The sequence below is a fragment of the Paramormyrops kingsleyae genome, chromosome 2 (assembly GCF_048594095.1).
Source record: "Paramormyrops kingsleyae isolate MSU_618 chromosome 2, PKINGS_0.4, whole genome shotgun sequence".
Taxonomy (NCBI): domain Eukaryota; kingdom Metazoa; phylum Chordata; class Actinopteri; order Osteoglossiformes; family Mormyridae; genus Paramormyrops; species Paramormyrops kingsleyae.
In genome coordinates, this window is record NC_132798.1 from 26352733 (window position 1) to 26496911 (window position 144179).

Below are 144179 nucleotides of genomic sequence, written 5' to 3' on the forward strand. Positions count from 1 at the left end.
AATTGCCCATAGTTGTGCATGTGTGAGTGTGCCCTGCGATGGGTTGGTGACCCATCCTGGGTTGTTCCCTACCTCCTGCCTGCAGCATCCAGGATAGGCTCCAGACCCCCTGTGGCCCTGAATAGGACAAGCAGTTTCAAACAGAGGGATGGACACACAGTGAGCACTTTCCACAATAAAGGTAAGATATTAAATACTGATGTATTTGACTTTCCTGTACATCTATGGTTTTATTTTGTTGTGGGTACGGTGTTCATGGCACAAAAGTCCTATGCACTTATAGACTGAAATGGTCCTGAATATCTAAAATGTTACCATACTTAAATCCACCAATCTTCCATCCTCATATCCTGCTCAGGGTCACAGTGGGGGCTGGAACCTATTGTATTTCAGGCAGCACAGGACTCAAAACTGGGAAAACTCCCCTTATGGGATGTCAGGACACACCAAGTAGCCTAACTGTGTCTTTGGACTGCTGGAGAAAATGAGAGAAAATGGAAATGGTGACAGGAGGAGAATACACAAAATCCACACAGGCAGAACAGAGGAGGGAAAAGAGAAGGACAAAACTTAACTCACTTTACCAAAAGGAAAAGTTTAATGTTCACATCGTATCCGTTTAAAAATACCCAATCCTTAATGTTGCCAAGATTACAGTATATAACGATTGCCTTCTCGAAGAAGGCAACATCAGTAAAATGTATTAAGTTAACACAGAGGGCTATACACAACATAGGAAACTACAGAAGATATTCGGACGAGTTTTGAGGTCTTTATGTGAGGCTTCAGCAAGCAGCTGTTCTTGGCGGTTTTGAAAATTCATAATAGTCGATCAGCAAAATGCGCATATCAGTCGCACCTCAGTTTATAGCTTTATAAGCAAGTTTAAGATCTTTCATGTCTGGAAAAAAAGTATCGGAGTCCTGACAAATGTGATTAGTACTAGATGGATTTATATATGAAATTAAAATTATGAATATTGCTCCAGTTCACAAGTGTGCCCCCGTGCGTGAGGGAGCGGGAGAAAATGGGGGCCGGCTTGCCCAAGCAGTCACTCCTCTTTTTGACAGGCAGTCCGGACTGGGGGGGTGAGATGCGGCTGAAAGAGCTGTGACTGAAAGGGGGCGACGTCAGATGGGCAGGAACTGAATATTAGATTTGGTAGAGAAACCCCCCCTGTCTCAATGTAAGAGGCAAGAAAAAAGGCGAGGGGGGAGGGATAAACCTTAAAAAGAAGAAGAAAGACCACCGACATCCAAGCAGCAAGCTGTCGGCGAGTAGCTGGAGGAAGGAAATAGCCGTGAAGAGGGTGTGCGAGGGGCCATTTGAAGACCGACTTTGGGGGCATTTTTGCGGCTTATAGAGCACGATGGTAAGTATGATCAAGGGAAACGAAGCTGCTCTTTCACCTGATGCGACTGATGTGCGCTTGATACATTCGGGTTTATCTGTAACTCGCGTAGAAAAAGTTCCAGGGCACATGCGAATGAAACGCCCCCCCACCAACGGGCAGTGTTACATTGACAGTTTATTCATGGCGGAAATTTTAAATAAAAGATCGCAAATGCAGCACGCGTAGAGTGACGAACACGTCCGTCATAACGTAGAAGGAAAATAAACGCCCCCATAACCCATACCAGATATTTAAGCGTTTATGTTTCTTCACCAACTTCGTATGTGGTGAAACACCGGCGGAGATTACGAGAAAAAGGCATTAGCTGCCGAAACGCTGCGTATATTAGCGGAGTTCAAACGTGGATTTGCATAAATGCATCATGCTGATGTTTGGTGGCGCCCCTTCGATTTCCCCACATTTGGGGTAAGCAATGAAAAAGTGGTTAAATATAATGAGAAAACAGTGGTAACTGTATTATTGGCTTTTTTAGCCTTAGATATTTATATATGCATACTTGTGGTAATGAAGCTAAATTATGGTAGATTGAATCAAATTATTACTTTCCTGTGGAGCGAAGACTACCATGAAAACGGCAAAAATGCCGAAGGCATTACCTGAGGTGAAGTTTCAGACTGTTTTAGAGTAGTTTTAGATGGGTGGTATCTCTATATTTATAAGTCCACGTAGACAAAAATAATACTGGAAATTCTGTAATTGACATAATATTTTATTGTGCTGTTTTCAATTTCTCAAAGTTGATAGCAGACCTAGACACCGGAAATCCACTCAAAGCACAAAAGCAGAATATTCAAAAAGGCATCATCTTTTGCATCATATGTTTGTTTAACAAAGCAGCATGAAATGGAGAGTGGACCGATGCTGTTTCTGAGTTGGAAATTTCCAGATAATCAAGCAGGCTCTCATCCTCAATTAGTGTGATGATGAGGTCACAGTGTGGTGTAGGGGGTCACCGCTATCTTTGTTACTTCCTAACTCGTGTTTCTCTCTTGTCCCTCAGTTTCTCTTTTGTGTTCTATTCCTATTGGCTCTTGACAGCATCTAAGAGGAAACTGAGATGTAGCACCTCAAAAACCCTGTGACTTTGAAGTACCATGTGGGAAATTGCTGATGTTCTAATAGAATTTAACATGAGGACGTAAAAGCAGTTATCAACCTGTAATAAAACACCAGCCATTTAACGATACGCTGTATGGTTTCTCAGGATTACACTAAGACCACCGTTTTATAAATAGTTTTCAACAGGACAGAAGTTTCACTGCGACCCTGTACTTGATAGGCAGTTTAGGAAGATGGAGATGTATGTACGTTTTTTCGAGCGCATGTTTTTTCAGCGCGGAATCACTGCATGTTTTTTTTATTAGTAAAATAATCTTTGACCTGACATTAATTTATTTATTTAGCAAAGCGATGTATTTATCCAATGGGACATACAGTTGAGATAGCAGGATTAGTCAATCCCTAGAGTATTTGGAGGTTGACATCACTTTGCCGACCGCGGGATGTGAACTGGTGACCTTCCACTCACAGGCATAGTGTCCCAACCACAGCTGCACACTGCCTCAAGATGATTTTCTAACTGGGAATGAAACCCAGGCCTGCCTCACAAGCCTTTCAAATATGTATATTATATATTCCATATGTCAAAATTCATGGGGCATCTATGGGATAATTTGCCCATAGGTATTCTAAAATATTATGAATCTTTCATTCATTTTTCATATGCACAGAGAAGAAATTGGTAGATGGCACAGAATGACCCACGACATGGCGCCAACCCATTGCAGTGCAATATTATTAATCTGAAATAAATCTCTTTAAACACATAAATCCTATACACAAATGTAATGTGTATTAGTTACCAAACAAGTGAACACAAGTCTTCATGGTGTATTAGATACAAGATATAATTTATAGCCAAGATATTATGTATAATCCTGTTGCAGTCCTTCCCATAAATACAAAGCCTTTATATTTCGAAGTAGAAAATTACTGTATTTTTCGAATGTTGAGATGAACTGCTGTTGTTGGGATCACTATGCGGGGGGGGGGGGGGGGGGGATCAGTTAGGTCCCTTTTCCTGTGTGACTCACCTGCTAGTGGCTGGGAAACAGATCCTGTTCCCACAGAGATACAGCTTCTTTATGGCCTTTGTCTCTGCCCTCCATTTTCCTTCCATATCTAGTTTTGCATCTTCATATTGTGTCCACTTTTGTTCCACCACAGGCCCTTTGGTTTGGTTTGTGAAGTAGACCTGAACATCTGCTTCCCCAGAGGGGTGGCTCTCTTGTGTTAGTGGTTCAGATACATCCCTTATCTGACTGTTCCTTTAGGGAACCTTCCACCTATAGCCCAGTATGGGGAAGATTTTCCATCCTTTAAGAATTATGTTTCACTGTGTAGTCTGGTATCTGTCTGTGCCTATTTCAGTTTGTGCTGCTGTGCCGCTTTTGGTTGTTGTGTATCTGTTTTTAGCTTCCTTCAGTTATGTTCAATTCTTCATTCATTTATTGTTACCTAGCTCATATGCTGTAATGCTGGCTGCAATGATTACGAACTTGCCGAGTGCTGTTTCGATTCTTTCACAATGAAGTCTTATTTCATAGATTGCTATTTTATTCAGTTGGTGCAGAGAATGGATTCAATTCCAGCCCTACACAGCATGGCATATCCTGCCTTTCTGTATCTGTGGAGCAGGAATTTGACAAGCCTTTGGAACTAGGCTCCAATTTTTATTTAATTTTGGAGCCTTTTCAAAAAAGGATAAAAATGTGAATGCTACACTGTTCTGAAACGGTTAAAATTCTTCAACACAAAGACCATTATCCCAGAAAGGTAGAATCATTAGGGGTTCACTCACTTTTGGGTGCAGTGAACATGATTCTTATTAAAAATCATTCCAGTTGTTTTGCACAAAATTGCTCTTCTGTGAGGTAGGGGTGGTGGTCTTGGAGAAATTTACCTGTGTCACCCCTACTGCCTTTATGGAGTTGTTATTTCTCAGGAAGGTCCTATTACAGCTTAATTATGAACATCTGGTTGCAGTGTTTAAAGAAACAGGCCTTGTTAATGGAAAGGCTCTTTTGAACTCTTTAACCAGGCTCTCCTACTATGTCATTCCTCAGGGCATTCCATGTGTAAAGGGCAACATAGCGAACTATGTCAAGTGCAGCGAGTTTAAGGAACTTAGCAGTAAATTAATCATATATTGTAATGCTACATACTTTTGCTAAAGAACTAATCCTTTAGATACCATAGCATGCAGGTACTTTATATGCTTGTAAGTACCACTGTCTTTTATGTGGAGCTGTTGCAGAGCTGATGTAAGGTTTCCTGATGTTTCAGCCCTGCTTTGCTCTCGCTTTCTGTTTCTTGTCTCACCAAGTGCCCTTGAAGCTGGTAGCCTGTGGATTCAGGAGCATCCAGTGGTCTTTGGTATTGTGGGGATTCTCCATTCATTTCTATCAGCATAACCCTGAAGTCGGCAAACACAACTGTCAGTGGTCATCTGAGAGAGAGATGATGAGAAATTTTGAATTTTCAGTGTTTCGTTTACATCAGATTAACGTGTTTATGGATATAAGTGAGACTGGCCTGTCATTTTGCAGACCACCTTACATGCAGGATCCTGCTTGGAGGACGTACACTTGAATGGTTATGAATTTGAAACATTGTGAGGGAAAACCTCATTCTCTGTTGCCCGCTGTTTACAACGTGGCACCGTCATGGCAGCCGAACTCGGTTCAGACTGGCCTACCAATTGTGAGTCAGCCTCCCACCTCTTCAGGGCTGCGTTATGTGTGATTAACGGTTACTATGGCTTTCACCAAATTCCAAAGGAGTGCTTATTTTCCTTGTTTCCTTGGTTTATTACTTTGTCCATAATGATACATTTGTTTATTTACTGTGAGTCACACCTTGCCCTGTTTGCCTTTTCCCTTTGGGAACACTTTCCTCGGTAAAGGTCAGGGTGTGTCTCAAGTCTGATTTCGTACCAGTTGTAATTATACCTCACTGAGAGTTATTTTTTTTTCTTTTATACTCACGTCTGAAACATTTTTAGTCATGATGTCAAACATGTCGGACCTAAGCTCTGTAATTTCATCGCTCAACAAACGCATGAGTTTGTAGCGCCAATGTTGACAGCATTTTTGCGGTTTCACCTTCAAACCACAAACCTAAGAGAAACTTATCAGTAATCATAAACTTATCATTAGTTACGAAACACACCGATAACTGGTGATACTTCAAATGATCATTCAAGGAAAATGGCACATTACACACGTGCAGTTGTCATGAAGTCAGCACCGGTCCTAGCCGATGTGGCGCCCCTGGCGAGCATCACTGCCGACGTCCCCTGTCTGGGGAAAAGTGAAACTCACTCACAAGTTGGCTCACTCTCAGAAGTCGGCACTCTATGTCGCCTATAGCAGGGTTTCTCAACCCGGTCCTCGGGGACCACCAGACGGTCCATGTTTTTGCTCTCTCCCAATTCCCTGCCAATTGGGAGAGAGCAAAAATGTGGACCGTCTGGTGGTCCCCGAGGACTGGGTTGAGAAACCTTGGCCTATAGGATTGCATGGAGTCCACTAGGCATAAGAAGCCTAATGAATGCCGAGTTACAAGTGAAAGTATTGGCGCAAGAGCTATAGAACATCGTTCAAACAGAGCCAAAACCTAATAAGACAACTTTTCAAATCAACGAAAGTGTAACACATTCATTATTCAATATATTCATATGCTTGAGAAAAATTCTGCTGTCTAAAGTAAAGAAGCTTTTAGATAAAGATGCTGATACAAGGACATGTTACATACTTAACTCTAGGGACAGAAACAGCTATCCATGAACATGTGCTCTTTCAATTTGTTCATTTTTTTTTGCAAATACAGTGTTTTCAATGAAGTCCAAACATTGTGCTTTTAGATATGTTTTTCTTATGTTGTGCATGAAAATGTTTCCTGTTTGACAAACATTAGATAAGTATTTCTGTATTTATGTAAAACACTGTATTTGCATTTATTTATTCAGAAACTTTTGTCCAAAGGAAAGTGCTACATTAATTTATGGTTTTACGGTTATGAATTTTGTTTTCTTCGATTGCAATGGATGTTATATCTAGATCTGGGACAGTAAACCCAATGAGATTTATTTATTAGAGACACATAATCCTAATGGAGCCCTTTCACTAGCTGAATTCATAATGAATTTAAATCTTAACTCATTGTATTTGTCTTTTTTTACATTCATCTTGTAATCTCTGTTATTGAAATGTTTATAATTAAGTTACTTGCTTAATATTTGTAGATTGAAAATGGGAAATCCGGTGATCCTGACCCAGATAAGTAGTTGAAAGATAGACGGATAGCTAAAAGGGAAATATTTAGTTGAAATCTGGGACAGATATGTGTGTGGGCAACATACAAATTACAAATACAAAGCAAAAAAAATAAATCATGCACAACTGAAATAATAGTAGGAATAAATCAGTTCTGTAACGAGAAACCTGAAACAATTCCCAAAGGAAATTGCACACCAGCATGTTTACTAGTAAACTGTTTATATCCAGTTGTCAGCATCTTGCCCCAGACGAAGTGTCAGTGCTATTTGGAAATACGTTTTCTATGGTTGAGATGATGCTATAGAGATTTACTGGCTTGCTGTATTCTCTTGACTCTGGAAGCCGTCTCAGCATGCCTACTCGCAATACTCCCACCGAAACTGCAAAACTATTCGGCAAATTCAGGGAAAATATTTTTCTGGTTTGTCTTTGTCAAAAATTCCAGCCCAGTAGGTTTCACATTTACCATCACAGTTGCAAGAACTTTCACTTTTACTATGCAACACATTTTGCGAAGCTTCTCAGTCTTACAAAATAATGTAAAATTCAGACTGTTCACATGTTGTATGTTAGTCCAGTTCCAAAGCTTGATGCAAAGTCAGGATCAGTGATGAACAGGAGTTATTATTGGCTAAGCTGGCGTGGTAAGAACATAGGAACATAAGAAATTTACAAGCGAGAGGAGGTCATTCAGCCCATAAAGCTTGTTTGGGGAGAACTTAACTAATAGCTCAGAGTTGTTAAAATCTTATCTAGCTCTGATTTAAAGGATCCCAGGGTTTTAGCTTGCAGTACACTAACAGGGAGACTATTCTATACTCTAACTACACGCGGTGTAAAGAAATGTATACTCAAATTCAGTTTCCAGTTTCATGTTCTCCAAATGTTCAGTTTAAAATTTCCACCAATGGCCACAAGTTCTAGTATTTCAACTAATATTAAAGTAGCCATTTGGCTGAACAGCATTGAGATCTGTTAGAATCTTATATACCTGGATCATGTCCCCCCTTAGTCTCCTTTGCTTGAGGCTGAACAGGTTTAGCTCAGCTAACCTCTCGTCATAAGACATTCCTCTAAGGCCAGGAATCATTCTTGTAGCCCTACGTTGGTCAAAGGTGTTCCCCTATACACACAAGCACACTGTGATACCATGTTTGCTGTGGCTCTGAGATGGAGAATAGGGTTAGAATGCTGTGTTAGAAACTCTGCAGAAAATGATGTAGATGATGGATTTTAAGCTAATGGCTTGTTAACTGAGCAGCTTAAGAAAATATTTTGAGTGTAATGAAGGCATCAACAGCACAGTGTTGTACATTTCATGAGGTATAAGAATGTAAAAAAATGTTATGACTTGTTTTTGAGATATTTGTTGTCTTGTACTTTATGACGTTTATCAATACAGACAACCCTAGAGGCTCACTGATGTCAATTTTATTTAAGCAATAGGACTGATTGCTAAACAACATGCTCTCTACGAGTTCTGACTTGGAGCAAAGAGTATGTATGTCTTAGTCACCTTCAATTTGCCTAAGGTATGTTACTGCTCGTTCATTTTCAGTCTGAGTATATTGCATGATATCTGTTACATTGCCCTTGTATAGGCCGGGTGATTAGACATCTGGGTTTCATCTAAAGGAAATCTCTTTTACTCAGTTTTGTATTGGTTCCTTTCATTCTTAGCAAAACAGTGTGTCTAACATGAAAGGAACTGATCTCTAGTGTTGGCATGCTGTCTACCGGCGATTGTGATTGGGCTAATGCTCTGCAGATGTCAGATGTAGTTTCACATTTTATGACATGTATGACTTATCCCTGTAGACTTTAACTTAGATTAACTTTTTACATTCTTCACAGATGAGCTATTTTATTAATCTAAAATGTACCTGTTTATCGTCCCAATATATAACACTGCACAGTATGCGAAAATCGGTACGTAAATAACAAGCTTGATCAACTTATATAACAACTGATATGAACTCCATGAGCTCTGCAAAGCTCTTACTTCACATTATTATATAAAATATTTAATTATAATGTACTGTCTGGAGTAGGCTCCATGCTTCGATGTGACCCTGAGCAGGATAACGCAGGTAGAGGATGGATGGATGGATTTTTTAAGACAGCAGCCTCTGGGTTGTAACAGATATATCAGGTTCTGGTGCTTTCTGCGTCTTTGGCGATGGCCTGTATAATTTTTGGTCCACTCCAACCTTTCCATCGTTGGTTTATTTCAGGTCATGCACCAACATGAATTGTTGTCTCCTCACTATCAGGATAAGACCTGTTTAATGCTATCCAAGGTCCAGCTCATGGGGTTCAATACATGTTCACCATAACAATAAATGTTTTTCATTTTTCAGTTCATAAACAAGACCATTTGTTTATCAGTGACCTCATTTTTCAGTACAGTTAGCACAGATTCTTACAAACACATCTTTCTGGCTTAGCTGTCCTAGACCCTGAACTATAAGGCCAGATCATGTGGCCCATATTATGGGCAGATGATTATCATTTATTTTTATGTAATTTTCTTAAAGAGAAAGTGTTTGTAGTTGTTGGATCATGACAGAAAATGTTTCAAATAGTTTTTTCTTGTGTTCTATGCCAAAAACAATGCAAATATATTTTTGCATGGCGTTTAAATTTCACAGAATTTAAGGAACATATGTAATAGCAATCTAAGAACAAAAAATAAAGGTACACATTCTTAGTCACTGCCCTGTTTTGAATATAATTTTGTTCAGTCAGCATGTCTTGATACAAAAACAAGTGAAATCTGAGACATTGCAGGCATTAAAGGAATGTACATCTATGTAATTTAGCTAAAGTGCTGCTTGGTAAACAAACAAAAGGAGATGTGACATTCAATATGATCAGCTAATATTTAACGCACGGTAGTTATTGATTAAAATGGAAATGCAAACAGTAAGATATAATTATCCAACTGTCTGTCAGCTGCTTATCCACTAGCGCAGTGTTTCCCAGTCTGGTCCTCGGGGACCCACAGTCGGTCCACATTTTTGCTCCCTCCCAGCTCCCTGCCATATAGTCCACATTTTTGCTCCCTCCCAGCTCCTCATAAGCAAAAACATGGACTGTCTATGCTTGTATATAAATAAAATGCATACACTTCAAATGTATTGTTGGCTTCCTCTTGGCCTTGAAGAGTGTATAAGAGAAGACTGCTTGTGGAAGACTATTCTGGTACTAAGTGGCTTTGATGGCATAGCCAGGAATTAATTTTAGGACTGGGCTTGTGAAAAAAGTAGGTTGGAAAGAGGCAGGTCCAAAAACACATCAGGCATAGATGGGAACATTTACTCAATGTTTAAAGGCCCAGAATAACCCCTGGATCATTTTGATATATCTTCATGCATGTATATTTAGAACATTAAAATAATAATCTTGGCTTAAATGCATATTGTAAAGATTACAATGGTTCTTTTTCAGGGCAGATTCATGGCTGCTTTGCATGGGTTGGGATGAGATTGCAGAAACCTAGTGGTACCTGCAAGCACTTACAACTAGGTTTCTAACATTGAGGATGACAATCCTGCTTTGGTCACTTTGTAGATGGATTGTGGATGGCCTTCTCAAAACGGGGCCTGTGACCAGCAGCTGCTTAAGGGTATTACCACCTTGGTCTGTGCCACCATTATGAGATGACTGTACAGGACAAAATAGCTCCTCCGGTTCTGCGAGGACGGCGTCTGCGGTCGTGTCTTCGTCAGAGATTGTGTTTCTACAGCTGTCACACTAGCAGACAGTCTGTGTTACAGTTAACCAAAGCATAGCTCAGTCGACCCACCCGGCTATGAAATTGGCCTCCTCATGCAGAAGAATGATGTGCATGATTGTACTGCCTGCGTCTGTGTTCAGCCTCAGAATGACTAAACAGCCCTTGGTGGAATGTGTAACTCGTACTCCAACGTCCCGCGCAGAACATTCATATTTGGGAGTCTGACATTCCCAGCCGACAAACACAGGGTTTTACTTCTCTCAACAGACAAAATATAGATGCAGCATGTGACTGTACCTCACCCTGTATAAATGAAAAGCCTACATTTGAATGGATCACACAAAATAACTTTCTACCATTATTTCACAGATACTGTATAAGCTCGAGCCTTTTATAGAAGTATTTTAGTTCTAAAGTCCAATATAATGCTTTGTGCTTCAATATAAAGGCTAGAATACTATGGTAGTATAGAAATTATTTTAGGATAATACTTTTGTTTACCTAATTTCATATGGGATAACAAGTGCAAAGTGTTATTTCAGTCATTGATTAATCTGTAAGGTATTAGAAAAATTCCATGAGTAACAGTAACTAAATCATATAAAGTGATTTGAATTGCCCTTCAATTAACGGCTTGAATAAAACCGATTAAGTAAATGGGAGAGAGAAGCAATATTCACTGCGTGCATTATGGACTGAGAAACTCTTGTCCCAGTGCTTTGTCTCAGGTTTCATAATCTGTTTAGAGATACACTTTAAACTGTCATCAGTATAGTGACAGAGGAAGCATATCAAGTGTTGCGTTTTCGTAACAAACCTGTTTTCAATGTCATATAATAGGGATCTATTTGTTTTCTATAAATAGAGTTTGTACTACTGTAGCGCCCCGTAGCTTGTCTGGCTATGTGTTGGAGTGCATCCCCCAAATCGTTTTCTTTGAGGTAAGAGATCTCTCTCTAATGTTAATCAATATACTAATATAAATAATTATATACCACGGACAATCAGGAAGTTAGAATAATTAAAAGGTATTCTACTATCAACTGATGATGGACAGCATAGAAAGACAAGTTTTAAATATATTAATCTCTTCCAGGTATCTGTCATACTTAGTATTGCTTACAGTAGCTCAATGAGTTTTAATCAGTAATGTAACACTCTGTTACCCCTTTTCAAAACACAGAAGTTACCTTTACAGGGAATTATCAACGGGAAAAAAAACGCACAAACATAGAGTTTAACTGTTATTTGAAAATATATATATAAAATAAATGAAATCAAATATGCTTGCGAAACCAAAAAGATTAATATGAGTAAGCCCATTCAAAATTTAGCCATCCTTTCACGCAATGTAACTTCACAGTATTTCTCACCTCACCACATAAAATAACCTAAATCTATACACATACAACTCTAAAGCTGGCAGTTTTTTACTAAACTGACATAAACATAAAATAAAAACCTGATTGGATAGTCCCTCCAGGTAGAGGTTTTTCATTAATAAATGTATTTATTTATTTTGTTTGTTTTTACATATAGGCCTAAATTAAAAATTTTTTACAATATGAGGTCGACACTTTAACAGTATTTAAACGGAATAAACATCAAATTAGATGCATTAACTTTGGAAATCAGTTACCCAAAATTCCCATAGAGCTACACTGGTTATATAAGTACAGAAAGAAGTATAGAAAGTACAGTGGGCGACAGGATGCCAGTCCACTGAGGGGCATTTGTATAGGACACACACTAAGGACAACTTACATTCGGTTGAACTAAATGTTTTTGACCTGGAAATTCACATGGACTTCGACACAATCAAAGAAAAAGCTGCACACTTTTGAGGTGAGACCACTTACCAGGCCAACCATACTACCTACAGCGAGAACAAATGAACAAAAAACCATCCAGGTTTTTTATATTTAATGGGAAAATGGTTCATTCTATCTCGGTGTTTACTGTAAGGTGGGGTGTACAATCTATAGCTGAAACTAACTGTAAGAGTATAAAGCAAGTTTGCTGTGTGTGGTATGGTTTCGGATAGCAGAGTCAATGGTCTGGCATTCTGGGATTTACGGCTTGGCAGATATGAGAGTGCAAAATGGTAATTATGAATGTTTTGAATTTGTTTGCCTCTCTGTCACATCCCAAGGGTGGATCTACTCGCCTTTCCAAACATTCAAGATAATTCTTCATGGCCATTACAGCATACATACAATATTTTCAGAGCTATTTTGTTTTCAAAGACATTTTATTCACTTTAACCATTGAACATATTTCATTCTCCATTACAAAGACTGCAGTAGATGCAAACCTGTTTTATGTTCTCCTGAGAGTGCAGCATCCAGTAGGTTAAGGATTTGGAAATCCGATGAATAGCATATCAGCTTATAAGGCTATATTGACTGGAATGGACAGTCAGCTGGGTCATCTGCAAGTCTTCCACTGGTAAGACTGACAGTGACAGTGATTACACAGTTTAACCAGTTCAGTTGTAGTGGTGCCCTTTCCACGGCGGTCAGTAATAATGGTGCCCTTTCCAAGGCGTCAGTAATAGTGGTGTCCTTTCCAAAGCGGTCAGTAATAATGGTGCCCTTTCCAAGGCGGTCAGTAATAGTGGTGCCCTTTCCAAGGCAGTCAGTAATAATGGTGCCCTTTCCAAGGCGGTCAGTAATAGTGGTGCCCTTTCCAAGGCAGTCAGTAATAATGGTGCCCTTTCCAAGGCGGTCAGTAATAGTGGTGCCCTTTCCATGGCGGTCAGTAATAATGGTGCCCTTTCCAAGGCGGTCAGTAATAGTGGTGCCCTTTCCACGGCGGTCAGTAATAATGGTGCCCTTTCCAAGGCGGTCAGTAATAGTGGTGCCATTTCCACGGCGGTCAGTAATAATGGTGCCCTTTCCAAGGCGGTCAGTAATAGTGGTGCCCTTTCCAAGGCAGTCAGTAATAATGGTGCCCTTTCCAAGGCGGTCAGTAATAGTGGTGCCCTTTCCACGGCGGTCAGTAATAATGGTGCCCTTTCCAAGGCGGTCAGTAATAGTGGTGCCCTTTCCACGGCGGTCAGTAATAATGGTGCCCTTTCCAAGGCGGTCAGTAATAGTGGTGCCCTTTCCACGGCGGTCAGTAATAATGGTGCCCTTTCCAAGGCGGTCAGTAATAGTGGTGCCATTTCCACGGCGGTCAGTAATAATGGTGCCCTTTCCAAGGCGGTCAGTAATAGTGGTGCCCTTTCCAAGGCAGTCAGTAATAATGGTGCCCTTTCCAAGGCGGTCAGTAATAGTGGTGCCCTTTCCACGGCGGTCAGTAATAATGGTGCCCTTTCCAAGGCGGTCAGTAATAGTGGTGCCCTTTCCACGGCGGTCAGTAATAATGGTGCCCTTTCCAAGGCGGTCAGTAATAGTGGTGCCATTTCCACGGCGGTCAGTAATAATGGTGCCCTTTCCACGGCGGTCAGTAATAATGGTGCCCTTTCCAAGGCGTCAGTAATAATGGTGCCCTTTCCAAGGCGTCAGTAATAGTGGTGCCCTTTCCAAGGCGGTCAGTAATAGTGGTGCCCTTTCCAAGGCGGTCAGTAATAATGGTGCCCTTTCCAAGGTGGTCAGTAATAATGGTGCCCTTTACACGGCGGTCAGTAATAATGGTGCCCTTTCCAAGGCGGTCAGTAATAGTAGTGCCCTTTCCAAGGCGGTCAGTAATAATGGTGCCCTTTCCAAGGCGGTCAGTAATAATAGTGCCCTTTCCAAGGCGTTCAGTAATAATGGTGCCCTTTCCAAGGCGGTCAGTAATAATGGTGCCCTTTCCAAGGCGATCAGTAATAGTGGTGCCCTTTCCAAGGCGGTCAGTAATAATGATGCCCTTTCCACGGCGGTCAGTAATAGTGGTGCCCTTTCCAAGGCAGTCAGTAATAATGGTGCCCTTTCCAAGGCGGTCAGTAATAATGATGCCCTTTCCACGGCGGTCAGTAATAGTGGTGTACCTTTCCAAGGTGGACACATGTAGAGGTGCCCTTTCCACGGCGGTCAGGAGTTATCACCTTTCTTGAACCCTAGTGTCCTGTAGCCTTTTTGGTTGGCCTGTATAATGTAATCTTAAGTACATGTTCGAAGTAACTCTTTATGTTTTATTTTCTCCTGACAGTTTTGCAACACTAGAGGGAAGAAAACCTATTTAAAAACCTCATCCAAGAGTAATTACAGTGCTGCAGTGGCTGGGTGGCTGATGTCATCTGTATGAGACAAATTGGGGCTTGCCAGATGCACAGATGGATGTGCTGGGGAGAGCCTTGCTGCAGTGCTGGGAGGCAGCTTGTCATTATGACTCCATAGACTGGCAGTCATGGCCTGCAGGTGTTATTTTAACTGATGTGAGGATTGCTGGTGGGAATTTCTGCCAGTGTGCTCTTATCTAGAGGACGTCGCCTGTAAACATCCTTGCCCATGTCAGTGGGTATCTGCAGAATTGAGGCCTGTGAGCCTGTCCAGGAGATATATATTTTAAGCTTTCCTTAAAAAGTCTCAAGGCTAAAACTTGGGACAATTATATGTGTGGGACTACTGGCTGCGCAGTGATTAAGGGTGTGAACTTGTGACATGTGGGTCCCTGGTTGGAGTTCTAGGAAGGATCGTCAGAGTTGCCAACTCTCATGCATCTGGTGTGACACTCACGCTTTCAGACTCACATCTATATTATTCCATTATAAACCTAAAATTAGCTACATCAAAAGCGTTATGATAGTTTGCAAACCCTACCGGCTATTTACAAGGTAATAAAACTGTTACATACATGCGAGTAGACTCGTCTCGAATTGAAAACCTCACGCCAGCCAGCTGACCGAAGTTGTCAACCCTGGGTCACACAGAATTATCTTAGCAAAGAGTCATCTCTGCAGTGCTGCAGTAATATTAGCCTTTCTAATTTAAATGAGTGAAAGCTGCAAGTTACTTATCAGGCAGGTTAAGTATCAGATAAAGAACCAATTCTAAATGGACAGTATGAAAGCCTGGGTACTAGAGATACAAGCATAGATGTTTAATAGCTGTCCCGGGAAAAATGTAAATGAATACCCACTTCAATGAATACCCCCTACTCCTCTTAAATATCTTTTAACTTTGTGCTTAGCACAGCACTGGGTGTCGATGTAGTGCTTCTCCAACTCCATAGAGACCCAGGAGTGCTTGCATCTTGTAAGGTTGTTGGTGGACACTGGCCGTCACTGGTGCAGGGCTGGCTCTACCTTTTCAGGGGCCCTAGGCAAAGCTTTTCTTGGGAGACCCCTACTGAGAAAATTGATGATCATTTATTTCACTTCCTGGGCAATGCGGGTAATTCAGGGGGCCCTAGGCAACTTCCTTATTGCGCATAGCTAGAGGTGACTCTTCTGGTACTGGTTGTAGATGTTGCATTGCGAGTCCGACTAAATCTCTTTTGTTAGTACTGCTATTGGCAGCACTTTTAAGAAATGTTTTTTCTGAATAGTGTCAGTATATCGAGTGCTGAACTCGAAAAGAAAGTATCCTGCATGTTAACCAGAAAATCATCATAACAATGAATTGCATGTTTAAAAAGCTGCACTAATTAGATATCTGCCTGATTATGGCTCTCTGCTAATGACGTGGGTGAGTGCGTTTATATATTCCAGTTTAGAAAACTACTTTGACGTCAAATGTTTTGGAAACTTAGCATCGGTGGAACACACATCTGTATTTGTGTGCTGCCTTTGTACAGACCTCTGATTCTAAATTATGTGTTTCTAATTACATTGCATTATTTGTATGATAAAGGAACTAGTTGCCATAGTGATTTGGAATTTTGCTTGAAAACGCCAAGCATCTGACTACCATTAACCGTCCACTCCACCTGATTTCACAGACTCAGTCTAGATATAAACCCTATTCCTTACAGTTGGGTGAGTGAAGCACAATGTGAGTGCTGACATTTATATAGAAAGAGTAAGACTGAGCCAGAGCAGTGACCTCATACTGGAATTAAGTCCATATGGTCCATATTTACACTGACCTACATACTGCATACTTTGGACCCTCATCTAATTGAGTATTTTGCTATTCCATTATCACAAATGACTAAACACTGAGAGCACCTTAAACAATTGTGACAAAATCAATTCTGAAAATGCAACATAGCAAATTATGATTGTTGCATAACTGAGTGTTTTATTTCAAAGTTATTCTCATTTATACCAATGAATAGCTTTGATCAGGAATAATACCCTACAAAACACCATGCTGCTTGGGGCACCTTCTGCCTGCTAATTGGAGGTGGATAGTTCAGGTCCAGAAAGTAAAAATCCAGACCAAGATAATGGACTGAAGTTTCATATCAGAGAAATCTATTCTCTGCATTTAAGTGTTCCCTTAAACCCAGTGGTTTATACCATCTCTTCCTGTAACTGGAGCCCCATTGTCTGAGCCATATTACACATTAGCTGTACATCCTTTTTTGTAAAATGAGCACGTGGACTAGTTTAGCATTTGCCACTCTAATATGTTATTCCTGCACGTCAGTGGTCTTGGGGTTGGGGGCAAGGGTGGCAACTACCCTCCCTGGTGCCCCCATGGTTGAAAAGAATGTTGCTAAAGTGCCCTCTAGAGCAAGAAAATGATGAAGTGTCTTAATGAGTGCCCTACTGGTAGAGAATATGTGATGCAGTGCCCTATAAGGTACCTTCACAGTCCCTATTGGTACCCTTCCAGTGTAAAAGTGTGCCAATACGAAGTGCCCTCTATGCCACCTCTACATGATTAAGTGTCCCAAAGGGTGTAGTGCTGTATAGGGTACTCCTAAGTGGACAAGGAAGTGCCCAAAGAGGTGCCCCTCCGGCCGATTAAATGTGATACAGTGCTGTGTAGGGTATCCGTCCATGTATGACAATGTGGGGAATAACCCTAACGGATGCCCCCCCAGTGGAAAAAATGTGATGCAGTGCCATATAAGGTGCTATTACAATTGGGTAGACTTGACGAATCCTATGGTACATTTTATAGGTTTATAGTGCCCTGTGTGTTTTTATCACAGAAGTGTGTGTATACTTCTAGTCCGGCTTCCCTGCTGAAATAAATAATCTTTGAGGAGTACTTCACTGTACGCCATGCAGGAGGCGCTCTTTTTATTTTTTTTCCCTGCCCTTCAAACAACCCAGGAATGCCCACGTTCCCACAGTTCTGTTTGTGTATCAACACAACAACACAAGGTGAAGGCTTATTCAAGGATCCTTAAGCTGGGGGAATAGATGCTGTTTCCTCAGTTTGTTTTGCTATTTCATGGTTTAGGAGGACCATAATTAGCTGCAGGGGGTGGAGGGGCAGCTGCCCCCGGACCCAGCACAGCAGGGGGCCCATTACAACATTTACTAAGGGGGAACCCCCCCTGGGGCAGGCATACTTTACCGAGGGGTGTCCCGCCCCTGTTGCCGCAGCTCCCCACTGTGAGACCCCTCCTCCCCCACTGAATAGCCAGTCTGTCATGTCGGGACATTAAATGTGAAATACACTTGTGTGTGTAGTTGTCTTCTCACAGTGGCATATGCATGACCAGCAAAGGGGGTTAACCCTAAATCACAGAGCAGAAGAGGATGAGGACAGGGGTAATGTTAAAGGTTCACTTGCTTTGAAGGACTACTGGCGAGACTCAAAATATTCATCTGATATTCTTGTGATTTTATCTTCAGGAAACTGATCTTGTCTCTGGACTCAGATTCCTTGGAGGAGGGTCTCCGTAATCCTCGACCATGCTGGTTAAATTACACTTGTTTTAACAATACAGAAATAAAACGATCAGTTTACCTTGAATTATGTGTCAAGATAGAAAATCTTGATGTATGTGTAGTTTTTGCAGTTAACAAGTATCTGCTGTGGGGGTGATTAACATTATATCTCAGCACAAACTGTAATTTCTCTGCACAGACAATTCAGTTGTTTTGCCTTGCTACATAATTTAAGGCTCTTGGTTTGATTATAAATCATGCTTTATGTTTTTTTTTTTTTTTTTAATAAATGGCAAGCAAAGCTACATATATTCAAGTACAGACAAGATTTTAATCAATGGTATTTGTTTTAACCAGACCTTTGCTTACCGTATTAAACTCAAAGTAGCTCTCTGGTAACTCTAGGGAGTAGAGCTATTCACAGCAAGTGTGCACAAGCAAGCATTCTAAACAAGATCACTTGTGTCGCAACTCCGTAGATGGAAGTTTGCCTTGGAAAAATGACTCACTCTGTGTGTGTGAATGTGTGTGTGGGCATGTATATATTATATTATGGGGACCAATGTGATAAAAACCTGTAAGTTTGACCTTGTGGGACCATTTTTGGTCCTCAAATGGGGAAACTCAATTTTTAAAAAATCTGTGACTGTACTCAAAAGAACTAAAAATGTCAAAAGTCTTGAATTTTGTTTTGTTACTTATGATTAAGGTTCGGGCTGTAGGGGTTAAGGATGGCATTGTTGGGATTAGGGTTTTTCCCATCGAAATGAATGGACGGTCCCCACAAATGAATACAAATATGTGAGTGTGTGTATATTGTATGGGGATGTATGAGGATTCTGCCTTGACATGAATGTGAAATTCATGTCAAGGCAGAATCCCCATTTCTTCTAGCTATATTCTACTATCAGCCTGTTTGACCCAGTGTTACAGGGCTGCTGTGGGCCAGATGTGGGATTCAGATATAACTTCTCAAGGAAAATGACTTTACTTCCATAGTTCAATGAGAAAGATTCAAGAATGGAAACCAGTACCAAATGTGCAGATGAGTGAAAGGAAGATTGACTGAGAATAGGCATACAGTAAATGACAAATCAAAATTCCTTGAATGAGACAATTATATGCTTTTTTTAATAGGATATATTCCAGCCAAGAAATCTATTCTCTGCATTTAAGTGTTCCCTTAAACCCAGTGGTTTATACCAACTCTTCCTGTAACTAGTTAACCATAGGCCTCCCATCTGACTTACAAGACTTGCTTGCCCCTGCCCACGCTTGTCTAAGCTCATTATAGAGGCCTTTTCAGGCAACTCGTAGCAATTGTCCTGGAGGCTAGACACGGATGGCACAAATGCTTCGCAAATGGCAACCTGGACTCTAGTTGACCATCAGCAGAACTGAAAAGTGTTCAGAAACTCTCAATGCAAGTTTAAAAGGACTTAAATAGGACTAAGGTCAAATAGCTACAGTAGAGGCTTTTGCGGCAAGAGGAACCGTGGACCGGCTGAACTCCCAGAATCCCACAAGGCTGCCCCTCTGTGGCTCTCCAGCTGGAGTAGGACTCTCTTTTAGCCACATCATTGCCAACATGTGCTTCCTGTTTAGGAGGTTCAGTGGTGCTCCCTTACTGCCCAGAACCATTCTGTTTTTCTGCCCAGCTTAGCTAAGGAATACGGGTGAAAAGGCGACATTAAGAATGGCGCTTCTTATTTGCAAAAGCACTTTGAACATTATATGCAATCTTGTATTGCTTTACTGCTTTATTCTCCACATTTAGTTGTTATGCAGACCCCCCTTCAGTTATTATTTACACCTATACCTATATCTATGCCATCTGTGATTATTTAAACCGTAGCCGCAGTACATATGGTAGAGATGTGCAAAATCGTAATAGCCTAAATTTCAAAACCATCTTCACCTTTATGCATTCATTTCATACTCAATTTTGCACATTGTCAAAAGTCATTAAAGTCAATGTTAAAGGGGGAGGGGGGGGGGAAGACACGTCCCTGCTGGCCAACCAATGATAACACAAGGTTTTATTATGTCGGTGAAACAAAATGACAACTAAAAACTAGAATCTGTTAACACAAATGTACAATTAGGGATAGAAATGAGTCGGCACCAGTAGTCAGACATTTTGATAGAACTGGGAATGACAGTAATTCCTTGTGATTTATGGGTCTGGAGATAATGAACCGGTACCCAGAGGTCAGGATCGAGAGAACCACCTTCTTAGAAGGAAGGCTTGGTATATTTTCATCCTAAATACAGTTGCCCTAAATGGGATGAATGAGGACTTCTCCCTTACCTGGTTTCTGTGATGTGCCACATGGTATGCATGTTATCGATTACTTTTGCCGTATTATGATGGTAATCTAGCATGATGCTGCTCATTTAGGGTGTGGTCTGGTGATGCGCTGGTCACACCGATGACACTTGTTGTGTAATCAATTGTCCAGCAGGAATGTATCTTTTTAAATTGGAAGTGACACACTTAGGAAGGCATTACGCCGAAATGCATCTGTGCAGAGACGTTGAATAAAATTGTATTAACCAAAGTGTGACCTCTTCTTGTCATACTTGATTGATTCCTTTTTGTGGCCCAGAACTCTGATATCGGTGTTATATCACTAGGATTGAAGCCCGTTTTTCTGTACTTTATTATAATGTTGGTCATAAACTTCACTGAGAGAGGGGAGCCGGGGGGTCCCAGCTAATTTTGTCGCATTTCAAAATACCGTGGCACACCTTATAACTGTAATACCACCAAACCTCAACTAACACCTTTAATACTGTTCAGAAACGTTTATCCATACATCTGCCCTTTCCTGGTCTGGTGGAATATCACAGCTGTATTCATGCAAATGTAGGCTGTGTCTGAATTCAGGGGCTGCATATTTCAAAGGACATGGTTCATGCAATGAATCATGGAACCACCTTAGCACAGTAGTGAACCAAAGGATGGCAGGTTTACGTCCAAGATGAGACCTTTCAGCTATTTCACCGTGAGAAATTGAGCCAGGCAGAAACATCTATTTTCTGGATAAGCAAATCAACTGAATGAAGATCATCCTTGAAACAGTGGTTCTACTGACTTGGGTCATCTTATGAAAATCTTGACAGTTACAGTATGAGAGTTGATTGTAATATAGTATTTTTGAATATAATCTCCTCTTGGGTAACTTAATTCTACTAAATGAATCTTGATGATGCCTTTCAAATGACTATAAAAGAAAGCATCTGAATGTGTCTGTTTTGGACTGAATCAGAAAGGCATAAAACAGAGACTTTGAGTTATATCCTCACCCTTCTTTGTGGAGTTCATTCACTTGTGGTTCACTAGAATCTTCTTACTGGGTCAACTACTGTTCCATGCAAAACCAGGCAGTTTCCCAGTGGTGTGCACTACTGCCAGCTCTTTGTCACTAGAAAGGAGGGAGGTTTTTGGCCGTGGAGAAATGAAAATTGGAACCAGAAGAGGTCAAACAATGCTGCCTTTGTATTTGTACCCATTTCATTGAACTTGACTCTTTTTATTTGCCTTGAATTATATGATTTGTCTGGTTCTTTTGTTTAACTACACAGGTTTTTTTTGCTTTTATACTTTAAGAAGCATCCACCCTAAAACTACCAATAATGTGACTAGTTTTATAGCTATATCAGCTGTCAGCTTTAATATTAAAATAACTGTTTTTATTCCCTGTTAAGAAGGAGCAGTAATTTAAGGAGATGATTACTGTGCCAAAACATGTGCTAAGCAAAACTATCAAGTATCTGGATTCCGTCTAGAATATCCATTGATGTAGGTAATGGTGAACCCATCCATCCATAACTGCTTATCACCCATCTTATAATATTTAATTTCTGATTAATCCATACAGTAATTAAAAGTGTACTACAGGATTATTTGTACCCCCTCAAGTAAAGTTTTACCAATAATAACAATCTTTTTATTCATGAATATAAGGGTTACTCTGATGTTGAACCCTCCTGGTCTTCAAAGCTCAAAAAATACATGCCATAAATATCCAGTTCCATCCTTGGCAACCATCAACAACATTGTTTTGGCATCTGTTTAGCACAAATGATGAAAGGTGGAATCCCCATCCATTTACTTTCCTGTTATGGTTCAGTCTTTTGTGTCTGACCCCCTCTGTGACCTTGCGGACCCCCTTCATTCACGAAAAAGCTTCATTGTCTAAAGCTCTTCCTGTGCCCCTGCAGCCATAGGATGTTTTCGGCCTGAGATCGAGCCGGTTGTTAGAGCGCTGACCCAGACCAGGGAGTCCTATGCGGGCTGGCCTGTGGGCGGTCCTGTCAGCTTGGCAGTTGGCCAACAGTATAAGCAGTTCATCAGCCCCTCAGCACATTGGGGATTAGACTGGCTTGCTGCTCGCACCACACAATCTGACATCCAGTCCCCTTTTCTCTCTCCCTGCTGGCTGGCAGGCAAAGCCATAGCTACTTTTCAGGGGTATGACTCTGCATACTCACTGATGTTCTGCTGTTTGTCATCATCTCCAAGGCAACCTCATCTTTGCCCACATCTGTCTCTGCTTTGTGCTTGCAGCTGTACCCTAAAAAGGAAACTTGGTGTGAAATAAATGAATTGTCCAGTTCCAATCTATTTTTTTTTCAGGAACACAAACAACATGGTGTCAACGAGGCCTTTTGGACCATTCTGTCCCCATGTCTAAGTCAGTTTCATGACTAGGTGCTCTTTTGTTTAAAAATACCACATGGTTATAGGGCCAAACCAACACTTGGGAAGCTGTTAATCCATTAAGTTTTCAATAATCTCTTAAGTGGCACATAGTAACAGCTTGGGAAAATCTGTGGGGTTTTTTCTGGCAAAATTTTTCTGAGTAACAAGATGTTGGTGGCTGCATAGGCAGTGCAGTCAGTTTGCAACTCTGAGTTGGGGTGATTGAATCCTGATCTCACCTCTGTGCAGTTAATTTTCATGTTCTTACTTTTTTGTGTTTATTTCCTCGCACACTAATAGAGTTCAGAAACATGTGATCCAGGAGAATTGGTGTCTCTTCATTTTCCTTGGGGTGTAAGTGTCTGTCACTTAATGATGCATTCACATGGCGTCTTCTGCCTGGTGTCCTGGGTTTCCTGAGATAGAAATGATGGGTTTCCAAGGTCACAGAGGGGATCGGCCACAAAAGGCTGAGCAATAACAGGAAACTGTACGGAGGGGATTCCACCCTTCATCATTTGTGCTGAACAGGTGCCAACACAATGCTGTTGATGGATGCCAAAGATGGCACTAGGCGTTGATGGTACTCATCAAAGTACCACGCTCTATGGGAGATAGATGGGTTAATATGGAGATTTGTTTTAAAATGGCACACCTGCTTTATAGATGTTCTTTTCATAGAAAATATTAAGGTGGATGTTGTTTGTACCCAGGTGTCGGTAGCCAGCAATGCTGTTTGCACTGGCGGTGGATAGCCAATGTGGCTGTTTGAACCCGAGAGTATATTATTATTATCCATCCATCCATCCATCCATCACCGTAACCGCTTAATCCCAACTGGGGTTGCGGGGGGAACAATGGGCACAGGCAGGAACCAACTCTGGGCAGTCGCCAACACACCGCAGGGCACACACACTCACACAACTACAGGGCCAATTTAGACTCGCCAGTCAACCTGCCCTGCATGCTTTTGGACCGGGGGAGGAAACCGGAGCCCCCCGCGGAAACCCACATGAACACGGGGAGGGCATGCGAACTCCAAACAGAAAGGTCCTACACCCAACCTGGGGACTGAACCCAGGACCTTCTCGCTGTGAGGCAGCAGTGCCACCGTGCCGCCCCATCATCATCATCATCATTATTACTATTATTATTATTATTATTATTATTACCCACTGTGGTGTCTACAGCCATTGAAGTGATGTGCAACCATGCATGTAGCACAGTGTTAAAAATAGGATTATAAAAAAATGTACTTTGTGACCTTACGCTAAGTAGCCTAACCTTTAGTCAAAGAAACACACAACTGCATTATCAGTGACTCTTCAATGCAACACAACGGTCCTTCAAGGTGAATGCCAAGGGAACTGTGTCAGCAGCACGCAATCACAATGAGGGTCTGAGACACCCAACATAGTCATTGACAAGTCACTAAAAATGGTGGTGCCACAATAGTGTGGGTGAATCTGTAGGTGCAGGGATATCTGTCAGGAACAGGGTACCTGGGAGACCCCAAAGGTGTTGTGTTCTCTTTTACAAAGGAAACAAGGCAGCCCTCTGTATTGTGGGACCACCTGCTAAAATCATTCCAGATAGGAAGCCCTTGAAACAATAAACATAACCACTATCAATGGCACTTAAAATAGGCTTTATATATTAATCACCTCCCATGAGGCCAGTTCTGTTTCAGTGCTGACTTCCTCTGCATGGGTCAGTAACACATGCAGTGTAAGAATTCTGTGTTAATCCATTATTCAGTTGCCAAGGCAACAGTCTTATGCTGAGTGATTTACTTCGCTTTTATTACATGTGCAATTGTACAAAAGTACGAGTGAAGGGGCAGAGGCCAAGGAGTCCACATAAAGACAATGATAAATGTACTATAATGATTTACAAATTAACTCACAAAGGGACAATACGAACCATGAGATGGGAGCTGGAAAAGGGGCTCGAGCAATTCTGAAGGAGAGAAAAGACCAAAATGAAACAAGCTAAAAACAAAAACAAGACTAACTCTGAAGGAGCCATAGTAAAAAACACTATCCTACTGACCTAACCAATAACCAGACATACATCGGGTGGCAATTGCTCCTGATCTAGTGTTTATAACATACAGTTTCTATGTGAAGCCAGCATTCGTAGGGTAACTTACTTGTCCAGTTTACCAGACCTAAAGCTCAAAACACACAAAGGAATGTATCCCTAAAAACACCAGCGCTCTTCATCACCCAGCAAAACATTTTTATGTAGAAGGTTGATTGCAGAGGCGAATTCTTGGCCAGGGAGGGTAACTGGCCAGTGCAAAGTGACAGATTCCCACCACCTCGGCACTTCCACCAATAATAAAGAAGAACACTTCCCACGGGGCTGTAACAGCATGTCCGGCTGCATGCTGAAGCCATTCATCTATACGCCGATACAAAAGCAGTCCTGTAAATGAGATTTCCTGACCACTACTGCATATACTGTATTGTCAGATGGGAACATATAAAATGTATTTTACAATGGTTTACAAGCACTTGCACATTTATAGCTTTTGCTGTCCATTTTTGTAATTGTGTCTTGCATTCAGTGTGTGACAAACTTGTTTAAATACTGTATGTAAAGTCATTTTTGAACATGTCATGTCATGTTTTATCAGCAACCAAATCAGTCTCAGCTTCCTGCCTAGATTCTGTTCTGGGTTGTCATGGTGATTATATTATACCTAAATATGTAGTCTATATTATGTCTGGCAGCCAACATTTGACAGCATTCAATTTAAAAAGAAAGCACACAGTTTTAAGAAACGTAAATATTGCACTATGGCTGTAGAAATTCCATGTCTTGATCAAAGGTATTTTACTAATTTGATCTTAAACACTATGTTATACTACATTTTAACTGCAGTATTCAAAAACAAGAGATCATATCCTCACTATGTGGACTTGCTGCAGATTAGACAGCTCTGTGGAAATCCAGAGATGTGATTGTAGCATTTTATTTTGAAAATAAGCCTCTGCTTCAGTCACATGGTTTGAGTAACATCACTGATTCCTGTGAAATTCCTATGAAGTTAATGGCAACACTAGGGACTTTACCTGGACAGGAGTGACTTTTAGTCATCTAGAACATGCACTTGGAAAATGACGTCCAAAATGTATTACTTCATTTGAATTTAGTATGTAGTCCATTCGGCTGAGAGCCTGCAGCCTATCTCAAGGGAACGAGAGCACATCCTGCACTAACTAGCTGTTTATCACATGGCTAACACGTATAGATACATGAGCAATTTAGAGGCACTGATTTTTAGGGAGAAAAGCCACACAAATATATGGAGGCAAACACCTCAAATGCAGGAATCAAACCCTTAGTGGCATACTGTGCCACTAGACCATGTGAATTACAATCTAAATGTCAGTAAAGGCTGCCAGTTTGAATCATGCTTCAGCTCTGTGTCCCCACAAGGGGAATTTTTTTTAAATATCTATGGAATGCAATCAAAAAACTGAAATTTTCAAAAGTCTTGTATTTTGTTTGGTTACTTAAGATAAAGGTTAGGGCTGGGTAGGGGTTAAGATTGTCATTGTTGGAATTTGGGTTATGCCCATAGAAATGTATGGAGAGTCCCCACAAAGATACCTAATCTGTGTGTGTGTGTGTGTGTGTGTGTGTATTTGTACTCACTGCTCATGCTTCACTCAGTTTCCTTCATGTACCCTTGTTTCCTGTTCGACATGCTTTAATATGAAAGGGTATATTAATAGCACTCAAAGTTACCTGAATAAATAAGCGCACAAATAAGTTATTTCCTGTGAAAGTCACTGATAGATTTGACTGCCGTTGTGAGCATAGATTGATTGCTGGAAGTCCCCACTGTACAGGCAATGAGGGGGCAGTCAGTAAAAGGAACTCTTGTCTGAAGGCTGTTAATTCAGTGGCTGCCAGAAAACACAAGTGTCAAACATTGTGGTTACAATTCCTGAGCCCTTCCTGTGGGAAGAAGTGGACTGGGATAACCACCCTACAAACTGGGATCATTTAACGCTGGCGTCTGAAGTTCTAAAAAGTCATAATATGTTTTCCTACATATATGTTTTATTCAAATATGTAACATTTTAAAATTAGTTTCTGATCTTTGTGATTATTAGTACAGCTTATCTCAAGTTTAATATGCTTTTGTTGTTATGGAAAATGCACATGTTTTTTTTTCTATGATGAATGTGTTTTAAAGGATATTCAAAAAACTCTTAGGAAATAAGTTTAAATTAATCTTGGTTATTAAAAAAAAGCATGGAAAAGAAAAATCAGTATTGGTATGGTTCATAAATCTCACGTGACCAGATAATCCATGTCAGGGAGGGCACTCTGAGCCAGGACAGGGTGCATAAACTGTCATTTCAATTTAAAAGACCTGGATTACAATTTAGCACTGAGTTCTTGCTACATGCTGATTGGTGAATCTCCAATAATCAGGCATGTGTCACTAATGTTAATGTGAAACAGCTGGATGAGTCTTTCTGTCAAGGAAACAAACCAGTCACAGCACAGGAAGAACTATTTAGCCAAACACAGGAGCCTTTCAGTTTTCAAGTAGCTTGTAAAACCTGAAGTTGCCCAAAGTGTCCTTGCTGACGTGGATTATCTGCTCACCCTAAATAAATCAGAAGTTCAGTGTGCTTCGCTACATTATGATTTTTAGAATTATGTCTTGTCACCTGTTCTCATTACTGGGTTACTTGTTTCTTTGCCTAGCACATATTGTAAGGATCAAATAAACAAACAGTTGTAGGATTGAATAAATGTAGGGGAACTACTGTTGTTCCTTTCAATGTGGTACTTAACCTAATTCGCTGGAGTTAATATAGGATCATATGAATGGGTAAGAGTAATATCCCTTTTTTGTTGTGTTGCATAAAAAGGATTTTTATGCTTAATATATGAAAATGTTTCCGAAAAGTGTGGTTGTGAGTGTGCATTTGTGTGTATGTGGAGTTCATATTCACCTCACGGGCAAGTCAGGAGCAGTAAGGTACCGTCTGAGGATCCAGATACCAGAATTAGCCAACAAAAATCCCACCCTATGCAGCATGAGTGGGGTCTGCTGTGATGGGATCTGCTATAGTAGCTAAGGGTATAATGTGGAGGGTTTAGCTTCAGTTTGCATATCCTGTTTTAGAAAATAGTTGAACTTGTTTTTTAAACCCTTTAAGCTAAACATTTGCTGCAGTTTGAAAAAGGGTGGGGGGGTCGACAACCTTAAATGACTTCAACAACCCACAACAAAAATGTCTCAACATGTCAAATAATTCAGGAAAATAATACTCCCAGCATGCACTGCTTAGCTTGGCTGGACTATATAACGTGAAATACTGTTTGCTTTAGTATTCGGTTCATCGGTTGCATAAGCCTGTGTTCTAAAGCCTCCTACAGATGTGTTATAGACATTTAGCCTTGATAGCCAAACCAGGGGTGCGTGCAGTCAGACGTACTGTAATGTACAGGCCACTTTGAACTTTTCTGTTTTTATGGATCAACATGTTAATGTCTGCTTTTTTGATAAACTATTCATAGTTATTGCAAATATCATAAAATTTGGCAATTACTAGTTTTTCTGAAGGCTTTAACGTGAAAAGCTATGTTGAATGTGGCTGTTGTTACTAATTCACCGTTTTCATCCAAATGGATGCCATCAATGATGGTCCTAGACCCTGACTTGGGAATTCTGAAATTAAGGTTATTAAATAAGTTAATAAATGAACTAAGCCATTTTATATGACTCCCTTTCACTTTTAATATATACTGAGAGGTCAGTACTCTCAGCTTTCAAAATGCTACACCACCTCTACTCTCTGCTCCTGTGGTCTTGGTGCTGTTTGCTTACTAAATGGCACGTTTTTTTCTTCCCAAGTTGTTTGCGTGATATTGAGATGTCAGATTCGAAGCATTAAAACCTCAACCTCTGACATTTCTTGGGAGTCTTGCTCCACTGAGGTGGTGCAGAAGGTATTTTTTGCGGAGGCGAGTCCTGCTTTCTGCCAGACAGAAAGTCCCACTCCCCAAGGCCGTTAACGGCATTTTGAAGCAAAGGGCCCCTCCCTCACTCCCCTCTTCACCTTGTTCCCTGACTTTAGCTGCATGTGTATAAATGGGTCTTGCCTTGTCCTTCCTGCCATGTGGCACTTAGTGATGCTGAGGCGGCGGCGGTGGGCGGAATGCGATTAGCAGCTGTCGTCGGGGGTGTCTTTAGCTGCACATGTGTTGCTGTAATGCTGAAAGAATGGAGCTCATGCTGGGCTGCTGCAGCTGGGGGCTGTTTTGCCTTGGGACTGGGCAGGGGGGGGCACAGGTGTGTCTGTTGTCTTAACCTCCACTGGGGCATTGGCTTGAGACTAAATGTGTTGTCAGGGGGAGGCAACTGAAATTTAAGAACCTCTTTTTGTTTTGGTGTCCTTACATACTATCTCTCATTTTTCAGAGCAGTTTCCCATATCTACATTATTATATACATCTTTGCTATTGTGTGGTTTTAAATCTGTGTATTTACATTGATTGTAGCTTTCTGTTTTGTTTGTTAAAGGAATTATTTAACTGAAATGAGTTACTGTCGTTATAGATATATTATGTAAATGGTTATTTAATGAATTATGTGTGAGGTTTGTACTAACTACCATACAGAATGCTGAATAGCCAGGACCACAGGGCGAGGAGAACCCAGGCGAAACTTATGGAGATATTTAAGCTTCCCAGCTTTTTCATCAATGGTTTTCCATTCATCTGTGCTCTAGTGGAAATAATTCTTGATTTGATTTTAAACCGAAAGGAAATGGCTAACTATTTGGACTGAATTTCCCCCTTATAAAATATAACAAGCTCATTCCTAAACATTACCGAGTGTCATCGTTGTGGGAAGTTATACTGAATATAGCAAGGTTTTGCTGTCTGATTCTGCAAACTATCACAATGCTGTGTGTGTGTGTGTGTGTGTGTGTATGTGTGTGTGTAAGTGGGGTCAGGGCTGGTACTTTCTTTGAGTGGCGTGCCTTTGAAATATTAACAGGGCCCAGTGATTTCACTGCTTGTTTGAGTTTCCCTAAATCGTATAGCAGGCTTGCCAAAAATGTTGAGAAATCTGCATCATAGTCATATCTGATATGACCACCTGATTGGTCCATCAGTTTTCTCTTAAATTCCGGTCCCAATGCCATGCATGTTTCATTGTTTAAGGTTTCTTTCTTGTCAGAGTGCAGGTGTGGTCACACTAGTAGGTAACACTTTACTTGAAGGGGCACAAATAATGCAGTAGAACATTCTTACTCAACATATTAATTAACCAGAAACTAGGTGTTAGTTATCCCATGTTCGTTCATCATTAATCAGTCATAACGGTTCATGTATTTCATGCAATGACTGTATTTGATCATGATTTATACTTGAGTAGTAACTGAGTTATTACTAAAGTGTTACCCACTAGTACAATGAGACCGGCTACAGGCATTGATGTATGAGTGAGTCAGGAGTAGTACATTTAGACACTGTTATTACTCCTTTATCTTCTGACTGGTTTGTACAAAGAAATCGCTACCAGCATTATCTTTATCTGGAGTTGACTCCAAAATGAAGAACATGTCCGGTCGCAGATCCTCCTTCACTGTGGGTGGTGGTCTTGCAGGAGCAATGCCAGAAGCAATAGAGTGGAGCTTGAGTTCACAGTTGTTTAGGTTATTCGCCTCCAGGAAATAATGAACACAGGATACTTCCCCCCTTGCGCTTTGGTACACTGTGCCTGAACTTCCCGATGGCCAGTCTGTGCCTGGTGTACAAAAGTCGAAGACAAATAGATATTTCCACTTAGATTTCATGGGATCATAAAGTAAGTGTTGTGTAAGGCACTGTTTCTCAACCCGGCCCTCAGGTACCCCTGGACAGTCCACGTTTTTGCTCCCTCCCAGCTCCCAACAGACCTGAACCAGGAATTCTGTGTTATCGATTATCCGGGAGAGACCAAATACGTGGACTGTCTGGGGGTCACTGAGGACTGGGTTGAGAAACACTGGTGTAAGGTGTTGTTACAAGGGTGTTTTATACAGTAATGCAGGGATTCCTACACATGCCATTTCAGCTTAACATCCATCAGACCTTTGCTGTGGATATTTATACATGTATTCTCTCAACATGTTCGAGGAATTTTGTAAGGTCAGAAAAGTCTGTAAGGCTAACGGAGAGCCTAAAAAGTGCATTTGAATACCCATATTCTGCTTTTCATTTAACATAATCTGTTGAATTTCTGCTAATTTACATCAGGTTATTTCCTTGTCTCAAGAGTATTATTTCTCAGATTGCTGATATTGGTAGGCATGCCATTAATGTCCAGCTGAAAAATTACATAAAACCTTGGCTTTTTCCTGAGGAGTATTTCTACGATAGCTTTTTCCAGCCAGGCTGTGCCCTGAGCCAGAGGCTGTTGAGCAAGTTAGTCAGCTATGTGACAGGAACATTTCACCTCCTGTGTCTTCACCACCCTCATCCACTTCAAAGAGGTTAACACTTTGTGCTTGTTGTTTGTCCCTCCTGGTGATAATACAAATACACAGTCCCCAGGTTACACACGAGATCCATTCCCTAAGTCTGTGTTTTTATGTGGAATGTGTTGGTAAGTCAGAAAATCAATAATACAGTATTTAATAACAATAATAATTTTACAGTAATAAAGTAACTACATACAGTACTGTACCGTACCTCGAGCTGAAGAACTGCTGAAGCCACACAATGTTTTCACAAGCATCACAAAGCAGTGTGTGTGTTCGTTATTACAAACCATTGTATTTAACCTGATTTTTTTAATATTATAGACTTTATGGTAGTCCGTTCGTAAGTGCTTGTTGTCCGTAAATCGGAGGTTCTTAATCCGGGGACTGCCTGCAAATAAAGATTAGAAGAATGAGAAGTGAAAAAACAAAGATATACTGCTCTACAGTAGTATTTTAGCACATTGAAAATCAGCTTAGTTCCATCATCTACCAAAGGCTGAGGCTGACAGGAGAAGCTGATCCATGTGGTTACCAAGCCAGCTGGTGATCCTTTTCCTCGACACTCCGCAGACATGACTTCACTGCTCTGAGTGTCTTTTGCTCAGCTAATGGCATTGAAGTGGGGGGACAGTAGGAAATGAGGATGGAATGTGTACCTTCCTCTGTCACCATGGTTCGCAATCAGCATCCAGCCTCCCGTGCAGGGTTAGGAAACCCAGCCTTGTGAATTACATGTACAGCCTTTGTGGGAAAACGCAGTGTAATTTAAATGTAAGTAACCTCACTAATCACAAAGTTGAAAATAAATTCCTCCCGATTGAAGACCAAGGTCATGGTGTAGTGCACATGTCTGCTATGGAGAAGTTATGTCTAGATTGACCTTAAGATGCTGATGAGACATCCAGGTATCTGCCAGGTTTGTAAAGATCTGAAGTATATGAACATGAGAGGAATCGCCGCATGTCGCCAGTCTGGCAGTACTTAATAAACAGAGTGACAGCGGCTGCTAGGAATCTGGTGTGGGGTACGGAAGGGAGTGAACCAAGCGCTGAACAAAGGGTGATGTCACAAACTGTAGAGACAGTCTGCCTTATCCCAGTAGATGTTGGGAAGCCTGGAATGATATCAGCCTAAGGCAGTGCAATGGATCTCATTCCAGAAGGGCATGAGAATTTGATCAAACCATATTGGCTGAATCAAGCGCAGCAGGCTGGATCAGCAGGAAACAGAGTGAGGAGCACTTGAGATTGGTGACTCACTATGAAGCCAACCTGTCTGAGATCAGGGAGAACAGAAATCAGAGGGATTCTAAGAGATTTTAAAAGTTAACAAAGTAGAGTTATGACCTGTCTTCTGTAAAATGTTGGTCGACCCAGAGATAATGATTCTATGTATTTGATACATATATTTGTTTAATGTAAGACATTGAGCTAAAGTTTTTTCTTTTCTTTTCCAGGATTCATGGCTTCCCTTTTCAGTCCACAGTTCAGATTCCATGGCTAGCTAAAGTAATTTATACTAAGCATGAAAAACAGTGTTCTGGTTTGCTAGTTTTGACTGGTCTGTAGGTATGTGTGTGTATGTCTGTTTGGGGGGGGGGTGGACCTAAGGAACTTTCTAGTGTACATCTGGGCTCGTCAGGGAATCGACCCTGTATCGCTATTAAACACCCACCGCAGGGGGAATCGTTAATCACCTTCCTGCCACACTTACCACTACAGATGTCATGAACTGGTCTTTCTTGGTCCAGCTGAACTCTTTCATTGGAAAGTCTGGAGCTGCTCAACAGTATCCAATTGTTTTAGACACTTCAAATCAAGGCCAAAGTCTTGAGTGAGATCTCCAGGCCTCAGTACAAGTCAGGAAGGACACACCATCTTCCATCTCATCTCATTCCTTACGATTCCCATGTCATTTTGGTTTTATATTCTGATTCTGGTTTTTTCTTTTCCACTTTACTGCAAACAGTGAGGAATTAGTCAGAGATTATTAAGTGCCAAGCGCATGTGATTTCCTCCCTGGAAATGTCAGAAGCATGAGACAGAGTTAAACATGAGTTTAATGCAGATCAGTCTGGATGTGACATGAAATAATGCAGTTATTAGTGCTGCCAGAACTAATTTAAACCAGAATTGAGCTTATATGATTAATACCTTGTCCTGACCTGTGTTGTGATAATGATTTATTTTGCCAGGGGCAAATGTTCTACGTAGTCATGAAGTGCCTGCATTGTTATCATAAATTGTGGCCACATAACTTTCAGATTCAGTCACATATTTAATGGTTTGGACAATCATTTTTTTGTTCTTTTATTTTTATCATCTATATCAGATTTCTGTCCTTATATATTATCTAGGTGTAGTGCCTGTTGTCAATGTATATTTATGTGGACAAGAAAGAGTGATGGTCACTCATTTGGACATTTCAGTTGTTAACTCAGATAGTAAGGGCTGTTTGTCCTGGAGACTGGGTGGAGAGGGTAGTAAAGACAGTTCCCACAGCAAGATGCAGATGATTCATCAAGAGGAACAAATGAGAGACTTCCATGTCACTCCTCTGGAGTCTAGTCTGAGTTTGGCCTTATTTTGGTTTCTGGTGGAAGACAGTGGGGGGGATATAGTGGGGGTGGGTCACTGCATAGGTCAGGACCCCCTAAAGACATGGCTGTCATCAGTGACTGTCACAGCAGGGACCCCCACCTCATTCCCCGAGGACTATGACTTCATGTCTCACATTCTGGCTTATAAACAGCGCAGGATAGTGGGAGAGAGGAAAAAGTAACTGAACAGGATGACTTAATTCCCAAATGAAGCATTCCACAATTCTGACACTGTTTTGTGAATTTGTCTTTTATTTCCTCACTCAGTACATGGTTTTGTATCTACATAGAAAATGTGTATATAATTATGTCAAACAAGTCCAAGGAAGAAAATGGATTACATAATCACACCATTTTATAGAAACAAATGTTCTTAGACAAACAAATGTTCTTGGTCTTGTTCAGTGATAAATTGAGGGCAGTGTGTGTATCTTACAATATTTTGATGTTTTGAGTCGTACGTGTTATATTTATGTCACTGATAAGCAGTCAGTAAATTAACTGTTTCTTTAAATGGTACATTGGTACCATTGGTGCTGGTTGGCCATCCCACCATCTGTTTTACTGCTATAAAGAGGGAAATTCAGTCTCACCATTAAAACAAATGAGAGTGTCTCTGTTAGTGTGAATTTTCACAGTTAGATTAGTATCCCCTGTAGAGTGTACCCTGTATTTGCCTTGTGCTTCCTAGGATACGGTTCATGATCACTGCTGTCCTGTACTGGAAAGCAGGTATGGAAGAAGGTTGAATGTTTTGTATGTAAAAATGAGTCACTTCTAAACACAGTCCATTTTGTGTGTTGTTGTATTTTCATTAATCTGACATGAATTAACTTCATCATTGTAAAAGCCCCATAACATGTTAACATCATAATACTGAAGCAAGTTATTAAAAGCCATCATCATACATTAAAGCTTCAAGTGATTAATCACTGTCTTAGTGAAAGTTAAAATGGAATTTTTCACTTGTACCTCAGCCTTTGGCAGGTCTGCGTGTGCCAGCTTGCTGAGGATAGCGAAAAATGATGAGTATTTGCAGAGGGAATGACTGAACCGACAGGTGTCTGGATGCCTTGGGACGCTGGCAGGGGGAGGCAGCTGTGTTTGAAGAGCTTTTAAATATTGTAGCTCTTGGTGCTCATTGCTAAATAAACAGAGGCCTAGTTAGACATTCTGTTCCACACCACTGTGCTGGGACTATGTCAAAAGAAACCAACAAGTTAGAGAGAATGCATTTGATTTGCCTTCCCGTTTAGGCACTGCCTGGGTTTCCTGCAGAACCTCGTTAGCAGTCTGTTTTATTGCCACTGAAACTCTTAAAACCTGCTGCAGAAGGAGGGGTTAGCAATCTGTCAGATGAAGGTCAGGATTGTGCAACAGCTGTTAAGGACGGTGGCTGCTGGGCCGTCAGCAAGGAGAATTTTACAAAATAGGTCTTCTAACTGTACGCTTCTTTTTTGCTTTTTCTATAGGTTTATACAGTTAAGGTTCTTCTATTGTAAGTACAGACTTGCACTTACAATTGGACACCTGGAACTAATAGTCATAAAATGTCCCAGAAGCTTGTTTGTCATCTATTTGCCATTGACAGAGATATGGGAATTAGCTGCAGAGCTCATGATGACTGCAGCTTCCTGACCAGGGTGACCTCTCATTACCATGTGTCCGCTTTTGACCGCTTTTGAGACCAGGCACGTCCTTCTTAGCAGGACTGCCGGAGAACAGGGCTCCTTTTGTGAGGAGCAGCAGGTACTGCAAGCTTGTCTTAGTTCGGCCGATAAGCATTTGCAGCCCCACTGAACAAGATAAGCTTCAAAAACGAAATCCGAAGAGGCTATCTTTCAAGGCTAGGAAAAAAGAGCTACAGGCTGAGCGCTGAAAAGGGGGTGGGGGGATGGAGTTTGCACTATTGCATGGGTCTCTGAGAGACAGGGGCCCTAAAAAATTTGGAACATAATTGGATTAGTCGGGGTGGTGGGTCCAATATAGCATGCTTACATGGCGCCCAAAATCTCTCGCAGCAGCAGTGCTTGTAGATCCTACTCTTCTTTATCTATAAGCCTGAAAACATTCCAGTTGTTCCTTGGTCGTAGCAGCTTGTTTGACTTAACACTTTATTGCTGTATTGGGCAGGAAATGATTAAAGAAACTTACGAGTTTAAAAGTGGAGACCCGAAGCAGTTTTTGTTTCAGCTGTCTGTCACAGTGCACGTGGACTGACCTTGACTGGAGAGACATTTTAAAAGCGACTGTGTCCATCTGAGAGGCTGCTGCTGAGTCATGTCTAAGCATGTGGGAGGGGGGAGGGCCACAGGCCCACTAAAGCATGCTGTTTGTTAGCTTGTAAGCACTAATGTGGCGCTAGTGCTGTGGTAAGATCCTCCTTCTGAAAGCAGCGCTGTGTTTACATCATAGCGGTTCTGTGCCACCAGCTTGGCTTGTCGGTGGCAGATGTGACAGGGCATCCTTATAGTGACAGCTGGCGGCTGCCGGATGGAGGCTGCTCCCGGACCCAGACAGAGGTTGGGGCGAGTTGGGGGATCTGCTAGTTTGAAAGGAAGTGAGTTTGGAAGCTCTCCAGCTAAGGCTGTGAGAGCAGTGTGTGTGCTGGTGTGTCACTGCTTATTCAGAGCTCCTGCAGCTAATACTTGCCCTTTTGCAACAAGTTTCACACCCCCGCCATCTTCTTAACCTCTCTCTCTCTCTCTCTCGCTCTCTCTCTCTCTCTCGCTCTCTCTCTCTCTCTCTCTCTCAGATATACTTCTGGAGCTCCCTCGGTAAGATGTAGTGCTGTGAGCAGACGTAAGGCACACTGGCGTAGAGACTTGCACTTACGGTGTGCGGAGAGCCAGCGGAGAGCAAGGTCAGAGCCAAGAGGACGGAGCCAGCGGAAGCTATTCAAGAAGGATCACAGCCGCTGCGGACTTGAGTTCACCTGCTAAGGCTGCTTTTCAGTTGGGCTTCTTTCTACATTGAATTTGAAAACCTTCACATTTTGGAGTATAAAGAAACCAGACTCCAGGACTTCTAGAAGCTTCAAAACTTTCTGGACACACCTGCACCATGTGTCATGTGATTGTGACATGTCGCTCCATGCTCTGGACTCTTCTCAGCATCATGGTCGCCTTCACTGAGCTCATTGCCTTCATGAGTAACGACTGGCTGGTGGGTACCACCACTGGATCAACCAATAACATTGGATCATACGGGTCCCCGGACCCCTACAGGCCCACACTGGGACTCTATGGGCGCTGTCTACAGTTGTCGAGGGGGGTCCAGTGCGGGCCATATGCCACACACTTTGGGGAGATCGCCAGCGGCTTCTGGCAGGCCACTTCCATCTTCCTGGCAGTGGGTATTCTGCTGCTGTGCACTGTAGCCATCATGTCCATCTTCACCTTGTGCTTCCAGAGCATCATGAAGAAAAGCATCTTCAATGTCTGTGGTCTTCTGCAAGGCATTGCAGGTGAGAATGCCTCTGTATACAATATACTTCCTGACACAATCATTACAGTAGTAGTACTGTGTCTAGCATATTAGCAGCATTTTTTTTTCAGACAAAGAAAAAAATTACTGTTTCATAAAGTTATATTTTTTGTAGCTCAGAATGTTTAATGGAGATTTTAATTGCATTTTATTTGTATAGCAACCTTCTCAATATAGTTTCCCCAAAACACACAAAGATCATTATGGTGGAATGCTTGTTTCATTTTACTGTTTAGGTCGTGGATTTGCCCACTTGTTCCTATCCTCCATATCAGCATTCATATTAACAATGGTGTAAACAAGGTTCTCTAGAGAGGTTTACATGGTAAGGGGAGTAGGGAACGCGCTAGCAACAGCAGGTCCTGCATTTACTGTTGGCCCTTTGAAATCACAGATGTAGGAGCAGTTCTTCAATCCTATCTTGTTTTGCCTCATTCTACGATTCTGAGCGGCAGAAGTTAGCCCTGTCTCTACGCCATGAAGTTTACATAACAATGCACTTATGCTTCACCCAACTCTGTTAAATAAGATTTGCAACTTTGGATTTTAATAAAACAATACAAGGTGGGCAGTTAGCCTTGTTTTCTTGAAGAAAAGGCTAGAATTTATCACCTGAAATGGGATAAGTAAATAGGGAAAAGGAATGAGGGATCATACAACATTATGACAGTCTACTAGGAAACTTAGAATAAATCAGGATGGTTAGGTGATGGCCAGACCAATATCATCATAAATGGCATTTATACACTTTGAGTGGCAGGCATGTTTACTTCCAACAGTTTTTGTATTTCCGTGAAACAATGATGATTTGTTAGCGTAGTGTTTCTCAGCCCAGACTTCAGGGAGCCCCAGACGGTCCATGTTTCTGCTCCCTCTCTGGGAGCTGGGTGGTAGCAAAATGTGGACTGTCTGGCGGTCAGCGTGGACTGGTTTGAGAAACACCATATTAGCAGACACATATGAAAAGTGGCGATTAAAGGTTACGTCTTCTTCTATTTGTATGGATATTGATTAAATATAGGGTTAAATTGAATTGATTTAGCATTTTTCTGAAAGGCAAACGTACTTTCTTGTGATGTAAAATGACACCTTTATGGTTTTAGGTCCAGTGCTGTAACGACCGCACTCCATACCTGTGTGGACAAGATTGGGTCGGCGTAGCATTGCTGCAGGTCCTGCCTCTTTAAACGCAGAAATACAGCAGTGCTTGATTGCACATGCAGATGCTTGCGTTAGTTACCAGAAGTTACTATGCAGCACGAAGAGGTGTAATGTGAGATTAGGTCTGTCTGCAATTTAAATGCATGTCATTTCTGACGGTCAGCATTTGCCAGTGAGTGATAATGCACGGGTCTGCGGGGAGGAGCAGCGCGGGCAGCCGAATTGTTAGAGGAAGTGGTGTGGGGGAGGGGAAGGTCATCAGTTAATGGCTGATGTCACTAAATAGCAACCCTGAAAATTCAATTTAAGCAATTGACTTGTTGAACTTTGACCTTGCAGAGGAGCTCATAGACAAAGCAGTGACTGTTTTCAGGGCTGGGGGAGATTATCTGCAGTGAGAGGGATTATTGAATGGGAAGGATGCTACATTTTTTTGCTTTGTTCTCAGTCATCTAGAGGTTTGTTCAAATCAAATTTTGTAAGATGGACACTTCTATGTGAATCATGGGAAGTATTGCAGGGTAGATTACACTCATTATCATGGTCGTGCATATAGTTTTGAGCTGTAAGGTTTCAGAACACCTGAAATATTTTAATTAAAGCCTTTTCAGTCCATCTGTGAAATTGTTCCGAAAAGCAGCTGCCCAGAGACTACATGGGCAGACAATGTGAAATTTACACCATGTCACTTTAATATAAAGTTAAATTAATATAGGTACAGAAACAGCTTGTGGTACAAAGATGTTTTTATGAAGAAATGTATAGTTTTCCATCAAGTGGGAAGTTCTCTGTTTATTTTTCTTCTGTTGCATTGTTCTCACCTCCTGCCTGCTGCAGCCATCAGGCCGGAGCCTCCAGACATTCCTGGCTTTGCTCCCAGGCCTGTGCAGTGACCAAACTCCCAGCCCAGAGGCAAAAGAGGCACAAAAGTCTCCTGCAGTAGGCTGGCACCTTGCCAATCAGAGCACAACCTAACCTGCTGGAAAAACCCAGCATCAGGAGTCACACGCTAATGGCTACATTTCACTTCCATCCACCCCTTTTCTACCAATGGGGTGTGAGCAACTATAAGCTTGTGGGGTAAACAATTTTTTTTTATAACCAATAAGGATTGACAATTCTGTATATCATTAATAAGCACTAAATCAGGTAGTCTCCATAGCTAGAGTACCATGTGAATGAAGAAAGATTTCTATCGATCAACAGCAAGTTTTAACATTCAGAAAATTTGTGCTGTTTTAAGTATCCATTTTGACAGTAATTGCATTACTATTTTCTTTTCCACTTCCATCACAGATGGTGTATGCCTCCCAAATTGCATAACAGGATGCCTTTCACAGATGTGTCAGTCTAGAACATTCCATCAACATTTTTTCCCAGTTTTTTATGAGGAACAATGATTAAGCTGAAGCTGGCATGGAAGACTCCATAAACTAGGGATGATGTGAACGATAGCAAACATTCCTTGACTGTGTTGTCTGTGCATTGGTTAGAGATATAGTACAAATCCAATAACCAGCACCAACTGTCTCCAAATGTCAGTCATCATCCGTCAGTCATGATCATGTCTATCCACTTCAAAACTTCTGGGAGATTTTGCAATGATACACGAGTATGTGTTTTCCAACAGCATCAGCAAAACACCAGAAGATGGAATTTCTTGTGAAAGAATTATGCTGCAGTGCCTTCAGTAGAGATCTGAAGACTTGTAAACACTGTGCCATGGTGCATTAAGACTGCTTTGATGTTTTTGGTGGAGTTTTCATTTATGGTATAGATGCATTTCGTGTGTTTTACAACAGCAACAAATAGTCCTTGTAGTGAAGGGCAGGATTACTGAGTGGAATCTTGGTAAATCCAGGATCAGTTTTAAACAGAATGCTTTAATATTTCACCCCATGCAGTCTTACTGATGCTCTTAGTAAAGGTAAAGCTTCATGGACTGTTTTATCTAGGACACAATTTGTGGTCTTTAATACCCAAACATTTTCTCTGTCTCATTCTTAAGGTACCTTTGTGACAAATGAAACCAAGAACTGAATCAAAATAATAGGGTAACTTTAAACTCTGTTTCAATGATAAAGCACAGTACTGAAACACAAGGTTCTGTTTACATTCATCCTGGTGGTGATTTGCATACGGAGCCATAGTCCATGTGAGAGCCTGACTGCCTCTATCATCTTTCTCATTGAGTGGCTCCATATAACTCTGGTTTCCCCCTGGGGAATGTCTGCATCTGTCTGCAGTCTCCGCTTAACACTGCTGCCCTCCTCTGCTCTGGCCTTCTGTACCACCATTGACCCCTCGCTGCCAGAATCAAGGGCTCTGTGCACTGTTTACACCCACTACTGATTCCACTACGCTAACTGCCTTTACACTTACAAGAACCACCCTCAATTATGCAGAAGCTTCTTTCCTATATATCCTTTTTAATAAGTAGAGAATTATAGTTTTTTTCTGCTCTACAAACCTCAAATAGGTTGGATGTTTGACAGTAGGTCAACTACTCGTTTTAATTTATCTGACATTTTTTTTTTTACCTTAACAATGAATGAAAGTGGTAGATTTCTATATCCAACAGAGTCAGAATCACCTATATATCTCTTGGGTGCATTTATCAGGGATTACATTGTACCCAGCTAATTGTTATATACTTTGGCATGATGCAGAATAGAGATCTAGACACAGGCACATAGTGTTTGAACTTCCCTAATGCACTTTTCCAAATTGAAGCAGATCAGTTCAAGAAGCAAAACCCTTTTTTGGGTTATTAGATTTTATAATAAGAGCCACTTTAACTGATGGCTGATCCCCTGCCCAGACAAATAATGATTTCACATTTGGCCCAGGAGCACGTTTAAATTGACCTGCACAAATGACCAGCCACAGGACAATTCTGCCACTTCTTCAGTGCTCCACATGCCCCAAACTGAGCAGCCCCTCTGACGAATTGTAAGACCCCCCTGCCATCCACGGGTTAACAGCAACAGAAGTCAAGCCAAAAAACACGTGGAAGGAATTTGTGACCTAGATTTTATTTCCGCTTTTACTAATATGGTTCTGGACTTGAGGGGATCGGGGGCTGGTAGGATGTCACTCTGCCTTCCTACTATTGGGCTGTCTTCATAACCCTGGGGACTGAATCGGCGTCGGCTGGGGCCGGTCTGGGAGACTGCAAGGACTAAGCTGACGTGGGTTTCCCTGCTTCCGTTATGACATCGTCAGTTTCCGCAGGTGTTCCCCCACAGGCTCGCTAGCAGGCTGATTGCTAACACAGAAATCATTTTCTGACTTGTGTTAAAAACATTTAAAAATCTCATAACCAGAACTTTACTGTCATGTAGTTACAAAGGGTGGTAGATCACAAGAAATGTCCGCTTGCTCACCCCCCAACCAATCGCGCTCATCCAGCTTAGTCTCTGCACTCCAAATTCAGGAATATTGCTGTGAGGCATTATTTTTACAGTGTTATCATTAGCCAAACACAGGTGTCTCCACATGGATAAGACCATCACTGTGGCTGTTTTCCTTTGTGTAGCAACGCTCCAGGACACGTCTGCAGAGTGCAGGCAACTCGGGGGTCCAGTGGAAGCCAAATCTCTGAAGGTCTTTAGGCCCAAATCAACAGGATATTAATCCAGCTGTCATTGCAAGATGCAATATTTTGATTTGAGGAAATTGCTTTTTTCCTGGAAAAGGAAGGGGTTTTGTCTTGCTTCACTTTGGTCTTAATAAAAGGTTATCTTTCACCAGCTTACTTTGGTAACTATCCTGAGAATCTTCTGGGCTGCAGACATTGGCCTTGTTAAGTAATTGTAATGGTACATGTGCTTCCCTACACAGCAAATTGCCTTACATAGGTGCTTGCTCAAGTTTCATAGTCATTATGTGGTTAGTTCCACATAATTATATCAAGATGTTTCCTGTTGATATATCTTTTTCAATATATATCTTTCCTTTAATGTAAATTCAAACATTAACTATTATCCGGAAAACAACAGATTTAGCATGTCAGTTGAATGGCAACACGGAATATGCTCCGATATGAAGTACTTACACCACAATCCACAAGTCTGATGTTGTGCTCCTACGAAGGTCTCATATTCTTATAAAAATGTATTGTATTTATAATTATTTAGTCAGTCATACACCATCTTTGCCCCATAATACCAAGGTGAAATGCTTATATATGACTAAAGGATTTTAAAGGATGTTTCTCAGATTATTCTTTATTATACTATATATTCTTCTGAAAGAAAATATAAGCAGGGTTTATCAGACAGATTGTGAGTCTTATGAACAAGGGGGGAAAAATCACATTGTAACAGCAAAACCGCATATGAGTTTGTCTCAGGTATGAAGAGGAAGTACATGTCTGACCAGGGCATTTTCTCCTTCTTCCCAAGGTCTCTTCTTGATATTGGGCCTGATGCTGTACCCTGCTGGCTGGGGCTCCAAAAAGGCCCAGGATTACTGCGGAGCGGACGCCTCCCCGTACAAAGTGGGCCTGTGCTCTCTTGGCTGGGCCTTCTACACGGCCATCGGCGGCACGGTGCTCACCTTCCTCTGCGCCATCTTCTCGGCTCAGGCTGAGATCGCCACCTCCAGCGACAAGGTGCAGGAGGAGATAGAGGAAGGCAAGAGTCTCATCTGCCTCCTTTAGACAAGAGGACCAGGCCTGGCCTTCAGAAAAGAAGGCCACCAAAGTATAAAAACATTAGTGCCACTAAGATTACAACCTTCAACCACTCTGACCACTATTTTTGGCTCTATTTTTTTATTTCCCAATTCTAATCTTTCAATAGCCTGTCTACAGTATAAGGAAGAGTTACTCTGCCATCAAGTGATTGTAAATATTCTTGTATATAATGTACAGAACCTCAAAGAAAATGTGAAATGTATTTTTGGTCAACCTTGAAAATCACTAGATTTACCAAAGGTTGCTTCATTTTGTATATATAGTTATGGTGACTCCCATTATTATGTTACCGTAGCTACACAACTGAGCATGACTTTTAAAATCAGCATGCAGATGGACAAGAATTGGAAGATGCGTAACTGACTAAATAGCTGATGCCCTTTTCATCAGATGAAGACCTCGCAAGGATAAATCAAATGTTCACTGGTGATGTTCCTCCAGCAAGTCAACTTAAGGATTTATTCATGGGGGGAATTACTGTGGACTTCTCTCTGTTGGCTTACATTTGTCTGTGACATGACAGAAAAGGAGCCAATTAGCTAACTCAAGACTTGCTGGAAATATCGCACAGAAGAAGGAAGGGACTGTACTAAACCACAATGCCGGCAAATCTCCTCCGGCATTCCTTTCTTATCCTTTTTATGTTTGTTTTAGGCTTTTTTTACTCACTAGCTCACTGCCAAAAATGAAAAAGGGGGAAGACACAGGTTTGGCCCCTATTTCTCTTCCCCCTACATCTTTGAAGAAATGTGTCAGGGAAAGAAATTCACAGACTGGTACCAAAAGTGTCTTTTGCAAGGGGGAAGCACTGCTCTGCCAAAAAAGGTTCTACCTGCTTGGAGAACATCCCCCGAGATACTTTAGCATGCTCAGTGTTCCACATAAGGTCTTACATCAGCAACTGTATTCTTAAGCTTGAACATCTCCCACAACTGATAATAATGCTTAGTGCATGTGCAGGACACAGTTGGTGAAAACCTGAGATGACAAACCAAAAAGCATTACAAAAGATTTAAAAAATATCTTGTACTAATTTGTACCCATAGTAGAAAGGGGAATATTGCAGAAGACTGTATTCAAATAATATTGTCTTCATAGATCTGCTGTGAGAATGTAATTTTGTCTTACTCATTACTTAAGGTTCAAGTACAATAACATGCGACTTACTAGCTGAATCACAATTAATACTGAAACTAAACACACAGACACAAAGAAACAATGGTGAAATACTAACAATTATTAAGCAAGTGCAAGATATGCTAATATAAGGTTCAGATCCTGAATTTTTTGTTTTGAAGGTACCAGCTCATATGTAGTAAATGACTTGTGCACAGATGTGATCCTTGTTTCTAACATTTTGCCCTGATATTTCGTAATTTTTATTGTAAGTAGCTAACTAGTTGGCTCACAGTAATTTTAGCTTGTATAGCTAACCTTAGCTAGCTTATTGCCCAGCCTGTTAGCGGACAGAACATTACATGGTTTGATTATCCTCTGAGCATAAGCCCATGTGCTTTACCTTTTCAAATACTGCATACATTAACGGCTTATTGTGATGCATATTTCCAGCGTCTGTTTTCATTTTTCGGAAAGGCAATTCTTCAATATTTTTGCACTGTTTTAGGTTATCGTGTCCTGCTCTACAAAAATGTGGCTCTAGCCTAAACAATAAAATTATTATTTTAAACAATTATTACATTTTGGTGGTGCTTATTAGAGGATTGTCATTTACAGCGCTATACAGGAATTGGATTAATTTTTAGCCTGGGAGTTTTATGCCCAAGACCAGTCCATTTTGTCTTTGTTTGGGGAAACTTTGATAAATGATACCACAGTTCAAGTCTTACTATTCTGATAAATTTATTACTGACATTACAAGAAGAAAATAAATCATCTGTAGCATATTGTACTGTTTTAGCAAAGAAATAGAAAAAGAAAAAGAGCGTAGATTTCGGTTTGGATGGTAGGGACGTGTTCCTACCAATATAGTGGGGGTACTGCGTGTGTTTAGGGGGTGGGGGTGGGGTGGGTGGAAACCAAAGCTACACCCTTAACGAAGAGCCAGACTAAGGTTCAGTGGAAGTAGGGTGGAGGCATCCTGCACCTTAGGACAGAATGTCCTTATCCTGGAAAAGATCTGATCTCGTACAAAATAACAGCTGTGTTTGTTTCCCTACTCATGCCAAATTGACAACAGTTCCAACCGTGTCAGTGTCCGTTTGGTGGGAGAGCTGTCCATGATATTTCACCCTTTTTGGGTGATTATTTTGCCTTCTGTATGTCAGGCGTTTATCAAGGGAATCGTTTCACACTGACACAGAAGTTCACACAACATTAAGGACTTGAGCTCCCCGGATATGAATAAATCTGGTTCTGTTTATAACACACAAAAACCAAATGAGGAAAATCCATTTTTGGCGCTTTTTCCAATTGAGTGATTATTAGTTGCTAGAAAACAACATGCAACAGAGAGACTAAATGTGAGGGGAGTCAGGGTAATGGATTCTTCTGGGAGCTAAGCTCTGGCAAATAACCGCAACACCATTTGTGCTCCATAAAATTATTTGCACCAAATTATATTCCAATTGTAAATAATTCATAATTGTTGCCAACTGTAGGGAATGAATTAGATCATCATATACTAAGTGAACCATATACTACCAAACTAAGACAAAACAATGACATAAGTAGTTTAGTCATCAGCCTGGTGAGCCTCTGAAAATATCATCACAGACTTCAAAGTATGGGATGCAGGCTATAGCACAACCCAGCTTCAAAGGGGCAATGATGATGAGCATCATTTAATGAGACCGTATATATATATCCCTTCTAGGCCTCTGCATCTTTTCTGAACTAAGGTTCATTAAGTAGACCTAGCGAACAGTTTCACGGGAATCTAAAAAATGCATCTGTTGGACCTCAGGAGATTTTAGTGTAAAATAAATAAATAATACTTCTTAATCCTGGTAGTCTGTGACATATCGTGTCAAAGCCGCCTCAGTCCTGCAACGATTTCTGGTTCCAAACCAGGTCCTAGGAATGTACATGTATATGGTGGCTTGTGCTTCAACAATCCTGTTTGTTAGGCTTCAATGGACTATAGGGGGACTTCAATGTAGAAATGTCTGTTTTAGATAAATGTGATTATTTTAGATCATGAGGATGAAAAGATCATATTTTTCTTTAATTCCAATGAAGACATGAGAAGATAAAAAGAGCACACAGAGAGAAGAGAAGAACCTTTATGAAGAAAAAAAAGAACCTTGCTGGTTATGGTGGTGGTTTATTTTGACCAAACAAGGACTTTTCTCAAATGCATATGTAAAGCAAAGGAATAAATGACTACAATGAATACAAAACAGTGGTACTTAGCAACACCAACCTGTATAAATGAAAAATTCCAAAAAAAAAAAATCTGTATTTTTCCAGGGACACATTGCCCTCTACTGGCTACTGATGGTGGAGCTTCCGTTTCCCTTTTCTGATTAGTTCACAAACTTTGCCCTGGGAGATCATTATAGATGGTGGTTTTTGTTCCAGCTAAATAACTTTACGATTCATTGCTGCTCATTAAATTCAGACAATTGTTTAGCTTGACATTTTTAAGCTTTTTTTCCTGGTAAGAAGGCTTTACAAATACACATTGGCTCTTAATGTGTAATTATAGATCCACAAGTCCAATTAAGTACATTATTAGGTCAATGCTCTTCAGTAACCAATTTAAATGATTTTATATAATTTTATTGAATTTTTAAATACAAATGGATCAAGTCAAATTAATACACACGTTCACCCATAAGTCTTCCTGTATGAGCTATAGGTTACCATATCTAGGTTACACACAAGTTTATGTAAAACTTATAGGTAACAAAACCCAGGAGAGACTGTGTGACAACAATAACCTAGATAAACTGAAATCTTTTAGTGTTTCTACCTTCCTGTTTCACTATGAACAGAGTGAACAGAAGCTTGATATTTACAGACGCAGTTTCAAAAGGAACATTTTTGAAGCCACCCAAACATTGCACCCATAAATACCTCAGGAACCCCATATTAGCTTGGTTAGAGCGTCAATTTAACAGTCGTCATCTTTATTTTGCTTTCATGTCCTATAACTAAGGAGGGAGGTACTCTAATATACTTCCACAAATAAATCGAAAGTACACAGAAGCACTCACGGGCAACAGTAACCACACAACTTCTACACTTAAAAAAAAAAAAAAAAAACAGGGCAAAAGAGTAAACTGTGGAATGTGAGACTACAGTTCTCACTTATGTATGCAAACTGGCATCTGTGTTGAAAGGAAGATCAAGACCCATGTCTGCATTGGAAAAATAAATGGTACTTTTTTGAGTGAAGTAGTTGCATTTTATTTAGTGTTAAATACATATACAAAACTTAAACTACTCAACATGCAAGAGGGAAAGAGACAAGAGTGCATTTGTACAGGACACTGCCAAATTTACAAAATATACAAACATCCCTTAGTCCACTGGTAAATGACAACACCATAATCTGCATTACAACCATTGGTACTTTCAGTGCTGTTCCACTACACACATTATTAGTTAAAATTAAGTAAAACTAGAAGCAATGATGAGAAAGAAAAGAAATCCTCACACAGAATGGAATTTCCAGTTAAATTTTCAAATGAGCAATTATAAAAAATGTGGGGCAAAAGGAACATCAATGTACATTGTTGGAATTTTTTAAACAAGATTTACTGCAGTATAGCAGACAGACAAGCAGAGAAATTGAGGACAGAGAAATCTGTAAAATAATCACTAATGTGGAGGGGAGCTTCTGCAGTTTACAGAGCTGAAAATGTGGTGACCCAGGCAGGTTCACGTTGTAATTCATTTTTGAAGAATATTTAATTTAAATTCTCACACTTAAGTGAGTTAATGACACCATATACCAAGCCTCTGTTCTAACAATGACCACATCCGCATGACTTTCAGAAACTCTACTGTAATCACAATGACAGCCAGAGGATCTGGATATTAAGGTATATTAAGATATTAAGTTGCTGCCCTACAGGTAAGATCCTGGGGGAGCTGGGCATATGTGGCAGACAGAAGGAAAAAATGAAAAACAAGCAAAAATACTGAGTTAAAAATAATCTTAGCCTCCCCCATTGCCCAGTTAATCAAGTTACCAAATACTAATTAAAAAAATAAAAAAAAACACATACAAAACAGCATGAAATGGCTATACTGAGTTCTATTCCCCCCCCCCCCCCATATGTCAGCCATGAAATATTTACCTACCCTTAAATAAATTAAATAAACCAAACACTCCTGACATTTGATTTCACTGCCCAGTGAAAACGTTTAGCAGTTTGGACAGCAGTCATAATATCACTTCTGAGACCTTTTTTTAAAAACTTGGCGGTGAATATTTATTCAATCGTGCAGATCACCCTAGTTCAGGGGACTATGTTAGACATTTTCTCATGCATTTAATTTACATGTCCTGAGCATTCCTGGTTTTAAATACCTTTGAATTTTTGTTCATTATGAAAAGGCTGGCGTTTTATTTCATTAATGCAATCAGTACAAACTTTATATTTGGGCACAGGTGTGCATAGAACCAAATAACACTCTCACCCACTGGTTAGACATGTAGAATATGATGAACAATGCCTATTCCCAAGTACACAGACACTAAGCCATATGACAGGTGTCAGTGGGTGGATGATCACTAGAACCCAGCCAGACTATGACTTTAGGATCCTAGATCCTTAGAAATCCTTTTAGCCAATGAAATGCATCGACACAAAAGCATCTGGCACATCAGAGCACACAGGATTTCAAATAGTGAATTGTGGGTTTCAGAAAGACTGCAGAGGAAGCACCACACAAATATTTACAGGGTCTTCCCATCAGGGGGCCATCTGAAGGGAACTATCACAGCTAAAGCAGTATATTGAGAGGGAAATCGCTTCACTTTGAACCACTCTTTCAAATCTAGGACCGGTTACTACAATAAATGGGTTCTGTTTTGCAAATAGACTAAAGCCATAATGATTTTTAATATACCAATAAACATATTATGCTCTTACTTGCATTAGGTGGGGCATTATTCCTGGAAGAAAGAGTATTCTTACATAAACATGCACACCATTTCAGCCAATTAAAATTACTCCAACAATGACCATGATGTAGCCAGTAGGTGCCGATGTAGAGGGACTCCCGTGAAGTGTGGTCCTGCAAACTTGATCAACAAACAGCACAATTGTTTTTCTGATGCAGCCTTAACGCATGAGCTTTGGATTCTGAAGCAATGTGTGTTTGCCATAACCAAAAAAAGGGGGGGGGGGGGCTTGTGTTTTTAATAAACGCACCACAGAAATGTTCACCTCTAAGAAGCAGACTACTATACTTCTGCAATTAAATCTGACTGTTCTCATTTATTTGCAGAAATAAGACCTGATCAACCAGGGGCTGTTAGCAGGGAGGCAAGTGCCTGACAAGCGCAGCGAGAACCAGCAATAACTTTTCAGCCAGCAAACAAATTCAACATTGCCTTGGCAAGAGGGCAGCTGTGCAATGGAAGTAAAGCACGTTACAGAATAGGCCAGGCTGCAGCGACTGGGCCACCGTCACAGAACGTCAGAATGAGTCTCTCCATTATAATATATTAGCCTTATTAGCTACTCCCGTAACAGACATCTGTCATGTAAACATTAGGTTAATGCTAAACATTTGGCTAACATTTTAAAAAATTACAAAAAAAAAAAAGGATGAGAAATGGTGGCACAAAACATGATGCAGGATGCCATCTGCCTTCCCTATGCCTGCTCCAACTTCTACATTGCGGTGGGAACACTGACACACACACACACACACACACAAACACACAAACACACACACACAAACAGCATTATGGGATTACCCAGCATGCCCACAAGCAGAAGCAAGTCCAGCTCTGAGAGGCTTGAAGGACAAGCAGAAGGGCTGACTCAACCTGCAGTTCTCTTTACATTTTAGTTTATCAAGCCATTCTGATGCAATTTACGCAAAGCCTGGTAAACTAGTCAGCCGACGGGTCAACATTAACATTAAAGTGGCCTGATTTTCCATCCAGGTCCTATAGCCATTTGAGATTTTTGAAATGTACTAGGATGAATGAAATGGTAAAAAAAAAAAAAAAAAACCTTCAGAGTTTATAAACACACACTGATATCCTTCCAGTATGGCAAGGTAAACCAGCTCCCTCCACAGACCAACACTAGTCATGTTATAACCAACTGGGGCTGAAAATACTAATTAGGACCACTACAGATGTGACTCAAAGTGACAAGCTTTTGCGCTTAGTTTTCTTAGCTCATTTACCAAGTTTGAAAATATTGGGGCTCGATCATAAAGACATGCTGAATGACATGGAAGGGGTGGGATCAGAGTTGTTCCTCCCCTTCAAAAGGGAGTGTTTATTAAGCGTTAGGGTTCAGTGAAGTCTCCACACAGCCTGGGTTGGTGTGGTGTGGGTCTGCTCACCGAGGTCTAGGGAGATTGCAGCAGAGATCCTGAGGTCACTCAGATCTGACCTCCCTTGAACGCCCCCCGGGCCGCACTGGAAGCAGCGTTGGCAGCTGCCGTCTGCACGGTCTTGTTAGCCATGACGCCCGTGGCAAACTCCTGCTGCGCCTTCTCAAAGCTGGCACCAGTGGTACGGTATAGACCGTGGACCTGCCAGACAAGGAGATCCACGGAATAGTCTCAGAACTCACAGAATACTGCCACAGAGGTCCAAACGCTTCCCAGGGGAAGTGTGGTCAATATTTATATTACTTTGTGTTCTGTGCCCAGAGTTGATCCACTGCATTAAAAAAGCTGGGCTGAGACCAGCCTACAGGCTGAATCTTAAATCAACTCAAAAGAGCTGAAAGGGCAGGCAATCCTGATACTAAGTGACACATTGAGTAAAGATAAAGGAGAATGTGGTGGGAAACCAGCCCTGGTAACAAATGAAAGTGCTTTGGTACTCTCACTGGCTTCATTCACTGGGCAACCCCTGGTAGTTACTAATTCTGTGCCTCGTACTGAAGTACCAGCAGACTGAGGCAGACCAGCTGTTGAACCTCCAGCTACCTCAACTGTCCCACAAATGCATTGCCTGTTTGGCCACACTAGTCCTACTGTGGTAGTGCCTGATTATGGGAAAATTACACTACGAATTAAAGCACTTATGGGGCTAAGAAAAAAAAGAAAAAAAAAAAACAGACAGTAGATGACATACTTCATAATTTAGACCATTTCAACAACTACAAGTAAGATTAAAAGGTCCTAACTTCAGTGCCCAGGGGACACAGTAGAATACTTATTAAATTAAATAGGCACTTTATTATTGTCTCAGTGCAGAAATTAGTTAAATCTTTAGTCACTAATTGACCAGGACAAATTGCAGTCCTCCAGGACCTCATTTGAAAGGGATGTCTACGGTTTTCGGTACATACACAGCGTACAGGAGGGGAACGGTACTATACCTTTTTAAACATGATCAGTGAAACAACGGCGGAGGCAGTGAAAAGTGCTGCGATGAGGATCATCATGATGCCCACAGGGATGCTTTTGTTCAGACCTGTGAGGGCTGAGATCCAGCCACTGTTTGGAGACAGGGGTGGAGGAGAATGGAAGGGCCTTCAGGACGATGTCACCGTATACGTCCTGTGCGGCTCGCGTCAGCATACTGCACTTAAACATTTCTACTGAAGAGCAACGAACTAATGAGAGATTATCAATGAAAACACATATACAGAATCACATAGTGAATTTTCATTATCCCACCCACATTCATTTGGTTACGTAACACTCCTATCCTGAGCAATTTCCCCAATGGCTACGAGACAAGATTAGTGCAAATTAGGGTAAGATGAGCAGAACAACAGCAGGAATGTTCCCACAGGGAGCAGCACAAGTGGACGGCCAACTGACCTCGCTCCCCAGCCTGTAATGCCGATGGCCTGCAGCACATGGACGCCGAACTGGCAGATATATACAAAGAAGAACACAAAGAACCTGAAGGAACTGTCACTCCTGCAACAGAAGGGCACACAGTTAGAAGTCCTTTAAATCCTAGGATGTCCCTTTTGTTTTAAAAAAAAAATTAAAAAAAAAATCGAAATTACACAAAGGCCAATTCATTACAGGTTTTCAATTTCAGAGGAAGCAGGGCTATTGCCATCACCTGAAGGCTCCGTACAGCGGCCTGTACCAGCAGACAAAGGAGCAGGGCATGAAGAGCATGAACCAGAGCATTGACAGGCCAAAGTCCACTCCCCGTGTGCTGTCCACGCAGAACCAGGCCAGGCAGCCAAAGATGTTCACAAACAGCGTCGCCGTGTGGACTGATAGCGGAATTGCGGTAGAACATTGGAGAACTTTCAGCATTTGGCAATCAGCTTTTAAAAAGCTTTTCAAGTGAGAGTTCACTTTGATTTATTTAACACTAATATTAGCTGAAAGCACTTTACTATTGGTAATCTGCATTCATGCTGCAATGATCATCGCCATTAGCAAAGTACTCACACATCCATAGGTAGTACATTATCTTGACGGTCTTTTGAAACTCTACAGGTATGTCTACAGCAATATCATGGTAAAAACAGGGGCCAACAGGAAAGTTCTCTGGAAGAGGAGGCCAGTTGTTTTTCCTTCCTAAAAGGAAAGAAAAACACATCCTTTGTTTTTCCATGTCTTATTTTTGTAGGAATCAACTTCCGTTATTCTGAAGAACAAAGACATTGTTTTAACACCTGCTGAGGATGGTCTTTAAATACTATTCAGAAATTTTCCCTAGGGTGCCATTGTCCAGCTACTTTGCAATTACATTCTAACGTATTCAACAAAGGCAACTGCTTCGTCCTGCAGGCTCTCACCTGAGGCACTGAGGGACTGCATCTCCCTCTCCCGCCGGTCCAGTTCGGCTGCCTTCTTCTCCAGCTCTTCCTGCCTCCGCAGCAGCTCAGCCTGAGCGCGGGCCTGATCCTGCAGGAGGGTAAAGATGGAGTTCCTGAATCAGGTCTGGGCCAGACAATCATTCGTTATTAATGCGACCATGGCATTGCAGTTCATACATATCTGCCACTTCACCTGGGGAAAAAGTATGCAGATTCACAGTCACCATGACACCATCTCATTGTTTTATCTAAATGTAAAGGGTCCTACTAACAGTTTGAATGATGATGTTCGTTTTGCCATTTGTTGCTTGCCTGTAGAAATTATTTACAAAAATGGCATCTTTAAAAACTTATTTTTATTTACTTTGAACGGAAAGCGCTGCAGAGTGACATCATGCACAAAAACATAACTGACATCTGATTGAACAACGACAGGGAAGTAAAGCATCTATGCAATTGATGAGATTGAGTCAAACAGGACAGCTTCTGGAAGAATGAGAAAGACAACAGGCTGGCAAAACGGTGTAAAAGGTGGGAAGAGACAGAGGGTGACAGAGCGGCACAGTACCTGTGACTGTTGTTGCTGGGAGTAGGCGGGAGGCTCCTCTGTCGGCTTCATGATGGCAGGCTGCGTGCTCGCTGTCGGCGGCACTCTTGGGGCTGTGCTTGGAGGGGCCTGAAAATGGAAATCGCCAATAAGACTCATTAGGACGTGAAAGCCAATGGTAAAGAGCTCTCGACTTTCCAGATAATGCACAAGCATTTGCATCCAGGGAAATGCACACTATTAAGCTCACACATTATAGCTTCCTTTCGGAACTATATAAGCCAGTGTAGGAGAAATCATCTGTCCACAGACTGCTCCAGCCATCTCATAGGCCAGCCAACACCACCACTGCAGTTAGTTGTCAACATCAGGAAATGCATGAATAAACTGTCAAAAACAACACGTTAAAAAGCCCCACCTATAACGGATCTGTATGGACATGGCAATTAGACTATCAACTAATCCATAACTCCAGCTTTCTATCACTTATCTTGCAGATGGTCCCAGGGAGCATAGGGCCTATGCCAGAGAGTATAAGGCACAAGTCAGAGGTTCACCCTGGATGGGATGCCAGGTCATTGGCGGGGTACAAACTCGCACGCACGATTTCACACTCCCGGAAATTAACAGGTGCTAAATAGCATAGCAGCCTGTCGTTAGACATTAGAAACTCAGAGTACCTGCAGGAAACCCATGTGACAGGGTGAGAATGTGCAAACTACACAAACACATACCCTCAGTGCAGGAGTGACAAACAGAGCAGCCCATTGGGATTGCATGTGGCACATTATCAGCCAATTAAACAAGTAGGGCTGCATGGTACTGGGGAAAAAATCAAATAATGTAAAGTGAGGTTTTTTTGCAATAAATATTGCGGGATGTATGAAGCAAAACAGAGTTGAAAATATACCCAAAATAAAGTATAGCCAAACTGGACTTATCTACAGCAGAGTCTGTCAGATAAGCTGGGGGTGTTTCCGCGAGTTCTGCATGACGCATTGCCGACACAAAACCTGCTTTTGCTCAATATCGTCTCTATAAAATTCTAAATATTTTCATACATGGGAACATGAATGTCTTTTGGCAACCAGTTGTTTGCTTTGCTCCTCCTCTCTCGTTTCATTACATTTCTCAGAATCGCACCACACTGTCTTTCAGTCTGATTGCACGGACGAAAATGGTCCGCTTGGAGAACACATGCAGAGTTCATGAAAAAACATAAGTTCTATTAGGCTATATAAGCCAGGGGGCTTGCCTTCATTTTAGTAGTGATTATCTTGAGATACGGAAAGAGTGGAAAGTAATTTAAGCAAAATGATTTAAAGCAAGTAACAAAGACAGGATAGGCTAGTGCATAAGGTTAAAGGGCACATAGATAACTATAAACTATGGCTTTGCATTATTGGACAGGTCTCTCAAACCTGAAAGTCTGGTTCCACATAACTGAGGCTTCCGCTCCTTATTTGGACCCTCGTCCGCTACGCTTAGTCTTCCTTCCGCCATATTGGTGAATAATCGAGAAGGCAAATTTTAAATCAATGCCGTTTTTAAAATCGAGTAATCCAGTTTAATCAAGTGATAGCAGTAACAGCTCTAATCTCAGCCCAGCTGATTATCACGATCCAAGAGATTGAAAGTCCATAAAATGCAATGTTGATATTAACGTTGCACATTGTGCCGGCCTAATAACTACAAACAAATACATTTCTAAAGTAGTTTTCATTATTAAATTCAAAAGTGTTTACAATCGATAGGCCTCCTTTAATATGTGAGCTTTAAGCAGTTTCCAAGCCATTTCAAATCCGCTCCTAGCACACATCTTCCATGATACATGTGAAGCCCACATTAGCTTTCAGACAGAGTTTAGCGGCAATTCAACAGCAAGTCCACGAACAGATACAAACAGTGAAATCAATAGCAATCTCCTCTCTTCAAAGCAGCTCTCTGTAGGAGTGGTGCTGTGACATTAACAGGTAGCCGTTAGATTCCCAAAAGCATTCTCCTACGTAAATACTGTCTTGAGATCCTCTGAAGCTCAATGCAGAGTTAGAAATTTTAATTTAACAGGAAAGCCCAAGTAAGTGAAAGCAATAGAAAAATAAAATGTGAAAGCTTGACATACAGATAATCATCCCCTAACACATACAGGATCTATTACCAATGTAGTGAAGAGGAGTGATTTTATTACAGAATTCCAAGAGGTTTCTGTGATAGCAGCCATCTATGAAAAGGCAGTGTTCCATGTCCTGAGTGAAATGTCAAGCTCGGGCTCCCTACCCCCAGGGCACCAGAGCCAAACCCAATATCAAGACGCTTACCGACAATCTCAAGGTTATTTGTGGGACAAAGACTAAAAAGGATAAAAATACACTTCTGGAAGTATAGGCCCAGAAAGATAAGTATGTAAAAGAAGACGGGGGAGTGAACTACAAGAAACAAAGCGGCAAGGAGAAAACAAGTACAAAAAGAATATCACAGAACATATTTAATAATTTACACTTTAATTACTTCTTAAATCTGCAGTGTAGACATGCAGCTCCACAATCTGGTAGACCAGCTGTGTAATATGTGAACTTCAGTGTAGTAGTAGGTTCAACACAATGACAGGCTTGTTTATGAAGTTTTCCAGAGGCAACCGCAAGAACAATTTTCAGCACTACATTTGCACAATGCCTTTCTGAGGCCTGTGATCTGAAGTCAATGATCTCAATGATCTCCACTAAAAGGGAACATCTGAAATGACAGAGCAGTACTGCTACCATGACTATAAACTGCGGCTCGACTTAAAGGGGGAAAGAAAAAAAGGGGTAATACTGGCATTTGGGGAAAAAAAAAACATCTGTGTTATTAAACTTAACTAATATTATTATTATGGGTCCCCCAGAGACCCCAATAGGACAAACAGTTTCAAAAAATAGATGGATGGATATAGGGGTCCAAGCAATGTAGCAGCTGAATCCCTGTTATTATTATTATTATTCAGTGTTTCCACCAACCAATATATTAGGGGGGTGTCCTGCCCCCCCCCCAATGGCACCTCCTGCCCCCCCTTGAAGGTCAAGTTAATTTAATTTTCTATACAGTGCCAGATCACAACAGAAGTCATTTAAGGTTACCTTTCCTATAGAACAGGTCTATACATTGTTCTTTTATTAAACAAACTAAATAGCGTTATGTTATTTATCTTATTTACACAACAGCTTTTCATTTTTGTCTCTACACGGTCGCGCGTTTACAATTCTCCTCTGCTCCCTGTATCGCGCATGGCGGAGTTCCGCCCCGATGCGCGCGCACAGAGACGTGTGCACACACAAAGGTGAGCACACTCCCACCAGCGGACAGACAGCGTGTCAGAAAAAATGTTGATGTCAACCACCTGAAAAGCAGACAAAAACATCTGCATTTATTTGACTGCTGTCATTAAAAGAAACACCTGAACACCATGAACAACATCTCCCCCCCTTAGCTGTAAACCTAGGGGAAACACTATTATTAATAATAATAATAATAATATTATTATTAAGACTTATGTTCTGGTCCATGGTTGATACCTGACTGATTATTTCTGTTGGTGTCCATGTTACAGACCAAGGCAAATTCATTTTGCCGTTACATTTTTGAGGTTAGACCTATATGGTGTAAGACTGATGACCATTGTCCGAAGTATCAGGATCAGTATCCGCAACATTTTCCACATAGCTCAGACTGTACTGAACACCCAGAAGAATGCTAGGTGTCTGCTACAAGAAACTCAGACACTTAAGAGAAAAGGGGCTATTTAGGGCTATTTACCCAAATTAGGGGTTGAAAGCCCACCTCTGCTATGTGTGGAGTTGCACATTCTCGGTTAGGCTAACTGGCATAAGTAAATTGTGTGCAATGTGTTGAGTATGTAGATATGTGCCTTGTGATGGACTGGCATCCCATCCAGAGTGTTCCCCAGCCCTGTGCCCTGTGTTGCTTCGGTAAAGCGGCTGAAAAGTAGATTAGGCGGGGTTGTACCAAAGCATACCACCAGTTTCTTTTGGCTAAGCTCTTCTAAGAGGTTTAAAAAGGGCATTCAAATTCCCAGATTTAACCGGGTATCCCATGACTTACCGAGCAGGCTGCTAATTTCTGCCAGCAACCCACTAACAGAATGTTTACTGCCAATGTGGACAGTAGAGCTGGCTGAGTTGTTGCAGGAGATACTTTTTTGCTTACAGACATTTACATGTCATTACGAGGTCTTCCCGCCTACCTCTTCATCAAAGCCACATAATATATTCAGCATTCACTTACACATGAATAAAATATAAATACATTTATTAAGGGAACAGAGTGCCCTTAAATTAACATGGAAAGCTTTATTTTAACTCTTACTCAACAAAAAAATGCATCACAGAGTTAAATGGAACAAAAAGTATTTTCTCTCTCTGGGTAATTGATCATTGAATATTGTACTTCAAATCCACAGAACTGAATGTTTGCAGATTTGATGTGATTATCTGTACAATATATTTAAAAAACTAATGATCTTGTGTGGTCATTCATTACATTGTGTCATAGACTGTATATTAACGAGTAGCTGATTTGGATTAGCACACGAGAAATACTGACCGTTCTGGCATCTGTGAAAGGGTTGTATTCTTCCAAACTCTGGGGGACATTCCGTGTTACTTGAGTCACTGAGGGATCCTAATAAAGCAAGAAGAGGTGCCATTAAGCAAACATTGGTAATATTTGGTTAAAACAAGTATCTCAACAGAAGCCATAAACGTTTCTCTTGCCTATTGCAAAATCTCACTTCTGTGTAATACAGATATGGAATAAAGTCTCTTTCAGCTACACAGCTCAATAGCTGATTCAGTATGGTCATGCACTGAATAACGACATTTCGGTCAACAACAAACTGCATAGACAATAGTGGTTCCATAAGATTATAATGGAACATATGGAGTACATAATACTTGACGATAATAACTATGTTAATGGTTTTTGTATTAACTATATTGTACTTTTTATCATTTTTATCATTTATTGTACTTTGCCTTTCTACTTATTAAAATGAAGCTTACTGTACGATGTGTTGTACGAGAGTACGATGTGCTGTATATTGTGTGGAATTACACTATGATGTTCGCACAATGACAAAATCACCATTTCTCAGAAAATATTCCCATAATTAAGCGATGCATGACTTTGTGTGTCATTTGTTTATTTGTTGTATTTTATCTCAAAAAAACATGACAGATCCACTTGGCTCATTCCTGTTCACTGAATTAAAAACTGTCCAAAAAGTGAGAGCTTTGAGGATGACATGAAGAAACAAAAAGGATTCAACATAAATGAATGAATATTGCATGAATACTAAATGCATAAACTCTGTACACAGCTTCTTCTTTCTAAGGGATAAAGACGACAGGTGTTTTGCGGCATTCTGGAATGTTTGTGCTTATACAGCGATGAAACCACAGCAGCCTGTTTTGTGGCAGGTCTGTGTCATGTTAGGGTGCTGATGATTTTAAATATAAAGAGACATATTTCAATTCTTTACCACCTTTGTTACTGGAAAAATATCCATAGGCATTTTGCAAAACCTGTAACATTAAATAGATTAGAGTTTGCAGGATGCGTATTCAGAAAAGGACATTATCGTTAATTACAAAGCTAAAAGACTCTGCTTGCTGGCATCCCATCCAGGGTGTCTCCTGCCATGTCCTCACTGTACCAAGAATAGGCTCCAAGCTTCCCTAAAATGACCATGACCTAGCTGGAAAATGGGTGGGTAAATAGACTGCTACAGAAATATGTAATAACCTTGTTTCAATGAGTAAAACTGTAGATATAATAGGGAAATGAAAGTGTCGCATTTACACAGATTATACTTCCTTAACATTTTTCATGATCTTGCACATTTTCAAAGTGACCATGCAGAAAACTTGTTATGCACATCACCTGATAGCACTGCCCACAACAAAGCCATAAGGAGAGCATAAGGAGAGCAGTAACAATGAACTACTGCTAACAAACAGGTTACCTATAGTAGCTATCTAGCACTCAGCAGTGTTGCTGAGCAGTATTTGCTTTTATTTATGTATTTTGGGGGGGGGGGGGGGGGGATTGGGGCAGAATTAGCACAACTTATATTTGAAAGTTTCTGTGATTCCATGATTAATTTCTGTTAACTTGTTGCCCTGATCATTGCAATTTAAGGACACGTAGCTAATCATGTAGTAAGGAAGTCACAGACCTCTAAAATATTCAGTAACCACTTATCCAACAAGAATCACACGTGCCAGCGGCAGATGGCTGTAACAGGTAACATACAGGCATCCATTTTGCCAGAATTGCTTGTCCAGGGCAGGTTTGCAACAAGCCAAGAGCCTATTCTACCAAGCACAAGCACAAGATACATACAAGATACACACTACATAACACCATTCCACCTTAACCACATGTATCTGGACTGCAGGACGGCATAGAAAATCCAATGAACCATGGGGAATGCATGACAAACCCAGGCCAAGACAAACAATGAACCAGAAACTGTCACTACACTGAAAAGAAACAGATTTACTTGAGAAAAGAAAAAGAAACTGGATAAACAAAAAAGGAACTAAAAGAAAATGCACTGAATTACTCATTAATTGACAGCTTAATTTATACTTATCTATTGGAAATATTACCAATTTACACAGCAGGATACTTCATGAGGGTAATTTTGAGTCAAAAGTATCACTGCTAGACCTCTGAATATAAAAAAGCAACCTTTCAGCTACAAGTGTGTTCTTGATGGAAGACAACAACTTAAATTGTTTACAGTTCAACAGCATTGCACAATAAAATAGTCAGTATTGAGGTAGATTCAATACCCTGCTTCAAATTCTTGCTGCATTTCTCTCCATGTCACATGTGGTTTTGACATGAAGATGTTTTGATAGGCAAATTTGTATATAGATAAAAAAAAATATTGCCTAGATCACTTATGAGCACTTGTTTTTATAATCTTACAACAATTTAATGCTAAATGTTTGTTACTCAGTTTATTACATCAAAAAAAAAACTCACAAACTTCTGCATCTTTCATCCATGCATTTTAATCATCTTCATTCATTTTCTTACCGCTAATCACCTTATTCTTTATCACCACCTGAATAATAATTCATTCTATGATTAAACTTAACAGCAAATGTAAAGTTACATTAGCAGACAAAGTAGGAACAGAGCACAAGGACTGTGACAAAATAACCTGGCAGTGATAACTGACCATGTCCTTGCTTTGGGATAACGTCCAGGGGTGCTACCTCCCGCCTAAGAAATTGGCAGCATGATTCAGAGACGAGAGAGAAGAGGAGAGGAGCAATGCCCATTCTCCAGAGCTATAACTTCTACATAATCAAGATCAATCTGAGAGTGCGTGTGGAAAACAGAGGCATTTTGCATTTGTCAGTACTGATACTTCCTTATAATTCCACAGCATTTGGAGAAGATAAAAAACAACCTTCATGCAGATTTAAAACAGACACAGCAGATAGAAACTCACACTAAATGTATGTACGTCTGCATTTTAACAAGTTCGTCTTAACGTGCTACCACTGTCAGCATCACCACTAGCCAAAGTGGTTAAAGTGATTAACGGGTAAAACGACATATGAGACCAGTACTTTCCGTTCTGAAGAGTAAAGGCGTTAGCTGAAGGGGATAACGAGCTGCAACCACAAACATCGTCTCTGAATGCAGTTCAATACCCCAGAGCTTGACCAGATAACAGGACCGTTAATTTATCTTGGCACGTCCAGGTGGTTTTGCAAATGTCATTCTACTGAGCTTTTGGGAATTTTTACCGTCATTTTCCAGATGTAAAAATGAATAAAATAATAATATATTCAGTTCCTTGAATTGGTTTAACGACAGAAACGCATGTTAATTAACAAGCGCCTGTCAGGAGTGAGCCTGCATTTGGCTGGCACCTTACACACAGGTAAAAGAGTTGAAAGACACATTCCAAACGCAAGCGACGATCAGTGAAAATCTCACTTCGCAAAATATTGTTATCAAAGGTAAGGAAATCTGTCAAGGGGCTTCTGTTCAGCTGAGCCGCCGCTACAAGCTAGCAGAGCTGCCCCTCAGCAGAATAATCCCGACTGTGCACCAAAGGCCCAGACAGCTAAACAGCCGTGTGTTTTGCCGGTATTCCTTAATGTCAGCCGAACGGTCAGGCTGTAGACTGCGTAACTGAATCCTCCAAGGGTCTGCTAGGGACGCGCAGCTCGTAAACAGCCTGTTAATGTAACCACAGAAGGACAACTGTTCTCGTTAGCTAGCTGGGTAGTTTACCCGGCAAACGGTCCTACCTGGAACGGATTGCTAAAGTCCGGGTCTGCAAATGGGTTGCTGTCGAAATCCGACATCCTGCGTTATCTGCCGTGTTCAAACTATAGTCTTCCTTACAAATTATATTCTCATCTACGTTTAATACATAAGCGCTACCGCCCTCGATCAGCTGCCACAATGGAAAGGCGACCCTCAGCAGCAAAATGGCAGGAGCGGAAGTGACGTCAGGTTCGGTTTCTGTCACGCGCCGGTGGCATAACGTCACCCGCCGAGCGAGATATGAGTGCCAGTTACCAGGCACATCAAGGTTACTATGAGTAATTTACCCCATAAGGGTAATTCAGCCAGTATCGACAACACCACTTATCAGCCGACCTATTCCTATACCGGATTTTTCAATGCTTAGGCGTGTATATACGTTTTAGTACATATGGAATATTTTGTAACAACTGAATCAGAATGAGACTTTATTCTCCAGGGACCCAACGTTATGATGAATTGGTCACAATGAGTACACTTAACACCACACCACACAGAACTAACTTAAAACCACTAAACAAGATATGCAGGATTCATACTGTATGAAACACATATGCCAGTGCCACCAACTTTGGCTAGCTGATTGGCGTGAGATTTTCAGTTCTATAGCCTACAAGTTTGCATAGTCATTTAAATGTATGTTACAGTTTTATTATCTTGTAAATAGTCTGTAAGCTTTGCAAACTACTCCAACACTTATGATGCAGCTAATTTTAGTTTTATAATTGAATAATATAGATTAGTCGTAAGATTCCTTGCGTGAGCGTGAGAGTTTGAAAGCGTGAGTCTCACGCCAGATGCGTGAGCGTTCGCAGCCCTGATATACAGCATGTACACATATATAATATGTACACATATACAGCATGATACAACAGAGGAATGATGTAACAGGTTGTACACTATACAAAAAAGTATTATGGAACAATTATTACATGTGATTGCTTTTTTGCCTGTTGATCATGTATCAATGTAATTCTGCATTAGCAAGATAAAGAATAAATAACATATTTGTCTACAAATCAACCAAAGACTTGGGCAAACCTGTTTCACTACTTGGAATAAGTTCTGAGCAAGAGAAACAAAGCCCAAAGCATACAATGAGTCTAAGAGCAGTGTACCTTGCGGAGAAAATAAAACAAGCATGCAGTATATATGTTCCATTTAACTTGTACATAGTACTTGTTGTGCAAAATACTAGATGGTAAACATTATTTTATAAAATTCTTTTTTTTCAGCAATAGTTAGTAACTGTCACATGTACTGAGTACATGGTGTCAAGATAATCTCAGTACATCTGATGCAGGGGGGTTGCTCAAATGGATGGCATTGTGAGCATGACTTGGTATACTTTGTGTTTTTCTGTCATAGTCCAAATATACATTTATATTTGTGTGTGTGTGTGTGCGTGTGTATGTGTGTGCACATTCACACCATGTTATAGACTAGTATCCTGTCCTATATCCACTTTCCTACAAAGCTGCCTTATGAACTTTGGCTGCCTTATGAACTTCTCTAGAAGTGAGTAATTCCTATTGCGTTACTCGGAAAAAGAGTGCACACAACAAAATTTACTTACGTGAACCTCATCACACCTAGTATGACAGTGAGTAATGTGGTGCACATTTTTGCGCAGACGCTCACATCATCATGGAATGTGAAACTCTCTAAATATCACACCTCATTCCTCAGGACTACTTGAGTATTTGCTTCTGCTCTTGTGATCAAGGTAGCTGGATGGAGGCTACTGCTTGAAGATCAAACATGTTGAGAGGGAAACAAAAAAAACCAAGCAACTTTGGTCATTAAAAATTCTGCATTCAATATTCAATACATTCAACAATTAAAAACTCCAACCTTTTATTCACATAGAACTGATGAATATGTGTTTAATATTATAGGAATGTACTCTGAAACATTAGGATACTGATTACCATCAAAAACTGTAAATTGTAAATTAAAGTGAGATTTGTGTTGGATACTACAGTAAATGCCTAAATAAAACAACACTGAAAGATGGAAAAATCAAAATAAGTGCTTCTGTGTGAAATGTGACACTGTGATTTATTTGTGAAGTGGTGGGTGGCTTGGTGTTTGTCATCAGAAGGTTGCAAGTTTGAATACCATGGTCAGCAGAATGTTCACATTATCTTTGTGCCCGTGAGCAAAGCTCTTAATCCTCAATGAGGGGACCAAAGAAAATCGAGCCAGAAAAATAGCCAATTCTGTGTTCTGATCCCAATGTTTATTCTCACCTGTATAGGTGCACTTGATAGGATATACGCAAACAAAAGAATTCCTATGTACTTCTACAAATGTATAAAATATATATTATTTCATGTGTTTGTAAAAATCTGCTTTTGAACACAAGAGGGCAATCTTTGCCAATATTTATAAAAGAATAATACACCACGGCTTGAAGTTTATCTGACAATTTTCAGGTAATATAATAACATGCTAATCCGTCAGTTAGTACACTCGGCAGCTAATGATATCTTGTTGAACATTTTTAACTGCAATGACTTACACAATGACAAAATGACAAGATTGTCTGGGGTGTATGACTATGAAAAAGAGGGCTAGAACAAGGCATTTCGATCATAATGACATTAGCAACCGCTGATGTATAATACATAGCTGAGAATTGCACATAAGCATCTGCCTGAGTGTACTAAAGCAATTGCAGATATTGCTGTTATGATCTGCACAACTGACTAGAGGTTGTGGGAATTGAACAAGCAGTTTTGAGAACTACAATTCTGTTGTGAGAAATGCATCAAAGCAACTGAGAAAAACTGTAATGAGAAAGGTCACAGGAAAATGGTCTAATTATTTAAAGCTGAGAGATTTGGGAACTAAAGTTGTGTTCTAGCCATGCAACAAGATGTCAGTAATTTTTTTGGAGAGGGGAAGAATTTCTTGTTACTTTTTATCATATTGTAATAATAAAAAGTGTTTTTTTTTTAAGTCAACATACAATTACTGGTCAGAAAAATGGCTTTAACCATAATTTTCTTTTGCTACTATACACTTCAATGTTGACATATCTGTGTGCTATTGGGAAGTCCCTCACTACAGTAATATGGTCCTGAGTCTGCCCCCCAAAAAATGTATTAATCATGATAATCACACTGACTAAAGATTAAAAAGCTCAATGTCCTGCCAGGAACACATCATATAGTGCGCATACTGCCCTGTTGCAGAAATGTTACTTTTGTGAATGTAAAGGAAAGGTTAATCTGTGTTTAATTTCTTTGAATTTATTTTGTCAAACCGAAAAAAAAACCTCAGCCTTGTGCCACCCCAACTAGGATGGACCTCACATTCCAGAGAAAAAAGACTCCTGGCCTCTGAGAAGTTGCCCAAGTATCAGGAGTTACATGTCATGGGGGCCCGATTGAAGTAATTTTGTCCTGGGCCTGGGAATTATAGCCTATGGGCCTGCCTCTGGTGTAATATGCTAGCTGTAAGCTATAAAATTATGGTCAAAGTACTTGTAATAGTTTTTTGCCTTCATTATTCTGTATATCAGGGGATTTCTAGCATGGGATCCTGCTAAAATGTATTAAAGCCAAGAAAAGCGTAGGTCACTCAGGGGTGGCATCCAGGTTAGGTTGTAAAAATGTTCCCTGTGTGGCATTGAAAAGCCCTTAGGATTTCAGCTAGAGAGGAACAGGAGACTCCACTGGAGTAATAAAATGTCCTGAACTACACCTCAAAATATTTTTCACTTTCCTGACTGAGTTCACTGGAGAGTTGATTTTGACAGGTGCACAGCACTGTGTTATTGCACTGCATATGAGACAAGAAAACAGTGGACTGGCAGTGGCTTGTACAAATCAGGTCAACAATATAACAGTACTGGTTAGGAACGATTTCAGGCAACCTTTAATGCTGTTCAGTGCAGGAAAATCTGAACAAAAGTCAGGAAAATTGCTCTATAAAGGACTGAGGAGTGATTAATGATATACATAAGTAGAAAAGAATTTGCCTCCCGGGTAATCCTTTAAAATGTACAAGCATGCAGTGCACTGTATCCAGCTATTCCCCAGTTGACTGAAGGTAATGGATTTACATACAAACATACAGTACAATAATACTACATAAACATATCTAATCGACTCAGGACCTGGAGCGTCACTAAAAAATTTTGAAAGGGGGGGGGGGGGGAACCAAGCCTTTATTAGGGGGGTATGATGGAAATGGCCCACATTATTCAAACTAATTACAGTACATTTGGGGGGGGGGGGGGTTACACCCCCTTAAGATAGTCCTAACTTTAATTAAACAGACAGAGAACACACAGGATCCACAATCAGAGTATCTGGCTGAATATCCGATTATGGGATGGTGGAGATCACCCTGAAGCAGTCCGTAAAATGAACCTGATGTCGTGAAAAGACATAATAACGGGATCAAAAAAGCATAAGCATGGTGGCTAACTGTGTTAGCATCTTACATACTTGGAATCCCACAACTGTGATGCAAGTATTACCGAAAACCAAAGTCCAAACTATCGAGGTAATTATGTTGGAAACTTACATCAGGTTGAGTTGCGAAAAGGTTGTGAAACGAAGTGGTACAAGTCGAACACGGTTGTAAAATTTGTAGTAAAGTGTAATGCTGCACATGCGCAGACGTGCAAGTTACAGATCAGGCGAGAAGGGTCTAGCTGCAGACGCCTGTAGAGTGGAGCTCCATCGGAAATACGTCACCTCCACAGGAAATACGTGACTTTAAGGGGCGTAAAGTGGAGCTCCACAGGAAACACGTGACCAAACTATGTGTTACAGCGGAATTTCAGTTGTAAAATTCTCAAAAAGTATGTTTTTGTTCATTTATACGCTAGAGAAATTTATATATATATATATATATATATATAATCTGGTCTGATCTAGTTTGTGGAATATATATATATTGGTCATAAGATGAGCAGTTATAAACATGCCATACATACGCAATTGCTATTATGTTACTTTCCATACACATTACTAATATATATATTGGTCTTGCCTTAACTGTTATAAACATATACTATATACGATTGCTGGAACAGCGCAAATGCGTACGTATTTTATGTGCATTTGCGCTGATATGACAAGAAATTATTGTGCATTTTAACCTGTACATGCTAATTCGTACTTCATTTGCGGTATATAGGTTGAAATACACGGTATTTTCTTGTCATATCAGCGCAAATGCACATAAAATACGTACGCATTTACACTGTCACAGCAATCGATTGCCGCACGTATCGCTTTTAAAGGTGAATGCGTACTTGCGTACCAGTTATATGCAGCCCTGTATGTGTTGTATAAATGATGATCAACATGTAACAATTATATTCAATCAACTGCTAAATTTATTTAGACAGCAACAACAAACAGAATGAAATTTAAAAAAAAATCAATCAACACACTCATGTGCCAGTAATTTAATCTTTCTCATAACAGACAGCATTAACCCGGAGGTCCCGCTGGTCAACACAGGCATGTAAAAATAATTCCATGTCACGTGTTTCCTGTGGAGCTCCACTTTACGCCCCTTAAAATCACGTATTTCCTGTGGAGGTGACGTATTTCCGGTGGAGCTCCACTCTACAGGCGTCTGCAGCTGGACACTCTTGGGATCAGGCAGATGATATGGATCCGGCAGTAACTTAGGATGTAACAATTAAGCGGATGGATTTTGACACGTGTAATGCTCCGCTGTGCATTTGACAGTTATTTATGACGTATTTATTCAACCCTATGAAAGGGACAATAAAAAATTCTGAAATGTAATACTTTGTAAAGGAAATTCAATACTTTTAAGGCCTTATTTTGAGAATATAAAATTAAATGCCTTTAAAAATACTTTTAAGACGCCGCGGGTACCCTGATTAAAATAGCAACATTGCATTTATATTATACTGTACTCCAAAATACCGTAAAATTTAAAGATAAGTTTGTGATGTCAGTACAGTCAACTTAACAAGCTGATCCTAAAAATCAGACACCTTGAATGCACTCAACCCTGAAGGAGCCCACAGAAAAGGTCATCTTTTAGATCTGGCAATAAAATACAATTTGCTGTTTTTAATGTAACATTGTGCCAACCTACGTCTGTCCCTCCCGACTCAGGAACTGTTCGTTAATGTTAGCAAGCTAGCTAACTCTGAACCGTCCCATTTCTCAGACGGAGCAGCTGGATGATTAAACTCATATTATATAAATAAGCTGCTGACACCACTACACTCCAGTGTCATTATCATTTTTATGCTTTTATTAAGTTTTGATTTTTATTTTTAATTTTCATTTGAAATCCGGTTTCATTTTAGTTAACTTTCGGTGTGGTTTAGAGATACTGTGGCGTCAATGAGCTCAGCGCTGACCAGATAGTTTGCATATGTCCCAGCATTCCGCACTGCTGTACTGTAAATAGCCCCTGTCATGTATGTACTGTAGTTAACGTGCCTTGTTCCGTGTCTTCTTCTACTTCTGTCCTGTTTAAATTTGTGTTTTATTCCTGTGTGCAGATTACCCACCATGTGCAGTTTTAATGACCATTAAAGTAAGAATTGGTATTCCAAGAACTTTTTTCTAAGAATAGCTGCCAAAAAGTGTGTCTGGGGCGGGGGTTGTCTTATATTCCATTTTTTTACACGTTCGACAATGTTTGCGTATTCGATGACGCTGACCCACCCCCGATGGATTCTTGATCAAGATGGCAAGGTAAGTGGTAGTCTTTTACACAAGGCTGAACTGGGATTAAATATTGGCAATATAATTTTGAGTTTTAATGATCAGTGGTGACACAACAACAAAATGTGTCCTCTGCATTTAACCCATATGTGACTTCCGTGACATGGCAGGGGGCAGCTAATTCAGCACCTGGGGAACAGTGCTTGGGGGTGGAACCTTGCTGGTCGGGGATTCAAACATGCAATCTTTCAGTTACAAGTGCACTTCCCTAACCATCAAGCCACCAATGCCCACAAAAATCCAAGTGGAGATGCCGGGGATTGAACCCGGGGCCTCATACATGCAAAGCATGCGCTCTACCACTGAGCTACATCCCCATTCTGCTCCCTCAGAAGTGAGGGCGGGTCCACCACAATCTAATTAGCCGAATGACAGGGGTTAATCACGATTGTTGGCACAGAACCGTAGCTTCACCACTCTGCCTACAAACTAATGTTACTAGCCAAATTTTGTACTCTAGTCGCTGGCTACAGTGGCATTGTTTATATAATGTATGAAACAAATCCAAAATGGTCAGTCATATAATATACCAGAGTATATTATATGTTTTACTTTTGTATTTTTCCCCCTAAAAGATTTGTTTGTTTTTCCATTGCATTGTACAGGTTATCACATTAAAGGTGGGAAAAGTTTTGAAATGATTTATCCTGTTCTCATTTTTTACATCACAAACACCTGGCATTTTAACAGGGGTGTGTACACTTTTTATACCGACTGTATTATGCTCTGTATTCTGAGGTTTCATTGATTGATTTTTATAAAACACGAAGGCAAAGTACACATTATGGTTTATCATTTTTAAGTACAATTAATCTGTAACAGAGGAAATCCACGATCGTCTTTTCATGCCTTAAGTTTCCCTATTTTGGCCGATCTCCTAACCGACAATTTCATGGCTGCTAATCAGCCAGAGGTCGGCAACAGTCGTTTGCAACTACGCTCCTTATTTTCAGAAATCCCATTTACTTTTTGCACAGGCTTTTTGCCAAGGGAAGCAGACTTGCTCTCTATTACTCTTTGGGATTTGGTAGCATAACGTCAGTTTCCTTCCGGGGAAACTGTATTTTTGTAGACTTTAAAATACCAGATATTTTTTTAGCTACTGAAAAGATCAAGAGCTAAGTCAAGTTTCCCTGGGGCTTCTCTTTTTTTTTTTTTTTTTTTAAATGAAGATTGGCATCGGATCTAAAATACTCAGGACTAGGCTTAAAATACTTGGGGCTAGGCTTAAAATATTTGAGGCTATAGCCCCGGGTGATTGGACCTAATGACCCGTGCTCCAGAATAATGGTTGCATATACAACAACACTGTAAAGTCTGGTATTATCAAGGCAATATTGTTCCACTGTCATAAAAATGTGCTTAATAGTTTTTAACAGGACTATTTTCTATTTTTATTGGAGTGCTCTACTTCATCAATGGAAAGCTGCTACTGAGTGCAATTCAGATGTAATAAAAAAATAAGATGTGAACTCGGAGGAGTGATAAAATAATGCACAATAATCAAAGCAAATTGGGCTATTATGGGAATACACTGCACATAGTACTTTTAAGCCATAAACTGTAGTAACTAGAGATGAACACATGGGGGATGTCTAACCAAACATTTCTTATCACTTCATGCTGCCTGTTTGCCTACCAGATCAGCATTATCTTACTGAAATCTACACATCACCGTCCTACTGAAATTTCCACTATTCAGTAAAACAGATTCCATAATTTCTCAATTGCAACTTGAACAAACTGCATCACAGTTATGTTTATAATTAATTTTAAAAATCAAACACATGTAGCTCTTATGATGCAAGGTTGTTATTGGTTTAATATGTGAGAGCTACAGACTGTTAGTAAAATTTATTACAGCTCAGAAATACAGTTTTTATATATTATCAGAATGTTGAAAATAGCTTAATGAATTAATTTCAGAGATACTGTACCATCAGCCTGTTTTCCCACTACCAAATTAGCATGTGAGAATCATTCAAATACCAAATAGTAACACCAACAGATATAAAATAAAAATTAAAATGAATCTGACAGTGACCCATTAAATGCAGTGCAGTAGCTGGTTTTCATTGTTTTTTTTTATTATAATGAGTGGTATTCAAACAGTTACTCAGAAAAGATTGAGTGTGTGTGTGTGGATTAGGTTTACATTAAAAAGCCTGTTTTTCTGACATTGAGGGAACCATTTTTTGGGTCCACACAAGGGGAAATTCAATTTTATAAATATCTGTGACTGCAACTAAAAATGCCAAAAGACTTTTATGTTTGGTTACTTATAGTTTAGGTTAGGGTTGGGTAGGGTTGGGTAGGGGTTAAGGTTGTCATTGTTGGGATTAGGGTTTTGCCCATAGAAATTAATGAATGGACGGTCCCCACAAAGATATGAGAACAGGCCAGTGTGTGTGTGTGTGTGTGTGTATGTGGGTTTGCATAGATCACATTTGACCAAATTGTCCTCAAAGTGTAGTAAAACCTGAAGTTTCCCTACTTTTGGGGACATCTTTTGAGGTCCCCATTTGGATAACCTCAGTTTTATAAATGTCTGTGAATGCAATCAAAAAAGTAAAAATGCCAAAAGTCTTGTATTTCGGTTGGTTACTTATGGTTAAGGTTTGGGATGGGTAGAGGTTAAGGGTGTTGTGATAGGGATTAGGGTTTTTCCCATAGAAATGAATGGACGGTCCCCATTTAGATAGGTACACCAACTTGTGTGTGTGTGTGTGTGTGTGTACATGTGTGTGCGTGCGTGTGTGTTTGTGTGTGTGTACGGGACAAGCAGTAAGCTAACCTCCTGTTAAGAGTGAGGAAATTCCATTGAAGTGGTGTCCATGTTTGTCAAACCAGATGAGAGGGAGGCATTAGGTAGACGGCCTTTCCTTTCCCATTAGATAATCTGTGCAATGTTAGGGTTAGTTAAGTAGCTCTTTTTTAGTAACTGTATACCTTTCCTATGCATTCAAAAATGCTGACTTTACAATTTACCATGCAGTGTTTTAGTCATTCATACCTCGTATGTTTTGAAGCAGCTAAAAGCAACCAGTTAGACTGCATTTTTTTCGTTCTCATGAGAATATATTTTGCTTTCTTTTATGTAATAGTGGACATTATAGGTTTTCTTGTTTCACAATTTTTTTTCATTTTTAGTTCATTTTTTTATATAGTTTTTGTTAATAGTAAACTTGTTACAATTCTGATACTTTGATGCTGTTTTAATCCTGTGACGCTGATTCTGTTCTTAAATCTTCGTAACCATTATTTGATTTAATACTGGTTGTAGGTTCTATTACAATATAAAAATAGTTTTTCTTCCAAACTAGCATAGATGGTGAAGTAGATTTATAACACTATCCAGTGAAAACCAGTCCAGGAAATATTTTTGTTAGTTCAGTTCATTGGCTCAATTATCTAGCTCAAATTTACCATTAAAAGATTGCTCATTTTGCAATTGTACTGGGGGATTTAGCCCCTGGTCAGGCAACACTAGCTAATGCTAAAAGATCTGCTTTATGTTCTAGAAATTTCATTGTAAGTTAGGAAAACTTCAAGCATGACTTTATTTTCTAGCTCTTCTAGAAAAGTTTACTTGTTGCAAAAATATGGACAGGTTAAAATGAATCAGAAACACTGGTGCCCAACCCAACTTCTGGAAAGCCCCTTACTGTGTTTCCCTACGTGTTACTCTAAATTTCCTGTTTCCGAGATTGATCCTGCAAATTAGCCATTTGTTTGAATTAACTAAAATGATTCATTGCAACAGTTAGAAATATGATACATTTTAGAAATGTTTTTTAGATTACTAGATTACGCTCAAGATGGCATCAAAGCTCCAGCAAATTATAATTGTTTCAAAAATAAACTATATTTATTTTAAAAAGTTACATTATGAAAATTATAACTGTTTTATGCTGATATAATATTGAAAAATGGCTCTGTGGCTTGTTTTATTTTGGAACTATCAACATTAATTACTTCTATTGTTCGTATGACTTGATTACTCATTTCTTAATGATATATTTCTGAAATGTTACTTACGTTGGCAAATATTTCAGTTATAAAATCAACAATTACAATTCACTGCAAAATGAGCTAACAAAAATATTAAAATGCAGCATCAGGAGAAACTGCTGACTTACACTGGAACCTACGGAAATTTGGAGACAACTACAGTGGGTTGAAAAAGTATTTGACCCAAATTTTAATTTTTTTGTAATAATTTTCTTTGAAAATGCATCTTTAGTTTCATATTTTTACATATAAATAAGTGCCTCTTGGACAATAAATTTTCACTAAAAAATCATGAAAATCAAACTATGTAACAATGATAAAGAACATGAAAGTGAAATCTGCTGTTGAATAAGTATTCGATCCCTAACAGCTTGGAGATTGTATGATTGTTAACAATGCAATGAGGTTAATGAAAACAGACACAAACAATCAATCAATTAATCCTCTAGCTTGTTGACTGGTCCATAAGTGATTATTTAGGCCAAATCTTAGGAACATACAACTTAGAAATCAGTACAAGTGGTGTATTTGGTGAAACCTGAAAAACTGACAAAAATTAAGAACTTTCTAACGACATGAGAACCACCGTGATTAAGAAGTTTAAAGATGGCAATAGTGCCAAGATGACTGCCAAGCTCCTTGGCCTCAGTGTGTCCACTGTGAACGTGAGTTCTGCATTCTGGAGTCATGTAGTTTGGTCTGATGAGACCAAAATTGAACTTTCTGGCCTCAACACAAAGACATTAGTGTGGCGGATGGGAGGGACTGCAAATGATCCAGCAAACACCATACCTACCATCAAGCATGGTGGGAGAGCATCATGCTTTGGTGCTGCTTCTCTAGGGCAGGAATTAAAGGAATAATGGATAGTAAGAAGTATATCCAGATGTTGGAAGAAAACCTTCAAACGTCAGTCATCAAATTGGGACTCGGACGACGCTACCACTTTCAGCAAAAGAAACGAAAGCATGGTTTGACTTTGACAAAAAGAAGATCCCGGTTTTACAGTGGCCTAGGCAGAGTCCAGATCTGATTCCGATTGAAAATTTGTGGTGTGATCTCAAAATTGCAGTTCACAAACAAAAGCCTTCAAACTTGGCCCAGTTGGAGCAGTTCTGCAAGGAGGAATGGGGAAAAAATGCCTCCATCCAGATGTGCTAAGCTTGTAGATGGCTATCCAAAGTGATTTCAAGCAGTTATTGCCGCAAAATTGAGCTTCAGTTTAACTGTATACAGTTGCATGCCTCTAGGCTCCAGGCTGCCTTGTGACTCTGACCAGGATAATAAAATTTGTAGTATCTGTGAATACTGATACCAATCAGACTTTTTTCCCTTTATCAACTCCTAAGCATTAAATGAGATATATGTATCGATTCATGTTAATTAACAGGGCAAACTATCTGCATTTAGTGTTGTAGTGGCATTGTTTCAATATGCTAAGAATAGGAAAATGTAATGGACATGTTGCTCAATGAAAAGCTCTGCCATTACGCCACAGGAGGAAATCCATGGCCAACATAACTTACATAAGTAATAAAGAAATCAAACATTAAAATATCAATGTATATCCCAACTAACCATTTCTAGTCAAAAAGCACACAAGTCTCCAGTACAAAATATACAATGGAGCTCAGATAAAACTTTTGAGTAGTGATTAACCAAACTTGAGAAAGAATATAAGTCTAGTTTGCATAAATGTTACTGTGCTCAGAACTAGCTTTACATACATTACACTCTGCAGTTTTGCTTCCTTTATCGTGCAGTTATTTCCACATAGCTGACAGATCTGACGCACATGTGTTGCTGAACATCGAGCCATCATGTGACCCTTAATTCTGTTTACAGAATTAGGCTACAAGCATTTTCACAGTTTTTCAGGCTAGACCTATCCCTGATACAAAATAGGATCAGATTCTTACTCCCCCGCCCCCTGATATCCGATCCAGCATTTTTTGCCGGTATCAGCCTGATAGTGGGTATGAGATCAGTGCCATCTCTACTTTTTACCCTTATACAAGGCCATGTGTTGCAGTGTGTGCCCCAGCCTTATGCCCTGTGCTATCTGGGGTAGATCCTGATGCCCCACGCCCCCCACAGCCCTGCTCAGCAGATGTCATTGGAACATGGATGGCTGGACAGACCGATGGATGGAAATTAACGTTTTACTAATTTAGTCACTCCCCTTTTGCTACATTTTCTCTGAATTCATGTTTTTGTTTTCACTCCATGGCTGTTAGAGATCCTTCTTTTCACTGAAGATAATAGTACTTAATAGAAATAGCTAATTTTATAAAAAAAGAGAAAAGAATTACTTGACTGCATTTTGCAGCAATATGAGTGAGTAGTTTGTGTAGTAATGTGATACTACTCTGGTTGGTTTATGGAGTGTTACTATTACGTCTGCTTAAATGTCTTAATCAACTACTTCACTCACCCCTTAATTAAGATACTAATTAAACTAACACCTAATCGAAACTTAAATGAAACATTTACATTACTCCATGACGACTCAGATACATTAAGTATTGAAAATATAACCTTTATTTTAAATCAAGCATTAGTTTTATCATGTATTAACATACCATATTATCTCAAACTATGAGATACTGTTTTGGATAATAGCCGATAATAGCGAACCATCTGCAGACCCCATATGTGCTTTCCATTTACATACATATGGTAAAGTTTAACTGATAAATTACACACGGTAAGATATCACCAATATTGAATACAGTAATAATAAAGTACATTGTACGTTATTATATAGCACTATACTGTAGTTTCGCTCTGAAATGAAAGGGATTCTGATATTTTAGCCTAATTCTCAAGAGACAACAGAGCAATGAAAAAATATTATGTATTAAGGGATGACTAGCCAATGAAAATCATACTTTTTAGGAAAAACATACTGTTGCTGTCAGTATCGGTCCCCATCTGGCCCTTTGCCATGCGCCATCTCCTCGTTTGGCCGGCAGTTCTCGCTGGCCATCCCCTTAGGTGTTACTCTACTGTGTCTCCCGGCTCCTTGGAATGCCACATGGCTCAATGGGCTGAGCATACGGCTTAGAGACAGACACCCCTTTGAAAATGAGTTTGATATTTGTTTGATATTTTGGATTATTTTTTCCCTTGATTTCTTATACTGTAATATAGGTCTTTGCTTTTGCCTTCTTGTTAAAGTTTACTCTCCATGTCTTTAGTAATGTTTTGTTTTACTTGTGTTCCAAGTCTTTCCTAGTGCCGGAAACCCTCAGTATTTGTTAACGTTTCCTAGTCTTTAGTGCCCTTGATTGTAAATGTACCCCACCTGTTTCCCAAATCCTCAGTGATTGGTTAATTGGTTCTCACCTGTTCCTCGTCTAGTCTTATTATCAGTATATTTAAGTGCCTGCCTTTGTTCTGTTCCTCAGTTGGACATTGTGGTTCTTGTGGTGTTTGGTCTTGTGTGTTTGGTCTTGTGTGTTTGGTCTTGTTCGTTTGGTCTTGTTCGTTTGGTCTTGTTCGTTTGGTCTTGTTCGTTTGGTCTTGTTCGTTTGGTCTTGTTCGTTTGGTCTTGTTCGTTTGGTCTTGTTCGTTTGGTCTTGTTCGTTTGGTCTTGTTCGTTTGGTCTTGTTCGTTTGGTCTTGTTCGTTTGGTCTTGTTCGTTTGGTCTTGTGCTTGTTCGTTTCCCCTAAAGTGCTGGAACATGTTTTGAGTCTTCAACCTTTTTTTCCAAACAGAGACCCCTAGTGGGTTTCGGCAAGACTTCGAATAATCTGAGTTTGCATCGAATGAATAATGTGGCTGGTATGACAGCAGGGTCAGATTGTGTTATGCTAAATATAATAATAATAATAATAAAAAAAAATCTTTCTGTTTACTTATGTATTTTCAGTCATTATGTATTTACAATAAAATATTGTGATGGATCTAGGATGAACTAATTGTTAAATTTTTGGCCAGTTAAGTACTGCAATACTTGGATCGCGGATAACTGAACCCGGATATGGGAGTCCCACTGTATCAAGAATGAGATTGTGTTAAAACTTGATGGCATGTTTGGTCTTTAACATACTTTTTGGAAAAATCAACCTGGGCAAAATGCATATTGTTTGTCATATGTGCCACCTTAATCTCTTATTATCTGGACACCATGTTCACATGTTTCTGATGCTGAGGATAATCATATCAGTCCACCAAAACTGAATATAAAATGGAACTCATGTAAACTAAAGAATAGTAGCTTCTGTCTAGCACTGAGTGAAAGAAAGATGTGGCACTCTCAATACCCTCATCACTTAATACCATAAGTACTATATGCGGATATATAACATATATACTATATGTTCAGTCTTTGTTTAGTTTGCATCACATGCCCTACTTATCCTGTCATTTTGGTGCATCAATCCATGGAATAGGACATGGTTTCTGTTAAACGTAAAACATACATTCTTGTTTTTTTCTGTGGGGTGGTGTGGTGGATCAGTGTGTGACTGTGAGTATGTGTATACCTTGTGATGACCTGGAGACCCATCCAGGGTGTTTTCATGCCTCATAACTTATCCTACTTGGGAAAAGCTCCAGGACTCCTACAGCTGTCCACTGAATTAGCACTTGGAAGGTGGAGGAATGAATGAATGAATGGGTGGATGATAGTTTGAGCAGCATGTAATTCACCAATCAGAGAAATTTGTTTCCAGTACTTAAAACAAAAGCAGATTCTCCTGGTGCCAATGTTAAAGTAAGCCATTATAAAATTATCGCGAGTACTCTCCTAGAAACTGAAATAGAACAAGCCATTATTTTATTTAACCACTCTTCAAATCTGTATTTCTACATTATTGCTGAATTGAATGAAAGAGTAAGACATTGGTGAAGTAACTTAAATACAAGGGTGTTCTTAAAAACTGTCTTGTCATGTTGACCAAAAAGTATGAATTTTGAATAAATTTAAAAGCAAAGAGATAAAAAGATATTTTCTGGGATTACTGCATGACTACATTATTACATCCAGGGTATATCTTTTTTAAGTGACTGCCTTTTAAGCCAATAATCCTAAACATTGTCAGGATTGGTCTCTGTCATTTTCCTTGTGTTTTGCTTGTGCTTCATGTGCATTTCCTTGTGTTTTTCTCCCAGTCCTTGTTAGTGCTTCCTGCCTTAGTTTTGAACCCGCTTGGTCTGTTTCTTGTTTTAATTTAGTCAGTTGTCAATAAAATTCCCTTTTTGTTACCAAGTCGCACCTTGGATCATCCTTCCATCATGTTGCACCATAGCAAACCTGACCTTTAACACTAAGAGCAACCTTAACCCTAGTCTACCTCTTAAGGCAGGGGTGGCCAATCTTATCCGCAAAGGGCCGGTGTATATTCCGGTTTTCGCTGCAACTCCCTAATTAGGTCACTAATTAGAGGACTGATTGGCTGAAGAGTCCTCACATCTGGGTTTGAACAGCTGACCTAAAGGTTATCCCAAAAACCTACATACGCACCAGCCCTTTGCAGATAAGATTGGCCACCCCTGTCTTAGGGCAGCCGTTACCCTAACCCTTACTTGAACTCTAAAAGCAACCTTAACGCTAGCCTATGCTAACATCTACATGGCCAATGGGGAACAGAATTTATTTAAAAAGTGTACTCATCTCCCTTTGATATATTACAGATATTTGGATGATTTTTTTCAGGGTCTGGCACCACAATTTATGGACATAGCCAACATTTATCGCACAAACATTAAAATTAAAGACAATTCTGACAACCACATAATCGCTGGCCACCCTGTCCTCTTCTCTGCTTCTTGCCCTTCAGCCCCAGTGTGCCTAAGTTCCCAGTGTGTTTCCCTGTTCCTCAGACTGCTGCATGGGTCAGTGAGAAAAAGATCCCCACACACACACAATTACATAAATCCAAATTTCATCCAAAACACACTTTTATAGGTCTCATAAAATTCTATTGCATTTGACCATTATTTCCACGAGGCGACTAAAACACTCTTCAAAGCAGTGAAGCCCAGGGGATACTCTAAACGGTTCTTACGTTCCATCAAATCATCCACACTTCTCAGTCTTAGTAATGGGGACAAACCGGTAAGGTCCTACCATACATCCCCACCTTTTCCCAATCATACATATCACTAAATAAAATAATTAAAATGAATTTAAAAGGCAAATTGGTCAGCTGACGGTTTTCAAAGTTAGCATAAATGCTAATGCACCAAAGAAAAGCTTAGCTTCGCTAATTAGCAGAGTAGCAGAACCCTGTCCATGACTGTCCCTAACTGTAGCCCCAATCCATTACCCTAACCTTAACCCTAACCCTAACTTTAACCCTAACTTCTTACACAATTTACATAAGACTTATGCAAATGTAAACTTGCATTAACCTCAATGCTAAAGGGATATTAGTTTATTTAATTCCCGCCATTTTTTATGTTATAGTCTATGGAATTAAGTTTAGGAACAAGAGAAGGCCATTGTCTATATAAAGAGTTTAACTCCAGGAGCCCCGAGTCTCTGGAGCCTAAGTGTCCAGGTTAAGATGTCTTTGCTGGGTAAGGGTTCAAGAAGGTTCTGGAATCTGGATTGAGTCCTGCTTAACCCTAATCCTAGTACCATAGCTGTGGTGGGGACTCCATCTCCCACTGACAACTCTGTGATTCCAGATGGCCTCCCAGCCTAAAATGGAAGTGTCTGTCATCCACACCTCACAACGGGAAGGGACAGACCCTGGGGGGGGGGGGGGGGGCAAGGACAAATTACCCCTTCATTTCCATGGTCTCAACTTGACCAGGCGTCCAACAGTGTTGGGAACTCTCCTCTTCTGGTGGCACTTGGGTCCAGGTACAAGGAATTGACCCAAATCTGGAGTGGGCATAGGTTCTGAAGCCCTAAGGGGACAACTGGACAGCAGCTATAAGGATACCTAGTAAGTGAAGGATCATTCTCACTGCCAAACTCCCATCCCTTCAAAAGAGTGAACGTAGGCAAAGAATGCTGTCTATCCTCTGCAGTTACAGAGAGGTCTTCATCCTTTGAGAATTTAACAGGAGACCAAAGAACAAAATCAACTGCTTTGGAATAAGGGAGTCCTTGTTGTGATTGATTGTAAGCACGAGGCTCAAGACAAGTGCCAGGAAATGGATGGTATCCTGTACAGCACTGTTCTGTGATGGGGCACAGATAAGCCAGTTATCAAGGTACAGCAGGACTTTCAGTCCCTGAGACTGGAGGGGGTAAAGCACAGCAGTTATGTACCTGGTTAAGACCCAATGAGCTGATGAAAGGCTGAATGGAAGAATGACAAACTGGTAAACCTGGCCCAGAATAACAAATCAAAAGAACTACCTGCAGTACAGTGAAAATGCAATAATTTAGCAAAGTTGCACTTGGCCTTCTTGAGCAGGACCAATTCCGGGTCGTGTCTATCCTTCTGCTGCAGGAGCCATTCCTTCTCAAACTGCAGCCTCTTTCTTTCCAGTGCAGTGAGTTCCTACATGTATTGGGTGTACTGCTCTGAATGGGCCTGGAGTTCACAGGGCCCTGGAGACGGGTGACCGCTGATGAAGGGATAGAGATGCAATGGATGGGCAGGTTGGGGTCGTGCAGATAGACATTCCCAAGTGCACACATCTACCCTCTCCAGGCAGTTTCTTCGTCTCAGTTCACCCCACTATGGCTAGGACTCCATTTTCCATTCTAGTAAAATTTAATTGCTAGGAGTTTGTGGTTACCTACTTTGTAGATGCATTCAATGTTGAATAATTTATGTGAGAATAAGGTGCAGGGATGAAATTTTGGCAGACAATCATTTCACTGTGACCCTGTGCACCTACACCAATGTCTGAGGCATGAACTTCCACTATGAATGGAAATTCCAGCTGACTATGGTGAAGGACAGATGCTTTTGTAGAAGCCTGCTTAAGATGGTGGAATGCTGTGTGAGCTTTACCGTTCTAGGTTAGTCGCTGCTGTGTTGTACACTCTTTGTAAATCAGATTTAGTAAAAAAAAGTGTGCGGAACAAATTTGTTCCAAAGCGGGAGGAATGAGGGTAACAGGGAAACTGAATTTTGTGGTCACCTCAGTAATGCATGGATGCAGCTCTCCATCCTTCTTCTCCACGAAACAAGATCCTGAGGCAATGGGAGAAGTGGACGGTTGAATAACCCCAAACCGAAACACCTTCTTTATATGTCGTTCCATGGCTGCGGGTTCTGGCAGGGCAGGTGAGAAAACATAGCTTTTGGATAGCGGCAAACCTGAAAGCAAGCCTATGGCACAATCCCAGGGATGGTGCAGTGGCAGTTTGGTGGCACTGGTTTTACTGAACGCATACTAGTAATTGGTGTACTTGGGGGAAATATAGACCTTGGAGTCAATTTCAGGGCTTTCTGCCGAGGTAGAGAGTACAGGCACCTGCAAGCATTTAGTGAAGCAGGATGACTTCCACAAGGTTAGATCCCCTGTGTGCCAAGGGATTGCGTGATGAACAGCTGTATGTGTTCTTGATGAAATAAACCTATTTGCAGAAGGACCGGATAGGTATGGAGTGATAAAACTGTCACCCATCAGGGACCTGTCCAGGACGTGGATATTGGATGTAAAGGAAAAGAATGAACTGTTTATCCACATTAAAACCTATCACAGGTTATTTAATGTCTTGAAAGTACCAGCAATCTATCACTGGTGAATCTAATTGCACTCTAAAAGACAATCTAGTTTTACTAATGACGCTTATTTGATTTGTTCTAAAAGGTGTCAATAATTTAATTTAGTTTTTATAATACTTTATAGATTTTATACCATTTTTGCATGTTTCCATTTTATTATTCTCTTATACTGTTGTGTATCAAACAAATGAGTGCATATAGAACAAAGCTGTTTCACTGTCCACCTTTTTCCAAAAGATATCATACATTATATGCCATAAAGCAAGGGAGCCGATAATATTGATCGGAAATGTATAGGAGGAACGGGAGATTTATTTATAAGGAGATGAGGGAGCTTAGGGTCCTTCTGTGTTCAGTGTTTGTGGATCTGGAAAGGAAGAGGTAAGAGTGAAAATTCATTTTGAATGTATTCCTTCCCCACAGACACCATCTGACCCGTGCTTGGAGTGTGTGTGCAGTAGTTATATGAATATGCAAAAGTGATTGCAAAAGGCAGTCAAAGAAAATATGTAAGGCTATTTATCTGTGTAGTAAGTGTAGAGTTGCTCAGAAAAAAAAACCGCAATTTAACATTAGTGTCACACAGGCAGGGAGAAACATGACCCAGAATGCAGCTGATGCAGCAAAATCACCATGATGGGGTGTTTATTAAGCAGTTTGGGAGACAAACAAAACCGGGGACAGCAAAACAATGACAGAACTGGGGACTCCTTAACTATAAGGAAACTGATGATCTCGTACAATGCTGTGTACTACACAGAGTAGCGTAAACTGGCTCTAACCACGATAGAAAGAGGAGATGGAAGTCTCGATGCGAGGGGATAAATATATGAGAGTGTGTAGTTTGAGAAACAGACGCCTCATAGGTCTTCAACTGGCAGCTTCATTAAATAGTGCCTGCAAAAGATCAGTCTCACCGTCAACAGCGAAGAGGCACCTCCAGGATGCTGGCAGAATTACAAAGAAAAAGCCATATCTCAAAATGGCCAATAAAAGGAAAAGACTGAGATGGGCAAACGAACGCAGACACTGGGCAGAGGAAGACTGGGAAAAAATGCTATGGATAGACGAATCTAAGTCTGAGGTGTTCGGATTCTAAGAAGAACATTTGTGAGACGAAGATCAAATGAGAAGACACCGAAGGAGTGCTTGGCAACATCTGTCAAGCATGGTGGAGGCAATGAGATGGCCTGGGGCTGCTTTGGTGATGGTAAAGTGGGACAATTGTACAGGTAAAAAGGATTTTGAAGAAGGAAGACTTTTCATTTTGCAACACCATGTCATACCCTGTGGTGCTTAATTGGAACCAATTTCATCCTACAACAGGACAATGACCCAAACACAGCTTCAAACTATGCAAGAACTATTTAGGAGAAGCAGTCACAGGTATTCTGTGTATAATGGAGTGGCCAACGCAGTTACCAGATTTCAACTCTGTTGAGCTGTTATGAGAGCAGCTTGACCGAATGATACGTAAGAAGTGTCCATCAAGCCAATCCAGCTTGTGGGAGATGCTTCAGGAAGCACGGGGTGACGGGTGACATCTTGTTAGATTACCTCAACAAACTGACATCTAGAATGTCCAAGGTCTACAAGTCTGTAATTCCTGCAAAATGAGAACACTTTGACGAAAGCACACAATTTGAAGAAGAACACAATTAATTTCAAAAATAATTATTTTTAACTTTGTCAATGACTATTTCCTATTTATTTAGCTATATTTCCCATTCAAAGTCATTTCATGTACAGTATGTTTTCATGGAAAACAAGGAAATTTCTAAGTGACCCCAAACTTTTGAACGGTAGTGTTGGTTGCTACAAATACTGGGGCAGTTTTAGGAGAGGTTATGAAATGGCTAAGCTGATATAATTTGACAGATGTAATGTTGTAGTTTTACACCAAAATGAAGATCATCCACATACAGTATCATATTCTTTGGCTGTAGTAGATTTTCTGTCCTGCTAATCGGCTAATAGGCTAAATTGGAAGGCATTTGATAGCTGGCAGCCATAATCACTGCACCATTTAGTCTCTTTTGATCTGGATATAAAGACTTGCAAGTTTCACTGGTCAGCAAAATAAAATGCTGAGATTATCAACAACGTGTCTGTCAAATAGGTGGAACTGAAGCAGAATACTTTACTGGTTTACACTTGCAATGTGCAATATATAAGTCTATTGATAACTTTGCTTTATTATTGTAAAATCTATGATACATTGAATACTTATGTGTTTTTAATTATTTACTAATGTCCTTGTAAAATGAATAACAAGAAATTAAGATGTCAAACAGAACCACTTTGGATATTGAAGGATATTGAAGGATATTGAAGTCTGTAATCCTGCAGTATTGTGGTAAAAAAAAAAAAACATATTCACATTTTTTTTTAGTACTTTTATATTTTATCGATGCAACCAATGTTTATTATATATCCGATAACAGAAAACTGGAGACTCAGCTTGCTGAGGGTTTATTAAGAGATCGGGCAGACAGATAATCAAGTTGACAGGCAAAGCCCATGGTCATAGGCACTGAGGCAGAGAGGATGAGAGCCTAGGAAATCAGTGCTATGAGTACTTGAGAGACGAAGGGTAAGTACACTGTGGAGGTTTGAAGGTTAACTTGGTTTGGGAGAGCTGGAGTGAGACAAAAATTCAGGGCAGAATGTAAGATACAGAGTAAATGCTCAGTACACAGCATGGAAACTAACAATACCTCACACTGAGCAGTAAGGGAAGCAGGCTTAAATAGGTAGGCAATTGGCAGCAATATTTGATACACCCTGTTACCTTTGCCTATAAATGCATGTTTCCCCAAAGCGATTAAAAATCTTATACTTCTTCATAGATTTAAAGCTCAATATATCATTAAAATACACTACAATGCTCTGTGATCAATCTGCGGTGAGCCAGCATCATTTATTCCTGGTATGTTAATGGACACTCTTTCAAGATTTAGACAGCAAAACTAGGCTAAATAGACAAACTTCCCAAGCAAGAGCTTAATATGCTGCGTCTCATTGGCTACTTTGTGAGATCATTTGAATAAATACCATGTTAGGAAGATCATTGCGTCAGTCGTCTGGAAAAGGAGTAAGGTTTTTGGGTCATAAGTCTGGCCATCCAGAAAAAAATGTTAGTCCCTACAAATGGAGGGAAAGATGGAGGTGAACTCTCTTTTGTGGCAAACGGCACCTACAGTCCTGCTGTGAACCCAGAGGGATGAAGAACAGAGGAAGAAAACATTGCCTGTAGAAGCCCTGAAGATAATGTGCAATAATACAGTTCAGTGATTCATAGGCCAGGCCAAATGGGTCCTGGAGGCAGACTTCAGCTCTATCTCTTCATAAAACCATACCTCTGCAGCTAGCACCATTTCAGTATCCCCCCCCCCCCCCCCACTGACACCATGGCCACCAAAGTCCGATGCACCACATATTTTTCTGATTAAGTGCGGAGGGTGCTGTGTTTAGCCTGATGCCGGCGCTCATTAACGCATGCCGAGCTTTTGCCGGTTTCTCCACGTGTGATTGTTTTTTAATGATGCCTTTCTTTCCACTTCAGTGGTTTAATTTCAGCTCCGCGGCACTGGCTGAAGAGCTGGGCGACGCTTCCCCAAGTCCGACGCTCCCCCCCGCATGACGCTCCCCCCCCCCGCATGACGCTCCCCCGCACAGCTATCCTCCATGGACGTGTCTTCCAGCCTGCTCCTCCAATCTGAGAGTGTCTTTGATATAAAATCCTCCATGGGGCAATGGCCCATGACCATTTGTTCTTATTACTGCTTTAAATATGTTTATTCAGAGTTATCAATAATCATAAATCACACCCTATGTGAAACCGTCTTCTCGGACACAGATGCTGACACAGTTCATTGTAAATCTTTGTAAGTGTAGCTGAAGCAATGACATTGGGGACTGGGCAGGATTTACTGGGGGGGCCGACTCTCCCCACGCTGAAGATTCATGGAGTACGCAGGGAAGGTCTTCCTGGAGATTTGCTCTTTCTCTTTTAATACCGAAGCACTGGGGCTGCTATTAATTATTTTAACATAATGGCTAAAAAAAGAAAAAAACCACGTCTCTGGTTTGCCTACTGCTGGGGGAAAATGTAGGTGTTAAATTATGTTAAAATGGGTTTTTATGATTTTCAAACTGTATTGTTTTTCCAACAATATTTTCAAAAATGTAGTCACTTAAATCTGTAAGTAAGAATAGTGAAGCAATAAATTAGCTGTAAATAATTGAAATAGTAGTTCTTGCGCTGTCTTTGCTGTGAGAATTTTTGGGCTGTAAAATCTGCCACGTTTTGTCTATACCTATGTGTATGAAAACAAAGCTGGCCACACAGCTGCATGTATGGAAGTAGCACAGGAGAATATAAGGACAATCCTCTTTTCAGAGCCCCCCCCATCTTCACATAAACTTTTTCCGTTCTCATTGACCCCAGCAGGGAAGCAGGTTTCATTGTGGTTAAGAAATTTGTCTGCGACTACAATGTTCTGAGTCAGGGAGCCGTGAGATCGCTCCGTCTGTAGCACTGTAGGCACACACCTCCTGGGCTCCAGCGTTGATTCCTGCCTCTCTGTTTGATTTTTTTCCCTGCATTGGTCTGGGTTTCTTCTACTGACCCTGGTTTCCTCTACTTAGTTTATGATTCTTGTGATAAGCTTCATTTGTTAGAAAAAGCACTTGAGAAAGAGCTGAATTAGTATGTGGCAACCGATTTTAGAACCATACTCACTTAGACCAATAAAGTCTTTCCAGGTGTTTTGATTGTTAGTTTTGTCTGTTTTTTCCATGCTGTTCTTTATTCAGTGGAAATGCCAATCCACCATTGGAAAAGCATCAGTTTTTCTTGGCAGTTTTGAGCCACTTAAAGAATATCACTATCATTTTAATATAAAAAATTTATCATCATTTAATTTGATTGTGTTTTTTTGCTGTCCCATAATGCAACAAGTCAGGTAACATAACATTTATTTGCAGAGCATAAACATATTTGAACATATTCCAAAGTTTTTAAAGCTGAAACTACATTCAAAGCAAGTTCAATATTATTGGTTGGTCAGGAGATAAAACTGGTCACTAGTTAATATTAAAGTAAAGGAAATGTTACATTTGAAAATATATTTATTTGTTACTGATGATAGTAAACTAATTGCTTTATTTGTGGAAGCTGTGAAGGAAGGTTACTTGTGCTGACCTTGGCAGTTTTCAGAATAAGTAGAAATTGTTAAAGAAATATGACTACATTTTATGAACTTCATGAAAACAGACTATAAAAAGTTACAACATATTTAAAACAGGTTGTGTGAGCAAGCTGTTGTACAAATATTACAAACATCCATCCAGCTGTCTATCTTGAAACTTCTTCCTTGTTAGTGTCACTGGCGGGTCTGGGGCATAACCTAGGCAGGATAGGGCACAAAGCTGGGGTAAATCCTGGGCAGGATGCCAGTCCATCACAGGGCACAATGGGCTACTTAGAGATGTGAATTAGCCCAGCTACATACCTTTTAAGTGTAAGGAAAACTGACATACCTCATGGCATGGGGAGAGCATGCAAACTCCACACACCAGACACTGATGGGATTCAAACCTACAACCCTAGAGATAAACACTGAGCCACTGTGGTACCCCATAGCATAATATCTATCCATACATTATCTGTAATTGCTTATCCTTTTGAGGGTCATAGGGTGTCTGGAGGCTACAGGTGCAGGGCAGGGAACAACCCAGGAGGGGGCACCAACCCATCATAGGGCACGATCACTCTCTCACACACGCACAAACACACACACTTTGGTGACTCCAGGAAACCTCAGCATGGTTTTGGACTTTGAGCAGGAAACTGTACCTGGAAGAAACCCCATGATGACATGGGGAGAACATGCAAACTCCACATGCACTCCATGGAACCCTGGCAGAGACTCGAACCCTGGTCCCAGTGGTGTGCAGCAACAGTGCTAATCACGGCACCACCATACTGCCCCCTGTAGCATAACATTCTTTTAATAAATAGATTTTCTACACATTATTTACTTTATTGAAACCTGCCCATAATTTCAGAAAAAACCCCCAATGTTATGCTATCTCACAGTAATGGTAATGTAAACTGGAAAGGTCAACAAACAAACCATTAATAACTTTAAAAGCATAATCAAAATTTTGCCAAGAATACTTTCTCAAGTACGACAGAAACAAATGTGAATACACATGGTGATATAAGCTATATTCTTTTATTTTATGTGACCTCGAGCGAACGACACTCTGCTGAGTATGTATATTTCATAATCACCCGGATTGATACCACAATTCTTGAAGAAATATGCAATGTCTTTTTATATCTAAACATATTAATTTCCAAATTACACGCCTTGGTCATCATCATAACAGGGTGCCATTTTTCAATGACTGTGTATCAGCAAAGTAACGCGTGTTATTCATCTTGTTTTACCAACCATCGCTCGCCTAAAACAAATTCTGAAAGCGTGCAGAATACATGTACATATAATAATATAATCTGTCAGCTTATTTAGATTTCCCTCCCCCTCCCTTTGCATTGGAATAATCACACAAAAACATATTTCTCCATATGCTTCCACTGGCCAGCCGGCATGTCACCCGTGGTGGGGGAGAGCGTGTGCCGATGCATTCTGTTTGCGGGTGACGCCATCGTTTAAATGCGTGCCAGCTCCGAGATGCGATTTGCACAGTGAGACGCAATTTCGCCTGCCTGTTCGGCCTGGTCCCGTCGCCCCTGCTGCGCTGTGAAATTCTCATTTTACACACTTTGCTGGCTGGGGTCATGAATTATGGATCGAGGCAGAGAAATCCTCAATCTCACGCTTCAGGCGCCGGGTGCATTACGCCGGTTCCGTCTCTATTACCAAGATGAATTGTCGAATCTGGAAGATTTGATAGGATATGGTTTTAACTTCATTGTTTGTTTTCAGTGTTAAGCTTCTCTTTTAACTGCAGCGATTGACTGAGACTTTGTGGCTTGGGAAACAGACCATATGCACAGTATGAAGAAGCCCTGCATTGATTATAGAGGTTTTTTTTAACTGTTATTTCATTCATATTGCTTAGCATTGTTTTACTATTTTAATGTTTTATTGTTAGTATGGCAGTTTAAGAAAACCACGACATATATAAATTTTCCACTACATTTCTGAAGTATTATATTAACCACTAATAAAGTGACATTTTTTATTTCCATTTTCTTAATGCAGATAATAATCATTTTGCTATTTTATGCAGTCTTTCATACTGCTGTTTTCCTGTTTTAATTGCATTTTCTTTTCCTCCCTGTTCAGCGATAGGATGTTGAGCATAGAGACACCTCTATCATTTTGTTTCTTAGCGGAAATGAATGTTCCTCCCCGTAGCTTCACTTACAAAACGGGGCCTTTTCTTCATCGGGTGCATCTATAAGCTGCAGATGGTGTATTGAAGGTGTTTACTTTTCAGACATCTGACTTTGTCCCTCAACCTGTTCACCTTGAAAGAACAAAGGCCGATGAGCATCAAATGCATTTGTACACACTTGTGACAATGCAAACATGCATACATAGTTTCTCTTGCACCGCTACAAACACTCATAGTGCTGAATTTCTTTAAAATACAAAATGACTATATTAAACTGATCCCCATATAAACATAGAGACATGGAAGGGCTGGTTGTTAACAAGGTGAAGCCCCTAATGACTGCTATATCTTCTAAAGCTGTTTGTGTTGTAGTTATTCACTACATTTGTGTCTAGCTAGTGCTTTATGACTTACATCTCAGCTCATTGTGCAGGAATTTACCCTCCCCTGTTTCTGTCAGGTAGATCAGTGTCTCCCCCCCCCCCCCCAGCATCTCTGTCTTGCCTGCCTCAGCTGATTTCCAGTGTGTCCGTGGAGAAGATTCCGAAGGTATCGCCGAGTCCTGCTCAGTCTGGTGTGAATTCCTGGGATTTCTGAAAATAAAGCCTCAGCACTTGTCTTTTGGGGTTTCGAGGTGTCTGCGTGAAACTGGCATCAGACCGACGAGAGAAGAACTTCCATCAAACTGGAAGCAAAGCTCATTTTGACAAAGAAGTCCAGACTCTAGTTAAAAAAAGAAAAAGAACTGGCCTATAAACAAAGTAAATACAGAGAGAGAAAGTGTTATTGTGTCAATATGCAGAGTTTATCTGAAACATTTTAGCATTTAAAGCTGCAGTTAAATTGCAGTTTTGTTATGCTCATTGGCTAAGAGATCATATTTATCCTGGCTGACATCTTCAGAGACAGCTCAGTGCCATCCATAGTAACAATCAGGAGGGGCTGAGTCAATACTAAACCTAGGTTCCCTGTTGTAATGGAGGTCTCCAATGGGCCATTTTGTCTGGCCGCCACACTCTCTCCAGAAGCACGGCCACTTTTCTGTGGAGTGAAAAAAAAAGAATGAGGTCACCCTGAAAGACTCCTTGCAACCAAAATGCATTATTAATGGTTAATATTTTTTGCATGAAGATGTCATATTTCCACTCTATTTTATATATGGTAAACACCTCAGCCTGCATTCATCAGAAATGAGGTTTGCTTTAAATTGCTCTGGTGATGAATTTCTCCTCCAGAACAGTTAGGATTTTTGGAAAATTATTACATGGCTATCAGAAGCATTTAGGCTAAACAGGGGTTATCATGTTTGAAATCCCTCTCCTGGCCAACATGCTGCCTCTAATAACATTTTTACTACAGAATATCTGCAGAAAAAGGAGTATTTAAGCCCCTGTTCTGCAGGCAGGCAACTGATAACTTTTCATTTCTAATTAGGTCATCTGGAATCGCGGGACATTTGGGGGAAATTGAACTGTCAGTGAGCGGGAGCGAGTGTTTGACCTCGTCACATCGAGTGGGGCCCATCATAATTTGTTCATTTGGTGCCCATCAGCCCAGCCCTGTCTCCCATTTGGCCCTCAGCTGACCTTTCTGCCTCCAATTCCACTTGGTTCAGCTTTAATTATGACACACCAAAGCTAGAGACGCACCAAGGCCTGTCCTCAAAAATCCTCAGCTGCCAGTCACCACTGTATTGCCTTTTAAACAGGTAATTCATGCCCGAATAGAATGTCGGACCCGGATGACTGGCTGGTTTGTGTTTACATGTTGTGCCTCCCTTGGACCTGCCTCTTGGATGTTTCTCTCGTTGGTCTGCTCTTACACCAAAATGAGAAAGGTAACAGCCTGTTTAGTGTTTCTGTTATAAAATGTAATCTAGTAATTATGTATTGAAGTCAGTACAGTGCAAATATGTCAGGGTTACGGTTACCAACACTATTCAACTGCATGCATTTTGAAAAATTTGCTTGAGAAATTAATGCATGAGTACAAATACAAATCAATACAATAGTTTCAAAGTTTAATAGGGAAAATAAAAAAAGGAAAAAATACTTATTGTTGCCTTGTTCTTGTTATGGGGGATGATCCTATGTAAAAGATTTTGTGGACAATTTTAGACATTGTAAAAGTAACTTACTTACTGATGCACAGCTGGACTAATGTCTGGGCGACCTTGAGGTCAATAGCACCATCTTTCAGCACATAGCCCAGCTTTTGAGTAACCTACATACTGCAATTTGGCAGAAAGTGCCATTAATCAAGTACAGTACAGTAGGATAGCATTATATATTCAAATGGATATTTGGATGATTGTAATTTAACAATGACAAAAATTTACAAGTAAAGTCCTTAGGTAGTAACAGCTGCAGTTTGTGTTTGGCGTTTGTTAGTAGTGGCCCCTGTCCTCCATCTCTATTTCCTCATCTCGGAGCACGGAGAGGGTACGGGGCGGTAAGGTGTACTGTTCTGGTGACTTCTGATGCGTCAGCAGGAGTTTCAGGTCATTTGACAGAAAGGATACAAGTCTAGCCATGAGCACTGAAGGTGACTACTGGGCTCATCCATCACGCACGCTTTCTTTAACTTGATGCATAATAGACCCCCTCAATCAACTTCCTCCTTTGTTGTCACCCACTTGGGGGCAGGAAGGAAGGAGCAGCTCTGCCAGGAGTGAAGGGTAGCTGGGTCTTTGTGCAGGGATTATGTTTGGAGGGGACCATCGAGGCTGGTGATGGTGGGGGCTGTCACAGAAATGCATGCTCTTTGCAGTTTTCCGTTGACCTCCTGAGAGATCAGAGCTTCGTCAGAGTGCCAGACTTTGGGAACAGTTCTGAAGGGTCCTTAACAATGTAGTCTAACCAAAACACGCAGCGATGCTCAGATACAGATCTCTTCCATTACCTGACAGCTTAATTGCTGCTTCACCTACTCCATGTTCTGACCCTGGGGGTGACAGGTGTCGGGTTTTCTTTGACAGCTGACCAGTTCTTTTAACAAGATATACGCCCATTATACACATGGTTTGCACACCGAGTGAATAAGATAAGATTAGATTTGCTTATCCCTAGAAGAGTGATTTAGTCAATAAACATTTACATTTTTCCTTATTTAACTAAATCTTGATTTTTCTTCAGTACATATTTGAAAAATGCATTTGAATACACAGTATTAAATCAAAACAACCAGGGGGTGTTCTGCTACATACTGTGTGACATAATCAGTCTATGTTCTGCCTGCAATGCCTGGATTTGCTATGTTTGAGGGATTAACAATTTGTGCTGTTGGCTGAAAGCTGCAGACAACATGGACCACCTGGAGTGTGACTGCGTGCCTCGAAATGTTTATTTCATTCTCTTGCTCCTTTGTTGTCTGTTCCACTGGATTTGCGACTATATTTCAATGTGCACTGTACAGAAGGCCTCTGATCTAATGGGATCCTTCAAGCTCTCGTCTGTTGGGCGGTTAATCGTTTAAACCCCAGTGATTTTCTGTCACCGTCTTCAGGGGTAGAATCTAACCCGGGACCTCCTCAGTGACACGCCTGCTTGTTAACCCCTTCAGCACCTAACTGTTCCATTTCCTGCAGCCCAGTGGCACAAAGGTCAAGGCCCTGATAAAACCAGGGATGCTTGGCTGCTTTGGAAAATGTACCTTTTTATTGTCTGAGGAAAGGAAAAGGCCGAAAGAAGGACAGGGAGGTGGTGGTGTGGGGGGGGGTTGGCAGTGAGTTGCTATTTCAGAGTTTCCAAAAAAATCCCGCTGGGAGTTTTTCAAGTTAAAAATAAAAAAAGCTTTGATGTCATGAGTAAATAAGTGCTACATTCATCCATACATACCCATTTTCTATACCACTTATAAGGTACATGGTCTCAGTATTAAATATTATATCTACATTACATTTATTAAGTAGCAATAAAACTACATCATTTTGTTTTATGCTTCCTATCAGCATTTCCCTAACCCCACCCAATCCGGAGGAGACTAGCCCAACTCCATCTAGCCAATCAGATAATTGTCCAACCTGCACCTTTAATGTTCACACCAGATGTCTTTACCAGATTTGTACCATTTGCACCGCTGTATACACATTCTTCTTATTTGTTTGTCTGTTTGCTTGTTTATTTGGGAAGATGACTATTATGCTCCGAGTTATTTTTGTGATGCTGCTGCCCCCCCCCCCCCCACCCCCTTCGCAAATCAATAACCTTCTTATCATTTCTGGAATACGGAAACCCAATTTGTAAATACAGTATTTATTGCTTTCAAATATATTCAAGGTTTTTTCATCCAAACCTATATTTTCATTTATAAACATTATATGCATCGCCACGCGTTTGTCACATATTTTGAATGTGATTTATCCTTCCTGGTCTATGTTAAGTACTTTGTGCTATGCTGACAGCACGCCATGCACATCATCCTTACATTACTACACTTTTTCTGTATGCCACCAAGCCTTCACTATTCAAAAACTGTAACAATATAATGATATTCTCATGTTCTCCACAGTTTGTCACACCTTGTCAATGTCACACCTTTAGAGGAGATGGGCGTATTAACACACCGAACAAGCTCATACACATAAACACAGACACACACACACAACAAAAAAAATAAGTTTTAAAAAAAGTAGATAGTAGTGCCTGCAATTATTCTCAAGCTGAGACTTTATCAGACAGAACCATGCTGTTTCCATCAAATGCCCTCCACTCTGGCTGTCGATTTCATAATGTGTGACATTGGGGCGGCATGGAAAGCAGACACGGTCCCGCTTTAGCAGCACGCTGGGTCTTTCGGTGCCATCGGTTCAGGTGCCTGAGCAGATGGTGGGTGTCCCTGGCAGCACAGCGTTTGGATCAGAACATCTCATCAGCTTAGAGGAATCATGCTGCATGTTTTTTTATTCCTTTGTCTTGCAGAATGAAGCTATACTGCAGTGAAATAGTGGCACAAATTTGGGTGCTAAATTAGCAATATGTGCACTTTAAATCCAACTTATATTTTGAAGCCTGGTTCTGTCATTTATTACACGATAATAACATCTTTATTTTTTATCATACATTATGATATATTTACTTCAATAATTGTTTTGGATGTCTCATTTGCTGTACTGTACATTATCATTTGTTTCGCTGTATTTTCTCATTTTATGTAAATGACTTTATTGTAGTATTGTTCTGAAATTCATGGTAAGATTGATAAATAATGACCATACTAATTTGGTATGAACTACATCAGTGATACAGAATTGTGAGAGAAAAGAAATGCAATTTATTGGCATAACTCCATTTCAGTTTTTACAAACAGTTTTGCACCTAACAAACGATGAATAAATCACTTTTTGAACATGCAATTATGTGAACGTAACAGCAATGCTATACCATGATGAGGCATAACAGCATGAAATGATCCATCAGATTGGAAAAATCCAATGAAATAGGACTACACCTCTGAATTTGTAACACAAATTAGTATTGCTTGCACTAAATTCCAAGTTTATTACATCAAAATCAATTGTATGAGTCGATTTTGAGCCCAGAAAATGTCATTCTTGTATGACAGTCTCAGCTTGCTTTCATAACTGCTGCTCTACCTGTACAATAACATTTTCCTAAATTTACAGTCTGTGTTTGTAAATATGGTAGTAAAGCGACCAACTTTGAGAGTTCAAGGCTGAGTGCTTAAATGAAATACATGGATTGTTGTGACATAGGCAGGGAAGAGAACAGGATTAACAACAGTGAGATGGTGGATCTGCCTCATCTCTGAAACAACCTCCCTGTCTCATGTCCTTTTTTTAAGTTCAAGAAGCAAAGGCGTTGGCCTTTTGGTGACGTAAATGTTACTATCTTAAATCCAAATGTAAAACGATAGCAGCCAGGAATTTTTGGAGGGGCAGTAATGAAAGCAAACTTTGGAAGGAGGTCATAAGGTCTGGGACATTTTTCCTGTAAAACAAGAACTGAACTCATAATGGAAGATTGCTTTTGAGATGCGCTCTAATACCCAGTGATGAGGATTCAATGTATCACTTTGATGCATGCTGAACGCCCATACACAGAATGCAGTGAAACAGAGCCAATGATAAATACACACATTTCATTATATCATATTGATTTTACACAGATTATCACTTTCATATGGGGAGGTCTGTTCTGGTAGCAATTTATGTAAGAAAAACTAATACTTTCCCCCACGTTGCTTTAGTAATTGTTTATTATATTCCTATTAGACAAACATTGGTGATCAATATTATAGAATGCCAGGCTATGAATAACATTAACATAAATACAATGCCTCCGACATTAAAGGTGGATTATTTTTAATGATCCAGACAATGTTGGTCCATTGACATCTTCGAGCCAATAATAAAATGTTAGATAAGCTTTAGTGATAGATTAGTATTGTAGTTTGTACTTGCGTTCCTCGCAGAGGGGGTGTAACACTCTATAATTACATTCCCAGGGTGGAAGGCTTATTAGTTTTATTCAGAGTTTTTTTTCTTTAATTGTTAGTCATGCTGAATGACTTCACCGTCACAGCTCTTAAACACAGGGATGGCTACCTCAACACTAAAATATCCCCAATATTCTGCAATAAACATGTCCTGTGAATAGAATTTCTTTCGGGAAAATAAATATGAAAAAAAAATGTTCTGGTTTCTCGATTATTTCATTATGAAACAATTCATTTTGTAACATGTTTGAGGTATAATTGTGCTAAATAATTTTATCATTAATTAGAAATGAGATTCTAAATTGGTGGGATGTTGATAGCAAGGGATCACTGTATATTTCCCATATCAGATCTCTTTCCAGTGTATTTTTGGAATTTGTGTATTTTGTGTACCAGTTTTACCAGAAAAAATATTTTGTTACAGGATTAAACACAATAATGAAATAAAAATGATTTGAAATAGTCATTGAAAGTATAGTAAAGGTATATGACAACAAAAGACACTCAACAGAGAATACAATAATACCAAAATATATTATAAGCTACCAGTGTTCCATGCAAACATTCAGCCAGTCATATATCTGTACTTGGCATGGAGGCAGTGACTCTTAGAATTAAGCCCCAACTTCATTGCTCCACCCTTCACACCCAGAAGTCTTACTATGTTTTAGACATGAATACCCAATAATTAGCCTGGATATGTCTGCATGGATGTTTAGTTGTGTTGGCACGTAACATCACTGAGGATGTAGTTCACAGTCCGCCCATAGTTATGTAGTAGAGATGGTGAGCCTAGAGAAAAAGCCAAGAAGCACAGGGCATAAGGCAGAGATGCCCTGGATGGTATGTAAATTCACTGCAGGGCACCTGTTCACATGAAATTAATTTAGGAATGCCTAACTGCATTTCTGAGCTGTAGGAGGACAGCAGAGGACATCTGCATGAACATGCAGAGAACACAAAACTTTCACACAAACCACAGAAGTGTGGGATCTAGATGACAGCCCCACGCTGAATGTACCCAGGATACAGGACGTAAATATATTTTATGCTGAAAGGAACAAGGGGCGGAATGGCGGTACAGTGCTTAGCACTGTCACCTCACACCACTGTGGCTCCATGTGTGTGGAGTTCGCATGTTCTCCCCGTGTTGTTGGGGGGGTTTACTCTGGGTGCTCCTGTTTCCCCCTCACAGTACAAAAACATACTCAAGTTAATGTGAGTTACCGAATTGCCCATAGGTCAGCATGCGTGAATGAATGGTGTGTGATCCTGCCCTGCGATGGGTTGGTGCCCCCTCCTGGTTTGTTCCCTGCACTGCACCTGTAGGCTTCAGATGCCCCACAACCCTCAATAGCACAAGTGATTATAGAACATGGATGGATGGAAGAAATACCCAAATTTCAGAACCAATGGCCAGACTATTTTGAACACCAGAAAGTTTGAATTTGTATTGTGCTGGAGCGTGACATGATGGCACATCCCACATGTACACAGAGTTTAATAAGGGCAGCCAATTAGGAGCTGTGTGTCGTTAAACACTTACCTGCCCTCACACTCGGCATACTGAGCATCCTTCTCCATCATACCTGCCCTTCCTTTCCAGCTCCAGCCCCTCCACCTCCTCGCCTCCTGCTGACTTCCCCATTGTCCTTACCTCCCGTCCCTCCCGTCTTCACAGGACTGACTCCCCCAGCTCCTCATCTCTCCTGTTTCCTTACTGTTCTCTTTGCTGGTTCCCTGAATATACCCCCCACTCACTGTATGTAGGCCCCCGAAATTCTGTTTGCAAACATCAGCTGTACGCTGTACTTTAATGACTGAACATATCTCTACATGCATAGCAGCAGAAGCTACTACTGTTGTAAATGTGCATTTAATAAAGAACAGACTCGATTGCCTTCCGTTGAAAAGATTCCTAATATGACTATGATAAACTTTGATTAAAATTTATGTTTTTTTTTTGTTAGACTAATTTAAATTAATAACTACAATGATCCATATAAAGCCAATGCAATTGTGGGGTCTTAGACATCAGTACTGGCCACAATACTCAGTTAACAGCGCCATAATAAGTTGTCCACTTTTGGTGATATTTGGTGGAATATTTCTGTACAGTATTCAATTATTCGAGTACAGAAAAATGCTTTTTTCTTAAAGAATCCCAAAAGTTGACACTCTCTTACCCTTTTCTCATTTTTGGGTCTGGAAACCATTTGTCTTGAATGGGGTTTGTAAATAAATAGAGGTGGTCTTTTACTTAATTTGCCTTTGAATTAGTGAAGGGTCATGGTTTGACGTACTGCATTTCTGCTCCCATTAAACCATTTGAGCAACAGAGACAGTTTGAAAGTTCGAAAATATTTGCCATTTCCTCCATTTTGATTTAGACACCTTTCACAGCCTAGACTAAAAGGAAATTGAGAATAATTTTTGGTGGTCATTTCAAGGACACCTGTCATCTGCGTATAATAATGCAATACAATACAGATTTCTTCTCCTACAGCTGGTTTTGCACACCATTTACATAATTATAAGAATGATGACAACTTATTATTGGTTTGCACTTATATAAAGGCTTTTTAGCAATTAGTCAATTGATCTAAAACTCACAGAAGTTAGATAAAATAGACATAATCCTGCAATCTTATACTCCTGATCGACAAAAAAAGAATCTAATTCCACAGTGGGTATGGATTTTTAATGTAGAAATATTTATTATTTTTCAAGGAAATGTATGCATGACATAAATTCCTAATTCATAATATTCTTACATAGCTTGTATAGTGTTTTGTTTTTACTTTTTGCCCTCCCTGAAATACAATGGATCACAGATCAGTGTAATCACAATTACTCACCATCTTAATTGGCCTGTCTAAATCAGAAAATCGAAAGCTCTTGGCTGTGTGTGGATCAATAGTTTTATCAGAAAGTAGGAGAAGGCAGAGGAGAGGCAAGCTATGGGAGATCAATGGACCCGAGACAGCAGTCAGCGGGTGTAGAGCATGAGGATGTCAGCGGCTTGGCTGCCGTATGTCTCCGCGGGAATGGTGTCCTGGCAGGCCTCTGTCCAAAGTCAATGCGACAGTGATCATGTCAAGCAGCTGGATTCCTTTGTCATGCTGTGTCCATCACACTAAAGGATTGACAGCTAAAACTAACAGGAAAATATTGAGGAAATTTATCATAATATTTTAAGTGGTTTTCGGGACATTTTGCCTTTCGATTTTTACTATATACGTACTAATTTATGAAATGTTATTATGTGTATATTTCAGGGTGCTGTGAAGTCAGGTGATAAATGTACATATTCAGTTCCTCCGTTCCTTATTAAAAATGTGCTTTCTTTCACCTCAATAATCCCTCTAAGACACAGTTGCCCATTCTTGCATTGGATCATAGCCAGACAGCAAACGCTTGTGCATATTCCTACCCCAGATTCTGCAACAGCTTTCATTCAGTTTCATTGCCCCCACTGAACTTAAGCCTGTTTCAAACACCATCCTATAGAAAAACCTGATTTCTCCCTCTCATCCTAATGTCATATCATTCTGTTTACAATATTTCCCAAAGTGATTTAAACAATTAGCAAGAAATGTATTAAGCTTGAATACAATCACAAAGAAGAAAAATAATCAAATCATTGATTACCCTTCTAAAGACTGGCAGTGATTCAGTACTGGGGATTTCATTAAAAGTCCATGAGGAAATGCTGTCAATATTGTCTCACTGACTTCACATGATCAGTTTCTGGCCATTATACAGTGCATATAAAAATCCACACATCCTTATTGAAAATTTTGCTTTTTCTGACATGAAGTCAGAAATCACAGCATAATTCCGTCTTTAATGTAACACAGAGAAAACCAAATATATGATTAGGAGGAGAAATAACTAAAATTTAAAAACCTACAACACTTTTGTTGCTTAATTTGCATGGGTGCCAAAGGGGCTTGGATACCCTGGCAGAATCAGGGGCTCCAGCACTTGTCAGAGGCCCTTGAGTATGTAAAATTATATGCAAAATTTTGGTGGGGGGGGGGGTGAAATTTTGCCAGGGGGTTCAGATTTTCTAGAATATACTCCTGCATGGATCTTGTGATTTAGTGTATTCATTCTGCAAAATGGATGTTTTTATTTTGCACGACATGGTTTCTATCTTTCCATTCTACCCCATAGCCCAGATGTGCCAAATCACTACCTAATCACTGCCTGCCAGAATTGCCGCTGTACTTTGTTGCTGTAGGCCTCTTGGTAGTGTCCCTGATAACTTTTCTACCCATCCTGTCATCAACTTTCTCCGCTTATTGAGCACACACTGTGCTTCATGGTACATCCAATGCTGTTATTTCTCACATACTCCTCTACTGATCAGTACCTTTCTACACTAAGATCCCGTAGATGCTTTGTGTGTATGTATATATGTATGTGTGTGTGTGTGTATATATATATATATATATATATATATATATATATATATATATATATATATATATATATATATATATATATATATATATCTTAGTGCTGTCAAACGTTTAAAATGTTTAATCAGATTAATCACAGGGTTGCTGTGGATTAATTTAGATTAATTACGATTAAATATCATTCATTTTTAATCTATATTAATCACAATTAATTTTGCATGAGCAAACAGACTCAAGAAAAAAGGGAATATATATGCTCTTAACATGTTTATTGAACATCTTGAACACGAGTCGGATGAATTCCATCTGCCACAGAAGTGCAATACCATGGACCCATATCAAAAAGCAAGATTTTGACAACTTGTCGGATTTAAGGTACCTCAGTTTAAATGGTCTTTATCTTCGTTCGCTTACAATTAGCACGAACTACCGTAAATCCGACAAATAATCCGAATAATCATGAAATCCAATTCTAGCCCGGTTAATTGGCATTGTTAGCAATATTAGTTGACAACACATTAGGCGCCGTGCTTTATGTATAAAACTCCATAGCAACACGTCCACTGATAAGTTGGACGGTATAGCGTGTGCGACCGATTTAATAAGCCACAAATGAGAAGTAGTGCTTAAACAATATAAAACTACAACTTTCCCTTCTGTTGATAAAAGGCGCAGCGATCTCAGATTCTGAATTTGGGATCCTCTGTGCTGCTCCGAGATTGGAATGCGCATGTTGTCACTTCCGGCTTCAAAACTCGGAATCCGACTCGAAATACGAGTTCCCAGGGCAAATGGAACGCACCAAAACTGACTATCCCATCCATCCATCCATCCTCTACATTCTTATCTGGCTTAGGGTTGGAGGGGTGGAGCCTATATCAGGCAGCGCAGGACATACAGTAAGACCGGGGTGCCCCTTAGACATTGGAGTGCGCATACACATGCACAATCATACTTTGTGGCCAATGTAGAGACACCAATTACCCTAATTGCCTGTCTTTGGATTGCGATAGGAAATGCATGGCAGCATTTTTCTGTTCTTCAGCAATATGTAGTGTTAGTTGTAAGATATCACTTTGCACTATATATTTTCTTAAATTATGTCCTTGCCAAGAGTAACTTACTTCACTATTGCACTTAACAAGTATTTTATTTACCACTTTATACAGTCAATTATTTATTTGAACAATTGAAGCCTAATGCAATAATCCAAGGTTACACTAGGACATTTTCTTGTATTTTTCACATATTGGCAATTAAAGGTACCAAAAGACACATTTATTTTTTAATTTTTTTTTTGCTTTTTTTTATGAATTCCAAAATGAAACTACATAATTACATGGGATAATCTTGTATTTAGAAAAGCTCCTGGCATTTGTAGAAGAACTATTCTGGCATCTAAACCACCTTTACGAGTAGCCTGATGCACATAAATTACTGTGCGCGTTCTCCCTTCACCGCCACTTTTCCAGTTCAGCGACCAAGACAATGCGTTTGCTTAACACGCTACTCCGCAAAGTGTTCCTCTGCATGCCAATTGATCGGAGATGCATTTATACTACAAATTGCCCGCACCAATAAAACCATTACGGTTAGAGAAATTCTGCTTGCCATCTCTTATGATGTCAGTTTGCCTGTATGCCAAAATGGTATTGAATCTAAGGAAACCTGTGTTATGAAAAGTACGGTTTAGGTAATTTTACATTAGCTAAGCAGCATTCCCTCTTGGAAAGTTGGAATTAAACTAAGCATTCATGACAAGAGCCTGGAGGTTAAGTATGAGGCAAGGCACCCAATTGTCTGTATGCAGTTTACCACCATCTTGCATCAGCCTGACAATGAGCCCCAGTTCTGCGCGATGTTCCCTTTAATTGCTTAGCTGGGGAAAACAAGCTTTCAACATAAATGCCATCAACGCCATTTATTCTACACTTCCTCTTCATCAGAGTTTAATGGACCTTGTTCAAGCCCAGGTTCAGATCCTGTATGAAGACACACACATCCCTGCCGTCTCCCTGTGCTCCATCAATTGCTATGTAAAAATAATTACTGTGAATGAACCTTTTCTTCCATTCAAATAAAATAAAGAGCTGCATTTAAAGGTTCTTGTTCTCATAATGAGTTTAGGATTTTTATTGTGCACGGTAATCACTGACATGCACATTTTGCCGGGAAATGGATTTTCTTTGGTCCTAGAGGAGAAAAAAGGACAAAGATTAGCCAGAACAGGCATCAAATCTTAATAATGACTATAAAAGAAAAAAATTACAGAACAATGTATAAAAACCCAGCAGAGATTTGGAACATGATGCCAAATATCTTATTTATTTTGCAACTGTAAACATTTTTCATGACTTGTACCTGGCAAATAAAGTGATTTATGTTCAATGTTTAATGTACCGATTTAGTACACATTTCCTTACAACTGTCCATACATATTCCAAGTGCTTATTGAGTAAAGGGTAACAGTAAGCCTGGAAGGACAGCCCTTCACAGGTCACAGACACACGTCCATGACCATCTGCGAGTAAATGTTGAGAAAAAAGCTTGTGTTGTTGCAGCAAGTGTGTGTTACATATGAGTCAGATTAGGAAAAGTTTTTTAAAGTTTACGGAAAAAAAAATTTCATTGGACATTGCATTTAAACCCTGCGATTCATAGAAATGCACAAATTCAAATGATACATTTGAACAATTCATGGAAGCATGTTTAGAAGATTAGTTATTATAACTAGTTATTCAGGATTGCACTGGGAAGGGAGAATTACTTTATTCATCACTCTGCTAAAGGCAAACAAATAACTAAATGACTACAAATATGCCCCATTACTAAAAGACAACGGAAATCTAGGCAGTTCCTCACATAAATGCCCTTCAGACACAGCAATGCAAGGACATGGAGGGAACATTAAAAAAATCAATGCCAGTAAATGGGTGGAGCTCCAACACTAAAGCTCATATTTTATACTGAATAACTGATAGATTAAATTACACTTTATCATAGATCTCTTATGTTTCCTTCACACACACTCACTCCTGGCTTATTTCCTTCTCTCTTTTATAGGTATTTAGTAAAATTTTTGATCATCCCCCCAGGCGCACATAATACAAATTGTAGGATCTCTTGGTAGTTTTGAAAAGAGACAAAAGAGATCATCTTTTCTACGTTTGAGAAAGGCAGTCAAGAAATCTGCCGGTCTAATAACAAACACACACCCAACAATCGCAGGCAAATACAACAGTAACACCTGCAGAACAGAAAAGTATGACTAGATGATGAAGTGAAGTAAAGGAGAAAGCAGCCTTAAATTATGGCTTAATTATAAGTTTACCTTCTACTTCTATTCTATTATGGATCTTGGAAATAACTGACAAAATACTACAGGAAAAAAACTGGTAGGATCATTTTAAATGATTTCATATATTTTGGATGCATAAATGTATACTTTGATAACAGCATATATAGACTATTAAATGGGCTGCACAGATGCACCACACATATTATCATGGAAGGAGGTTTTGCAGCATCAGAACACTGACTACCAGACTGATTCAAGAACAGTTTCTTGTCACAATGCATCCCCATCATAAATAAGGAAGCTGGACTATTGCGATATTACTAAACCTGAACTCTATGTGAATTCATAGGTGTTACAAGTTGCACATCTATTGTTTATTTTTTGTTTGTATTAATTAAATTGTTCTGTAAGCATTCCGAGGCACATGTTGCACCTTGAATCTTGTGCCTTGAAAACGCCTTGAATCTTGAGCCTTGAGATCAGAGAAGCGGCTCTGAGTATGTGGACTTCACACACTATCCCTACATTCCAGTGGGTTTCCTTCATGGGTTCCCATTTCCTCACTCCTCTGTTTAGCATCACTGGTGAGTCTAAAATATGCATAGAATATTAAAAACCTGTATACGTGAGTGCTGGGTAATTATGGCTAATTATGTTTATTTTACTGTTAGTGTTTACAATCACCTCGAAAGACAGGTGGAAAGAAGACACAGCTGAAATCCTCCATTATACCTGTGTGTGTGTGTGTGTGTGCGCGAGCGGGTTTACCTATCCTTATGGGGACATAATGTCCCCATAACGTGATAAATATCCGTTTTTCCCTTATGGGGACCGGTTTCCTGATCCCCATAAGAGAAAACTCTATTTTATAAAAATCAGTGACTGCTATGGAAAAACTAAAAATGCAAAAACTCTTGTATTTTGTTAGGTTACTTATGGTTATGGTTAGGGCAGGTTAGGGGTTAAGGTTGTCATAGTTAGCGTTAGCATTTTCCCCATTGAAATGAATGAGCGGTCCCCATAAGGATATGTTTACCCTACATATGCGTGTGTGTGTGTATGCGTGTGTCTATGCATATGGGATAAACAGCTGAAATAAGGATATGATAAGGGGCAGATGACCCAGACAGGCCCTTCAGCCACTCCAGCCTTTGGCCTGCCAATAGTGAATCAGCACCACTGAGGAACATTATCGATCAGATAGGATGCAAGCCCTGGTGAACTGCATCACAGAGGTCACTCTCAATTACCACTTTTAATCGAGGTGCTCCTTCAGCTATGGCTCCTAATGGGAGTAATGGAAGATTAGCAAGGCACTAGGAGTCAGAGTGGTGGCTTGGGAGGGGGGCAGAGAGTGGACATTTTCCACAGCGTATTGTCTTGCCCTTTGTAGTTTTCTATGAAATATAGATAACCATCAACATCTATCTATCTATCTATCTATCTATCTATCTATCTATCTAATCCCCCCGTCTGTCAGTCCTTATGCTAATTTATCTATCTATCTATCTATCTATCTATCTAATCCCCCAGTCTTTCGGTCCTTATGCTCATTTAACTACTGTAGCAATAAATACGGAATCTTGTACTTTTAAGACTACAAAATCCATCTGCTTCACACCATGTCCATCCATATCTGCTGATCCCGGCTTTGGACGAATAACATCTTAACTCAGGTACACAAACTTGAGTCCACATTGCTAGGGCTGCGTGTCAGAAAGAATCTGGTGACACGATATGTATCCTGATACAGGGGTTACGATTCAGTATATTGCGATTTTTCTAATCTGATTTTAGGATAACTGTCATAGTATAAAGAACACACCACCAGATCCATAAAATCCGAGTGAAAACGTTTACTTGTTAAATACAATCAGAAGAGTGGAATCTGCATTTGCATTCATCAAAGTCCCTGTTATATCCAACATCATAGTGCTACCGTGTGTGTAGTATGAGCAAAGGAATAAACATTTGCCTATATCAGATAAAGAAGTCCTTGCAGGGTACATGACACAATTGTCGATCTCCATAGTGCCTCCATTATTACGGAAACCAAAGTGAGCCTACACTTTAGCTGTGTACGCCGCGGGCGCCGGTCTACCTGTTTCGGCTTCAGACATCGGTGGTAACGTTACTAATCACTAATCAGCTAGGATTGCTAATACAAATGCTCCTCTACTACGTTCCGAACGGCTGTTTATAACTTGAAATGTTTGTAAGTTGTCGTTCAACATCATTTTAAGGGTATACACAAGTACAAAGAACTACGATACTGCGCGGCTGGAGTAGCGGCCAGAAGTCGTACAAAATGATGTTGCGCACAGGAAATGGGAGCCCAATGAACACAATTTGGACTTACAGTCCTCTTCGTTTGTATGTCTGAAAGTTTGTAAGTTGAAAGTTCGTAAGTAGAGGAGCGTCTGTACTAACATTAGTAGTGTTGTAGGCCTACTTCTTCAATGTTGAATATCGGCCGGGGCAGCAACATGTCAATGTGGACAGCCTCTCCCAACGACCCTGTGAATCTGAAAAGTGCTGTTGATATTCTCTTTAGGAGGCTAAGAAGGAAGCGAAGGTGGCAGGACCCGGGGAGTGTGGTTATGACTTCACAGCTTACAGAGGGATGGGGTCTGAAGGAGTTAACCCAGCAGTAAATGAAGGATCCGGACCTGGGACCAGCCTTCAGCAGGGCCAGCAGCCTGCTCAAAATATGCTGGGAGCCTACAGTGAAGGCACCGAGACACTGGAGGCTATATGGGGGATATCAGTGCTCCAGGGAGGCATCCTTTATGAGCGTTTTTATTTGGACCAGAGCCAAGCTGACATAGAGTGGTTCTGCCAGAGGTGTGATTTGCGCACTGCAAAGAAGGGACTACTGGGTTGGTCAAGGGCACCATTTCAGGAGCTGCAAGTTGGGGAGCTAATGGAGAGGGTAGTCATCAATATATTGGGCCCATTCCCTACCACCTACCAAGGGAACCGTTACGTTTTAGTCGTGATGAGCTACTTTACTAAGTGGCCTGAGGCATATGTGGTCCCAACTCAAGAAGCGGTCATGGTCATTGGAGGAAATGTTCAGCAGGCTTGGGATATCATGTGAGCTGTACAGCAACCAGGGCCAGAATTTTGAATCCAGCCAGTTCTGGGAGGTTTGCAGCCAGCTGACACAGACAACACCACTGTGGTCCCAGAGTAATGGGTTGGATGAGCATTTTAACAGAACACTGACCACCTAATTGACTGTTTACTGACCTCCATCAACATGATTGGGACCTGCCTCTGCATCTCTTTGCATACAGTAGGACTTGTACAGCAAAGAGATGACTAATATAGCAGAGAGTACTCATATTGCACAGAGAGTACTCAAATAGTACTACATTAGTCCTCTCTGCTATATGAGTCATCTCTCTGCTGCAGAGACTGCTATGAGACTCTCTGAGCAGAGAGAAGACTTGTTCAGCAGAGAGAGGACTCATTTAGCAGAGATAGGACTTGTACAGCAGAGAGATGACTCATATAGCAGAGACAGTACTCATATTGCAGAGAGAGTACTCATATGAGTACTATATTAGTCCTCTCTCTGCTATATGAGTCATCTCTCTGCTGCAGAGACTGCTATGAGACTCTCTGAGCAGAGAGAAGACTTGTACTGCAGAGAGAGGACTAATATAGCAGAGATAGGACTTGTACAGCAGAGAGATGACTAATATAGCAGAGTGAGTATTCTCATTGCAGAGAGAGTACTCATATGAGTACTATATTAGCCATCTCTGCTATATTAGTCATCTCTCTGCTGCAGAGACTGCAATGAGACTCTCTGAGCAGAGAGAAGACTTGTTCAGCAGAGAGAGGACTCATTTAGCAGAGATAGGACTTGTACAGCAGAGAGATGAGTAATATAGCAGAGAGAATACTCATATTGCACAGAGAATACTCATATGAGTAATATATTAGTCATCTCTGCTGTACAAGTCCTCTCTCTGCTGTTCAAGAGAGCAGATAGAGGACTCGTACAGCAGAGAGATGAGTCATGTAGCAGAGATAGTACTCATATTACAGAGAGAGTACTCATATGAGTACTATATGAGTCCTCCCTCTGCTATATGACTCATCTCTCTGCTGCAGAAACTACAATGAGACTCTCTGAGCAGTGAGAAGACTTGTTCAGCAGAGAGAAGACTCATAGCAGAGAAAGGACTTGTCCAGCAGAGAGAGGACTCATATAGCAGAAATTGTACTCATATTGCAGATAGTACTAATATTAGTACTATGTGTCATCTCTCTGCTGTACAAGTCCTATCTCTGCTGTTCAAGTCCACTCTCTGCTGTTCAAGAGAGCAGAGAGACTCACTGAGCAGAGAGAGGACTTGTACAGCAGAGAGATGACTAATATAGCATAGAGAGTACTAATTTTGCAGATATAGTACTAATTTGAGTACTATATTATTACTCGCTGCTATATGAGTCAACCCTGCTGCAGAGACTGCAATGAGACTCTCTGAGCAGAGAGAAGACTTGTTCAGCAGAGAGAGGACTCATATAGCAGAGAAAGGACTTGTCCAGCAGAGAGAGGACTCATAGAGCAGAGATAGTACTCATATTGTAGAGAGAGTACTGATATGAGTACTATATGAGTCATCTTTCTGCTGCAGATACTGCTATGAGACTCTCTGAGCAGAGAGAAGACTTCAGCAGAGAGAGGACTCATATAGGAGAGAAAGGACTTGTCCAGCAGAGAGAGGACTCATATAGCAGAGATAGTACTCATATTGCAGATAGTACTCATATGAGTACTATGAGTCATCTCTCTGCTGTACAAGTCCTATCTCTGCTGTACAAGTCCACTCTGCTGTTCAAGAGAGCTGAGAGACTCTCTGAGCAGAGAGAGGACTTGTACAGCAGAGAGATGACTAATATAGCATAGAGAGTACTCATTTTGCAGAGATAGTACTCATATGAGTATTAAATCAGTCATCTCTCTGCTATATGAGTCATCTCTCTGCTGCAGATACTGCTATGAGACTCTCTGAGCAGAGAGAAGACTTGTTCAGCAAAGAGAGGACTCATATAGCAGAGAAAGAACTTGTCCAGCAGAGAGAGGACTGATATAGCAGAGACAGTACTCATATTGTAGAGACAGTACTCATATGAGTACTATATGAGTCATCTCTCTGCTGCAGATACTGCTATGAGACTCTCTGAGCAGAGAGAAGACTTGTTCAGCAGAGAGAGGACTCATATAGCAGAGAAAGGACTTATACAGCAGAGAGGGGACTCATATAGCAGAAATAGTACTTATATTGCAGTGAGTACTAATATTAGTACTATTAGTCATCTCTCTGCTGTACAAGTCCTATCTCTGCTGTACAAGTCCACTCTCTGCTGTTCAAGAGAGCAGAGAGACTCTCTTAGCAGAGAGAGGACTTGTACAGCAGATAGAGGACTCATATAGCAGAGACAGGACTTGTACAGGAGAGAGATGACTAATATAGCAGAGAGAGTACTCATATTGCAGAGATAGTACTCATATGAGTACTAAATGAGTCATCTCTCTGCTGCAGATACTGCTGAGACTCTCTGAGCAGAGAGAAGACTTGTTCAGCAGAGAGAGGACTCATATAGCAGAGAAAGGACTTGTCCAGCAGAGAGAGGACTCATATAGCAGAGACAGTACTCATATTGTAGATAGACTACTCATATGAGTACTATATGAGTCATCTCTCTGCTGCAGATACTGCTATGAGACTCCCTGAGCAGAGAGAAGACTTGTTCAGCAGAGAGAGGACTCATATAGCAGACAAAGGACTTGTCCAGCAGAGAGGACTCATGTAGCAGAAATAGTACTCATATTGCAGAGAGTACTCATATGAGTACTATGAGTCATCTCTTAGCTGTACAAGTCCTATCTCTGCTGTACAAGTCCTCTCTCTGCTGTTCAAGAGAGCAGAGAGACTCTGAGCAGAGAGAGGACTTGTACAGCAGATAGAGGACTCATATAGCAGAGACAGGACTTGTACAGGAGAGAGATGACTAATATAGCAGAGAGAGTACTTATATTGCAGAGATAGTACTCATATGAGTACTAAATGAGTCATCTCTCTGCTGCAGATACTGCTATGAGACTCTATGAGCAGAGAGAAGACTTGTTCAGCAGAGAGAGGACTCATATAGCAGATAAAGGACTTGTCCAGCAGAGAGAGGACTCATATAGCAGACAGTACTCATATTGTAGAGAGACTACTTATATCAGCACTATACGAGTCATCTCTCTACTGCAGATACTGCTATGAGACTCTCTGAGCAGAGAGAAGACTTGTTCAGCAGAGAGAGGACTCATATAGCAGAGAAAGGACTTGTCCAGCATAGAGAGGACTCATATAGCAGAAATAGTACTCATATTGCAGTGAGTACTTATATGAGTACTATGAGTCATCTCTCTGCTGTACAAGTCCTATCTCTGCTGTACAAGTCCACTCTCTGCTGTTCAAGAGAGCAGAGAGACTCTCTGAGCAGAGAGAGGACTTGTACAGCATAGAGATGACTAATATAGCATAGAGAGTACTCATTTTGCAGATACAGTACTCATATGAGTACTATATGAGTCCTCTTTGCTATATGAGTCATCTCTCTGCTGCAGAGACTGCTATGAGACTATCTGAGCAGAGAGAAGACTTGATCAGCAAAGAGAGGACTCATATAGCAGAGATAGGACTTGTCCAGCAGAGAGAGGACTCATATAGCAGAGATAATACTCATTTTGCAGAGAGAGTACTCATATGTGTACTATATAAGTCATCTCTCTGCTGTACAAGTCCTATCTCTGCTGTACAAGTCCTCTCTCTGCTGTTCAAGAGAGCAGAGAGACTCTGAGCAGAGAGAGGACTTGTACAGCAGATAGAGGACTCAAATAGCAGAGACAGGACTTGTACAGGAGAGAGATGACTAATATAGCAGAGAAAGTACTCATATTGCAGAGATAGTACTCATATGAGTACTAAATCAGTCATCTCTCTGCTGCAGAAACTGCAATGAGACTCTCTGAGCAGAGAGAAGACTTGTTCAGCAGAGAGAGGACTCATTTAGCAGAGATAGGACTTGTACAGCAGAGAGATGACTAATATAGCAGAGAGAGTACTCATATTGCAGAGAGAGTACTAATATGAGTACTATATGAGTCATCTCTCTGCTGCATATACTGCTATGAGACTCTCTGAGCAGAAAGAAGACTTGTTCAGCAGAGAGAGGACTCATATAGCAGAGAAAGGACTTGTCCAGCAGATCAAGGACTCATATAGCAGAGATAGTACTCATATTGCAGTTAGTACTCATATGAGTACTATGAGTCATCTCTCTGCTGTACAAGTCCTATCTCTGCTGTACAAGTCCACTCTCTGCTGTTCAAGAGAGCAGAGAGACTCTCTGAGCAGAGAGAGGACTTGTACAGCAGAGAGATGACTAATATAGCATAGAGAGTACTCATTTTGCAGATACAGTACTGATATGCGTACTATATGAGTCCTCTCTGCTATATGAGTCATCTCTCTGCTGCAGAGACTGCAATGAGACTCTCTGAGCAGAGAGAAGACTTGTTCAGCAGATAGAGGACTCATTTAGCAGAGATAGGACTTGTACAGCAGAGAGATGACTAATATAGCAGAGATAATACTAATATTGCACAGATAGTACTCATATGAGTACTATATTAGTCATCTCTCTGCTGTACAAGTCCTATCTCTGCTGTACAAGTCCTCTCTCTGCTGTTCAAGAGAGCAGAGAGACTCTGAGCAGAGAGAGGACTTGTACAGCAGATAGAGGACTCATATAGCAGAGACAGGACTTGTACAGGAGAGAGATGACTAATATAGCAGAGGAAGTACTCATATTGCAGAGATAGTACTCATATGAGTACTAAATGAGTCATCTCTCTGCTGCAGATAATGCTATGAGACTCTCTGAGCAGAGAGAAGACTTGTTCAGCAGAGAGAAGACTGATATAGCAGAGATAGGACTTGTACAGCAGAGAGATGACTAATATAGCAGAGTGAGTACTCACATTGCAGAGAGAGTACTCATATGAGTACTATATGAGTCATCTCTGCTGCAGATACTGCTATGAGACTCTGAGCAGAGAGAAGACTTGATCAGCAAAGAGAGGACTCATATAGCAGACAAAGGACTTGTCCAGCAGAGAGAGGACTCATGTAGCAGAAATAGTACTCATATTGCAGAGAGTACTCATATGAGTACTATAAGTCATCTCTCTGCTGTACAAGTCCTATCTCTGCTGTACAAGTCCACTCTCTGCTGTTCAAGAGAGCAGAGAGACTCTCTGACTAGAGAGGTCTTGTACAGCCGAGAGAGGACTAATATAGCAGAGAGAGTACTGATATTGCAGAGAGTACTCATATGAGTACTATATGAGTCATCTCTCTGCTGCAGATACTGCTATGAGACTCTCTGAGCAGAGAGAAGACTTGTTCAGCAGAGAGAGGACTCATGTAGCAGAAATAGTACTCATATTGCAGAGAGTACTCATATGAGTACTATAAGTCATCTCTCTGCTGTACAAGTCCTATCTCTGCTGTACAAGTCCACTCTCTGCTGTTCAAGAGAGCAGAGAGACTCTCTGACTAGAGAGAGGTCTTGTACAGCCGAGAGAGGACTAATATAGCAGAGAGAGTACTGATATTGCAGAGAGTACTCATATGAGTACTATATGAGTCATCTCTCTGCTGCAGATACTGCTATGAGACTCTCTGAGCAGAGAGAAGACTTGATCAGCAAAGAGAGGACTCATATGGCAGAGATAGGACTTGTCCAGCAGAGAGAGGACTCATATAGCAGAGAGAGTACTCATATTGTAGAGACAGTACTCATATGAGTACTATATGAGTCATCTCTCTGCTGCAGATACTGCTATGAGACTCTCTGAGCAGAGAGAAGACTTGTTCAGCAGAGAGAGGACTCATATAGCAGAGAAAGGACTTGTCCAGCATAGAGAGGACTCATATAGCAGAAATAGTACTCATATTGCAGTGAGTACTCATATGAGTACTATGAGTCATCTCTCTGCTGTACAAGTCCTATCTCTGCTGTACAAGTCCACTCTCTGCTGTTCAAGAGAGCAGAGAGACTCTCTGAGCAGAGAGAGGACTTGTACAGCATAGAGATGACTAATATAGCATAGAGAGTACTCATTTTGCAGATACAGTACTCATGAGTACTATATGAGTCCTCTCTGCTATATGAGTCATCTCTCTGCTGCAGAGACTGCTATGAGACTCTCTGAGCAGAGAGAAGACTTGATCAGCAAAGAGAGGACTCATATAGCAGAGATAGGACTTGTCCAGCAGAGAGAGGACTCATATAGCAGAGATAATACTGATTTTGCAGAGAGAGTACTCATATGAGTACTATATAAGTCATCTCTCTGCTGTACAAGTCCTATCTCTGCTGTACAAGTCCTCTCTCTGCTGTTCAAGAGAGCAGAGAGACTCTGAGCAGAGAGAGGACTTGTACAGCAGATAGAGGACTCATATAGCAGAGACAGGACTTGTACAGGAGAGAGATGACTAATATAGCAGAGAAAGTACTCATATTGCAGAGATAGTACTCATATGAGTACTAAATAAGTCATCTCTCTGCTGCAGATAATGCTATGAGACTCTCTGAGCAGAGAGAAGACTTGTTCAGCAGAGAGAAGACTGATATAGCAGAGATAGGACTTGTACAGCAGAGAGATGACTAATATAGCAGAGTGAGTACTCACATTGCAGAGAGAGTACTCATATGAGTACTATATGAGTCATCTCTGCTGCAGATACTGCTATGAGACTGTGAGCAGAGAGAAGACTTGATCAGCAAAGAGAGGACTCATATAGCAGACAAAGGACTTGTCCAGCAGAGAGAGGACTCATGTAGCAGAAATAGTACTCATATTGCAGAGAGTACTCATATGAGTACTATAAGTCATCTCTCTGCTGTACAAGTCCTATCTCTGCTGTACAAGTCCACTCTCTGCTGTTCAAGAGAGCAGAGAGACTCTCTGACTAGAGAGAGGTCTTGTACAGCCGAGAGAGGACTAATATAGCAGAGAGAGTACTGATATTGCAGAGAGTACTCATATGAGTACTATATGAGTCATCTCTCTGCTGCAGATACTGCTATGAGACTCTCTGAGCAGAGAGAAGACTTGATCAGCAAAGAGAGGACTCAAATGGCAGGGATAGGACTTGTCCAGCAGAGAGAGGACTCATATAGCAGAGAGAGTACTCATATTGTAGAGACAGTACTCATATGAGTACTATATGAGTCATCTCTATGCTGCAGATACTGCTATGAGACTCTCTGAGCAGAGAGAAGACTTGTTCAGCAGAGAGAGGACTCATATAGCAGAGAAAGGACATGTCCAGCATAGAGAGGACTCATATAGCAGAAATAGTACTCATATTGCAGTGAGTACTCATATTAGTACTATTAGTCATCTCTCTGCTGTACAAGTCCTATCTCTGCTGTACAAGTCCACTCTCTGCTGTTCAAGAGAGCAGAGAGACTCTCTGAGCAGAGAGAGGACTTTACAGCATAGAGATGACTAATATAGCATAGAGAGTACTCATTTTGCAGATACAATACTCATATGAGTACTATATAAGTCATCTCTCTGCTGTACAAGTCCTATCTCTGCTGTACAAGTCCTCTCTCTGCTGTTCAAGAGAGCAGAGAGACTCTGAGCAGAGAGAGGACTTGTACAGCAGATAGAGGACTCATATAGCAGAGACAGGACTTGTACAGGAGAGAGATGACTAATATAGCAGAGAAAGTACTCATATTGCAGAGATAGTACTCATATGAGTACTAAATGAGTCATCTCTCTGCTGCAGATACTGCTATGAGACTCTCTGAGCAGAGAGAAGACTTGTTCAGCAGAGAGAAGACTGATATAGCAGAGATAGGACTTGTACAGCAGAGAGATGACTAATATAGCAGAGTGAGTACTCACATTGCAGAGAGAGTACTCATATGAGTACTATATGAGTCATCTCTGCTGCAGATACTGCTATGAGACTCTGAGCAGAGAGAAGACTTGATCAGCAAAGAGAGGACTCATATAGCAGATATTGGACTTGTCCAGCAGAGAGAGGCCTCATATAGCAGAGAAAGTACTCATTTTGCAGAGAGAGTACTCATATTAGTACTATATGAGTCATTTCTCTGCTGCAGATACTGCTTTGAGACTCTCTGAGCAGAGAGAAGAATTGTTCAGCAGAGAGGACTGATATAGCAGAGAAAGGACTTGTCCAGCAGAGAGTACTTATATAGCAGAGATAGTACTCAAATTGCAGAGAGTACTCATATCAGTACTATGAGTCATCTCTCTGCTGTACAAGTCCTATCTCTGCTGTACAAGTCCACTCTCTGCTGTTCAAGAGAGCAGAGAGACTCTGAGCAGAGAGAGGACTTTTACAGCAGAGAGATGACTAATATAGCATAGAGAGTACTCATTTTGCAGAGAGAGCACTCATATCAGTACTATATCAGTCTTCTCTGCTATATGAGTCATCTCTCTGCTGCAGAAACTGCAATGAGACTCTCTGAGCAGAGAGAAGACTTGTTCAGCAGAGAGAGGACTCATTTAGCAGAGATAGGACTTGTACAGCAGAGAGATGACTAATATAGCAGAGAGAGTACTCATATTGCAGAGAGAGTACTAATATGAGTACTATATGAGTCATCTCTCTGCTGCATATACTGCTATGAGACTCTCTGTGCAGAAAGAAGACTTGTTCAGCAGAGAGAGGACTCATATAGCAGAGAAAGGACTTGTCCAGCAGATAGAGGACTCATATAGCAGAGATAGTACTCATATTGCAGTTAGTACTCATATGAGTACTATGAGTCATCTCTCTGCTGTACAAGTCCTATCTCTGCTGTACAAGTCCACTCTCTGCTGTTCAAGAGAGCAGAGAGACTCTCTGAGCAGAGAGAGGACTTGTACAGCAGAGAGATGACTAATATAGCATAGAGAGTACTCATTTTGCAGATACAGTACTCATATGAGTACTATATGAGTCCTCTCTGCTAAATGAGTCATCTCTCTGCTGCAGAGACTGCAATGAGACTCTCTGAGCAGAGAGAAGACTTGTTCAGCAGATAGAGGACTCATTTAGCAGAGATAGGACTTGTACAGCAGAGAGATGACTAATATAGCAGAGATAATACTAATATTAGTCATCTCTCTGCTGTACAAGTCCTATCTCTGCTGTACAAGTCCTTTCTCTGCTGTTCAAGAGAGCAGAGAGAGGACTCGTACAGCAGAGAGATGAGTCATATAGCAGAGGCAGTACTGATATTGCAGAGGCAGTACTTATATGAGTACTATTCTAGTCCTCTCTCTGCTATATGAGTCATCTCTCTGCTGCAGAGACTGCTATGAGACTCTCTGAGCAGAGAGAAGACTTGTACAGCAGAGAGAAGACTGATATAGCAGAGATAGGACTTGTAAAGCAGAGAGATGACTAATATAGCAGAGTGAGTACTCACATTGCAGAGAGAGTACTCATATGAGTACTATATAAGTCATCTCTCTGCTGTACAAGTCCTCTCTCTGCTGTTCAAGAGAGCAGAGAGACTCTCTGAGTAGAGAGAGGACTTCTACAGCATAGAGATGACTAATATAGCATAGAGAGTACTCATTTTGCAGATACAGTACTCATATGAGTACTATATTAGTCCTCTCTGCTATATGAGTCATCTCTCTGCTGCAGAGACTGCTATGAGACTCTCTGAGCAGAGAGAAGACTTGATCAGCAAAGAGAGGACTCATATAGCAGAGATAAGACTTGTCCAGCAGAGAGAGGACTGATATAGCAGAGATAATACTGATTTTGCAGAGAGAGTACTCATATGAGTACTATATAAGTCATCTCTCTGCTGTACAAGTCCTATCTCTGCTGTACAAGTCCTCTCTCTGCTGTTCAAGAGAGCAGAGAGACTCTGAGCAGAGAGAGGACTTGTACAGCAGATAGAGGACTCATATAGCAGAGACAGGACTTGTACAGGAGATAGATGACTAATATAGCAGAGAAAGTACTCATATTGCAGAGATAGTACTCATATGAGTACTAAATCAGTCATCTCTCTGCTGCAGATAATGCTATGAGACTCTCTGAGCAGAGAGAAGACTTGTTCAGCAGAGAGAAGACTGATATAGCAGAGATAGGACTTGTACAGCAGAGAGATGACTAATATAGCAGAGTGAGTACTCACATTGCAGAGAGAGTACTCATATGAGTACTATATTAGTCATCTCTGCTGCAGATACTGCTATGAGACTCTGAGCAGAGAGAAGACTTGATCAGCAAAGAGAGGACTCATATAGCAGACAAAGGACTTGTCCATCAGAGAGAGGACTCATGTAGCAGAAATAGTACTCATATTGCAGAGAGTACTCATATGAGTACTATAAGTCATCTCTCTGCTGTACAAGTCCTATCTCTGCTGTACAAGTCCTCTCTCTGCTGTTCAAGAGAGCAGAGAGACTCTGAGCAGAGAGAGGACTTGTACAGCAGATAGAGGACTCATATAGCAGAGACAGGACTTGTACAGGAGATAGATGACTAATATAGCAGAGAAAGTACTCATATTGCAGAGATAGTACTCATATGAGTACTAAATCAGTCATCTCTCTGCTGCAGATAATGCTATGAGACTCTCTGAGCAGAGAGAAGACTTGTTCAGCAGAGAGAAGACTGATATAGCAGAGATAGGACTTGTACAGCAGAGAGATGACTAATATAGCAGAGTGAGTACTCACATTGCAGAGAGAGTACTCATATGAGTACTATATTAGTCATCTCTGCTGCAGATACTGCTATGAGACTCTGAGCAGAGAGAAGACTTGATCAGCAAAGAGAGGACTCATATAGCAGACAAAGGACTTGTCCATCAGAGAGAGGACTCATGTAGCAGAAATAGTACTCATATTGCAGAGAGTACTCATATGAGTACTATAAGTCATCTCTCTGCTGTACAAGTCCTATCTCTGCTGTACAAGTCCACTCTCTGCTGTTCAAGAGAGCAGAGAGACTCTCTGACTAGAGAGAGGTCTTGTACAGCCGAGAGAGGACTAATATAGCAGAGACAGTACTGCTATTGCAGAGAGTACTCATATGAGTACTATATGAGTCATCTCTCTGCTGCAGATACTGCTATGAGACTCTCTGAGCAGAGAGAAGACTTGTTCAGCAGAGAGAGGACTCATATAGCAGACAAAGGACTTGTCCAGCAGAGAGAGGACTCATATAGCAGAAATAGTACTCATATTGCATTGAGTACTCATATGAGTACTATGAGTCATCTCTCTGCTGTACAAGTCCTATCTCTGCTGTACAAGTCCACTCTCTGCTGTTCAAGAGAGCAGAGAGACTCTCTGAGCAGAGAGAGGACTTGTACAGCATAGAGATGACTAATATAGCATAGAGAGTACTCATTTTGCAGATACAGTACTCATATGAGTACTATATTAGTCCTCTCTGCTATATGAGTCATCTCTCTGCTGTTCAAGAGAGCAGAGAGACTCTGAGCAGAGAGAGGACTTGTACAGCAGATAGAGGACTCATATAGCAGAGACAGGACTTGTACAGGAGAGAGATGACTAATATAGCAGAGAAAGTACTCATATTGCAGAGATAGTACTCATATGAGTACTAAATGAGTCATCTCTCTGCTGCAGATACTGCTATGAGACTCTCTGAGCAGAGAGAAGACTTGTTCAGCAGAGAGAAGACTGATATAGCAGAGATAGGACTTGTACAGCAGAGAGATGACTAATATAGCAGAGTGAGTACTCACATTGCAGAGAGAGTACTCATATGAGTACTATATGAGTCATCTCTGCTGCAGATACTGCTATGAGACTCTGAGCAGAGAGAAGACTTGATCAGCAAAGAGAGGACTCATATAGCAGATATTGGACTTGTCCAGCAGAGAGAGGCCTCATATAGCAGAGAAAGTACTCATTTTGCAGAGAGAGTACTCATATTAGTACTATATGAGTCATTTCTCTGCTGCAGATACTGCTTTGAGACTCTCTGAGCAGAGAGAAGAATTGTTCAGCAGAGAGGACTGATATAGCAGAGAAAGGACTTGTCCAGCAGAGAGTACTTATATAGCAGAGATAGTACTCAAATTGCAGAGAGTACTCATATCAGTACTATGAGTCATCTCTCTGCTGTACAAGTCCTATCTCTGCTGTACAAGTCCACTCTCTGCTGTTCAAGAGAGCAGAGAGACTCTGAGCAGAGAGAGGACTTTTACAGCAGAGAGATGACTAATATAGCATAGAGAGTACTCATTTTGCAGAGAGAGCACTCATATGAGTACTATATCAGTCTTCTCTGCTATATGAGTCATCTCTCTGCTGCAGAAACTGCAATGAGACTCTCTGAGCAGAGAGAAGACTTGTTCAGCAGAGAGAGGACTCATTTAGCAGAGATAGGACTTGTACAGCAGAGAGATGACTAATATAGCAGAGAGAGTACTCATATTGCAGAGAGAGTACTAATATGAGTACTATATGAGTCATCTCTCTGCTGCATATACTGCTATGAGACTCTCTGAGCAGAAAGAAGACTTGTTCAGCAAAGAGAGGACTCATATAGCAGAGAAAGGACTTGTCCAGCAGATAGAGGACTCATATAGCAGAGATAGTACTCATATTGCAGTTAGTACTCATATGAGTACTATGAGTCATCTCTCTGCTGTACAAGTCCTATCTCTGCTGTACAAGTCCACTCTCTGCTGTTCAAGAGAGCAGAGAGACTCTCTGAGCAGAGAGAGGACTTGTACAGCAGAGAGATGACTAATATAGCATAGAGAGTACTCATTTTGCAGATACAGTACTCATATGAGTACTATATGAGTCCTCTCTGCTAAATGAGTCATCTCTCTGCTGCAGAGACTGCAATGAGACTCTCTGAGCAGAGAGAAGACTTGTTCAGCAGATAGAGGACTCATTTAGCAGAGATAGGACTTGTACAGCAGAGAGATGACTAATATAGCAGAGATAATACTAATATTAGTCATCTCTCTGCTGTACAAGTCCTATCTCTGCTGTACAAGTCCTTTCTCTGCTGTTCAAGAGAGCAGAGAGAGGACTCGTACAGCAGAGAGATGAGTCATATAGCAGAGGCAGTACTGATATTGCAGAGGCAGTACTTATATGAGTACTATTCTAGACCTCTCTCTGCTATATGAGTCATCTCTCTGCTGCAGAGACTGCTATGAGACTCTCTGAGCAGAGAGAAGACTTGTACAGCAGAGAGAAGACTGATATAGCAGAGATAGGACTTGTACAGCAGAGAGATGACTAATATAGCAGAGTGAGTACTCACATTGCAGAGAGAGTACTCATATGAGTACTATATAAGTCATCTCTCTGCTGTACAAGTCCTCTCTCTGCTGTTCAAGAGAGCAGAGAGACTCTGAGCAGAGAGAGGACTTGTACAGCAGATAGAGGACTCATATAGCAGAGACAGGACTTGTACAGGAGAGAGATGACTAATATAGCAGAGAGAGTACTTATATTGCAGAGATAGTACTCATATGAGTACTAAATGAGTCATCTCTCTGCTGCAGATACTGCTATGAGACTCTATGAGCAGAGAGAAGACTTGTTCAGCAGAGAGAGGACTCATATAGCAGATAAAGGACTTGTCCAGCAGAGAGAGGACTCATATAGCAGACAGTACTCATTTTGTAGAGAGACTACTTATATCAGCACTATACGAGTCATCTCTCTACTGCAGATACTGCTATGAGACTCTCTGAGCAGAGAGAAGACTTGTTCAGCAGAGAGAGGACTCATATAGCAGACAAAGGACTTGTCCAGCAGAGAGAGGACTCATGTAGCAGAAATAGTACTCATATTGCAGAGAGTACTCATATGAGTACTATGAGTCATCTCTCTGCTGTACAAGTCCTATCTCTGCTGTACAAGTCCACTCTCTGCTGTTCAAGAGAGCAGAGAGACTCTCTGACTAGAGAGAGGTCTTGTACAGCCGAGAGAGGACTAATATAGCAGAGAGAGTACTGATATTGCAGAGAGTACTCATATGAGTACTATATGAGTCATCTCTCTGCTGCAGATACTGCTATGAGACTCTCTGAGCAGAGAGAAGACTTGTTCAGCAGAGAGAGGACTCATATAGCAGACAAAGGACTTGTCCAGCAGAGAGAGGACTCATGTAGCAGAAATAGTACTCATATTGCAGAGAGTACTCATATGAGTACTATGAGTCATCTCTCTGCTGTACAAGTCCTATCTCTGCTGTACAAGTCCACTCTCTGCTGTTCAAGAGAGCAGAGAGACTCTCTGACTAGAGAGAGGTCTTGTACAGCCGAAAGAGGACTAATATAGCAGAGAGAGTACTGATATTGCAGAGAGTACTCATATGAGTACTATATGAGTCATCTCTCTGCTGTAGATACTGCTATGAGACTCTCTGAGCAGAGAGAAGACTTGATCAGCAAAGAGAGGACTCATATGGCAGAGATAGGACTTGTCCAGCAGAGAGAGGACTCATATAGCAGAGAGAGTACTCATATTGTAGAGACAGTACTCATATGAGTACTATATGAGTCATCTCTCTGCTGCAGATACTGCTATGAGACTCTCTGAGCAGAGAGAAGACTTGTTCAGCAGAGAGAGGACTCATATAGCAGAGAAAGGACTTGTCCAGCATAGAGAAGACTAATATAGCAGAAATAGTACTCATATTGCAGTGAGTACTCATATTAGTACTATGAGTCATCTCTCTGCTGTACAAGTCCTATCTCTGCTGTACAAGTCCACTCTCTGCTGTTCAAGAGAGCAGAGAGACTCTCTGAGCAGAGAGAGGACTTGTACAGCATAGAGATGACTAATATAGCATAGCGAGTACTCATTATGCAGATACAGTACTCATATGAGTACTATATAAGTCATCTCTCTGCTGTACAAGTCCTATCTCTGCTGTACAAGTCCTCTCTCTGCTGTTCAAGAGAGCAGAGAGACTCTGAGCAGAGAGAGGACTTGTACAGCAGATAGAGGACTCATATAGCAGAGACAGGACTTGTACAGGAGAGAGATGACTAATATAGCAGAGAAAGTACTCATATTGCAGAGATAGTACTCATATGAGTACTAAATTCGTCATCTCTCTGCTGCAGATACTGCTATGAGACTCTCTGAGCAGAGAGAAGACTTGTTCAGCAGAGAGAGGACTCATATAGCAGAGAAAGGACTTGTCCAGCATAGAGAGGACTCATATAGCAGAAATAGTACTCATATTGCAGTGAGTACTCATATTAGTACTATGAGTCATCTCTCTGCTGTACAAGTCCTATCTTTGCTGTACAAGTCCACTCTCTGCTGTTCAAGAGAGCAGAGAGACTCTCTGAGCAGAGAGAGGACTTGTACAGCATAGAGATGACTAATATAGCATAGAGAGTACTCATTTTGCAGATACAGTACTCATATGAGTACTATATGAGTCCTCTCTGCTATATGAGTCATCTCTCTGCTGCAGTGACTGCTATGAGACTCTCTGAGCAGAGAGAAGACTTGATCAGCAAAGAGAGGACTCATATAGCAGAGATAGGACTTGTCCAGCAGCGAGAGGACTCATATAGCAGAGATAATACTCATTTTGCAGAGAGAGTACTCATATGAGTACTATATAAGTCATCTCTCTGCTGTACAAGTCCTATCTCTGCTGTACAAGTCCTCTCTCTGCTGTTCAAGAGAGCAGAGAGACTCTGAGCAGAGAGAGGACTTGTACAGCAGATAGAGGACTCATATAGCAGAGACAGGACTTGTACAGGAGAGAGATGACTAATATAGCAGAGAAAGTACTCATATTGCAGAGATAGTACTCATATGAGTACTAAATGAGTCATCTCTCTGCTGCAGATACTGCTTTGAGACTCTCTGAGCAGAGAGAAGACTTGTTCAGCAGAGAGAAGACTGATATAGCAGAGATAGGACTTGTACAGCAGAGAGATGACTAATATAGCAGAGTGAGTACTCACATTGCAGAGAGAGTACTCATATGAGTACTATATGAGTCATCTGTGCTGCAGATACTGCTATGAGACTCTGAGCAGAGAGAAGACTTGATCAGCAAAGAGAGGACTCATATAGCAGATATTGGACTTGTCCAGCAGAGAGAGGCCTGATATAGCAGAGAAAGTACTCATTTTGCAGAGAGAGTACTCATATTAGTACTATATGAGTCATTTCTCTGCTGCAGATACTGCTTTGAGACTCTCTGAGCAGAGAGAAGAATTGTTCAGCAGAGAGGACTGATATAGCAGAGAAAGGACTTGTCCAGCAGAGAGTACTTATATAGCAGAGATAGTACTTAAATTGCAGAGAGTACTCATATCAGTACTATGAGTCATCTCTCTGCTGTACAAGTCCTATCTCTGCTGTACAAGTCCACTCTCTGCTGTTCAAGAGAGCAGAGAGACTCTGAGCAGAGAGAGGACTTTTACAGCAGAGAGATGACTAATATAGCATAGAGAGTACTTATTTTGCAGAGAGAGCACTCATATGAGTACTATATGAGTCTTCTCTGCTATATGAGTCATCTCTCTGCTGCAGAAACTGCAATGAGACTCTCTGAGCAGAGAGAAGACTTGTTCAGCAGAGAGAGGACTCATTAGGCAGAGATAGGACTTGTACAGCAGAGAGATGACTAATATAGCAGAAAGAGTACTCATATTGCAGAGAGAGTACTAATATGAGTACTATATGAGTCATCTCTCTGCTGCATATACTGCTATGAGACTCTCTGAGCAGAAAGAAGACTTGTTCAGCAGAGAGAGGACTCATATAGCAGAGAAAGGACTTGTCCAGCAGATAGAGGACTCATATAGCAGAGATAGTACTCATATTGCAGTTAGTACTCATATGAGTACTATGAGTCATCTCTCTGCTGTACAAGTCCTATCTCTGCTGTACAAGTCCACTCGCTGCTGTTCAAGAGAGCAGAGAGACTCTCTGAGCAGAGAGAGGACTTGTACAGCAGAGAGATGACTAATATAGCATAGAGAGTACTCATTTTGCAGATACAGTACTCATATGAGTACTATATGAGTCCTCTCTGCTATATGAGTCATCTCTCTGCTGCAGAGACTGCAATGAGACTCTCTGAGCAGAGAGAAGACTTGTTCAGCAGATAGAGGACTCATTTAGCAGAGATAGGACTTGTACAGCAGAGAGATGACTAATATAGCAGAGATAATACTAATATTGCACAGATAGTACTCATATGAGTACTATATTAGTCATCTCTCTGCTGTACAAGTCCTATCTCTGCTGTACAAGTCCTTTCTCTGCTGTTCAAGAGAGCAGAGAGAGGACTCGTACAGCAGAGAGATGAGTCATATAGCATAGAGAGTACTCATTTTGCAGATACAGTACTCATATGAGTACTATATGAGTCCTCTCTCTGCTATATGAGTCATCTCTCTGCTGCAGAGACTGCTATGAGACTCTCTGAGCAGAGAGAAGACTTGTACAGCAGAGAGAAGACTGATTTAGCAGAGATAGGACTTGTACAGCAGAGAGATGACTAATATAGCAGAGTGAGTACTCACATTGCAGAGAGAGTACTCATATGAGTACTATATAAGTCATCTCTCTGCTGTACAAGTCCTATCTCTGCTGTACAAGTCCTCTCTCTGCTGTTCAAGAGAGCAGAGAGACTCTGAGCAGAGAGAGGACTTGTACAGCAGATAGAGGACTCATATAGCAGAGACAGGACTTGTACAGGAGAGAGATGACTAATATAGCAGAGAGAGTACTTATATTGCAGAGATAGTACTCATATGAGTACTAAATGAGTCATCTCTCTGCTGCAGATACTGCTATGAGACTTTATGAGCAGAGAGAAGACTTGTTCAGCAGAGAGAGGACTCATATAGCAGATAAAGGACTTGTCCAGCAGAGAGAGGACTCATATAGCAGAGAGAGTACTCATATTGTAGAGACAGTACTCATATGAGTACTATATGAGTCATCTCTCTGCTGCAGATACTGCTATGAGACTCTCTGAGCAGAGAGAAGACTTGTTCAGCAGAGAGAGGACTCATATAGCAGAGAAAGGACTTGTCCAGCATAGAGAGGACTGATATAGCAGAAATAGTACTCATATTGCAGTGAGTACTCATATGAGTACTATGAGTCATCTCTCTGCTGTACAAGTCCTATCTCTGCTGTACAAGTCCACTCTCTGCTGTTCAAGAGAGCAGAGAGACTCTCTGAGCAGAGAGAGGACTTGTACAGCATAGAGATGACTAATATAGCATAGAGAGTACTCATTTTGCAGATACAGTATTCATATGAGTACTATATAAGTCATCTCTCTGCTGTACAAGTCCTATCTCTGCTGTACAAGTCCTCTCTCTGCTGTTCAAGAGAGCAGAGAGACTCTGAGCAGAGAGAGGACTTGTACAGCAGATAGAGGACTCATATAGCAGAGACAGGACTTGTACAGGAGAGAGATGACTAATATAGCAGAGAGAGTACTTATATTGCAGAGATAGTACTCATATGAGTACTAAATGAGTCATCTCTCTGCTGCAGATACTGCTATGAGACTCTCTGAGCAGAGAGAAGACTTGTTCAGCAGAGAGAAGACTGATATAGCAGAGATAGGACTTGTACAGCAGAGAGATGACTAATATAGCAGAGTGAGTACTCACATTGCAGAGAGAGTACTCATATGAGTACTATATGAGTCATCTCTGCTGCAGATACTGCTATGAGACTCTGAGCAGAGAGAAGACTTGATCAGCAAAGAGAGGACTCATATAGCAGATATTGGACTTGTCCAGCAGAGAGAGGCCTCATATAGCAGAGATAGTACTCATTTTGCAGAGAGAGTACTCATATTAGTACTATATGAGTCATTTCTCTGCTGCAGATACTGCTGTGAGACTCTCTGAGCAGAGAGAAGAATTGTTCAGCAGAGAGGACTGATATAGCAGAGAAAGGACTTGTCCAGCAGAGAGTACTTATATAGCAGAGATAGTACTCAAATTGCAGAGAGTACTCATATCAGTACTATGAGTCATCTCTCTGCTGTACAAGTCCTATCTCTGCTGTACAAGTCCACTCTCTGCTGTTCAAGAGAGCAGAGAGACTCTGAGCGGAGAGAAGACTTGTTCAGCAGAGAGAGGACTCATATAGCAGATAAAGGACTTGTCCAGCAGAGAGAGGACTCATATAGCAGACAGTACTCATATTGTAGAGAGACTACTTATATCAGCACTATACGAGTCATCTCTCTACTGCAGATACTGCTATGAGACTCTCTGAGCAGAGAGAAGACTTGTTCAGCAGAGAGAGGACTCATATAGCAGACAAAGGACTTGTCCAGCAGAGAGAGGACTCATGTAGCAGAAATAGTACTCATATTGCAGAGAGTACTCATATGAGTACTATGAGTCATCTCTCTGCTGTACAAGTCCTATCTCTGCTGTACAAGTCCACTCTCTGCTGTTCAAGAGAGCAGAGAGACTCTCTGACTAGAGAGAGGTCTTGTACAGCCGAGAGAGGACTAATATAGCAGAGAGAGTACTGATATTGCAGAGAGTACTCATATGAGTACTATATGAGTCATCTCTCTGCTGCAGATACTGCTATGAGACTCTCTGAGCAGAGAGAAGACTTGTTCAGCAGAGAGACTCTCTGACTAGAGAGAGATCTTGTACAGCCGAGAGAGGACTAATATAGCAGAGAGAGTACTGATATTGCAGAGAGTACTCATATGAGTACTATATGAGTCATCTCTCTGCTGCAGATACTGCTATGAGACTCTCTGAGCAGAGAGAAGACTTGTTCAGCAGAGAGACTCTCTGACTAGAGAGAGATCTTGTACAGCCGAGAGAGGACTAATATAGCAGAGAGAGTACTGATATTGCAGAGAGTACTCATATGAGTACTATATGAGTCATCTCTCTGCTGCAGATACTGCTATGAGACTCTCTGAGCAGAGAGAAGACTTGTTCAGCAGAGAGACTCTCTGACTAGAGAGAGATCTTGTACAGCCGAGAGAGGACTAATATAGCAGAGAGAGTACTGATATTGCAGAGAGTACTCATATGAGTACTATATGAGTCATCTCTCTGCTGCAGATACTGCTATGAGACTCTCTGAGCAGAGAGAAGACTTGTTCAGCAGAGAGGACTCATATAGCAGACAAAGGACTTGTCCAGCAGAGAGAGGACTCATGTAGCAGAAATAGTACTCATATTGCAGAGAGTACTCATATGAGTACTATGAGTCATCTCTCTGCTGTACAAGTCCTATCTCTGCTGTACAAGTCCACTCTCTGCTGTTCAAGAGAGCAGAGAGACTCTCTGACTAGAGAGAGGTCTTGTACAGCCGAGAGAGGACTAATATAGCACAGAGACTACTGATATTGCAGAGAGTACTCATATGAGTACTATATGAGTCATCTCTCTGCTGCAGATACTGCTATGAGACTCTCTGAGCAGAGAGAAGACTTGATCAGCAAAGAGAGGACTCATATGGCAGAGATAGGACTTGTCCAGCAGAGAGAGGACTCATATAGCAGAGAGAGTACTCATATTGTAGAGACAGTACTCATATGAGTACTATATGAGTCATCTCTCTGCTGCAGATACTGCTATGAGACTCTCTGAGCAGAGAGAAGACTTGTTCAGCAGAGAGAGGACTCATATAGCAGAGAAAGGACTTGTCCAGCATAGAGAGGACTCATATAGCAGAAATAGTACTCATATTGCAGTGAGTACTCATATGAGTACTATGAGTCATCTCTCTGCTGTACAAGTCCTATCTCTGCTGTACAAGTCCACTCTCTGCTGTTCAAGAGAGCAGAGAGACTCTCTGAGCAGAGACAGGACTTGTACAGCATAGAGATGACTAATATAGCATAGAGAGTACTCATTTTGCAGATACAGGACTCATATAGCAGACAAAGGACTTGTCCAGCAGAGAGAGGACTCATGTAGCAGAAATAGTACTCATATTGCAGAGAGTACTCATATGAGTACTATGAGTCATCTCTCTGCTGTACAAGTCCTATCTCTGCTGTACAAGTCCACTCTCTGCTGTTCAAGAGAGCAGAGAGACTCTCTGACTAGAGAGAGGTCTTGTACAGCCGAGAGAGGACTAATATAGCAGAGAGAGTACTGATATTGCAGAGAGTACTCATATGAGTACTATATGAGTCATCTCTCTGCTGCAGATACTGCTATGAGACTCTCTGAGCAGAGAGAAGACTTGATCAGCAAAGAGAGGACTCATATGGCAGAGATAGGACTTGTCCAGCAGAGAGAGGACTCATATAGCAGAGAGAGTACTCATATTGTAGAGACAGTACTCATATGAGTACTATATGAGTCATCTCTCTGCTGCAGATACTGCTATGAGACTCTCTGAGCAGAGAGAAGACTTGTTCAGCAGAGAGAGGACTCATATAGCAGAGAAAGGACTTGTCCAGCATAGAGAGGACTCATATAGCAGAAATAGTACTCATATTGCAGTGAGTACTCATATTAGTACTATGAGTCATCTCTCTGCTGTACAAGTCCTATCTCTGCTGTACAAGTCCACTCTCTGCTGTACAAGAGAGCAGAGAGACTCTCTGAGCAGAGAGAGGACTTGTACAGCATAGAGATGACTAATATAGCATAGAGAGTACTCATTTTGCAGATACAGTACTCATATGAGTACTATATAAGTCATCTCTCTGCTGTACAAGTCCTATCTCTGCTGTACAAGTCCTCTCTCTGCTGTTCAAGAGAGCAGAGAGACTCTGAGCAGAGAGAGGACTTGTACAGCAGATAGAGGACTCATATAGCAGAGACAGGACTTGTACAGGAGAGAGATGACTAATATAGCAGAGAAAGTACTCATATTGCAGAGATAGTACTCATATGAGTACTAAATGAGTCATCTCTCTGCTGCAGATACTGCTATGAGACTCTCTGAGCAGAGAGAAGACTTGTTCAGCAGAGAGAAGACTGATATAGCAGAGATAGGACTTGTACAGCAGAGAGATGACTAATATAGCAGAGTGAGTACTCACATTGCAGAGAGAGTACTCATATGAGTACTATATGAGTCATCTCTGCTGCAGATACTGCTATGAGACTCTGAGCAGAGAGAAGACTTGATCAGCAAAGAGAGGACTCATATAGCAGATATTGGACTTGTCCAGCAGAGAGAGGCCTCATATAGCAGAGAAAGTACTCATATTGCAGAGAGAGTACTCATATTAGTACTATATGAGACATTTCTCTGCTGCAGATACTGCTTTGAGACTCTCTGAGCAGAGAGAAGAATTGTTCAGCAGAGAGGACTGATATAGCAGAGAAAGGACTTGTCCAGCAGATAGAGGACTCATATAGCAGAGATAGTACTCATATTGCAGTTAGTACTCATATGAGTACTATGAGTCATCTCTCTGCTGTACAAGTCCTATCTCTGCTGTACAAGTCCACTCTCTGCTGTTCAAGAGAGCAGAGAGACTCTCTGAGCAGAGAGATGACTTGTACAGCAGAGAGATGACTAATATAGCATAGAGAATACTAATTTTGCAGATACAGTACTAATATGAGTACTATATGAGTCCTCTCTGCTATATGAGTCATCTCTCTGCTGCAGAGACTGCAATGAGACTCTCTGAGCAGAGAGAAGACTTGTTCAGCAGATAGAGGACTCATTTAGCAGAGATAGGACTTGTACAGCAGAGAGATGACTAATATAGCAGAGATAATACTAATATTGCACAGATAGTACTCATATGAGTACTATATTAGTCATCTCTCTGCTGTACAAGTCCTATCTCTGCTGTACAAGTCCTTTCTCTGCTGTTCAAGAGAGCAGAGAGAGGACTCGTACAGCAGAGAGATGAGTCATATAGCAGAGGCAGTACTGATATTGCAGAGGCAGTACTTGTATGAGTACTATATGAGTCCTCTCTCTGCTATATGAGTCATCTCTCTGCTGCAGAGACTGCTATGAGACTCTCTGAGCAGAGAGAAGACTTGTACAGCAGAGAGAAGACTGATATAGCAGAGATAGGACTTGTACAGCAGAGAGATGACTAATATAGCAGAGTGAGTACTCACATTGCAGAGAGAGTACTCATATGAGTACTATATAAGTCATCTCTCTGCTGTACAAGTCCTATCTCTGCTGTACAAGTCCTCTCTCTGCTGTTCAAGAGAGCAGAGAGACTCTGAGCAGAGAGAGGACTTGTACAGCAGATAGAGGACTCATATAGCAGAGACAGGACTTGTACAGGAGAGAGATGACTAATATAGCAGAGAGAGTACTTATATTGCAGAGATAGTACTCATATGAGTACTAAATGAGTCATCTCTCTGCTGCAGATACTGCTATGAGACTCTATGAGCAGAGAGAAGACTTGTTCAGCAGAGAGAGGACTCATATAGCAGATAAAGGACTTGTCCAGCAGAGAGAGGACTCATATAGCAGACAGTACTCATTTTGTAGAGAGACTACTTATATCAGCACTATACGAGTCATCACTCTACTGCAGATACTGCTATGAGACTCTCTGAGCAGAGAGAAGACTTGTTCAGCAGAGAGAGGACTCATATAGCAGACAAAGGACTTGTCCAGCAGAGAGAGGACTCATGTAGCAGAAATAGTACTCATATTGCAGAGAGTACTCATATGAGTACTATGAGTCATCTCTCTGCTGTACAAGTCCGATCTCTGCTGTACAAGTCCACTCTCTGCTGTTCAAGAGAGCAGAGAGACTCTGACTAGAGAGAGGTCTTGTACAGCCGAGAGAGGACTAATATAGCAGAGAGAGTACTGATATTGCAGAGAGTACTCATATGAGTACTATATGAGTCATCTCTCTGCTGCAGATACTGCTATGAGACTCTCTGAGCAGAGAGAAGACTTGATCAGCAAAGAGAGGACTCATATGGCAGAGATAGGACTTGTCCAGCAGAGAGAGGACTCATATAGCAGAGAGAGTACTCATATTGTAGAGACAGTACTCATATGAGTACTATATGAGTCATCTCTCTGCTGCAGATACTGCTATGAGACTCTCTGAGCAGAGAGAAGACTTGTTCAGCAGAGAGAGGACTCATATAGCAGAGAAAGGACTTGTCCAGCATAGAGAGGACTCATATAGCAGAAATAGTACTCATATTGCAGTGAGTACTCATATGAGTACTATGAGTCATCTCTCTGCTGTACAAGTCCTATCTCTGCTGTACAAGTCCACTCTCTGCTGTTCAAGAGAGCAGAGAGACTCTCTGAGCAGAGAGAGGACTTGTACAGCATAGAGATGACTAATATAGCATAGAGAGTACTCATTTTGCAGATACAGTACTCATATGAGTACTATATGAATCCTCTCTGCTATATGAGTCATCTCTCTGCTGCAGAGACTGCTATGAGACTCTCTGAGCAGAGAGAAGACTTGATCAGCAAAGAGAGGACTCATATAGCAGAGATAGGACTTGTCCAGCAGAGAGAGGACTCATATAGCAGAGATAATACTCATTTTGCAGAGAGAGTACTCATATGAGTACTATATAAGTCATCTCTCTGCTGTACAAGTCCTATCTCTGCTGTACAAGTCCTCTCTCTGCTGTTCAAGAGAGCAGAGATACTCTGAGCAGAGAGAGGACTTGTACAGCAGATAGAGGACTCATATAGCAGAGACAGGACTTGTACAGGAGAGTGATGACTAATACTGTACCACACAGCCTTTCAAGAGTTCACCAGCTGCACACCCACTGCACTTACTATATGATGGCATGTGAACTAGTGAATCTGCTGTATGGCTACCCACCAGCCAACTGCCTCCCCAGTTAGCCAGATCCACATTACAATGGTGATGCTTCAACAACGGGCCAGTGTTTGACAGAAGAGGAACTACGACGCCCACAGTGCTAGCAGGGACCTACAGGTAGGCAAGTGGGTCTGGGTATACAACCCTACCCAGAAGAAGGGGCAATCGCCTAAACTCAACAGTGACTGAATGGGTCAGATGTTGTGTGTGAACATATGGCACCGAATTGAGCTAGTTGGCTCCTTATCTGGACATGGGGACCTCTGCAGTTGGGGGGGGGGGGGGGGGGTTATCCCAAAAGGTCAAGAGGAAGTTTAGGTGTTTCATGACTGTGTATGTGGGTTCACTGCCCTTTTTCAGAGGAGGAGGCATTGTAGCAGTTGCTACAGGCTAGCATGCACCACTTCCTGATCTGGAATGAATGGGTAAGGATCTGGAAGAATAAGGTTCGTATTTGAGCTCCCATCAGCCTCATTGATTGTTTGATTTAGTCATGCATCTTTATGATTATCTTGGTTTGTTTCAGTTTTTAATATTATTTCTGTAAGTTAAAATGGTGAGTGTATATAGTTGTATTATAATGTTATATTAACATGAGGTAAGTATGTCAGGACGGTAATGGTGAGTCAGGGTACTGCATATTACAACACTCTGGGCAGACATAAAAGAGCAATTGTAGAATGTTTAATATCACTCATGAATCCTTACAGTCTTTAAATAAAGATGTTTTGGTATTATTCAAATGGCATTGGTGCCAGATTGTTTTGTCGTCCCATGCACACCCATTGCTACAATATATACACTCAAAATGAAAAAGAATAAAAATTAATAATAAATTGCCAATACTGGAAGCAAAGAATCCATTAGCATATCATTGTCAGAGGGATATTACACAACAAAAGAGTGGTATTGGAGAGTTCCAGGCCACTGCCCCTATGCAGGCTGCCATCTTGGTTCATAGTTCTCACTTTACCGTTTTACATTTGAGTGGAACACTCAAATGGATGAATATAAATTACAACACCGCTATATAGTGGTCAGGGGTTTAAACACAACACAAAACTAACCACCATCCGCCAAAAATCTTTGCAGGTAAACTGTTAATTAAAAAGCAATACAGTGTTTTTGGAAATTGATACAGTATCACAAAACATAATATCGCATTACATAGAAGGATTGATAATTTCATACACCCTTATGCAGTGCTACGCATAGAACAGCAGCCTCAACCATAGGTCCATTTAACATAAATGAAACATTAATGAAGTTAAGGTAAAGGTAAGGCTTCTGTGCTGTATGTTTTCTGTATTGGTTACAGGCGCATAAACTGGTGGGAGAAACTGCAGTGATAGGTGAGGTGCAGAGAGTGCAGCACATGCGGGAATAAGAAGCTAGAACAGACAGACAGAATGCAGAGGCTAGTGTGGATTAGTGTGACACAGACAGCTAGGAATTCCTCACTATTGGAGAGTCTCGTGCAGTCAGAAAATGTGTTACACTATACATGTCTGTCCAATTTTTGCGTCCTGGGATGCCTATCATAGAACCACTGTTTTACCACTAGAGGGCAACCCTGCTTTTGCTAAATCAGGACAGGTTAATTCACGCAACTGACAAAAATTTGTGTGTTTGCATTAAAACAACATAGGTTTGTGAAAGTGCAGACTTCCACCATGTACTCTTGTGATTAATTAAAGCATTGCTTATTCGTAGTTGCCATAAAATAGTGCTCTATTGTATATTCGTTTTTCAACATTATGCTAATAAAATCAGCGTAATAAAACACAAATTGAACAATAATACTTTCCTATTGCTTTCCATCAGGAAGGTTATTCTGTGTGAATGTATGGAACTCTCATGAGTTTCATGAGACAACTCTAATGTACAAAAGCATCATCAGTGTTTTATTCCTTTGATGCATAAAATGTGGTTTTTCACATTAATTTTAGGGGGCATTTAATTAATTAATTCAAGCCGGCAGGTGATTAGGCTGATGGGGAATCTATAACTAAAACAGTTAATAATGAGGAAATTTAGTCTCAGAAGACTTCACGAAACATTCAGTTCTGTAAGACGATTAACACTGAATATTTGCTTACTTCAGATAAACGGATTGCGTGAGTAAATAATACTGACATTCTTCATACTTGTTCATTGTCAGAGCAAAGAATCTGTATTTCTGAAAGACCTGCTGTGACAATTCAGGCCAACTGTGCACACAGGCTGCGTGTCTCTGTGTCTGCGGGTGGGCACTGCCCCCCCATCCTCTGTCCTTTGTGTGGCCTCATTACACGTTTGTCAACTATGGCTAATTATGTCTTGGGAGCACGACAAAGGGGACCGCGTCGCCCCCTAATGGGATTGTGGCTGCTTCAGCTGCCTTTAATTGAGGGTTCCGTGTCAAAGGAGTATTAGCCTGAACAGGCCTCTGTCAAAACTGCTAGTAGCGGTTTAAAATGAAAGGATCACGATGGGATTACATGAGCTAAAGAGAAGCCAGAAGCTGAAGAAATGCCTCTTCACCAAAGTCCAAGCGGAGTCTTTGACAAAACCGGCTCTGCAGCAGTAGTGCTTAGTACATCATGGAGAAATGCAATACTCTCAATGCTGGAAGGCGACCCTCTGAGTTGTGGCTCAGAACCATGAGTCACCTGATTTACCTGCAGAATTTAAGTAAACAAATTGCAAGGTTGCTCTTATCACAGAAAGCATACCTGTTTTGTTTACACTTTTTGTTATATGATTAGGTATTTCGGACTAATATTATCCATTCATCAACCCATCTCCCATAATTAACACAGATTTGGGGGCTTAGAGGTTACTACTGGATGTAAAGAGCAGGGGACACCCTGGATATGATGCCAGTTCAGCACAGAGTATAATATTACATCATTATTTTTATTGTTAAATGTTATTTTGTTTTGAAAATATTTAATAATTTTCTTTAGGACTTTTCTTGTATTGATTATTCTAAAATGCTGGATATATGCATTAATTATGATTAATTTCCCACACAGCCACACATTGTTTAACAGGCAGTTTGTCTAAGTATATATGATATATGCTTAAAAAACTAAATCAAAAAGATGCAAACATAAAGAAAGACTTTTTGAAGGTATGCATGCATTTCAGTCATTGGTTAACTGCAAATACTATCTTGAAGCACAACTAAGATATACAAAGCACATTTTCATTAGTGCTGTCTGCTGCCTGATAGCTTAGTACAACATAGATTTCTTGCGAAATGTTGTACATGTTTATCCAAGTTAAATTAAAACAGTTCAAATGATTGGATGGAAAATGAAGTTTGAAGCTTTGGTAGCAGCTGCGATGCTGTGATTTGAACAGTTTGCTTACATGGCAGAGAATTACTGCTTGTCTGAGCCACACCCAACATGCTATAGAATACTAACACTTGTTAGTATTTGTCTCATTTTTAGCTCTGTGTAGATGTAAGCAGTGGGCTTGAATGTGGCCCACTCTATTATGCATTGCTGCTGACTTGGATATTCTGAAAGTCTTCTTGAATGTTCTGTAGAAATTAACATCTGGAGGAGTAATGACTTGTCTCCATGCAGACACACACTTGTACACAGATATTGTTTTTTACTTTGTTACATTTCATAATTTCTTGTAAAATCTTTTCCCTGTAAACCACACTTTTATTTTTACTATCTGTTTTAATAAATATAACATGTTGCTTAAGTACAGATAATATAAAAATGATCCCCTTTGACTTCCGTTGTGAAACCCTGAGCTCAAATTCTTAACCTGTATTACCAACAGACCAAGGCCATTTATTTACAGGAGTAAGGTTACTACAATACACTGTTAGAATTATGATGCCTATTTTCATAGGAGTTCAAAGCAGGAAAGATAATGTAGGGCTTTTCTGCAGCCTCCAGCCAGGATACCCTTATTGGTAGCATGTTGTCAGCCATTTGAGAGACCAGCAATCACAGGGCAACAAATCATGACAGACCATGAGCTTGTTGACCAAAGAAGTCTTTTATCAACTGATGGTAGGTTCTGTTCTGTGACGAATCCACTCTACACCTCATGATACTGCACAATAAAAATGAGCTAATGGCATAAAGTAACACTGACCGGATGTTTCAAACCAACTGTTTTGAATGCTGAGACGAAAAAGAGTGTGAAACATGTGTGTACTTTACAAAACGCCAAAATGTCTCGTTGTCTATGTCATCTGTCTCCAAGTGTGTACTGTATTCCACCACAATTTTTCTGTCAAAGTGGTATTTTAATTACAAAGTGTCATTCTGTAATTCATTTGCATTAAGTAACTTATTACACTAATTGTCACAGCTAAAGTAAATAGAATAAATTCCTGAGCAAAGTAGGCAAAAGGGACACCCCAAATTGCACAGACCTGCATGAGAGGTGACGGATCTGGTGGTCACAGATCTGAGAGGTGACAGATCTGGTGGTGACAGATCTGAGAGGTGACGGAACTGGTGGTCACAGATCTGAGAGGTGACGGATCTGGTGGTGACAGATCTGGTGGTGACTGATCTGACAGGTGACGGATCGGGTGGTGACAGATCTGGTGGTGACTGATCTGAGAGGTGCCGGATCTGGCGGTGACGGATCTGGCGGTGACTGATCTGGCGGTGACTGATCTGCGAGGTGACTGATCTGACGGTGACAGATCTGAGAGGTGACGGATCTGGTGGTGACAGATCTGGTGGTGACTGACCTGACAGGTGACGGATCTGGTGGTGACAGATCTGGTGGTGACTGATCTGAGAGGTGACAGATCTGGTGGTGACTGATCTGAGAGGTGACGGATCTGGTGGTGACAGATCTGGTGGTGACTGATCTGAGAGGTGACAGATCTGGTGGTGACTGATCTGAGAGGTGACGGATCTGGTGGTGACGGATCTGGCGGTGACAGATCTGAGAGGTGACAGATCTGGTGGTGACTGATCTGAGAGGTGACGGATCTGGTGTTGACGGATCTGGCGGTGACAGATCTGCGAGGTGACGGATCTGGCAGTGACTGATCTGAGAGGTGACGGATCTGGTGGTGACAGATCTGGTGGTGACTGATCTGAGAGGTGACGGATCTGGCGGTGACTGATCTGCGAGGTGACTAAGTATAGCTGCTTGTTCATCCAGCTGAGAAGCCAACTGTTTGAAGTGGTGGGTCATGTAAATGACCTGCCTGACATTAAATAAATGCCCCGACATCCTTTCTACCAGTAATTAAAGTAACTTAAAGTAACTTAAAGACACCACAGAATAAATCAAGAAGGGAGCAGGAAAAAGCCATATGACAGAGTAACACAGCATAACCTTTATTGGTCAACATACAATGACTGACTGAGGAAGAGAGCAGGAGCAGCTACTTAAATATATACAAGGCTAACAAGGCAACACAGGACAGGTGAGAAAAATAGCCAAACAACCAATCAAAGAAAGGACAGGACAGGTGAGAAAAATAGCCAAACAACGAATCAAAGAAAGGAGAGGACAATGAGCAACAGGTGGGGGCTAATTAACAGAACTAGAGAGCTTATCAGACGTCAAAACTAGGAGACATAAACCAGACACTAGTACTACAATGCAAAGCTAATCAATGTGGAACAAAAAGGTACAAAACGAAAAACCAGAACATAACACAAAAGAGGCAAACCAATAACAGAGAAACAAATAGAAAGTAATAAACACTGGGGAAAACAAATAAATACAAAATAACAGATAAGGCTGGCATATGGCCAGCCTTGAACCCATGACCATACAGTTTACAGCTGCACATTCAGAGCTACACACCTCTCCAGAGAATAGGGAAAACCCAGTAGGGAAGACTTGGAACTAGACAGAGAGTGGGAATGGCAGAATGGCCAGCAAACCCTGCGGGTCAAATGGGGAAGGTTAAAGAGGGCGGCCTCAGACGGTACAGACCCTGACAAGCTAATCTTCTTCAGGCACAGAATATTATAAATGAAAAGGTAGAAAGAAACCAGCTATTGATTCAAATACCTTATTACTGTTGGCTTTCAGTGAGAAATTAGTATTTTCTCAGATATTTCCAGACTAACTGATGAGGTCTTTCTAAGAGTGAGCAATAAATAACACAGAAGCTGGCAAAACTCTTCACTGATTCAGGGTTGCCAACTCTGGCCAGCCGCGTGGTGTGAAGTTCTCAGTTCGAGACAAGTCTGCGCACGCATTTAGATGAACAATTTTATTACACTGTAAATAGTATGTGGAGTTTGCAAACTACCTCAATACTTTCGATGTAGTTCATTTTAGGTTTATTTTGGAATAATATAGATTTGCTGTAAGATTTCTTGCTTGAGCGTGAGACTGAAAGCGTTTGTGTCATGCCAGATGTATGAAAGTTGGCAACCCTGTTGATTATGATTGTGACTTTCGCAATAGCTTCAAAAGGTTCTGTGTACTTGGTACTGAGTAACAAACATCCAGTAATCTACATTCCCAGGTTACTGATACAGTGTTTATGCAGACACTGATTCAAACTAAGACCCTGACCACCTACCTTTAGTTCAGTGGTTCCCAAATTGGGGGGCGCGCCCCCCTGGGTATTGCGGGGGGGGGGGGGGGGCACCAATGGGATAGCCTCAGGGGCAAAATAATCTCTTCACAGACTGGACGATTAAACAAATAAAGCAGCGCAACATTACAGTAAATAACAATAAATAAACCACTAACTTACGTGTACTATTAGAACATTTATGTAATTTATTTAAACTTTATTTTACCAGGTAAATTAACTGAAAACCAGTTCTCACTGCTTTAAGTGAAATTCGGGAGAAATGGCAGAGTACGCATCGGAACTTCCTGGGATACAAACGTCATACAAATGTCACGTTCTTCAGCCAATAAGGGCAAAGTTGTGTCATCACGGAGGCGGTTCCAGTTTGTTCTGCCGGCTGAGAGGTGCTGTACGATCTGTCTTACGTCGTCTTGCTCTTGCAAGGTTTTTGTACCATGGGACATGATGACGCGTGACGACGTTTTGCAGCGCCGTACAATAAAATCTAACCATATCATGAAAAACGAGGTTTAAAATTTTCTACATGGATTGCAGGGAGACTATCAATTAATGGGTATGATTTAGTATTGTTTTGTGCTATAGTATAGGCTGAAACCTGCGGTTATCATTAAAAATAAAATGCGGTAAACGTAAGACAAACTTTAATTTGTGTACGCCAATGAATATTAACAGGAATGTTAAATATGTATTTGCATAATTTCTAACTTATGCTGGACTTTTATTTTTAATTGATTGCTCTTTTTTCTCCCACAGTAGTGAAATTGCACCATTTGTATTTTGTAATTGCATTTGTTTCGCTCAATTAGAAAAGAGAGTTGTATTTAAAATGAAGTTTGAATCTGAACCTATATGTAGTTTGAATGGGGGGGCTCAATAATGTTCCTATCTAGAAAAGGGGGGCCCTGCAGAGAAAGTTTGGGAACCACTGCTTTAGTTTATAAAGAAAAATCCTGATTCTGAAACCCAAATACACTACAATGCACACTGCTGATGTCTCCAGATCCTTCAGCAATACCCAAGTTCTTGATCTGTGGCAAAACACAACTCTCATATTTTAAGTCACATTTCTGCAACTTTCTCAGTTTACGCAATCTATACAAATGGCTCCTACTTATTTATTATTTTTTAATATTCTAAAATAGCATCTAAAGTAGTATTGTTTCCTAATCCCAAATTTCTGTTGAGGGTAACTGCAGACCTCCCAGTGGGGTTTGGAGGGGCACCATTGGCGAGGTTAGTACTAATTATTCAACATGAGATGTCATCAGGAATCCCCCCCACCATTTGCGGACAAGCTGCACTGCTGGTCTGAAGATGGCTCATTGTGGACTTCAGTCAGGGGCAAAACAGGCCCCCACTGTGCCCAAAGGTGTAGTGAATATCAAGGCAGATGGCTCCAATTCAAGCACGTGGCATTTGGAGCAGCCAGGGGGAGGGGCCAGTCTGCTGGGAGTCCGCCCCAGGTCAGGGACCTGCTCAGTACTGGTTAGCAACCTCAATGGGCCCATGTGGTTTGCAGAGTTGCCAAGTAACGGGATAGTTTAAAACTCCCTGGGAGATTCTGTGGGTGTAGGTTGATGGAGGGGGTAGGGGGGACACAGTTCACCCTATCACCCTACTCATAACCCCCAACCAGTCTCTTGCTTCTACCCCAAAGCTGAAAAGAGGGGTAAATTGGCTAGTAATAAGCCGTCACAAAAGACCTCTATTCATCTATATTTATACGGCTTCATATTTAAAGGTTTATTACTCAGCGGAATTTCATGTATATATCAGTACATGGCATAAAATTAGCAGGAAAACAGTAAAAATCAATAATAAAGTATGGTGATGTGCAGCCAGTCTTATGGTCTATTGAAGCAAAATTTATTACAGTTTCCTAGTTCATCGTCACCATCAATCACACACTTAATTGAACAATGCTTCCTTTATCTTCACATTTGTTGAACTTGTATTTAAGCATGTATCCATAGAAGACCATGTTACGCTTTCAACACTTTTTGTATTGCTGGTCTTTCCATTGTCTGCCTTGATATGGCAGACTTTTCATTCATTAATTTAGGATCACCATTAATTTATCAATACATACCAGCAGCACATAATTTCTTACTCAGAATTGCATGTATTTAACTGTTTTCATTGTTCTCCAGTTCCCATTAATGCCCCAAGTATGGTGCCTCAGCTTCAAAAATTTGTGTATTTCCTTGCAAGACTTGTTTGACTGTGGTGTGAGGGTGTTCCACTTCTGAGCAGACGGTGTTAAGCTTGGGGGCAGCCATACTGTTGCAATGACAAATGAAGACCTGTTTTTTTTCCATTTCTTTATTAAAAAAATGCTTTGGCCAAAGTGAAAACACTGTGAATTGTTGAGCGTAACATCTTTTCTTGATCATCTTGGTATGATGTATTGTCATATGCATTGAAAACAGCAAGAAATTGTAAAATTGCAAGTACATTTCCAAGGGGACTTTGACTATTTATCCTTAATAGTTAACTTTCAATAAAGCTACAGAAAGACCAAAGAGGTGAGCAAAGTTCCATCAAAGGCAAACAGTGAAGCCCGCCTTCCCCCGCTACCCCTGCCCATGTACATACCTTACCGGGCAGATCAGACAATCCCCCAAAGTTCCCCATTACTCATCTAGTCAATGGATCCTTCTAAGCCAAACTCAGTTTACTTTTCTGATCCAAAGCCAACACGGATCTCCATTTTAATGTACTGCTTATTCAAACACATGAGGGTCAGGAGTGAAGATGCTGCCAGCAGCCCATTCATCACTGGGCAGGACACCTATGTGCCGCCCCCCCCCCAGGCCCTGGGCTATGGAGAGCAGTCCCATTGGTTGTCACATTCCACCATGGTACAGTGACCTTCATGCACACTCAGTCCCACTAAAGCTATGTAGAAAGACGTTGATGAGGAGAGGGTTCAACTGTAATGTAATAACTGTCATTCTTGGGATGGACAATTAAACGGTGAATGTGAAAGATGGAGGGTTTCTCTTATGGATATAAACAATACCTTGCAAAAGTCTTTTTAAAGCATTTAAAGGTTATTTATCCAGATAGTAAATGCATATATGCTCTGAAAAACATTAGAATATAGAATAAATAAACATTAACATGAACACTATCAAGAAATTCTTCAGTTCTCCAAAAGGTTAATTGATACCTTTTTGCATGCGTAGAAGAACACCACTAAAGTTCGTAAATCTCTTCTCAGGCATGCCTTAGCCATTCCATGTATAGTTCAGTTTAACCACCACCTCAATTAATTTATTAACTTTAGTTAAATAACATGGTTAAGTACTAACTAGGCAAACATGGTGCACTACTGGTTAAGTAAAAAAATATGTGTATTAGATGCTTGCTGGAAATACTATGGTGATTTTAGAAGAGGTTTTGAAACAACTACAGGTATGTCAATAAACTTTGACATATTTAAACATCAATTTCTAAGAGTTATGCACTGCTGAAATGATTTCCTGTTGTAAATAGTAGAGATATTAGCTGTGGCCTCTTTCATCATTACTCATCTTTTTAAAGGTTTAAAGATAAGATAAGATAAGATAAGATAAGATAAGATAAGATCGATAAGATAAGATAATCCTGTATTAGTCCCACAAGTGGGAAATTTGCATTGTCACGGCAGAAAGTGGACAGTACAAGAATAGAGCCGCAAAAATTAAAAACAATAGGATAAAAAACTATATAAACTATAAAAAACTATATAAACTATAAATATATGTACAACACTGGAATTGCACTCAGTGAAATATTACACATAAGAGGACACTATGGTGTATTGGATGTGTGTGTTTTGTTAGTCTATGTGTATGTGGTCAGCTTCAAGGACTTTGTTATAGAGTCTGTCAACGGTTGGAAGGAAAGTCTACCACCAGCTCCTTGGTTTTTCCAGTGTTGATCTGGAGTCAGTTCTGCTGGCACTAGTCCACAAAGTCCCAGGTCAGTTCTCTGTACTCCTTGTCGTCCCCATCAGTGATGAGACCAACTATTGCAAAGTCATCAGAGAACTTTTGCAAGAAGCAGTTGGTGGAGTTGTAGGAGAAGTCTGCAGTGTAGATAGTGTAGAGGAACGGCACCAGAACCGTTCCCTGTCGGGCCCCAGTGCTGCAGACAACCCTGTCCGACACACAGCCCTGAGCTCTCACATACTGTGGTTGGTTAGTGAGGTAGTCCTGGATCCATGTGGAGAGGTTATGGTCCACTCCTGTTTTGTTATTGTCACATTTCAAAGTGAAAACAAAGGCAAGGAGCTTGGTGCTGATTCTGCCCATTTGCTGCTCTCCTTGCTCTGAAGCATGTGACCCCTATTACTGTGTGATTGGGACTCTAGACTGTACTTGGCAAGTGTCACTCCTGTGTATCTTTTAGCACCAACTACTAAAAACGTGCCAGATCATCCATCAAAATGGTCCAGGTAGCCACCACACCTGTGTTTACATCACAGTCTGCACTGGAGAACTGTCACCATAGTTTGCGAGTCTAACTAACTGTAACCATTATATATTTACTTGGCAAAATATTTCAACAGTCTTTTAAATTACTTGCAATTTAATAGTTTGGAGTTCAAGTTGGATATTTGCAATAGATTTAGAGGTTACCATTCATGAGAATTAAACCAGTTACGTTTTCAGCTGTATAAATTGGATAGGTGGAAGTCTGTGAAATGTGTGCATTTTGTTGCGCACAAATTTACAGCAGTACCTTCACTTGCTTTGAATTTCAGGTGGAACTATTTCATGGGTCATCGAATCAGTAATAGGAGGAGCTGAAGGGAAGGCAGCGAGATGCTTTGGAGAGCAACCGCAGGATCTCTGATTACATCATTTTCATGAGAATGAATTTAGGTTTTTGGCTAAGTTTAAAAACCTCTTTACATACTGTGCATCAGCCAATCACTCACTGGCTACCTTGTGAGACCAGCAGATCCAGCACCTTCCCTTCTTGGCAAACTTTTATGAAGGGAGTAGCAGTGAGGGATGTTACCTATGTTTTCTGTCACTGTTAAGTAGCACAGGTGGAACAGACCTGACTGACATGACCAAAAAACATTACTTGTCAATGGACTTAAATTATGGAACCAATAATTAGCAGCATTTTTACAGAATTAAAAGTCCCAAGACTTTTTGTGAGCACTGCATGCAGTGTTTTCAAGTCAAGTGAAATGGGGGCACCAACGACGTTCGATACACTGCACACAGGGCTACTTACAGTATAGGCCTATACATAAAGTGCATGGATGGACGGGAGAAGTGCGGGGGTGGAGCACTGACAACACTGACACACAATGTAGAAATACACAATGACGAACTGTATAGAATGCCATGATGGAAGCAGCAGAGAGGTATGTAGATATAAATAGTAATAACAAATAAGGCAATGTCAAGATAAATGAAGACTACTTGTAACAGTGCAGTAACAGTGCAAATGGCAGGAAGCTGATAAAGTATTAGTGGATGGCACAGTGAGTGTAAAAGAGTTCAGAGGTCAGATGGTCATGGGGAAGAATTGCGGGCAAGAATTGGCTTGGATGCTCCAGTACCTCCTGCCAGACGGAAGGGGGACAAAGAGTCTGTGGAAGGGTGCGAGGCGTCGTCCTCGATGCAGGAGGCCTTACAGGTGCAGTGTTTCATACAGGTATCATCAATGGAGGGTAGAGACATTCCACTGATTATCACAGTAAGGGAGAATAAGTAGGCGGCATTCAAGTCCTTAGAAAAGATCTAATTTAATGCAGAATGTGACCACTATGTGTGTCAATGCACAAGATTATTGCATCACCTTTAGTTTAAATGAGTACAATTAAAATACATAGCTACCTTTACAAACATTTCTCTAAGGACCCCAGCTGTTGTTCTCTTTCCAGAAGTTCTGTCTTTTTCAGCCATCCAGTTACCATAAACCTTTGACCAATACATGGTCAAAGTGAGTCTTGAGAATATCTGAGGAGGTACAGTATAGGACGTTAGGTAGGGACAGCCTTGACAGCAGTGCACACACTACAGGTAATTCATGGGCACCAGTTCACCTAAACACATGATTTTGGACTATTGGAAGAAACTGCAGTACCCAGAGGAAAACTACTTAGAACATTAAGTCTCTACTTGCACTTGAGGTGTAATTCCAACCCTCCAACCTAAGATGTGTCAGGTTACAGTGAAAACTGAAAAAAGTTAATATGCTGTCCATGTTCTTTTACCATAAAGTTAAATCTGACATCCAGGATGCTGCCTTGTGTCTTGTGTTTCTTAGAGCAGGATCCCTGCTACCATCATCACCTTATACTGGACAAAATATTTTTTTTGCAATTAGTAAAAGCCCCTACACTGGCTAATGTTCCAATAACTTTTAGTAAATAGTGTTCAAATAGTGTTCTGTTCTGGTCAGTTTCAATTGCAATGATAATGATAAATGATCATTTATTTCAAAACCTTTGACAGAAGTACCCATGTAAAGCATAAATAAGGTACAGAGATATTTAAATTATTCAATTTTTTTAAAGAAAAAATTATTAATTAATGAGAAAGAGCAGATTTCATTTACCAAAGTGTTATTTAATTTTTTAGCAATGGAGATAAATTTTAATTTTGTACCAAGGGGGTTAATAGT

At 40.7% G+C, this 144179-nt stretch overlaps 2 protein-coding genes and 1 non-coding gene across 5 annotated transcripts; 1 reads left to right on the top strand and 2 right to left on the bottom strand.

Annotated features, from left to right (window-relative positions):
• Positions 1-1070: 1070 nt before the first annotated feature.
• Positions 1071-45065, top strand: LOC111839288 (LHFPL tetraspan subfamily member 2a protein-like). 3 transcript variants are annotated; one of them, XM_023803051.1, is made up of 3 exons: positions 1071-1372; positions 36782-37492; positions 43080-45065. In XM_023803051.1, exons 2-3 carry the CDS (start codon positions 37090-37092, stop codon positions 43334-43336), a joined length of 660 nt encoding a protein of 219 aa, XP_023658819.1. In that variant the 5' UTR covers positions 1071-1372; positions 36782-37089; the 3' UTR covers positions 43337-45065. The 3 variants fall into 3 exon arrangements, with proteins under 3 accessions (XP_023658819.1, XP_023658821.1, XP_023658820.1); XM_023803053.2 differs by lacking the exon at positions 1071-1372 and adding an exon at positions 1658-1819; XM_023803052.2 differs by lacking the exon at positions 1071-1372 and adding an exon at positions 36308-36548.
• A 2226-nt stretch (positions 45066-47291) lies between these two features.
• LOC111839269 (secretory carrier-associated membrane protein 1-like) lies at positions 47292-62373 on the bottom strand. The gene is made up of 9 exons (XM_023803017.2): positions 62158-62373; positions 58421-58498; positions 53843-53950; positions 53254-53362; positions 52904-53032; positions 52563-52722; positions 52310-52411; positions 51862-51979; positions 47292-51064 (listed from the first exon to the last, which is right to left on the bottom strand). The coding sequence occupies exons 1-9, from the start codon at positions 62212-62214 to the stop codon at positions 50912-50914; spliced, it is 1014 nt and encodes a 337-aa protein (XP_023658785.1). The 5' UTR covers positions 62215-62373; the 3' UTR covers positions 47292-50911.
• Positions 62374-69161: 6788 nt separating this feature from the next.
• On the bottom strand, positions 69162-69233 carry trnaa-ugc (transfer RNA alanine (anticodon UGC)). Its single transcript has one exon. It is a non-coding gene; the product is annotated as a tRNA-Ala (tRNA).
• Positions 69234-144179: the final 74946 nt, after the last annotated feature.

Coding starts and splice junctions, on each gene's coding strand:
- LOC111839288 (XM_023803051.1), top strand. CDS start 37,090: ATGTGTCATGTGATTGTGACATGTCGCTCCATGCTCTGGACTCTTCTC. Junction 37,493..43,079: donor TCTTCTGCAAGGCATTGCAG/GTGAGAATGCCT, acceptor CTTCTTCCCAAG/GTCTCTTCTTGATATTGGGC.
- LOC111839269 (XM_023803017.2), bottom strand. CDS start 62,214: ATGTCGGATTTCGACAGCAACCCATTTGCAGACCCGGACTTTAGCAAT. Junction 53,951..58,420: donor CTTTCACAGATGCCAGAACG/GTCAGTATTTCT, acceptor TTCCATTTTCAG/GCCCCTCCAAGCACAGCCCC. Junction 53,363..53,842: donor CCCAGCAACAACAGTCACAG/GTACTGTGCCGC, acceptor ACCCTCCTGCAG/GATCAGGCCCGCGCTCAGGC.